The sequence below is a fragment of the Python bivittatus genome, unplaced genomic scaffold, assembly GCF_059951505.1.
Source record: "Python bivittatus isolate LINGU-HERP-01145 unplaced genomic scaffold, Pbiv_v1 ctg000350_np1212, whole genome shotgun sequence".
NCBI classification, from domain to species: Eukaryota; Metazoa; Chordata; class Lepidosauria; order Squamata; family Pythonidae; genus Python; species Python bivittatus.
Genome location: NW_028277074.1, coordinates 22,713,271 through 22,837,987, shown reverse-complemented (window position 1 = coordinate 22,837,987; position 124,717 = coordinate 22,713,271). Strand labels below are relative to the sequence as shown.

Here is a 124,717-nt window from a genome sequence, read left to right as displayed (position 1 = left end):
TGGATTAAGTGCCCTTTCCCCAGTCACGCCTAACCATGACATGAACATGTCCTGGTAATTTCTTTTCTGCCATGTCCTCATAACATTGCTTTCGTCTCATCTCCAAACCATGCCTCTGGTAGACTTGATATGTTTGTTAGCTGTTCCAGTTTTGAAGTAGCATTTTCCCTCTTATGCAGGCCATAAACTACAGAATAGGAGACTAAGCAAAGTGGTGTCATTTTTCCACCTGTAATCTTCCTTCTTGCTATGTCTGGGTCTAAGAATCTGAGGAGCCAGGACATTTTGGCCTGACCAGAAAAATACCATGAACAGAGAGTAAGAGGGATCAAAAATTCATGAACGGTTCTTGGGAGTAATTTTAATACTGCCTCCTAAATCATAGGAGATGGTATACATCAAAGATACCCTTTTTGATTCTAAATCTCTGGGGATATGGGCAGCATATAGATTTAAAAATAAATAAATAAATGAAGGAAGGAAGAGGGAAGAGCAAGCCATTACAAATGCTTAGTAATAAACTTTCAACAATGAAGGTTATAAAAATCTAATAAGCTATCAGACTGTTTACTTTGTCCAAATGGTTGCATGATTTAAACTACTCAGCTCACTCGTGATGTAAAGTAAGCTTCTTATGGTACTGCATTTATCTCCATCCTTAAGTCAAAAACCCCTCAATCCCATGTGGGCTGTCAGTGTTGAAATGAGTAAAAGAAGAAAATGTTAATAGTCTTGTGGGAATGCTATGATGCTCTGAAGGAATTTAATGCTTTCTTTTTTAACATGCTATGTAATGATTACTGTGAGTTGATGTTCTGACTCTTCTAAGGCCATTAAATGGGGAAACTCAACTTAGCCATTTATTCAGCCTTCAACTATCACTTCTTTTTAGCATATTTAAAGGTTACTCCCTTAAAATATTAAACACATTAAAACAGTATTAAAAACTGGAACTTCTAGTACCAAATTAGCTTTTTATCCTAATGTTTGCAGATCCCATTCAGTTAAAAGCAAAACCTGAAGATGTTTGTTCTAGCAACCTGATTAGTGCTGTAACTAGGTGGGCCCAGTTATGACATTGAGGTTATACAAGATGGGGGGAAGGAGGAGGAGGAGGAGGAGGAAGAGATGAACTTTTGCTTAAAATAGCAGATTAATTTATGAAGGGTTTTTCATTGTTTTTCACTAAAAAGAACTGTATTAACAAACATACCAGCTTAAGACTAATCTACAATATCTACAATTTAAAATGTAGGCTAATAGTTACAATTGTTTCAGGTATATACATTAAGCCCAGCTAGGTGGCAGCACATTGCTGATTTTGGCTATTTCAAAAAGCTAAGTAGAGGATGCATGTGAGAAGCACGTAGATGGGAGACTACCAGGATGTCCCAAGGCTGTAGGGTAGTTTGGAGAGTAAAAAACAAACAAAAAACACCAAAAATGTCCAATCCTAGAAGAAAGCAAATGGCAAACAGTTTCTGTATTATTGAAAAGAAACTTATCTGTGAATGTCTGTGAAGTCACTGGAGCTGAGCTTGAAAGATTGTCTGTCTGTCTGTATCTATCTATATCTATATCATCACCTCCTTTCAAGCATGCATATATATCTATGTCAAACCAAGCAAAAATAAGTGTGTCATTCATCTGTAGCCAAGCATCTCCTTTTTGGTCAGTTCTACACATGTTTAGCATGGCCATTAAAATTTAAAAGAATGGGAAAATGTGTGCATTATTGAGTTTCCAGGTTATTTCTAGCTATGGCCCAAAGATCTTAATATTTATGAATAGTAGCTTCCTCAAATAACATTTGGGGGTCTCTGCCAGTTGTTGTGAAACCAGTGGGTTATCTTAATGGGTAAAAACCAAGGGACTGCCAAATTCCTTTTCCTAGCAATTCCCATAATTAATAAGAGGAATTCTTCCCAGGCTTTTCTTTTATATGGGCCAGTATGTTATCCTTGGATGCTTTTGAGAACTGCCTCATAAGCCAACAGTCAGCAAATGTTTATTGTCATGTCTGGTATTCCCCTTAATGTCTACTGAACTGTAAAATATTTGTTTAAGTAACAAGAGAAAGGTATAATGTATAGAGAAAGAAAAAGATGCCAAAAATGTAGTGAGAGAGATTAAGGAATGGTTAAGATCGAAAGAGACAAAAATATGTAGAGTGATTTTGATGGAAATTAAAAATAAAATGTTTTGGAAGTGCATGAAAAGGGGAAAACAAGAAGCCTCCAGCAGAATGAATGAAATTAGGAATAAAAGTGATGAAAGAATTTGGGATAAAACTAAAGTGAGAGAATTCTGGAAGAAGCATTGTTAGGGATTTATATGGGAATGACCATAATTTGTCAATATATAGAATTGAAATTAATTTTATAAATGTTAGCCCAAGAGAATAACATTGAAAAGGAAGTCATAAATGTTGTGAGAATAATGAAAAATAAGGCTGCATATATAGGCAGTCTAACAGGAGAAATTTTAATATATGGTTGTGCAGCTTGTTTAACATGGATATGAAGATCACATCCATGTTATGACTGGAAAAAAAATCTCTTATTTTTCCCTAATCTAAAAAGAAAGGTAACAGGATGAATGCAAAAACAACAAATTGATAAATTAAGAAATGCCATTGATGTCTTGTCCCTGTGCCTAGAGGTCCTGTGCCTCTGGATGGCGAACAGGCTTCAGCTCAACTCTGGCAAGATTGAGTGGCTTTGGGTTTTTGGGCCTTCTGGATCTGGGAATTTACCTTCTTTGGTACTGGATAGGGTCACACTACCCCAGACAGACCTGGTGCACAACCTGAAGGTCCTCCTAGATCAACTTCTGCTCGAGGAACAGGTAGAAGTCGTGGCTAGGAGGGCCTTTGCGCAGCTTCATGTTGGATGCCAGCTGCACCCCTTCCTGGCCCATGAGACTCTACTCACTGTCACTCATGTCCTGGTCACCTCCAGGATGGGTTTCTGTAATGTGCTTTACATGGGGCTGCCCTTGAAGTGCATCTGGAAGCTTCAGATAGTGCAGAATGTGGCTGCATGACCAATTATGTGTGTCTCTAGGATGGTACATGTTACACCTCTGCTCTGTGAGCTGCATCAGTTGCCATTTTGCTTCTGGGTGCAGTTCAGGGTGCTGGTTTTGACTTTAAAGGCTTACATAGCATGGGACCAGGTTATTTGAGGAACCGTCTCTTCCTGGTTACATCCACCCATCCCATCAGGTCCAGCACAAGATGCTCTGGGTCCTGTCTGCTAAAGAGCTCCAACTCGCAGAACCCAGAAGATGTGCCTTTACTGTTGTGGCCCCCACCCTCTGGAACATCATTCCCCCCGAGGTGAAGTCAGCCCATCTCTGTTAGCCTTCTGGAAAGCCTTAAAAATGCAGTTCTTCCATCAACCCTGGGGATCTCATGGCATGGCTGCAAAGTGGTTGAATGAAGTTAAATGATGGTTGTCCTCCTGCTATTTTGGGATTCTTTTATGTTTTTATTCCAGTATGTTTTTATTTTTTTATTTTGTTGTTATTTATGTCTGATGTTTTTTATGTTGTGATATGGTTTTAATTGTTGTTCTGTTTGTAAGTCGCCCAGAGTCACTTTTTGTGAGATGGGTAGCTATACAAATTTGCCAAATAAATAAACAAGTAGGACAACTTGTTAATATACCTGGAAATTTTTTTGGTAGAATTTTGATTGAAAGGGTACAAGAGGCAACTATGAGCAAACTCAGAGACATTTAATGTGACTTTATGCCAAACAAGAAATATGCACACATTTTTTAATCTTTAGTGAGTCACTGAGAAATAAAACTTATTGCACATTTTCTCATTTTGAAAAAGAATATGATAAAGTGAATAGGCTTGAATTACGCAACATTTTGCACAGTTATGAGTTGATTGCTGTATGTGATAAGAGGAATACAATGTAAAGCATGCATGAGAATAAATTAATGGTTTGACATTGAGCAGGGAATAAGACTAGGATGTGTGATACCTCCTTGGTTGTTTAATGTCTTTGTGTAAAAATGTATAAGAAATGCTTGTGATGACCTCAGAGAAGTGTTGGGGATATAAATGTACATGTAGTTTATATGTAGACAATGCCATGTAGTTTAGTGAGAGCTTGAAATATTTGTAGCAAATGTTAGCATGTATGATGCAAGTTTCCCTTGTGTTTGTTGGGGAAATGGAATAAACAATTGCAAGTTATACATAAATGGTGAAAAAAAAATAAAGGAGATGTATTTGTTTATTGTGGTGGAACATTTACAAAAGATGGGGAAATGGATGGAGAATTTTTAAGACATGGAAATAGTCACGGAAAAGTAGTGACTATGTTATGGTCTCATGAAGAAAAATGTTTGCCTAAACAAGTAAAAATGGCTGAGTACAAGTGTGTACTTCTCTCCACTTTTATATGGAAGTGAGTGCTGAGTATGTCAGGAGAAAGAAAAAAGAATGTTGAGTACTATAGGAATTGGTTGCTGAAGAAATGTATGGTATAACAAGAAGAATTAGAGTTATGAATGAAATGTGATTAAATACAAAAGTGAGCAACCAGTATAAAATAATATAGTGACAAATAGTGGTTTGGTCATAGAGCGAGAATGAATGAGGACTAAACTGCAAAACAAATACATGAAGGTAGAATGAATGATTAATAGAAACAGGGACTTTTCTATTGAAATTGAGAATGCCATGGCTGGATGGATTTGATGAGATCCTCAGAAAAAGAGGTGATATGCTTACAGAAAAAACAGCAATGTATGAATTATTGTATGGATATGGTGGAAGCAAGGATAGTTTGCAAGAATTGAAAGATAGGGAGAGGTATAGTGAATGATGTTGGTGTAAACTTGATTTAATTAGAGTTACTCTTCTGCCTCCAATTTATTTTGCTGTTTCCTACTGTTTTTTTGCACTTTGAATAATGTTGCTTACCCCTCAAATGAATAGTGTGATAGCTGATATGCTTAAGTGGGTATATTAAAAAAAGAAAAATGGCTGAAATCTTGTGAGTTTGTCAATCTCAGTGGATACTCTCATAAATCTTTGGTGATTTTTTTTTTTTTTTTTGGTGCCTCTGAGTCATTGTTGACTCCTGGCAACTGCCTGGACAAGTCCCTACAGTTTTCTTGGCAAGGTTTTTCAGAAGTGGTTTGCCATTTCCTCCTTCCTAGAGCTGAGAGTGTGACTGGCCCAAGGTCACCCAACTAAGAGGCACTATATACCAAATTCTTGGTATTCTGGGTTTTGATTTTGCTTTCCAATGCATTCCAGAAATTATATGAAAATGTATAAGCATATACAAAATCAGCAGTGACCAAATGACTTGAAAATCCTCTTCCTTAAACATTATCAAAAAGAAACCAGTAATGAATATAGGATAGGCAAAGAACATTCTGGGGCTATAGATCATATATTTATTCTTCCCGTACTGTATAATAATTCTCTATTATACTGCATGTACAAAGTGTCTAAGTGTCTTGTTTAGGTTGCTATATACCATGTATTCAGGATTTGGCCTTTAAAAAGTTTGCTGCTTTAACAAGCAGTGAATGTAAGGTCATGTTAACAGTCCTGTGAATTTCAGACCAAAATGTAGCAGTGGGGGAAAAGTCAGTCTCATGTAAGTCTAACTAACTATTAATAAACTTTTTTGACATGATATTTGAGGTAAAAAGCTTTCTTCACAGATTTTTAAATTATACTGATTTAATCTCCTGATGCTACTAACACCTGGACAAGATCATAGGATTGATATGGGTTGGCAATTGTGTGCTACCTTCCACGTGACCAGGATCAGGAAGTATCCAGAATGGTGGCCAAATTTTAGGCCACAGCTGCGACAGTCAGAAATTACTGGATCTGACCATCGTCTAGGTAGCTTAGCCATAGGCATAAACACACAAATTTGTATTATTTTCCAACTTTTTTTTTAAATCTAAGGCCATGTATTTTAATAAAAATAAAAATTATGGGATCATAGGAAAAAAGCAACCTTTCAAATACTCTGTTGTCAACCTCCATGAGATGCTGGAGGTCACAAACAGCAATTTGAATTTTGCCCTCAAAGAGACTGGGAACCTTTGTCACAGAGTGTTATAAGTTAATATGCTTTCCCAATGTGACATTGATATAATGGCAATGAATAGAAGATGCAGGTGCAAGCTCCTAACTGTACAATTTTCCTCTAAAGCCCTATTAATTGCCTCAAACCATTTTTTCTCATAGAATCAGCTTTAATTTGGAGAGGGGAGCAGTCCAGAGACACGTGATAAATACCAGGAATACAATAACAGAGAAGATAATAGCAGTGTATTTTGGTTCCATTTTAAAAAGAAATTACAGCTATTTAGAAGAATACATTTAATTCAGTTGATGCATAAGTGCCTCCAAACAAAATCTCATAAATAAAGACATTTGTGACCTTCTTCCTCAGGAAATGGGTCAATTCCTGACTGAAAAAGCTACATGATTGTGCAGAGGGATCTGTCTATATTGCGGGTGGATTAAACAATATTCTTGATCAGCAGAAATGGATTAAAAACAGCAATCATTCATCCAAACAGATGGAGAGCGATTTGCAAGTGGTGCATGGAGACATACATTAAAATTCAAAGACAATTACAAGTTTTACTCTTCTAAAGCATCTTAGCATAGTGAACATGGGGAGATTATTATTCAGTAGGTGAGTGAGCCAACGGTTATTCATGGAGGTCTTCTGGCAAAGGAAGCCTGCATTTATTTCCTGTTTTGCATGGAAGAAAAGTCTGAGCTCCCACCTACACATTTCCTTTTTTGAAAAGAACTATGACTCAGCAAGCAGCATTTCAACTAGCAGGCATATGGCTTGGATGTGTTCAACTAGAAACACATGTGTCCTTTGAATGCAGCACCTTCCTCGTGTGTGGCTCTGTATTTATAAGTAAAAATTATAACAACCTGTGAAAATTCAGAGTAGAAATTCCATGCATTCTCATTTTAAAAATACCTTGATGGTATGTATTTATTTCTCTTGGATCATTATGTTCAAATAAAATATTTTCTAAGCATTTGTTCTGAAGAACTGAAACAAGCATCTCAGAGACATTTCTCCTTCCCTTCCTGTTTTGTATGTATTTCTGGTGCTCATCTGTATTTATTTAAGAACATTTATCAGCTGCCCCAATCTGGCTGACTCTGGGCAGTATACTTGAGCAAATCAATACAGAGTACTTCAACAATTAAAACAGACCACCCCCCCCACCCCCAAAATAAGAGCACTCTGTTATACAACTACTTAGCAAAAACTTTGGGCTAAACTCTGATCACAGTTATAAGGACCATGGTCAGAATTCCATGTATCTTCATGTTGTCCATCACATTTCTTCCCTAAATGTTTTATCTATTGGCCAGCCTTGACTCAGCTGCCAAACCTCACTGCACCATACAGAAGCTCTTTGAGGATCTTTTTGCATTTCATTTTATCCCAGTCAGATAATAGATCTTTTTTTCAGCCTTTTAAAAATTGCCTTTATGCATTCTGTTAAGCCAAATTTCCTGAACCAAGGTTTATCAAATAAGACATTAGCTGTAGATAACAAACCACAATAACAAAGACCACATGGTACACTAAACTAAACCCAAACCATATTATGGCTTAGCATGATGTTTGAACCAGGCCTACATCTTTTTTTTTTTTAAACAGCTTATTTTGTTTATTATAGGTTTTGTATGCTTTATGTATATTCAGGGCACTGTGTGTTAGTAATATTCTTTGGCCCACTGCAGCTCATGTAGTTTGAAGAGATGTATTAGCTGGGCAGAGTTTTGTCAGTATTCTTAATAGGTGATTCGTAAAGTTAGCCATGTTTGGTCTGTGCTGCTTCACTTCATTTCACTATAATGCAGCAGTAGACAGGGGGCTTTCTTGAACCTGTTCATCCACTGTAAGTTGTTTTGCCCATCTGTTTTCATCCCTGCTCCACTTGCTCCCATCACATTGTAGGCCTTGTTGATTACTTTCAAGCCCACATGTGTTAGGATGCTGTAAAAGATGACCAACAGTGGTACCAGTGCTCCCAAGTCATGAACTGAGTGTGGGCCTGCCAAATCCTCTGTCTTTCCAAAGCGTTCTGTAGATCTTGCATGCGTGGTTTGGTCTATTCATCCTTGATCTTATATTTGTATCACTTATATCATATTTGTATCGTTGCAATTGGATACATTACTCCAAACAGGCCCTTAATCATTGTCACCTGTATAAAATAGCTACCAATCTCTTGGCCGATGTAGCCAGTCATTTGAAGACATGAACTTTCCTTTTTGCCAAGACTATCAGCCCTGGACTGCTTACTCTGAATCTTGTTTTGAAGGTCCAGATCTGTCCCATCTTGTGATTTTTTCCAACAGTGAAAGTTTTAGAACTAAACTTCAATATTCCCTGTCAGAGGCCTTGTCACATGATGTAACCTTCAAAGTAAAAAATATTGCAGACATACCAAGTGTTTGGTTAAACCAAATCTTCCAATGGATCTCTAGGCAAACATAAGCTTACTGAAGTGTTATGTTAGCATATTATTTCAGACAACCATATGAGACTAAATGAGTTTATATACCAAATGAATTCAGAGCAGCGATGTAAGAAATACAAATAAAAACGAAAGCATCACTTTGAAGAAAAATACCAACTCGGATTGCAGATTTAGCTATTGATTACACTAATGCACCATTCTTCCTTGAAAGAGCCATGATGTAGCTATGGTGCCCATACAATCTCTTTTCCTGTCCAGGCAGCTCATAGAACCTTTGAGTAATGCAGGCAGATAATTTTTAGACTCCTTCCATACTCAAGGTTTGCATTTGATCTGGGATTGGTCCCCATGACTCAGTGTTTTGGAGGATTTCACTAACTAAGCCAATTAAGTTTTGCCCAAGTGCTGCTGTAGAAGAATGCTGAGAAAACAGGTGAATAATGTTTCCAGGGACTCTACATGTAATCATCTGACAATCCCCCTTTCACTGGTAATCTGAATTACTTTACTTTAAAATGGAGAAAGCCAACTCTGTTGCATGACAAGGTGATTCTGCTCATCTGCTGAGTAGCCTCCTGGACCTCTGCCCCAAAGCTTCATGAGGTTGCTGAACCCATGTCAATAATGCCATGGGTACTGGCGGCATCTTAATTTTTTCAGTATTTAGAAACAGGTCTTTCAATGGATAGCCATTCCAAAAAGTGGTCAGGGTACAATAAAAACTAGATTGGATTTAAAATGTAATTGAAAATAAAAAGTCATTCAGCCTAAAGTAATTAAATGATTAATATGGTTACGGCCATGGAATTAATAATTTTCTTTTTGTTTTGGTCACATTAAAAATTATAATTTGGCAGCAAGTTTTGAGTCATTCTGGGGACCACATGCCACTCTGGAGAAATAGCAGGAAATCCCTGCACACTTAATTTCCTCTACCATGATCTCTATCTTCAGAGTTAACAGTTCAGTTATAAAAAATGAACGTGAAGTAGCAGCATTTGTGAAAGTGGAATGAGGCAACAGGCAATGAGGGATATCCTGAGGCTTGGATTCTCTCAAGCTGTTAGACTGCAAACAGTTGCTGACCAGTAAAGCAGAAGTCTGTTTCCTTAGCTGGCCTGCAATTGGTGTTTTGTCAAATGTGTGAGAAAAGTGACTGGAGGCATAAAGTAGAGCAGAATCTGGTTCCCATTAGATATGCATATTTCTGAAATGACTCTTGATACAAATTCACCCCCCATAGCATTAAAAAAAAACCACATATAAAATATACAAAAGGGAATAATTACAACAACCATTTGTTTGTTTTGTTTTGGTATAAGAATATATTATTTAAAAGGCAACCTTAAAAATTAAAAAAAAAAAAATCTTGTACAACAGTGGTGGCTCCTTAACATTTGTACCCATAAGGAAAAATACTAGTCTTTAGAAAAGGAATGTGAAAAGTGCTTGTGTAGTGTTAATTATTCAGCTTCATCCTTCGTCCACGCTGGATAATCCCACAATGCTTAGATGAACTTGGCAAACCTCTAAAAGATCTTTGTATCAACTGTAATGCTGAAATTAAAACACAAACATCATTAGCCCCCAAAAATAAGGTCTGATTCACCCAGACATTTTGGCATGGTTCAGACATGCTGGTTCAGTATAGGAATAAGTTTTAAATACAACAATTGTGCTAGTTCTCAGGATCTCTGAGCTTATCCTCAAGTCCCCCACAAAGATACACTGCTGTTTTCAATGGACAAGTCCTCCGGAAGCTGGCTTCATCTCATTCTCAGCCCACATTGAAGGCAGCTGAAATCTGACCATTTTAAGCTACTGCAGGTACATTTCCGCTGCTTTCCTCTCTTCTGGCCCTTGGATGTTATTTGCCAGAGCCCTTCTGCTGACCCTAAGGCTCCAGGACAAAGAGGGCTGGCAAAAGAAGTGATGGTGCTGGGAAGCTGACTCTTTCCCCATCAGGCCTCTGATTGCACACAACTCCTCTGTGGGATCAGAAACTTGGCAAGTAAAAAGACACCTCTCCCCCCTTCTCCTGCTCCTCCTCCCAGACCTGGCAGCAGATCCCCAGTTGCTGAAGCTTAAAGTGGTGGCAAGTAAAGTGAGAGGAGAAGCCAAATCTTTTGCCACCAGTTGCACAAAGCTGAAGTGGCTTCCCTTTCTCAGCATCGATTAAGCCAGCCTGAAAAAGGTGGCATTGTGGGGTGAAGCATGGTGAAGCAGGAGACCCCCTACTTTACCACACAGCCCTACGGTGCCTGTCAAGCCCTTTTTAAACACAGATTTATCATTATTCTGGAAGAACACTAGGCCCCTATTTAAAATCAGTTTAGGAAACAGCTGGCAGGTAAGGAGGGATACCTTACATTCACATTCCTCACTGCCCCTGGACTGAAGATCTGCTGCCAGATCTGGGAGGGGTGGCTTTTTACCTGCCAGATTTCCAGTCCCACAGAGTAGCTCCTTATGATCAGACTCCTGACAGGCACAGAGTCAGCTTCTCCCCACTTCTCTTGCCATCCCTCCCAGAGAATCAGCTGAAGAGGATCTGATCTTCTCATGCTGTACTGGGTAGCTCTCTTCACACCAAGCTTTTACAGATGGTTAAACCCACAGGTCTACCCATCTGTCATAACTCCTCTTCTCCCCAGGCCAGTCTCATCCCTTATTAAAGTAAATGAGTGGTAGATGTTGTCCCACTGGGGGTGATATTTGGTGGGAGGGCAGACAAACCCAGGGGAATCCACCAATCTCTTTAATTTACTTGTTCCACATTGCAATTGTAGGGACAACACCACTCCCTGCCCCATGAGTGAGGCAAAATAGGTCCTTGCAACAAGGTCAGTGCAAAGTATACTGTTCTGCTGCCTCAATGACTGGAGGAAAGCACTTTAATGTGGCTGTGAGGACAAACCCTCTGTAACACAGCTAGCCAAGGAAATGGTAGGATTAGAGTAGACAAGCAACATTCCATAAAACTTTGTGCAAAATAGAGTAGTACTGGACTACAACACTCTTCTTCACTGCCGGCATGACCATCTTTCTAGAAGAAAAACACTGGGGACAAGCTATATCTAGTCTGCTTTAAGACCCTTTGATATTAATATAGCTAAAGCAAATAGTTAAAGTTTTTTGGGTTCCACGGACTTCAGTGGGACCTGAATATATTCGTGTTTCACTGGATTGTGACTTTCAGGTTTCTTTCATTCTTAAGTGCACTGTCATACTAATATTTGCTACATCGCTTTCCTATTAATAAGCCAATTATAGAAATGACGTGTCTTACTATTGGTTACCGATTCTCTATTACATTAACATTTGGCCCAAACAAAAGGTATTCTGAGCCTTTTCCCATGGCATTTCTGATTAGGATAATTTAATATATCGCAACAAAAGGAAATCTATGAAACAGTGTATGGGCGATGTAGAAACAATGGCTTGCAAGGATAGAAAGGTACAAAGAGGTGCACTCAATGGCATTGGCTTATATTAGATTTGGCTAAGTTTCTTTTCCTTTTTCTTATCTCGTGCCTTTAATTGTTTTAGCTTTTTATTTTTTATGCCTTTTCTGCACTTTGGCTAAAACAATTTATCTCAAAAGGGAATAGCATGATGGGAAAATAGGTATGGATGCATGCAATGAAATTGGCGGCATTCTTTCTAGATGTCAATACAGCACAACTATTTCCTATTTTAAATATTTCAAATATTTGACTATCAAATATTTGCTATTCAGAATCTTTCAAAGAATAAATAGAAATTACTTTGATATGCTTTGTCAGTACTTTGCTTTTCATTTCTCCCTGGTTCCACGTGTCAAATTTTCATTCTTCTTCTTCTTCTGTAACTAAGAAAAGATGACTGAAATGGAGTAACTGAAAGATATGTCATTTCATAAATCAACTATGTCAACCACTGTGTTATTAGACATCACACATCAATATTATTACTGTGTGGGATCCACAAAGATAAATGGAATCTTCAGTGGCCCCTGCAAATCCTCCCAAAGCCAAAGCAGGAACTGAAGCCATTATAAGCGTTGTATTTATTTCCAACTGTTAGGTGTTCCAGCTAAGAAAAGCCACATAGGTTTTGCACAGAAACATACTGTTTCCTGCCAAGGGTGGTGGGGCAGACATTCTAATTAAGATTGCAACAGCCCCTGCATATTACCTTCGTCTGAAAATCCTTTGTCTGAGTTTAAAGTAGACTGATCTGCATATCCCTGTGAGTAATGTTTGCATCAGAGATGACCATAAAGACTTCAAGAACCGCACTGGATCAGACCAATCATACAACTGCCCCAGCATACTTCTTTTCTGTGGCAGGCTCAAGCTTCTATAGGAACTCATGAGCAGTTACGAAAATAGGGCCCTGTTGTTCTGCTGCAACTGGTATTCAGTGGTGTTACTGCTATCATGAATAGCAGCAATCCAAAGTCCTGCCATTTTGGAACTGGTCTTGCTCCCTTTTAAAATATACTAGATAATGGCCATCACCAGACCTAGTAGAAGTGAGTTCCACAGACTAACTGCACATTGCTTAAAGAACTGGAAACCACTGAGCGGCCATTCAGTGTTCACAATTCTGACATTGTTTCAAATAATTTGCAAAGGTTTTTTTGACAAGAGAGGATAAAGGGGACAAAATAAACCAGGGTGGCCACCACAAACAATGCTTTCAATTGCATTTTTCAGTACTCTTACAATCTTTTTCTCCCACCAGCTTCACAGTGTCTCCCATTTCTGTACAGAATCCTTTCTTAAACCCCAATTTCAGGGCTGAGATGAGTTCACAAAGTCTCCACAAATGCAACAAGACAGGAAATGCAGTTCAGTAGGAAGAGCAGCACAAATATGGAATGTTTACACACGTACCTGCCTGACAAGATAAGATATCAAGCAGGTGATGATTTACTAATTGGAGTTTAAACTGCCCCTGAAGAACAAAGTACATTTTCATGTGGGGGATTTCTTTTGGAATGAACTATCTTAAGAATAGCACTGAGCATGATTTAATTGTTTAAATTTACAGTAACTACTTAGCTAAATAAGGGGAAACCAGATGAGGAGTCGTGTAAGAAAATAATTAAAACTACAAACCTTATTAAACTTTTGTTCTAAGTTTTGTGAACCCCACCAGGAGAAGTTTCCTTATGAAAGGAAGTGGAGAATTTTCTTCCTAAAGTTGCAGCTTGGAATAGGACAAGTCAGGAATAGGGAAATTTTAGGGAGGTTGAAAGTCAAGAAAATGCAGCAAAAATCAGAGAGGGCAGTAGCCTGAATTTTATTAGCAGGAGTTCCAAAGTCTTGGAGCAATGGATTGGAAAGACCATGTATATTGCCTTGTACTATATTGTAGAAAAGTGTCTAGCTTTTATTTTATTTGGCTGCTAAGAAGTCTTAGCCACCTAAGCAAAATATTGCCTTCTAAGTAGGCCGGCAGAAGTGGGATATAACATCTGACAGCCTACTTGATTAGTATGCTGGCTGCACAACTTCGTTGGTAATCACAGAAATTGACTTTGTGTCAGTGTTCTCATTGTTCCGTTGCTCAGTCTGAAAGTGAACCAAATTTCAGCAGCCAGTTAAAATGAACTTTATCCTATTGGGAGGGAGACAAAGGCTTGCTCGGCTCTCTGTTGCACAACATAAAACTTGGTTCTCAGGAACTATAGCTGTCATTTAAAACAGCCCCAAGAGTGGACAGGCCATAGACCTTCTTGATATTAGCCACTCTCTCCCACACATGTCAGCGCAGAGAAACAAAAATAAATCATACATGATGCACAGTTGGAAGTATCAGATACCACTAAAGTCCTCCTTAGCAACCAGTTGGTAGAAAATAGGGCTTTTTAAAAGGAAAATTTGCTTCAAAGCCAAGAAGAAATGTGAATTGTAGGGATGGAACAAATCTGAATTTAAGGGAATGAACTTGAATGGGAAGAAACCTATCTTTGATCTGATCTGATCTGATCTGATCTGATCATACATTGTGAACTATCCTTGGAAGTTACTTGATACCCATCCAAAGTTTTCAATATTATTATCTGAGAGATTCTGCACGATCTGCATTAATCTATAGCAACAATGTAAGAATTTATATGTACAGTAGTGTTAGTAATAAGAGGTGGTAGAACCTAACTATCCCTGACTGATCTTGAAAAACTGAAGCAGGACAGGACTTGGTTAGTACTTGTGGAGGAGACCAGCAGGAAATACCAAGATTGCAAATTAGACCTGGAAGTTTAAAAAAAAAAAAAAAAGGCAATGGCAAGAACACAGGATGGACATGCCCATTCAATCACCCAGATGTGAGCTTGACTCAAGGGAGATAATATTAGGTTATTACATATACCAGCTGCTAAGGCATCTCTGAACTCTGCACTTATGTAACTGTTGTTAGGGAAGTGGGCCACTGAAGACATTGAAAGCTTTTGGACTGGCAGACAGATAAGAACACAGTACCTTTTTTGAGCCTCTAAGAAGCTTCATGTGTTCTTGCATGAAGACCCAGATGCCTAATTAAATAAATGCCCAAAGCTCACCAAAATCTTTGGTGAGGTAGACATGGTAAGATCTAATAAGATATTGGCATTACTTCAAGATTTCACAACTTTAACATTGTTTGAATTGGAGGAGGAGGGAGTCTGGGAGTATACCTTAGAGATCATCTGGGCACCATTTGCCAGCTCCAAGCATTGGAGTTTGAAAGCCAAGCATATATAACAGGACCACCCCACATTCTAAAATCTAAGTGTTGAAGACAGTGCACAGAGGAGCCATAACTGAGAGCCAACAGAAGCAATACTGGTGCTGTAAGTAAACTGTGGGCAAATACTGTAGGGTCTCAAGATCTTCCATGATACTTGTGGGCAGATAAATTTCTACTCATGTGTCTTTGGGGAAGAATAAATTCCCCAACAGTTTCACAGAGGTGGAATAACCCAGCATGAATTTTTTTCTTAATTTCCTGCACATTTTATAGGGATTTTATTTTTGTGCTGTTATTATAAGCAGCAGCAGCAGCAGCAGCAGCATAAACTGTGTTGGCAGCTTGACCACCATTTTGCATTCTTCATTATGCTCCAGATGTTACTTTGTTCTAGGACACTGTTGGAGGGAACTGATGGCTATCACATATACCCATTCGCACACAAACACACATGTTGAATAAAGTTCGGAGAAGCAAAGTGACCTTCTTTTTCTAAGAATGAGTCAGAGAAAGAAACACTCAGACATTTTTCCAAGAAAATGTTTTAACTCCACTCTGTTTGAAAGTGCAGGAAGACTGGAGAGAGCTGGTAGAAGGGCCAGAGAAAGAGGATAAAAATAAGATAAAGCAATACCTGAGAAGGAGCCGTCCTGACCTCTTTCATAGCATCATCTATTTGTTTCAGCTCCTCATAGCGATCTCTGGATTCCCAAAGTGGCTGGAGCATTACTTCTTCAACTTCTGGAAAAAGCTAAAATAACGGAGAAAGAAAAGTTAACAATGCTTATTATGACTGGTTAAAAAAAAACATGCTAACATTATATATGGCAGTGAAGGGTTTGGGAGTAGGATTGTGGGAAATTGACACCTGCATTTTATAAAATCCTACAGAAAGAAAATATTAATGGAGAAAAAAAATGTAAAAATGTTAAATGAGGGCACCGTTTTAGTTGGTCAAAAGGGTTTTGATGAAATATTCCAGCTAACCTTACCTTTGTTACAGTTTCAAACATTGGAATAAGAACAAACTTGAGGAAGCCAATCTGTGCTGTTGGCTTGGTTACTTTGTCTCGGTCCATAAAAGGTGCCACTGGAAGGCCTTCAGACTTTTCCCGGTCACTCTACAATAGATATAGCAATGTGTCATAGTAATGTTAATCCACAAACCATATCATTTATACATTTTTAGTTATATATCTAATAAACTTTATACAACCTGTATTTTAGCCCAAGCAGGGCCTCCTAAGTGGTGCTCAACAATATAAATAGAGTTTCAGAACAAGAGTCCCAACTGACAGCTGAGTCATAAATGTCTTGAGATATCTGCCGCCTTCTCTGGACTGGTACAGTGTAATGTAGAGAAAAGGGACCTAACCCTTTCCTACATTTAGATACATATTTTTTCTTCAAAATAAAAGGGGCCAGATTAAGCTGACTTCAAAAACACTGTGAATAAATTAACATGTGATGCAGATTAATTGAAAGAAAGATCTACTCTCATGAGCTACTATTCTTTTGTGGTTTTATACATTTATATATGTATAAATGTTTGTTTGTAGATAGACAGGCAGACACACAAATAAACACCAACATAAAATTGTTGGTCAAAGTTAGCTATTTTCTGGTGAGGGGAAGATGTTAAATTTTTTTTTAAAAAAGCACAACTCCTCTTCCTCTTTTCTGTTCTCAATTACCATCAAACCTTACCTGATGTTATATCACCGCGATGGCTTAATCTTGGCATGTGAACCATTCCTTTATTTTCATTTACTGCTACCTATAACCACCTCCAAAGGAGAGGTCTAGTAAAGTGATGTTTCAGAACTAACTAGACTGTTCTTTTAAAAATGGCCAGAGTTTCCTTCCCTCTCCTTCCTTTCTCTTAACATTATTCACTGATTACAGGCTTAGCTATGAAAGTTTCAACATCTATCACTGGATGCACCTAGGGCTGCCTAGTTAGCAGTGTTTTCTTCAGATCTTACCTGTTTGAGTTTCAAAACTGTTTACATGCTGAGCTAACTCACTCTCACAACTCTGCAAGAGAGAACAAGCAGCTTTCCAGTAACTTTTACACTGTTTGGCTATTGTCATCTTTCTAGGTTACAAATTGCAGCAAACTGCAGTTAGACATAAAATTGACTACTGAAAGTGTTTTCAACATAGTGGATCTACAGACTTATCCCAAGATATTTTTCTAATAGAAACAAAAGACAAAACAGTGTCGCAAACCTCCCTCCCCATCATCCATGTGTAGAAGGCAACTAGACTGGCTGCTGAATCTTAGTGTAACAATAACCAGGACACGGCAACTACTGTCAACCCAGCTGGCTAGCTTTTGGTGTGCAGGGAAGGTCAAGTTGAGCTTACAGACCCATACGTGAAGGGAGCCTGTATGGGGATTGCTTGTGCAGCTATTTCTCTTCCACTGTTCTGGTATCTACTACCACTTTCTCGTTATGCCATATAACAAAACCAGTCCTGTGATTCTAGCATGGCGACATTGTTACTGGATAGACTTCAGCTGGAGTTTAAAAGTATAAATCGTTATGGTGGTTCAACTGAAACTGTGTATCTTTTTACCTGCATAAAGTATTCTTCTAATAAGCAGTCCACCCACGGCTCTGCCACCTCCATGGGGCGAACTTCATTGGAGATATCGCAGCACTTGATCAGTATCATCTTCAGCTGACAACAGCAAAGCAGTTTACAGTGTGAGATCTTTGTTTTATCTGCCAGTGCTTCTTCCACTTTGTTGTGGAAAGTCAGCAGTGAAATTAATACCAAATCCAATATGATTAGTTTAAAGCAATGGACTCTCTGTATTGATCAAAGCAAAACATACAGCCAAATTAGAAATCCTTCCATGTTCCGATCTATGCATGACAGGAGGGGGGCCTTTCGTTCAGGTTGCCTGCCCTTTCATTTAACTGAAAAGAGTAACAGCATATTTTTACATATCCTCTCAGCCAAGGCAGCCTGTCCTCAACTCATCCGCTTTCAAATCCATGTTTTGGCATGGAGAAATTGCTAAATGTAGAAGTTAAAAATATAAAAGCTGGCATTCTGCAAAATGGTGATTCAATACTCAGCATTTTGAACATGGACAATAGGTGGAAACTCTATGGCCCACCAAAGGTTCTAATACTATAACTCCCAGCAGCTTAGGCAAGCATAGCCAATGCAAGGCTGTGGGAGACTGGTTCAGGGTCATCTCAAGGGTCACAGATTCCCCACAAATAGGTAAGATTCCTCTGAAATGGCTATATTCTTGAGCTTCCATTCTAAGTTCATTGCAAAAGGGAGAAGGGCCAGAAGCTGTGCAACATTTTCCAGGCACCAGCTAAAAAGAAAAAAGGGGAAAAACCCCTATAACTCCTTCCCACTACATCACTAGGGGTGATATGGAGAAACAGCAACAACAAAAACAGCTTTGCCTCTCCTGCAGTGGTTGTCAAGCATTCTGCCAGATGCTTATTCCATCTTAAATGATGTTAAAATAGGTATATGAGTGTTCTAATGTTGCTTTCCTAGCCCCATCCCTTTTGTGTAATCTTTTTAGATAGAGATGGTCAGCCTTTGGAGGGGTATTTTGGGTGAGAAGCAAAATCTACAATGGGTGGGGTAATGATACAAAGGATCACCCATGAAAGTGGGGCTGAGATTTATAACATCCCTGGAATGGCTTGGCAACCATAGTTTCTTTTCTTTTTTTTAATGGTTTTGGGGGAAGACAGAGAGGGTTTTTAAATATATTTTTAAAATATGCTAAGACTATCAGCCCTTCTACAGTAGCAAATCTGACCCAAAACCAGCCCTTCCTATGGTAATACAAAAAACTGCTGTCATCACCATGCATTGTCCTAACTCTTTTTGCTGTTTCTTGTGTTTTATGGTACAGAAAACAGGGATTTAATCCTGGCCTGGATTGAGACAAGGCCAGCTTCATGGGAACTATGGTTGCCAAGCCATTCCAGGGATGCTATAAATAATTAAGGGAATAGCTCATTTTTAAGGCTTACAAAGCAGATCTCATGCATTTTCCCATCTCCAAATGATGAGAAACCACAAGGCTGAGGTTTTTGGATGCATGGAGGTTCGAGGAATGCAGAGAAAGCAGGATTGTCTTTTTTTATTGATCCTTAAACCACGTTGGGGAATCCTTTCCATCTGAATAAATGCTAAATGCAAATAAAGAAAAGCATCTTACCTGAGTTACATGTTCTTCATTTGAATAGTCAAACTTATCTAAGATTTCTTTGAAAGAATCCAGTATTTCAGCATGCCGTGCCATGTCTGTTGCTAGGATTAATGTAATTATCCCCTACATTTTTTAAGGAAAAAAAAAAAAAAGAGGAAACCATTTATACTTCTTCAAGTAGAAATATTCTAGCTTTCCACATATTATTACCACCCCTTGTTCAATTTTCCCCTTTCTGGACATGACATATTCTGGAGAAGAAAGCAATGTTGAAGGAAAGAAATGACAATAAGGACCAAACCTAACACAGAGTTATGCTGAAACTCTATGTTAGGAGTTTCCATTATAATTATCTTTTTTGTAGTGAGCTATGGCGGGCAAATTTGGATCAGGTCTATAACCATGGCATTAACTTCAAGTATTTTGGAACTTCTATTAGCCATACAAGGGAAAACGTGTAGGTATATATTTTTCCCTCTTCTGCAGGTAAATGCCACTGCATGGCAGAAGGGTTGATCAGATCTATAACCATGGCATTGACTCCAAGTATTTTGGAACTTCTATTAGCCATACAAGGGAAAACATGTAGGTATATATTTTTCCCTCTTCTGCAGGTAAATGCCACTGCATGGCAGAAGGGTTGATCTGGCTTTGGTGCTTCTGCATGACCTGAGAACTGCTTTAACAAAACATCAAGAATGGGAGTGCCAGCATAATATGTTCTTTAAATAATATGTTTTGTGATTTCAGCCAATCCATTTAAAGCATAATGTTATTTTTTTTTCATTATGTTATGTGTTGTGTTATATTACACCATGTTATGTTATACCCTCTTCTCTTTAGCATTTCCTTAGGGCTTTTACAAAAAACAAAAATTGCAATAAAACCTGTTAAAGATATTAATACATTGTAATATAAAAAGCCATAATGTTTTTCTAAATGTATCTGCAATATCCTTCCTCAAACTGGCTCTACTTCCCACTTGTGTTAAACTACAATTCCCATCGTTCCAACTACGATAACTAGGGGTGATGTGTATTGTATTTAATCTAACTGAAAGACACCAGCTTGTCTATGAGATTAAGTTTGACTGTTGCTGATGCTTCTATTGAATTTCTCAAATGAGAGATGTTGACTTTTAAAGATGTCTAGGAGAATTCTTTTTGACCTGTATGTTTTACCTCCTAGCTCTAGACTTTGAGAACTTCCTACCAAAGTCACTCTTGGCATGCTCAAAGACCCAGTGCTCTTTCTGCTGTTTCATATGTTTCAGAGAGCAGTTGAGACATTTCGGTAAAACAGGTTCAGAGGTTAAGCTCTCTAAGTTTCAATCTATCGAGGTAATGGTTGGTGAATCTCTAGCCACTCAGATATTGTGTCTCTACCATCATGCCTGCCCAACAAGAGTTTAGAGAACTGTAGTCAAACATAATTTTGAGACCACAGATTCCCTAGTCCTGAGCCAGACCGGCTGAACTCAGTTGCAGGTCTACGTGACACAGAATGCATGTAGAGGTGAACTTTGCCTCAGCCTTGGAACCCATACCTGTCTTATCCGTTTGAACTGTTCCTTATCAACACTGGAGAAAATGTTGCATTCTGGCTGTGCAAGGATCTGGAAAGCCACAGCACAGTGATGATTCTCTAGCGGGGAAATGTCATTATAGCGCACAGCAAGCTCTGTCCGTGCATTGATCTGGTACCTGAGGTAAAGCAAAGGCATCAACAGAAATGTACTAGTGGTCCCAGAGGATTAGCTCATTTCTACAGTGGAATCAAAAGCGGAGGGTTGGGGGAATAATAAGTTCCAGATGGCATATGGAAAATAGAAAGTGAAAATAGAATATGAAAAGAAATCTCAAAACTGAACGTATCTCACGTGGCACATTCTTTCATGGGCTGTGGTCAAGCCTTATGCAAGCAGACAACAAGGCTTTCCTGTCTTTGCTCTCCATTCCAGTCTCATAACAGCACCCTTGGAAAAGTCTTGTTGGCTGCCCTTACGAAAGACCTCGGAGGTGACACCAATGGAGGCAGTGAAAGAAAATAACGGGAGGGAACAGGAAAGCCATATAGCCCAACTGGCTTTGTGCACACATCAGGTTTGGGTTAGAACAACACAGTAGAAACTGGATCTAACAAAGAGGTAGACATGTGTGTTTACAGCTGCAGTTTTGCATACTCTACTGCTTTAGCAGTTACCCCTGCAAAGAGGGAACTGCTTATTAAACTGAATCCTGCAATGGTAAATCTGCAGCAAACGTAACCAAGCTTTATCTGCGTGCATCTGTGAACACAGATATATACTTTTCTGCAGGAAACTAACTTTCCCTTGTAGGAAGGTAGGTAGGTAGGTAGGTAGGTAGGTAGGTAGGTAGGTAGGTAGGTAGATAGATAGATAGATAGATAGATAGATAGATAGATAGATAGATAGATAGATAGATAGATAGATAGATAGATAGATAGAATACTTTATTGGCCAAGTATGAGACATACAAGGAATTTGACTTCGGTGCAAAAAATTCTCAGTGTGTTTGCATAGCATCAGGAAATAAGGAATAATAAAAAGTAATAACATTATATACTAAAACTATGCAATCAGAAGAGGAGAATTGGAGGAAGAATAATATTACGGCTATTGACTAACATATATTCATTTTTAAAAAGAGAAGCTATTGTCTAGCATATATTCATATTTAACAGAGCATTATCTGTCACGTCTTGGCAGTCATATCTTATCATGCAATATCAATCAGTTTGTCATGCTGCATTAATTAGGTGTTCAGCAGAGCAATGGCACGAGGGAAAAAACTATTCCGGTGTCTAGATGTTTTAACATATGGTGCTCTGTAGCGCCATCCTGAGGGAAGAAGTTGAAACAATTTATGTCCAGGATGAGGGGGATCTGCAGATATCTTCTCCGCCCTCCTTCTAACCCTCACAGTATCTTGGACTGTAGCATTTATTTATTTATCTCTATTTATTCCAGTGCATGCTCTTTATTTTAAGCTTTTAGTTTCCCATCTTAGAGTTTCTGATAGTTTTTAAAACAATATAGAATGAAGAAAGGCAAATATGAGAAGAGGTAAAAGATCAGGTTGACAGTCAGTTATAATGGGCTTTAGGGTTCTATCCCTTTCAGATCTCTCTTGAGGTAGGAATTGTTTGTTTGTTTATTTATTTATTAAAAAAACACAATCTTTTTAAAGGGGAAAAAAGAGATACAGGACATAATCATATGCCAGTAAATCATATACAATGCCAAGATGTAGCAGATGAGTCCTAAGAACCAATGTTTCTCATGGTCCAAGGATGCCAAGAGGATTTATGGAGCCACTTGCAAACAGAAATTTGGTTCTTCCCTCTCACTAATGTTCACCTTCTGATAGAATTCTCTTTTAAGCTAAAATTGCTGCCTCTTGTCCAGGTGCCACTTCATCTCTTCTCCCAATTTAGCCCTGCTGCTGTTCTACTTGGGAGGCAAAAAGAAAACAGCACATCTTTTAATACCCTCATCTATTAAATACTGTATGTAGCAAATCTGGAAGCTACAATGGGATGTGTTCTGCTTCATTTTTGCAATGCTCCTTCACTTTTTTACAACTCAATATTTCTGTAAGCCATTTCAATGCCACTGTATCTACAAATATTGCAATTATATTAACAACATTTTTCACAATTCTGTAAAGATACATGCTCAAATCTTTGTCATCGCACAATGTCTGTTCTGATGCTTTGCTAATGCAAACAAATTGTCAGATGTTACTTCCTTCCTCAAGATTGTTTCTTAAAATACATTTCTTATCAGTACATATAGAGTGACCCATATTTCTATAAATATATTTATTAGCACACAGCACATTTTTATTTTAATGTGCATAACTTTATCAGTATGCATTATGTTATAAATACTAGGTCTGTGCAAAGCTTAAATTGTATGATTCAGCTGAAAATAATTCAGCTGAATCACCCTATCAAAGCAGATAGCCAAAGTGATATAGTATCACACTGCTACTTATTGGACTGGACCAGCCACACACCATTTCATTTCAACTGCTTTGTTTCAGATGCTTTTCTGGCCTGTCAGTGGTCTTCTGCATGTATGCAGAATATGAGCAGAAGTCCCTTGCCATTTTAAGTGAAACACTTCTGAAGCCAAGGGCCAAAGTAGATCACACATATTTTGCACAGATCTAATAAAGATGCACATGTATTATGAAAACATTTGGCCATGTGATCTCATTTGGGGTTTGATTCATTTCCTCTTTTTAAAAATGTATTAGTGGCTACTCTAATTTGCTGTAATCTTACACTCTAACAGATTATTAGATCCTGCTAATTTCAATAGCTTGATACTAATATCCTATGCATATTTACCAGGGAGCAGGGCAGATTGAGGTATCTTAGGCACCATATACTGTAGGAAGATAATGAAAGAGCACAATATTGTTAGATACTTAGTCTATTATCACTGTATTTTATTGCAAAGCAAGGTGAAAGGCTTTTTTGAGTTTTCTTTTTCTTTCTTTCTCCTGGTGCCAAAATAATACCTACGGCCTTTAGTACTATGCATTACAATTTAGGCAGTGCATTATTTCCTATTCCACTAATGTCTTAGGTCAGCACTCCTTAGGAATCAGGTGGAAGGACTTATGGTGGAACTCCTGCAAAAAATGTGCAGCATAAGGTTGCCCAGCAAGGAGTGTTTAATGTGCTACTGTGTTTTGTGTTTATCTAAACCAGTGTTGTCCAAACTTGGCCACTTTAAGATGAGTGGACTTCAACTCCCAGACTTCCCCAGCCAGCCATGCTGGCTGGGGAATTCTGGGAGTTGAAGTCCACACAACTTAAAGTGGCCAAGTTTGGACAACACTGCTCTAAACAGATGCCATGCTCCTCTAAGTATCTGCCAAAAGAATACATACGTGTTATTATATCCTGGGTGATCCAGATCATGACACACCGATGCTGTCATCAGCATTAAGATATCCATTTGGGAAATCTTTGCCTAAAAGAGAAAAGGGAGAAAATGCAGTCTTCTAATTTCATACAGCTTTTACAGCATTAGAAGCACATTTAAGTATCAGAAAAATAATTTAAAACTAGGTTCAGTCAATAGTTAATGGCTACATTTACTGTAGCAAGTTTAAATATCCTTTTTCTGGCAGGGTAGCCAAAGCAAATCATTCATGTTTGGCTGTGATGTATAATTAACAACAGGATGGAAAGGAAAAGTTGGATCCACTTGACCATGGATAAATTTTATTTAAATGCAAAGGTTGCTCAGCTTGTAATATGTTGTGCCAGGATTTATATTAGTTAAGAAAGATGTTTATTTCAGTATTTTATACTTCATTTCAGTATTGAAGATAAATGTGAAGAACAGCCATGTGGGAATATTTCTGGTTATCTGCTGCTTGCTGGAGAAAACAACCTGGATTTGCACAAGAAACTCTTCTTTGCAAATACACAATATAATTAATTATCTTGTCTTGAGATATTCTTGCCCTACCAGTCAAAAGACTTGTTTATCTTTCCTTTCCTCTCTACTGTAACTTTTTTTTTTTTGAATGGAAAGAAAAAAGCAATGGGAAAACATGGAAGTGTTAGAAGTGGGAAAAAAGATCATATGGACCAACTATCAAATTCTATGAACGAAACATGGCAACTGTGTGACAAAAGTCTTATCTAGAAGCACACTTGTTCATGTATTGGCCACTGAACCTGCACATCTATGCCCACAAATAGAGTGGACATGATTAGCTTCTCTATGAAAATGTGAGCTCTACACATTTGGAGTAACAATCTTAATACTGCTTAGATTAGAAAGGGGCAACTCCTTAAGACAGTGTGCAGTGAAGCTGAACTAGGAGGTCCACCCCCAGCCAAAATGGTCAGGACTGAATCATGTTATGCAAGACTGCACCTCTCTCTTCCCACCTGCTTCCTAAGGGCAAAAGTAATTCCCTTTCTGCTCTGAGCCTGACAATTTTCCGGCACAATCAGAGTAGAGCATTTTGGTGTTGCAGCCTAACACATCTGGAAGACATTGTATTGAAAATGGTGGAGCAGAGAATGATGCAAGAGGTTTAGGCAGTTTGGGCCACCTTGAATTTAGTTGAAAGAGGAAGCCAAGATACTTTGGTCCTCTCCTCTGTAAGTCAAAGAAATGTTAAATGCGTAGCATTTCTTTCTTTCTTTTTTTTAAATTGCAGCTGTGAAAAGTTTAGCATGGGGTGGAGGGCAGGAGGAGAATTAACTGTTTCTGCCTGTATCACTTTCCTGATCTATCTGTCTTCAGAAAGAAGGTGTTATGAAACCCTTTCAAGAGCAAATGCTGGCTGCAGCAGGAGGAAAGGGGAGGGGGTTCATTAGGAAAGTTGCATGGGAAAGATTAAAACCTCTTTGGTTTGAATCTCATACTTGTTTTTTAAATTTAAAAAAATAGGCCAAAGTTTCATGTCGGTTGGTCTATATTTCACAGGGGGTGTCAGTAAGGTGCGAACCTGCTATTTTTCTTGGGTCATTGCTGATTTATGCATTAGAGTGGCTGTGGCTCAGAGGTAAGGAACATGCTTTGCAGTCAGGAGGTCTGGAGGTGAATTCCTGGCATCTCCAGTCTCCAGAGAGGCCTCCTATTTGAACTCCTGCTGCCAACCTGTGTTGACAATATTGGGCTAGATGGACCAATGATCTGATGCAATGTAAGGCAGTTTCCTATGTCTCTCGGATCCTTAGAAACTGCCAGGATTGTTAACCATCTTCTTTTCACTTGACCCTTCAATTCTCTTAAATGTAAAAAAAAATTCAGACTGAAGTGACTTTGGGAGCAGTTATTCCAGCAAGGTCCCAGGGATGCAGAAAGAGATGCTCTGCGTTAGGTCTTTCAATACTAAGTTAACAAAACACTGTTATTGGGGGTGGGGGGCATAAAACAAAAGCCATGGATTTAATGATGCTTTATGAAGTCCATTTTTCTTCTGACAGGGGAACTGAAGAGAGAATAAAAGTGGCCAGAGAAAGACACACCTGGAGGTTGCAGAGTGAGATCATGCTGTACATCATCTGGGTAACACAGAAGCAATGTCGAAAATTATGGAATGGATTGTTTCTGTAATTGTCATGAATACACAGCTATAAAAATAAAGAGGAAAAACTGATAAAGAGAACAAGGATGTGGCACTAAATCCCAATAACCAACCCTTTGGTGCCATAATTCTCTCCTTTTAGATTCTAAAATACTATAATTCTATAGCTATGCTATCTTTGTACCTAAAAAAAAGAGATAAACTCAAAATCATCCTTTTTGTTTGTGTTATTGCTACATACATGCTTGTTTCTTCTCCTTATTGGGGTCACATCCCATTTATACTGGATAATAATAGGGTGATCTCTGGTATAAGGCAGAGAACTGCTTCACAAGGTCATAGAATTGGCCAGATAGAGATACTGGAAATATTGACTTGTGTATCCATATCTTGTAAAGTAAGTATAGCAATTTTGCTAAAACCTATGGTTGTGAATAAATGTATATACTACTACTACTAGAAGTAAGTGTAGTGATGTGGGAAGGGGAAATTTAAACTTCCTGATTCAGGGAGGGACTGACATGCAGAGTCATCCTGAAAAGGGCCAATCAGCAAGTATAGAGGATGTGATTATAATAAACATTTTAAGTCACCAAAATTGCCCTGGAAATAAAGTGTGCATATATTCCCATCCTACTATTCCCTTTTAGGTTAAGCAACACTATGTAGTGTAGAAAAGGAGTAAGAAATAGTATATCAAATAAATGAAAGGCAGGAAATAAAAGAATAGAAAAGGAATATATACCTAAATGTGGTTTACACCAACATCATTCACTACACTTACTCATACTTTCTTATCCCTGCAAATAGCTTCTACCAGACATGTACATTTTCATTTTGTTAACTCACTTTAATATTTAATCCACATTCATCCAGGATCCTACATTTTCAGCCCTATCTCTTCTTGTTTTACTACATGCACTTCTTAAGTAACCCATGCCAAGTGCATTCAACTTACTTCTATGTTTCTCCTAATATGTCCAACTGTCACTACTATAAAACAAAGTAGGCTGAAGCGTACTCTTATAGACAGCCATTTTTGGTTCTTTTGACCAAACATTCATTCTGCACACCGGCACCATATACTACCCACATACACCTGCTACCTTTGTTCCTTGGCTGAATGTTTACCAAACATGGGGGAATGGATAGAGTCATTTTAAAATGTGCAGATGCTGGAAATAAGGATGTTGAAGAACTTCAGCTTTAAGCAAAGTGGGCTAATTCACCCTTCTCAAACGACTATGCAGATTGGAACAGACCTATCCTTGGGAATTTATTTTTGGGGTTTTGAAATATAGTTATTATCTCAAAACATGTGTACAAAAATGTATAAATAATATAATATAATATAATATAATATAATATAATATAATATAAACAGAATATAAATGATCCAGCTCATTTAAATGGTATTGTGAGTGTATGCCATGATTAAATAATGGAACTGTCTAAAAATAAAATTGATGCAAAATTGATTTGGGACATGAAATAGGCAAGGCAACTCAGGTAAAAGAACTAATTTCAAATCAATAGTATATATGTATAGAATTCCATGGGATGCCACATATCCTAATCAGGGCTAGACAAGCTGGTACCCTCCAGATATTATGGATTATGATTTACAGAATCCCTTGCCATTAGCCATAATGGCTAGGGTTGATAGTGGCTGCAATTCAAAACAGTTGGAGGGCAACAAGTAAATTGTCTCCCAGCACTCTATTGGATACATAATTTAAGTTTTTCATTTTAAAAAAGGGACCCCAGAATAGTCTGAGTTCAGTACTGGATGGGGCCAGCATGGCAGTTCTTACATTCTAAGGGCATTTTAGCATTGTTGCTATCTTGTGCTGACACCCATTGTACTCTAAGCTGGCTCAAGAAAAGGAAAAGGAAAGGAAAATAATAAATTTAAAAATGTCTCTCTTGAGTTTTGAACCAATGACCCTGTGCATATCCGGCAAATGTGATAACCATTATGGTCTTTGAACACCATTGCTAATAACACCGCTACAGAGATTAGAGAGCTGCAGGGCAGCGATGGGTGGCCCAGGTGAGGGAGCATTCCCACCTCTGCACATAGCACAGGGAGTTGCCTAGAAGAAAGTAAAACTCAGCAAGGAAACCAGACACCAACACTCAAGCCAGCATGAGCTAGAAAACAGTACTTTTAATACGGAGCAGAGCAACACAGGCAGAAGTCATATTTGTGGTGGACTGGGGGCACGTAGGGAGTGATGTTGTCTGTTCCTGGCCTCTAAAAATAGCTGGTGGCCGGTACTTGTAATGGGGCAACCTGGCAATGTGGATATACCTCTAAGAATGAAGCATGCGCTCTACTTTGGGCACTAAATTTTTCAAGGATTGCTTTGTATTCAGCTAACTTTTGAGTACTAGAATCTACACTGAGAATATATTTTTGCAAGCTTAAAATTATAAATGTTTTAAATCCTTGTTTAAATCCATTGGCAACTTACCAGCCACCGTTTCAGTGTGATAGGGTTGATGTTAAAGTCTTTCACTAATCCTAAATCATGATACATATGTTCTAAGCAACTCAGCATCTGGAGGAAAAATAAAAAGTATACATTTTTATGGTATATTTTCTTTGTAAATTAAAAATACATGGCATATAATCTATTGAATGCAGCTAGCAAGTTGAACTTCAGAATGAGTTTAACTTTTTAATTCCCAAAACTCACTGTTGATGACTAAATGACATATTGTTACAATGTAATGAATTGTTCTGAATTTTATATAATGCTTTTTAAATTTTTTAACGATTAAGGAAGAAATCCTCAGAATTACTGAGGATGTTTACTTCTGTTCAGATCAACAGCATGACTCTTGATTTTTCTTGGAACAGAAGCGACAGCAGTATCTCTTTTCTATGGCAAGGGGCCAATTCTCATGACTCTCTAAATCTCTACCTCATTCTCTGCCCATACTAAATAAAACAATCTAATATTTAAACAACAACAACAACAAAAACCAACACCCTTTTCTTTGGTAATGAATTGATTCCAGTTCTATGAAGCCTTCAAATCATGCTTTACAGTATATTTAGAGAACAGTCCCAGAAAGGAACAGAATCTGGTACGAAAATACATACTTCATTTTCATTTTTTTGTGCATGAAACAGAATCATCTGTATAGTTTAACAGCGCACTCAAGGAAAACATTATTTTAAGATGACAGTCATAGGATATAAATTTCTATTTTTCAGTGCTGAGTGCTAATCATTCAACCTGAACATTTCTTTCCTCTAATTACTAGTAATACTATTACTTTGGCATTTAAAATGTCCCATTATGGGTGTTGGAAGTAGACAGAGTTAGGCTTACTAATTCTTGGGAAATTTTAAAAAGTTATTGTGTTATTGCTTTGTATTATAATGATGCAGTAAGGTTATAATTTAAAATTCTATTAAACAAACCCAATGCACACCTGGGTAATATAACTGAAACACCTCAGATGACCTTCTGTCAAAGGGTGAATCTCCATATGATTCTGTGACAGTGTGTTCATATTGTCTTAAGGAAAGGCTTCAGAACAGAAATGGAACATTTGGTGTTTATAAACCATCCAGTATAATCACTCATTGTACTAAGATGCTGAGTTCATCTAATTCTTCCTAGTTTGTCTTAAAAACCCATATACCATTATTTCTACCAATTACTTGGACAAAAGGTGCTTACATATAAAATCATAGTGTTGGGAAGGAACTTGAGGATAATCTAATCTATCCTTGTTTGCTAAAGCATGGCCTACAATGCAGCATACATCCTTGATAGATATGTGTTCAGCTGACAAGGGTCTACCACCTCCTGATGCAATCAATTTAACTCTTGAGAAGTTCTTACTATTAGAAAGTTTCTTTTAACAGTTACCCAACATTTTCTTTTCCCCCGCTCCCAAATTTCCAACCCTTGGCTCTAGTCCTCATAAAAAACAAAACAAGTCTGTTCCTTCTTCATGGTAATCCTTCAGACATTGGAAAGCTATTACTGTATCTTCCCCATATATTTTCTTTTGTAATCTAACCATATCCAGTTCTTGCCTGCATTCTTCATTGGATTGTACTTTCTTCAGCCTAGTTGGACAGGCTCCAGTTGATCAATGTCTTTTTAAAATTAAATATTCAAAAGGGGACCCAAACTGCAACTGATCCTATTGGTTTGTGAACTAACACTAGTTTCTATTTATCCTATTCAGTTGCATCCTCTTTTTAAGAAGACACATCAACTACTTCTCATCTTCAGCTTCCCCTATCTAGTGGTCTCCAAATACTTTGGGTTAGGGTTAGGGTTTACAGCTGTATGGCCAATGGTCTAGCATGATGCAAGCAGTAATTTAAAACACCTAAAGGATTCTCCATTGGAAATGATTTTCAAATTTCTATTTTCCTTTCCATGCATATCAAATTGGTTTTGAAACACTGTAGGTATTGGGAACTAACTTCAAGAAAAATATAGTCAAATTGGAACTGGCTGAGAGGAAGACAATAAAGATTGTTAGTGATATTGAAAGGGGTATGATGTTTACTTTTCAACCTTAAACTGCATGGGATTCAAATATTTTAAGAATGTCTCCTCCCACATCAATTTGGCAGTGCATTAAGATCATAGATGAGGAAATTTTATTTGGGTGGCTTTTGGAAAAGAAGTGCATGATAGAGGCATGAAGGATACTTCATGGTGATGCCTTGACTTCATATGTGTTTATGCATCATGCTAAACCATCATTTCTTTTAATCATAGTTTAATAAAAAAGCCAGAAAGTAGTTAAAGTAAGCCTTGGAGCTGATTTGTTTAGCCAGCTCTTGGTTTGGTTTCCCTTAATTTTCACCTGCTTTGCTTTGCTTCTCAATGGATTGATTAAAGCGTAGGGTGGAGCATGAACTGGACATAAACCAAGAAACCACAAATAAATTACCTGTCTGTATTGTTATATCACTATTTAACCCTGAACTGCAACAATTTAGCCAACAAAAATATGGTTTCAAAGTGAGCTTTATTGCTCTAAAATAAATCATGGTGTTTTCACTGATCTAATAACATTTGAATTAAGCTAAACATAAACAGACCTTATTATCTTTTAGCATGAGATGCAAACCCTACTTTTGAAATGCTTTTTCTAGGGAGCTTCAACAGGTGTTATTTTTTTTAAGTGCCATATTAGCATATTCCTTTTGGGGGTGCATTTTAAATTTAATTTTAGCTTATTCAAAGAACGAAAAAGAAATCTGCTACATATTTCTTTAAAATTAAAATTATATAATTAAACAAAACAGTAGCAATTACAGCACAGACATGACACAATGCATTTTTCCACTACCATCCCTCATTCTCTGCTCCAAAATGCATTCAGAACAGTTTATATTTTGGAATGATGCAGTCCTCCAACATGCATTTTTGTAGTATTTGTACAAAATAATTTGTACAGCAACATTGCATAAAATGCATATTTTGGAGGAAATTGCATAAAATAAAACAGAACCTCCAAGAATTAAAAATAAAGCAGAAAATTTGATTGAACAAGTGATATGTCAATGGCCGATACAAATTGGATTTAAACTGTTCCCTACATTTCTAGTTTATTTGGATAGTGAGATTTTAACTTGGTTAATAAGCTTTGCTTTAATGCCTTTCAATTTATGATGTAGTGATTTATTTTTCATATTATAAAATACTTTAAGGTATTTTATATAACAAAAGGTGGTCAAAGGTTGTCTACATACTTTAGATCTTTTTTTTAATGATAAATCCTATGAGAAGATGTTAAAAGAACAGCATATGCTTAAGTGGTAATAAGACTGAATGAGAAAGCAATGCCTTCTTTAAGAAGCTGAAGAATTTTCTCACTGAAGGGGACAAAGCCTTGTTCTCTGCTGTTCCCTAGAGAAGGCCCTAGACTGAATAGGTATGATGTAGGAAGACAGATTACAGTTGAATATAATGAGAGGCTTCTTAACAGTAAGAGCAGCATGTGAATGCAGCTGTTACTCAGAAGGTAATCAGTTCTCCCTCAGTGAAGATCTTTAGGGACAGACCAACATCCATCTGTGGGAATGATCTAGTTCTACATTTCCTGTACCAAGGACAGAGCTAAACTGAATGATCTACTGCTCCATTCGACTCTGTGAATCCTGTAATTCTAATTACTCTGCTCTAGTTTCTTCTGCTTTTCCACTCTACATCTATATATAGAATCAATCTTTTTAGACACGGAATTGTGTTTATATATTTTCAAAGCAGTTCCTGGATGACATTAAGATCAAGGTTCCAATCCTCAAGCAATCATGAACAAAGCCACAAAATAACCTTACAGGATGAGAGGTCAGGGATTTTTTTCCAAAGAACTGCATTACCTCATTGGGTTCCCACAGCCAGACATCAAAAGTTGGTTTCCTAAGAGCTCCTATTGTCTCCTGAGAAAGCATGTACTGGGGAGAAAACAAGCCTTTGTTATGAATCTATGTTGTTTATATAGATCAGTAAATTGGATGACTCAGCTGATGTCCTTCTCTATCTAAGCTGAGTGTTTCTTTTCAAACATCAGGTATCATCCAAAAAAAATCTATCTATCTATCTATCTATCTATCTATCTATCTATCTATCTATCCATCCATCCATCCATCCATCCATCCATCCATCCATCCATCCACACACACACACACACACACACACACACACACAGTATGGGCCTTTTCCCACTTGTAACCAACTACAGCAGAAACATGTCCTGGCAGCCTATTTTATGTTATTGAGATGTTATCTTTATCTGATCCCCATCCCTTAAGTGAGACAGCCTCAAGTTGTCTTTAGCTGCACACATTTCAAAGTAGTGCTTCCATCTAATTCTGATACCATCCAAGTCCTGCCTCAAGGTGTACAAAGTCTGTTAGGCTCATCATCCATTACTTTGGGGGAGAGTTGGATGACTGTCGTGGTTTGAAACAGAGGCAGGAAAGGTTCAGCAATGGGACAGCATATTTCATGCTGGTAAAGATTTCTGCTGAACCAAGGATGGGTGGATAACATTTTAGCTCAGCAGTGGGGAAAGGCCCTCAGTCATAGAAACAGATGAGATGTGGAAGTGTTAGCACCAACCAGAGCATCTATTCCTAGAACTAACAGTTACTGGGAGTATTTAAGGGTGTTTTAACTATTTAAAATATTTCAAAAATCACATCCTGGGATCCTTCCAGAAACTAAAACAATTAAGTAAGTTTTTCAAGGAAAATTAATCAATATTGATTATACATTTGATGGTCCAGAAGTGTGTTGATGATAGCAAATTCATAAGTGTTTTTGGGATGGGATATCTTTTGCAGCCAAGGACCACATTTTCAGCTACAAAAATCAGATGCAAGGTCTGCAAGGACCATGGACAATAATATGATGCTGTCCTGATGAAGGTTTGCCCCCCCCCCCTTTTTTTCAGTTTGAGCAAGTTTCAGGTCCAGAATTGGAACATATTTATTTTGTATCTGAAACATGAAAATGAAACAGGAACATGAATGGTTTTGCCATCAAATTTTAGCAACATAGTGAGCAATGGGGCCAAAAGCATGGAGGTTCAGGAGCTCCATGTTATTCATTGATTCCCCCACCCCCCACTACTATTTTAAAAGGAACTTTAAGGCAAAGAATAATGTGAGCTGTCACATCTGAATTCATATCTGCCAGCCTTTTTCCCAGACAATGTTTACTGTAGTAAGCTGTAAAAAGACCGGGTTGTGGGGAGAGATTTCAGCACAATGGTTCTGAGTCTCCCTCCCTGCCTATAATGTCCTCCTAGGCACTATTTGGTAGAAAGCAAAAAATGCCAAGAATAATTTTAGCCAATGTGATGATCAGCTCCGTCCAGAGTTATTCTGAATGTTTCTATATGATATTATACCTTAGGATAGGATGCGACATCCCTCCGGGGTATCAGCTTTTTGTTTTCATCCAGGAAATTGTATTTACAGGGGCAGTTGGTCCTGTGTAGAAAACAAAATCCAACACTCAGTATCTAAAGAAAACTTAAAAATAAGTGGCTGTTCAAAATAAGAAAGGCTTGGAATTGTCCAAAAACAATTTCATTTAGACTCGCGGGACACAATAAAAAAGTCACTCACTCCAAAGGTTAACTCCTGCAAAATTCATTTCCCTCTTTTCACAGCAAACAACCAAGCTGCTTTCCTCTGAATAACATAATATCCCAAGAGATTTGTAAAGAAATGTAGCTTTTGGAGATGTGTTTGCCAAACATGAAAGCGCTTTTCAAGTCTTTAGAAAACATAAAGCTAAAATATGCTGCAGGTGCAGGAACCTTTATTTATTTATTTGAAGAAAACTGAAGACAATGAAGTACATTTAAGCATGCAGGTTACATTCAACAATTCTTATTCCCTACTAAGAAATACTTAGGACTGCTATGTTGAAACATTTCATTTCCTTATGTGGGGCCCATTTTATACTATGCAACACCTGTAAAGATTATCTGTGTGAACTGAAATCCAATTCATACATTTCAAGATGTGGAAATCTTTTCTCACACAAGCAGTATCTGCATCAGAAGTATAATACAGAAGGACTTATACAAAGTGATGGCTCTTGATTAGAACTGTGTTCCAGTTCTTTGCTTCATGAAAAAGGAACAACTGCAGTCTTACAGAACCTTCCCCTCTAATGTCACACACTCACAGATAAACTATTCACACAAGACTGAATCTACCAAAATAGAAACAGAAAGTAGGAATGAGCTCCTTGAAGATACAGCTGTGTGTTATGGCCTTCCCCGTTTCTCTACTCTCCTCAGATGTGGATGGGAACATTGTCCCATTGTCAACATGGAAGTAAGATTCAAATTGGCTTTTTATTCAGATACCATCTTGCCTTTTTGCCCAGTAACAACATACCTTGGTTTGAGATACCATATATGCCATGAACCACATTCAGCAGTGCTGCAAAATAAAACCTAGTTCCATTCTTCTATTTCTTATTACAGCACTGTGGTGTAATGGATGAGTTGTTGAACTAGCACCAGGATACCTAAATTCAAGTCCACCCTTAACGGCAGAAACTCACTGGGTGACTTTGGGCCAATCTCTGCCCAATGTATTTCACAGGATTATCATGGGAGAAAACTGAAGAGAGAATATTGTTTATAGACAGACAGACAGATATCCTGATTTTATTCAAATGATGAATTGCTCAGCATCCAAATAAGTCTGAAATATAAAGAATGGTAAACTATAAAATAAAATACCTGCAAAGCTAGTAAGAAAAGGGCATATCCAGTTTCTTCCTTGTACTCTGCCCCTTATGTTGCTATGAGGGAAAAAAAATGTACCACAAATAACAATGGAAATTAAGCAATGCTGTGCACGTATTTGGATGGTTGTTAAATTTACTTGATAAATAGGAAACTCTTTTATCTCTCTATTTAAATATCATGCGGTAGCTGATATGGAGGATTCTACCACAGGACAATCTATTTCATTTGCAAACTAACCTCCTTTAATCCTCAGATCAATTTGCATTCCTTGCTGGCTGATCACACAGTCATTTGCATCTCAATCATGTCCCAAACTGCAGTGTAGTTTGTGTTCTGACTCACTGTTTTCAGGGATTCCAAAAAAGAGACTTGGGTAGGTATGGCAGTGGAGCACTGTTGAAAGGACCAATTCTGTCCTTACTTTTGCCCTTTCCGTAGCTAAATATTCAGAATACTGCCCAATAAATGCCTGCTTATCTACTTCCTACTGGCTTCCCATCTGCCACAGAGATTCCTCTGCACTGTGAAGTAACAAACATCTCTTCTTTCTTCAAAAGAAAAAAAATGGGGGGGGGAGGCCATTTATTCACTATTTTTGTACAGTATGGCACAATCCTGATTGATTTCTGCAGTGTTTTATCCCAGTAAATCCTAATGGTTTAGCCTGCCTTTCTGGGTCAAATGGAGTTGAAGGATGAGGGCATGGCAGGTAGTTTGTCTAATTGGTAAAGATATACTGCCTGCAAACACAGGGTGCCCATGTGCATGAGCTCTATTCACAATGGAAGTGAAATCTCCCTGGAAAAACTTCTTCCAAGAGGGCTGACAAAGCAGAGGGAAGTAGGTTTGGGGGAATTTACGGTGGGTCACCTATGGAATGCAGCCCATGAGGTGGGACTGGATGTCTCCAGCTGTCGAAATAGCATATTTCCTACAGATGGAAGACCTGTAGGTCTGCAGTTGGGTGTACACTTATTGATTATTTTTATCCTTCATCGGATCACCGAGAAATGTATAAATGTGAGAAAGAAAGTTTATTGTATAGTTATTGATTCTGAGGAGTCATAAGATAGTGAACAGGCCTAAATTATAGAATGTTTTGCATAAGCACAGAGTTGAAAGGTGTGTATAAGAATGCTTAGCAAATGGCCAACATTGTGCACCGAGTAAGATAATTAGATGTGATGTTTTCATGGTTGTTTAATGGATTTAGGGATAACCATATAAAGAAAGTTTGTGAGAACCACAGCTGTGTGTGCATTAGGGATGTGAATGTGCTTGTGCATTTGTATGCAAATGATGCTACATTGATGACTGATAACCCAAAGGTTTTGCAGCAAATGTTATATAGACTGCATGATGCAACAAGAAGTATAGATCTGAAAATAATTGCATCAGAGTCACAGTGACTATGTTTGGCAGAGAACATGGAGTGAATGAATGCAACTTATACATAAGTAGTAAAAACCAAAAGCAAGGAGATGAATTTGTGTATCTTAATAGAATATTTTTTGAAGATGGGAAAATGGATGGAGAAATTTTAATATATGCAAGTGCTGGTAGAAAGAATGTTTTCTCATGCTAGGAAGAAATGCGTGTCAAAAGATGTGGACATGGCTGTGTACAAGAGCATGCTTCTGTCCATTTTGTTATATGGAGATGTGAGTTGGGTATGACAGGAAAAATATTAAAAAGATGAATGCAATGGGGATGGATTACTGTACTTAAAAAGCTATGAGGTAAAACAATAAGAGAGGGTCAAGAATGAATGCATGGTTAACAAATGTGGCCAGCAGAAAAGTAGTACAGTATATTGAGGTGGCTTGGTCATATAAAGAGAATGAATGAGGATGGAATTGCAAAACAAACATATTTATTTATTTATTTGTTTATTTGTTTGTTTGTTTGTATTTCGAATTTAGACACTGCCCATCTCATGAGGTATATGCATGAAGGGTGAATGGACCAATTGGAAGGGGAAGATGAAGAAATTTTGGTTCAGTGGAGTTGATTAGATCCTTAAAAAAAAAGAAGTAAAAAATTTAAAGTACAAAATGCAGATTATGATGTACTGATGGTTTACAAGGATGGTTTACAAGGACAAAATGGTATGGAGACATATAGTGAATGGTATTGACATAAACTATTTTTAGTTGCTGTATGCTTCCTTTCCTGTTTCTTATCTAGTGCCTTCAAATTCTTTGGCTTACTATTTTTTACTCCTCTTCTGTGCATTGCATAATATTGCTTACTCCAAATGGTATATGCCACTGCAGCAAACAACCAAGTCATGTTGCCTCGGAAACATGAATCTCCCTGTCATTTTATTCAATAAATAACATTTTTTCAGGACAACGGGTATATGAATGTGTGTGTGCACACACAAATGATCCATCTTCTTTTTTATGAAATGAATACGAATGATTCATAGCAATGATCTATGTTTGTTCTGAAGAACCTGATTCAGATGGTAATGCAAGAGCCATCTGTTTAAGCTGAGATGACAGCGGATGGTGTATAATGCAGGTTTTAGAAGTTGTATCAAGAATAAAGCCTTTGCAGGAATGAACATGTGCGTGCAAGAGAGAGGGAAAAATATAGTTGATGTATTACACTGGAAGGAAGAAAAGACAACGAACATAGCAGTGTTCAGAGAAGTCTTTTTTGAGGAACAGAGGGTTTGGCAGTTTTCCGCGAAACAAAACAATGTTGCAAGCTTGAAATTATGAGTGCTGTCACACTGGAGTTTCATGGACAATGTAAAATCTAAAATCAGAAAAGGCAAGCTATCGGCTATCCCGGCAAGGAAAAAGAAGGGGAAAACAGAGATAGAATATTGCAGGGGTTAGCAAACAGGGACCTGGTAGGTTTGAATACGTGCTACGTTTTCATGACTGAAGAAATATATTCCTACGTGTGCTGAAAAATTAAATGCAATTAAAAGAAAGAGCGCAGAAAGAAACCTTGAAATACAGTCGTTGAAGTAGCCAGTAGATTTTAGAACTGTGGCCTAGCTGAGTGGTTTAAGTTTTGCTGAAACGAATTAACAGTCAAAATTAATAAGATACCAAGGTTCAACATCATTCTTAGAGTATGTGCGTTTTCCTATAAGACAAATGGCAGTAAAGGTGATGCCAGTAGAGAGAAAAGGATTGAGGGTTACAAAGAGGAAACCCTTAAAACGTTTTATTCAGAAGAACTGCACAAATGTTGCCTTTAGTGAATTGTAAAATTCTGGACAAAGAATCACAAATATGTAGTAACTGAAGCACAGTTAAATGTAGTACAAACAGTCTCACATCTTCACAGAATTTTCCACAATTGAGAACAAGAAAAAAAATCCTGATATATATACCTCTGAAACTCTTTGAGCATACAGCATCTCCAAACATTGTAATTTAAACATTTCCTCACCCATGCCCCCCCACCCCCACTCCAGTCATGATAGGTAGGTCAGTCTGTATTTGAGAAACAGTATTCTCTTGACTAAGATTCAGAACAATTTCCTATTCAACTCTTTCAGTAACAGTTTTAAATGTCTCTTTAGCTGCTGACGTGCTTGTTCTATGAGGAAGGTCAGCAATGGAAAAACCTGATGTTTTAGTTCATGCAGTCTACCATAGCAAGCAACGGTTGCTTCTGCTGCTGTTTTAATTACAATTCCAAACCTGGTAATATATCAGATTAGTTGACTGGCTTCTTCCGTAAAGAGGAAATAACTCATTTGGGGGGTTAAAATATAACATGTACATTCTCTCACAGTGCAAGAGGAGTTGCTGGGTATATATTGTGATGTTTTCTCAGATTACATTTTGTATCGGAGCAGGTCCATTTCTTATAAGAGAGTCTGTTACCAAACTAATGTTTTTCTTGGCAGAAGAATTTTTTGTTCTCTGAATAAAACCAGGGCCAGAAATCTTTATTACCGGATGGGTAAATGGAGGGAAACCAAGATGTTAATCTTTCCAAGAGTTATTTTTCCAGCTATTCTTTAACTATTAAGTGGCCATATATTCTTAAATAAAACTAATGAATCTTGTCTTTTTATTCATGCTGACACCAAAAAGCTTCATAATTTTTGAATAGAGACCATTATAAATGAGAAATGATTTAGTTTATTAGATAGCAGTCCTATGCACATTGACCTGGAAGTAAGCCCCACTGTTATTTCAAACTTTGTATGCTGCCCAGAATCACTGTTGTGAGATGGGCAACCATATAAATTTTTAAAATAAATAAATAAAACCCAGTTGGGTTTTACCTATTTTTATTTATTCATTAGATTTATATTCCACAATTCTCCAGAACTCTAGGCAACATTCATTTACTTACTGATTTATTTACTGCATTTATATCCCACCTTTTCTCTGAGAGTACAAGTTGGCCTATATAGGTTTCTTCCCTAATTTTAGTCCTACAATAGCCCTGTGAGATGGATTGGGCTGTGCGTGGCCAAGCTACCTTGGATTCTCCATAACTGAATGGAGACTTGACCCTAGATCTCCACGGTCCAAGATTAAACTGACCATCACTACCCCACTCTAGATCTCTGTAGATTGGCTTCTAAGCAAATCTTCAGAATTCTCCCATTGCAGAAGCAGCCCTTCAGAAGTGTCTTTCTTCACAAACAACAAAACACAAAGCTTACCTGGTACTTCTTGCAGCCATTTCATCCCTCATCTTTTTAATGTCACTCTTACACTTTTCAATTTCCACTACTTTCAGTCCTTCCACTGTCAACAAAGTAAAACAACAGGGGGGTTACCATGGAGAAGCCCGAAGGATCTCATTGCAGTAATTGAGCAGAATTTCAAAAGCCACCGAACAGCATGCTGGTGATTCAGCAGCCCTTCAGTCTGAAACCTATTCCTCTACAGGCAGGTACTGCTAATAGAACCAATCATTCAAAAGAATACGACATTAAAAGTAACATTAAAAGTAGCAGAAAAGCAGCTACATCACTATTGTAAGCCACAGCAGCAACATCCGGCCATTCTTCAGCACCTCCAGACCATCTCATAGAATAGGAATAGGCAAAAGCATCAAGCAGTGATGTGGCAGTGTTATATTAATACAAAGCACTATATAGAGACAAACTTGTTTTGTTGGGTTTCCATCTAGCATCCTGTTAAATGAAAAAAGATGCCATGATAGCTCATTATATAGAAACACCAGCTGTGAGACTAAGCCTTGGACCAACTTTTTCCCAGCCTGGTGTCCTCCTTACTAGTATATTAGGAGTTGCAATCTCAAGGCATCTGGAGGACACTAGACTGGGGAAGGCTGCTGTAGATAGAAGACAACTCCAACTGGGTTCTTTTAAGCAGTGGAGAAAGTTTGATCTGCTGCTTCAGCCTTTCTGAAAAGAATGCTATCAGATATATTGGACTATAAGTCCTGTCATTTCCAGCCATCCCAGTAACTGACTAAATTGGCCAAGAATGGAGCAATAGCCCAACATATATAAAGGATGGGTGCCTGATTGGGAAAGGCTCTAGTATATGTTCAGATTGTACAGGCATCAAATAAAACAATGAAAATGCATCCCCCTCTACTTTCAACAACTTTGCTCATTGAAAGAAATATAAGTAATCCTTTCCCAATGAGAGATATGAAAGTGTTGAAAGGAGAAGGAGAAGGGGAAGCAATGGTAGCATAGGGACAAGATGGTATGGACTGTCCTTCAACATGTGATGATTGATAGCAGTAATGATTGCATGGAAAACCTCTGGTCTAAATGTACTAAATAGTGTACGCTGCTCATAACACCACTTAGATGAACAAAGGATATAAATCAAGTTATCCTTGGTACATTCTTGGTAAGAATCACTTTATGAGGCAGTTTTCCTGCAATGATCCTCCCACACGAACTTGCTGGAACTACCTCTACACTGGCATTATAATGTTTATGAACTGCTCAGCAATAAATTCTCAGCTTGACTGGGACATTCATCACACCAACATTGCATGTTTCCTGCTGGGCAGCACCAGCAACAAATCTCTAAAAACAACTGGAACAATCTATATTTTTAGTAGTTTCCAAATATTACAATCTCTACAGGGTCGCATGTCCTCTTCTCCCTTACCAATGGCCACTCATGCGTCTCATACACATATATGAGCTAGAGACCTCAGGTTCTCACTTGAGAATGAACAGGATGTGAACATGCATTGAACTAAGACTCACCAGCAGTGATTTGAACACATTTGTGTTCCACTTTCACTACATGGGAATATTGGTGGCTCCAAATTTCATTTATGCAAAAGCATACACTGAAAACTCATAAAGAGAAACATTTAACTGAACTCTTTGAAGCTATTTAAGAAAGAAAGTTTCAGTCCTTAGGGCTCACTATATATGTCTTTTTCAATAATAGCTTTAATGCAACATTTAGTCATTCCTGAATTCCATTTCATAGTATTCTATTTTTCTGTCACCAAATATATGAAGTCGACTCTTTTTAAAAGGAAAAATCCTCCCATCAGAACCTTGTTTTTCACTTAATTCTGATAAAGGTTTTAGTTTTTACAAGGCGGCATTTGCAGAAAAAAAACTTTAAAAGATTATACGTAGATTGTAGAAGTGATAAAAAAAACCCAATTACTCAAATTTCTCATTTTAAAGTGTTATAATAGTTCACTTTCTTATAGCACATAATCAATCACAAAATGTTCATTATATAAGGGTCTTAACAAAGGAGGCTATTAGATACATGTGATTTTGTTGTACCCTTTCTTTCTATAGCTTTAAACTTATACTTTCCACCCCACCCCCAAAGAACTTAAATATGTCTAGTTTTGCACTTCTAGGATTCCTGGAAAAGGTTTTAGAATACCGCAGTTTGCCACTGGACTTAGAGAGTACTCAGAACACCTGTGAACATGGCCTTCATCCTGCTTTTCAGAGAAGGAACCACAACTGAAGGACTTTGTCTAGACCTGCAGCTTGGCTGAGAGTCTTCCCAGGTTATTTAGGAACTATATATGCTTACTGTATGGGATTGAAGATTTTATACCACCTTGCTGTACAATGATTTTAAACAGATAATGTAGGATGAGAAACAATAATTTTAGACTTGAAAGACATTTTTTCCCTTCTCCTTCTCTGATGCTATACTATACTCTGCCAAGAAGAAGGCACAAGGTATGCTCCGAAAAAGATTAAGATGTGACACTGATACAAATTCATTCTAGGCTTCAGCTTGTTAGAAAAAAAGAACTCACATTCCACTCTCTTCTCCAGCATTGCCAGTTGATTAAATACTTCAGTTTTCAGTTCATCAATTTTAAATACCCTGGAGAGGAAACAACAACAGCCCTGAACTTAAGTAAGAAGATATGCATGAAAAACATAACGTCTGTTGATGGGAAAAGAATAAATATTAAAAGTCAATATTTGGATGCATTGAAAGACACTTTGAAAATGAGCAACTGAAGGTATCCATTTACAATCTATTTCCCAGCTAAAGACCTGCTGCAGGTACGAGGATCTTACATGCAACTTATGGATTTTCTCCTCTCTACAGAGGTTCCCCATTTCATTCAGATTAGAAGGAAAGATAGTGCAAGATAGTACATATGGGGCTACCTCACTTAATGACATATAAAAAAACCTCTTCTCTGAAATAAATGGAGGAATCAGTATACATGTATACAGTATACATTAGAAGTGCTTTATTTGCTAGATGTACATATAAACTTATACAGTTTTACACTTCTAGAATGTGCAACTGCTCATCCATGTTTATTCAAATATAATAATCTGGTCATGAGTCTGGCTAGTTATAATTTTATTAAACGTGATTCAAGTTAAATGCACTATGTCTCTAAAGCTTCATCTATGATGAAGATAATTCTCTTTTCTTTTTCAAGATGAAGAAAGCATACACAATGCAACAGGGGAATGTTTCCTTAGCAGCAAATCCCTCTGAGTTTAAAGTGGCTTCATTTCAAGCTCGGGTGCATATTTCTGTAGCCTTCAATGAATTAATCTTGCTGATTTTCCCGCTCTAGACTAGACTGTTTGAGAACTGCAAGGAAAGATAAGAAGGAAGGATATACAGCAGGGCTCTTCAGCATAGCACCATTTCTACTCCTAACTCTCCAAAGCATTTTGAAACCAATCCTAGGGTAGTTTTCAGTCTTGCTAGCTTCTGAATACCAAGTACATGCCGGGAACAATATGAGCCAGTAGGCCAATGTAAAAATTGCCATTCAGTCAATGCTCTCTCTTCCAAGCTATGGCAGCTCGTACAGTAAGAAAACTCCCCTCATTTCTGTTCCACCTAGAAAGGGAAAATATTAAACTGCTAGCCCTCCCCACTATGTTTCCAATACATGCTGTATTAATTTATATCCCACTTGTTATAGACAAGCTCAAGGTGGCATACATCATACTGTCTCCTCCTATTTTTCCCTACAACAACAGCCCTGTGAGATTGGTTAGGCTGAGGGTGACTGGCTCAGTGTCATCCAGTAAGCTTCTGTGGCTGAGGATGGACAAGAACCTGGGTCTCCCCATTTCTAGTCCTGCACCTTTACTACTACACCATACTGGCTTTTGTTGTTTGATTCAAAAGATCTGAGTGGTTGGTTGCCTGGCTCTCCAAATGCCTCCTTTTTTGCATATGACAGAAGGCTAAGATGATGGCAGTGTAGTGCCATGGTAGTGTAGGGTCTCTAAGTGTATGGGTGGGTGGGGGCTCCCTGAAACCCAGAAGGTGGCAGGTGAGTGAGATGAGGCAAATATCCAGGGACAGTGGCTGGTGTGGGTCTTCCGGGCTGTGTGGCCGTGTTCTGGAAGTTTTGTTTCCTAACGTTTCACCAGCATCTGTGACCGGCATCTTCAGAGTGCAGGAGCATAGACAGGAGCAGTTCTCTCTGTGCCCAGGATGATGTGACCCTTTTGTGGGTATTTATAGAGATCTGAGGGGGGGGGGAAGGGGGGATTGCGGGGGTTGGGGGGTTGGGATTACTGAGTGGCTGCTTGTTTTGGTGTCAGAATATGTGTGTATCTTCCTGGGGATTAGGCAGGGTTTTTTCTTCTATTGAGTTGTTAAGTATCCAGGGACACCTTTTATATAAGCAGAGAAAGCAGAAAAAATAAACTGTGCTAGTTCTTACAGGAATTTAGAAGCTGACTAGAAGAATTAAGATCAGGTTTTCTGCTAAGGTTGCCTATGATATTGGCTACAGGAGAGCCAAGTTCAGGTGGGAGCAAGCAAGATGAGGTAAAATTCCTGGGACTGGGGAAATGGCTCCACCTCCAAATCTCACGGAGCTCCAGGGATGCAAATTGCAAACTGCAACTCAATCCCAGGTCCAGGGCAGGAGCAGTCCCCAAGGCTCTGTGGAAGGCCATTGTTTTAAAATTATTGTATAGAAAAAGGGTTACCTTGAAAGTTGCTCAACCACCTGCTCCAGCAAATTCTGAAACAATTCTTCTTTCTCTATTAAAACATAAAATAATGGCAAATTATAAGAAAGTTCATGTTGTGAAAGAAAACAAGGGATTAAAAATGTATTACTCCAGTATTCCTTTTGTCCCGATAACTAATAATATAATGATGGATTTTGTGCAGAATCCATCAGAAGTACACAACAGGAACCCACTCAGGCCTCAAGAAGCCATTGAATAGACTGGAAACCTTTTCAGAGGTTGGAGACACAATTTTAATTTCAGATCCCACTCCCCACCACCACCATGGTGAGAATGGAATGTCGCATAGATGGAAGAGGGGACCCCTCTATTCCAGGGTTCCTCAACCTTGGCAACTTTAAGACGGGTGGACTTCAACTCCTAGAATTCCCCAGCCAGCATTGTTGGCTGGGGAATTCTGGAAGTTGAAGTCCACCCACCTTAAAGTTGCCAAGGTTGAGGAATCCTGCTCTATTCCATAGGATCTGAAGTTCTTTTGGCACTTAACTAGGAGTGCTTTGACACTACAGTATGTCCATTTTCTCTCCCTAAACCCTCAGAAGCAATCTGCAGATCAGCCATGAATATTTTCCTTTTTGCTTTGAAATGCTGAGAACAAGAAAAGAGAATTTATGTCCTGTCCCAACCTGTTCAGGTCCTGCTGCAACAAAAATGTCCTCACACAAAACCAAGAGTCAGCGGTTTGCCCACTGCTGTCCTGTGGTGCTAAATGCATAATCCCCACTTATGCCTACTCACACAGTAAGACCTTCACAACAGCTAGTGCCATGGAAAGGCCTTTTTTAGTGGTGGCATCTCTGTTCATGATGCCTGCATAAGGAGGCTCACTCGATGCCTAGTGTTTGATACCACTTTATTACCAAATGCCTTTAATTCCACATCTGAGACCCAGCAATTACATAATAGGGCTATGCCACTTCCAATATTGATTTATTGCATCTTTCAGGCAGCTTTCATCTTCCTCCCCCCTTCTGATGTTGCCTGAAGCAGACTGTGTCACCTCTACAGTATTGCATGGCTAGCCCTGTAAATTCTCAATTTTCTCAACAGAGTCACATTCATACATTTCACAGTATGGAAATATTTTGCTATTACCTTCTGGGATGAGTTTCCAACTTCTGGTTTAGATACAGTTCTGGGATTTTCCTAGTGGTTTTCTCACCAGGCCTGACCATGCTTACTTTTTCAAGATCAACCAAGATCCACTATACGCTCCCACCTGCTAGATTATGCTAAACAAATTCAAGTCTATTGCTACAATGCCAGCTCTAAGTTTTTACCTAAAGTTTGCCAAACTTCTTGTGCTGCTTATTTCTTGATCCAGGCCCAGAAGCTTTTTCTATACTGCATTTTCACCATCAGATTATTTTCAAAGCCAACAAATTTTCATAATGCCCCATTTCCATTTGCTTTCTCTGACCGTAATCCTGCATTTGTTCCTTTCAGCAAAATCATTGCGCTCCGCTTTGCTTTTGAGATCTTTAATAAATAATGAATGTTATTCATAGAGTGTAAGTTTTCATGGCTGCTATTTATTAGTGAAGTGATAGTGAATAAGTACTAATTTTTACTAGTCATGTAACTTTTTTTCATAGGAGAACTAAAACATTGCATCCTTATATACTGCTTGCATTCAATGGAGTAAAATGCCCTCAAGCAATCATAACTACCATGTAAATGATAGGCATCATTATTTCCCTTATTTAAATTATTTGGATGTTTATATATTTCTAATGACTGTCTGATAATTCTGCAGAAATATTGTTACATTGTGCAAGGATGCTGACATTCTCCAGTTCGCCCAATGTAACTATCCCCACACTGGCAATTTACTGTATACATTCCCTCAGCTTGATTGTAAGTTTGGAAAATGTATCCATATTAGAGGTTATCAGTCATTCTGTTTTGTCCACTACTCCAAATCCGTATTTTTTTTTTCAGGTCAGCAGCATTACTTGGTGGTATAGACTTTGTCCTTGTTAGAAAGTCAGTAGATCAGGCCAATAAGGTTATTCTCCTAGGCAGGACTTTACCGCATGGTGAGTGGGTCTGTTCTGTTCCTGTACATCATCAGTACAAAGGGCGACTTCCTCTAAAGTATATTGTCTCTTCCTCCTACACCTCATTTTGCAGAATCCACTTGAAATGTTATTCTAGAACTGTTAGGGAAGGGGGTTTCCATATCTGTCCTTGTGTTGGGCCCTCACATTCCTTAAACAGTCCTGAAAATAATATATTTCACCTATTTATGTTAATATGACAGAATTTGTAAGAAATACAACCAAGCCCAACGCAACCTTCACTGTTCGTAGGAAGGCTTTTGGAGCTATTGCCCCAGAAGTTCAAATGTACAGATTTTGCTGGTAGTGTTTTTGTCCAGAGTTCATCTTCTAGGTATCCAATTAAAGGTTCCTGATACAGCTACTTTAGGGTGATTCCCTTGAAAAGCTATATAGCTGATATGGTCTGATACAGCGCTTCAACATATATAAAGCCATTAAGACCTGGCTTTTTAGCCAGGCCCTGGGATAGATTGAGGATATCTGGAGCTGGTTGTGGGGCAACCCAAAGGGATGATTGAGGTGCTGGATTTTTGTTCTTTGATTTTATGGTTTATGATTTTATAGTTATTGATTTTATTGTTGTGAGCCGCCCAGAGTTGTGTTTAAGATGGGTGGCCATACAAATCTTTTAAATAAATAAAATAAAATAAAATAAAATAAAATAAAATAAAATAAAATAAAATAATTGAAATCTGCTGAAAAGACAATCTGGCCCTTTATATCTACCCAGCATTAGTTGGGACTACAGAAAATCCAAGTTTATTCCTAAAGTGGGGAAAAGTGGTATGCTGTACTAGGTTTCTGTTGTACTGTACAAAAGTCCATGTTATTTCTGAATCCCTGCAGTAGTGCATATTGATCTTGCATTTAAGGTGTTGCATGTGGAAGAGATGTTTCAGAATCTTTTGTGCATTCTTTTACTCATCAGTGTTTGAGGAAGCAAGAAAGGTCACAGACCAAAGGTGTAGGTAAGCTGTCTCCAATAGTGGCTTACCAGATGAACTAAAAAGTTCTAGTAAAAAAATCTATGGTTTCTAAATATTGTTCACAGATGAATAAAGACTCCTTCAAGTCAAACTCATTTCCTGGTGATTGAACAGACACATCCATGGTTTGCCACTGCCTTTTTAGAGGATGTTCTTTTCAATTTCCCAATCCAGCCTATAGCTCTGGGATTCCGACTGTTTCTTTTAGAAAATGTGGTATGTGACATAAAACAATTCAATTAATAGTCACATTGCATGAACTTAATCTAAAGAAAACATTAACAGCTATATGTGTGTGCTTGGGCATGCATGTAAGCATTACTTTTAAATACTAGGATTCAGAATGCAGTGTCCTTATATAAAGACAAAATTAACACCCATCAGTGCATGTATTGCATAAATATATGTGTTTTAGAATTTCTGCAAGTTTAGAGCCCTTAAAACAGAACAGTGAATAAAATCACCTTCAGATTAATTGAATTATGGATCAGTACCAATACACAAGCTATCTTCAGCAATACACTTTCTATAAAAAGTTACTATTTCAAATAATTGTAATATTTAGACCTACTATCAAGTGAAGCAAGAAACACTATTATGCAGGAACTGTTGAAATCAATAAACAATTAAATGCTTATATGAATGAGGAGTTAAAACTATCGAAAATGTATTCAAGATGATGTGTTTTTAAGCATGCATTTCATCATCCAAACTCATTTTCCTCAAGTATATAATAGAGTATATGATTATCTTTCTATGTGAGCATTTTTGCGAAGATTCCTCTATGATGATGAACTTAAAATGGGAATAATCACAGAAAGTTTTAAATCAAAGCACAGTGTCAAAATAGATTCATGCAGTACAAGAGTTTTATAATTTACTATATTTCAGTAAAGCAAACAAAACAATAAACAGTAAGATTAGCTCAAGCAAATAGCTTCCAAGTATTCATAAAGAAGGCAGCTCCCTACCTCTGTTGGAAATCCAAGAACAAGAAATACTTTTAATTAAAAGTAGCATAAAAGAATTCTTTCTGCTTACCATCCACCAGACACAGAATGATATACAAGGCCAAACCAAGAATAAATTGTGTATCCCAGATTCACTGCCTCTCAAAATTTGGCACTGTCTGAAGCTTACATGAGAGTGACAAAGTCCTATAAAAACAGTCCAGTAAAAAAAAAAAAAGGGGGGGGGAGAAATCCCTGCCCTAGATATTGTACTTTCCATCCCTCTCATTTTCTAAATTCGTGTGCAGAGCTTAAAGTATCTACTCACAAGTTACATGCATTGAATTAAATGAGACTTACTCCTAGATGAATATATACAGCTTTAGTCCTAGGACATTCTAATCCAGGGAACGGTCAACTACAGCCTGATGTTTATAGATGTAATAAAAGAGCGAAGACATATGTTTTTATAACCCAGCAGCACAGTAAAGATATACAGCTAGCAGTTCCTCTTGCCTTAAAGAGACAAAGGTCTCTTTTCCTGAATCCACATTAACTATTTATGCAATTCCAGGGTCCCATATCAGTAACTGTGAAATGGGAAGAAGCTTTTCAGTAATTTCAATTACTGAAATAAATTTGCAAGATGCTGTACAAACTTGGCCTTGCTCTCACAACTGCTCACAGACATCTAGGTATTGCCAAGTTTTCCTCTTCTTTTTCCTGCCGGGCTTCCCTTGTAACCTTCAGGGAAAATTCAGTAGGTGAAGATTTCTTCTAGTTTGGCCACTATCTCTCTGCTATTAAACCCACAGGAGCTCTGCCATAAACAGTTGGCAACTTCAGTAAAGAAGGATATTATTTTCTCCCAACTCATAGCTAGAAAATGTACTGTGATTAGTCAAAAGACCCATAATAGTAGACATATTATTGGAATCCAGAATGTCAAAATTCAGGTCAGCTCCCTTGTCTTTTTCCTACTGAACCTTTCCCACCTTCATGCTATGTCCCATGCTGTAAAAGGCATAATAAATAGTTGGGGGGAGGAAAGGAGGATTCTACTTTTTGGCCATGTTTCCAGCCAATAGCCATGCAACTGTAGGCTCTGCTTGCTTGTTGGTTTGATTTAGCCTGCTTTTCTATCTGCAAGAATGCCAACATTTGAATCACTCCAGTGATTCTGTCTATTGGATATATGTTTAAACGCTTCTCTGTACTGGAGGTAGGTTAAAATTAGAAAGAAAAACAATCAGCCTTTTCTTGCTCACTACTTTTTTGGGAAGCAGAGATCAAGGCCACCAACTTTTTCTCAGCCTGGAGACAGTAGCCTAGCACTTATTCTTGAGCTAATTTCATAGTCTGATCTTATCAGAGAACACAATCTAAACACCTTCACAATTCCTTATTTAGTCTCACAGTGTCAATAGAAAACCCCCTGTCATGATTTCCCTTGTTTACAGATAAGAATGCATTTCCTTTTAGCAGGATATCACAAGTAAAATTGATACTATAATAAGCAAGTCATACTTGGCAATGCACAGAGCCCATGATTACCAAACTTCATCCTCAGAGTCAAGGGGGGGAAAATGGAATTTTGACAGAAAAATAGAGTCAGTATGATAGCTTGGAGTATGCACAACATGCTCTCTGAGTGAGGTGGTTGTTACATAATCGGATAAAATATCCATAGCCTGGCCTGTTATCCACACAGAAATAAAATTATCTACATAATCCAATAATTTGTTCCCACAGAGACCTTCAAAATTCCTATGAGAAACCAGAAGCAGAACATGAGTTTAGTAGTACCCTGCTGCTTACGCTCCCCAGCAACTACTATTCAAAGATATACAGCTCCTGAGAACTGATGGCAATATATTACAGCTTCCATGTATAGGGTGGAAAACCCAAATGATCATCATAATGAGGAATAAATCCTCTCATACTGTGCTGCCATCTAGTGATTGTCTGGATATTTGCATCCCAGATATAGTAGTGCTAAATGTGTTACTATCATAGCAAGTAACCAGGACTTCCGGGGAAGATGGTGGATTGAAGACAGCTCCGCAAAAAGTGGAGCCAATGTTTACGGCCATGAACAGGGAGCTGACAAACAGACTGGCTCCTTCAACCCTCTCTGGACAAAGAGAGGACATGAGATTGCCCAAGCTGTTCTCCTTACAATTGGTCCGCATGAGGAGACCGCAAGACAGCGGTCTCCAGAGGGTGGGAGAACCGGGAAATGAAGGAATTTGCCATAATTCCTCCAGCCACAAACGAAGCCTTTTAAAGGACACTAAGTTTGTGCTTCTGTTGCTAACCACTTTCAGAAATTGCCTATTAACTGCTTCAGAGAAGTTAGACACCTTCAAAGCAGCAAGGTTGTAAACACCGCTGAGTGCCTCCAATCCTTAATGTAAGAAAATGAAGATGTATCTTTATAATCTTTAAGAATTTAAAATAAACAGCAAAAAACAAGACAAGGGTTTGACTATAGAAAGTTTTAAATGGATTAAGGGCTCAGAAAACATTGGAATATTGGATTTTGAATATTAAGACTTTGAAATTAATCTTAAAGAATAAATGCATTTTTGTGGGAAAGAAGAACTGTTTTTGATATTGGAGACATAACTTATAATGGCATTCAGAGATACCTTTGAGGAACTGCACCAGGAACTGTACAGGGACTTTGAATCAGTTATATCAGCTATGTTGTGTCTTCTTGTGTGTTCAGTCTGTTCCCAGAAGAAGATGTTACAGAAAAAGATATGCAACAAAATCTACCTGAGATTAACATGAATGAGAATCTGAATAAGAATTTGTCCTCAGATACAAAGAAAAAAATTGGATGAGGCTTTAAAAATTAAGAAGGAAATAAAAATGACATTTCCAGAGAATAATTAGAATAATTTTTTTTGATGGACTTACAAAAGAGACTGTACCAAGGTATTGAAGAAATTCGAAATAAGGATCAACAAACATCTGAATGGATTAAAGAGCAAGATTGTTTTGCCTAAAAAGAAGGAACACAAAGTCGATTTATTTGACCAGGGCTAAAATGGGACATGTTGCTATTTTGGGTGGTTCTTTTTGGATTTGCTGATATCTGGACTGGAAAAATGATGTGTATTGGATTTGCTTACATTTAACATGGTGTTTAAGCTTTTTCCTCTACAGTTACTTTATGTATCCTAATTTGACAGCATTTAAACTCGCTCTGTATTTAACTGTCTTTTTATATCCCTCTTTGTTATGTTGAATTTTAGTCTTTTGTTTATATTAAGATACTGGGATTACTTTATATTTGTTAAATGTGGATTGTTTATAGTTAAGAATTGAGATATCGAATGTTTATTTAAATGGGATATATTGCTATTTGGGGTGGTTCTCTTTTTCTTCTTTAGTTTGCATTATCTTTTACTGTTGTAGTTAAAACTTTTAATAAAAATTATTATTAAAAATATCATAACAAGAACCATTGCTAGCCCCAATCCTCCATGAATTTGTTTAATTGTTAATTGCCCTTTTAAAGCCATCCATGCTGGCAACCATTAGTATATCCTGTAGAAATGATCCCACAATGTAATTACAGTATTATGCTCAATGAAAGAAGACTTTCCTTTATCTATCCTTGAGCTCCCACAATTCAGCATTTTTGGATGAGCTGAGTTCTACAACTAGATGAGAATAAAACGGACTGTTTTACTGAGAATTTCACAGTGAAAAGTGTGGGGTGTATGTGTGGGTTAGGACTGGGCTATCAAATCTGAGTTGAAAAGATCCAGATGACTACTGGATGGTAGTGAAGGATTCGAACTGTCTATGTCTCTTTGAAGCCTTCTAGTGGCTGACCAGATTTTTGCAGCTCAGATATGATAGCCCTGGGTATTAATGTGTGCATATAAGCACACCATTCCATACACATTAAAAAAAAAAAAATCCATGGACATAGTTTGGCCTGACTTGCTGATTTTCTGTGTAGCAATGGTGGGACAGGGGAGAGAGGGAAGAAGGAAATATGCTTCTAGCATAAGGCTCCTATATCACAAATATTGTGCAGTTGCCCTACCTTTTCCTCTGTAATGTCTTTATTATCAGATTGCAAAGACAAAGTATACAAGCAATGGTGGGAAATCTTGGGAAGGTTGCAAATCGGAGATAATGATGTCTGGGGCCCATTAATAAGGGTGATTCTAGAATAAAAGCATTATCTAGAAACATAGTGTGAATAGCCTTTCGCTGCTACCCTTGCAATGTATGTTTTTCTAAATGTTTACAGTCACATAGCCATGCTGGGTAGTGCTGCTTCCACAGATGGAAGTCCTCCTGTGTATAAAGAGCCCCATGCCACTGTGAGTGGACCCTGAATGGATGTTTAAACTGTTTCCACTTTGCAGTGGAAAATAGACTCTTAGGCCATCTTGTGCATTTACAAAAGCAAACATTCACATCCTTCCCCCAATGAAAAATTCTTATGAAAAAATGAGGTGGCAAAAACATTGTGGAAACACAGGGGGTCAACAGTTGGATAATGCACTGTTTATTCATGTAAAATGAAGATGGGTGTTTGCATGGTAAAGGAACCCAGAGAAGTGGTACAAGAAATTAACGAAGTAGGGAATAGAGAAGAAGAAAGTCTAAAAATTAGGACAGATATGGCAGCCATGAGGTCTGAAGTTCACATTCAGGGAGCTTCTATATAGGGTCTTTGTATGATTCCAGAAGCAGGTTCACATGTTTGTGATCTCATGTCCCTATTTGTGCAACTGAGCTGATTTATTTTTGACTTAGCTGCTGTGTTAACTAGAACTGAAAACAATTTGCAGTCATTCTGTTTGAGGCTCTGCAGAGCTTGTGGGTAAGCTGTTTTCCCACTGGCAGGAACCCTTGCCTCATCTTGTCTCCTGGTTCCTGGGCTCAAGCCAGCCTCCCTCCTACAAAGGTTTAGTCGCTGTAGCATCATGCAACAAACACAGTTAATGTAACCAAAGGGATAATTTTTTAAAATTATGTGTCATTAAGTCATTGTTGACTCTTAGCAACCACATAGATATTCTAAATGATGATCTGTCCCCAACCTGACCTTTCATGTCTTCCAGTGGTGCCCCCATTGCCACTGAAACTGAATCCATCCACCTTGCTGCTGGTTGTCCTCTTCTTCTCTTTCCTTCTACATTTCCCAGCATTAGACCCTTCTCCAGAGAATTAGGTATTCGCATAATGCATCCAAAGTAGGATAATTTGAGCCTAGTCATTTGTACCTCAAGTGAGAATGCTGGGATGATTTGTTCAATGATCCATCCATTTGTTTTCTTGGCTGTCCATAGTATTTTCAGGAGTCTTCTCTAACATCAAAGTTCAAAAGCATCAATACTTTCACTATCTTGCTTCTTCAAAGTCCAACTTTTGCTTCGATAGAGTGTCACAGGAAATATCATGGCTTGCACAATTCTGATGTTTGTAACTATAGACACACCACGGTATTTGAATAACTTTGCCAAGGCTTTCATCACTGCCTTGTCAGTTTTATAGCTTCTTAGAGAAGCTTCTCTCCCTCTCTCTCCCCCCCCCCCGCTTTTTGGAATTAAAAATATGGATGGGGAAGAGCACCATCTGAACCTGTTCTTTCCCCTCTCCTGTTGGACAATTTGAAGGAAGAACAGAATGGGTCATACTATTCTTAGCACTTTGAAGTCGGTGACAGTGACGATGACCACAAACTGGCTTCTATCTGCCATTAAGGGATTGGGATTGGCAACACCACTGGACAGAAGTGGCTTCAAACTCAAGATGAATGCATTTATTAGTGATTGATAGGTGTAACTGGTGTTAGGTTCACCTAGTGAATAACTGAGGCACACATTTGCAATGTCATCTCTTTTGGGGGGAAACAAGGACTAAGGATAGTAATGATAAAGGAGCACCTGTTCAGCAAAAACAGGTTTGCAAGAGGCCTATGCTGAAAACGATTGTGAAACTGAAGTAAACAGCTGTTATTTGGAATTATACATTGTTAATAAAAAGTACATTGTTGGCAAACATGTGTCCATAACCCAATGTTATGCTTATCCTATTCTATGGACCAACATACCATACTTGTTTGTGAACCTGCCTAAGACAAAACTGCTTTTCAGACAGAAACAGGCCTTTAACATTACCCATGATTGTATGTTTTTGTCAGCCCTTTGAGGCAGACCAGACTTGAACATCAAAGTTATGAATACTAAAACTACTCTTATTATAGGGTTACATTAACAGAATTTTGCAACTCTGAATATGCCTTCCCACTCCCTGCCTTTATTCTAAAGAGAACTAGGGAGAGTCAAGTCTGAGATGCTTTCTCAAATTACATTCCTGTCTGGACTCAGACTTCTCTTATCTGACCATTGCCTTGGCTATGGATCTTCCTTCTGTTCCTCAAGGTTATTCTCACAGTCCATTACACTTTTTCATACATATTATTTTCCATATACAATATATAGTTCAGATCTCTGAACTCAGAAGGAGGTTCCAACCTTGAATTGGTATGCTCAAATGATGCCAATGGACAGACAGTAACGAATTCAAAGGAGATCAAACTAAGATGCAAAGAGTATACTGAAATACTGTACAGTAGAGATGTGATACCTTAGAAGATATTCCCTACTTACAAGAACCTCTAGTACTAGAAGGTTACCAAGTCAGAAGGCTACAGAAACTGATGGAATACCCACTGAAATATGACAAGCAACAGAAGAAGAATCAGTAAAAGTTCTAACAAAGCTATGCCAGCAAATCTGGAGAACAACAAAGTGACTAAAAGATTGGAAGAGGTCAATCTACATTCCAATACCAAAAAAAGGAAACTTAAGGAAGTGTGCAAACTATCATACAATATCCTTAATTTCACATGAAAGCAAAATGATGCTTAGGATCATCCAACACAGATTAGACCCCTACCTGGAAAAAGAGATGCCAGATGTTCAAGCTGACTTTAGAAAAAGCCAAGGAACATGAGACATTATTGCTGATGAACACTGGATAACTGAGAAAGCCAAAGAATACCAAAAAGAAATCATTATGGGTTTCATGGATTATAGAAAGTCCTTTGATTGTGCTGATCACATCAAGCTATGAAAGGCAGAAGGAAAAAGAGGATGACCAGCAGCAAGGTGGATGTATTCAGTTACAGTAGTGATGAGTGCAACATTGGAAGAAAGACCAGGTTAGGGAAAGATCATCATGGAAAAAATCTATGTGATTGCTAAGAGTCGACTCCAATTTGATGGTACATAATCAATCAATCAATTTCCAGATGACAACCTGATCAGATTGTACATGAACCATGCACCATATCCTGTATGAATGGAAAGTAGTGGATGGTGAGAGCATTACAGTACTTCAAAACTTCCAGGCAGACATATTCCCTCATGTTATTCCAGAAAAGGTCATTGTGATCCTTCTGGGTTTTGGGGAAGGGCAGAGAAAAACAATTGTCCATGAGATATGCTGTTGCTTTGTACATGTCAAACACTCCCACATTGTGTGTAGCACCTCCTGGAATGTGATCTTGTTTAAGAGCCATAACCCCAGGATAGCCTCCTTCAAATTGGTGTCTTCCAGATGTGTTGGGAATTTCCAAGAAATATGCTCATTCTCTTCTCTGGAAGAAATTTGAACAGTGAATTCTCCTTTGTCAGACTGAATGCCGAAAGAAAGAAAGAAAGAAAGAAAGAAAGAAAGAATGAAAGAAAGAAAGAAAGAAAGAAAGAAAGAAAGATAGAAAGAGGGAGGGAGGGAGGGAGGGTTGTCTGCCTGTCATTACTGGAAATATATCAGCACGTGAGAAATGTATTTTTTTCTAGATAAGAAGATTCTAGGTGTAACCATACAGGAAACTCTCATATCCTAAAGGCATAGGTGAAATGTGTAAGAAAATTTAGCTTCAAAATGTACTGGAAGTCAGTGAGTCTGCTGCAAAGGATGGGTTGCCTGACCTGTATAAAACTGCCCTGCTGCATTCTGAACTTTCATCTGATGTTTCCAAAGACAATCCATACAGTGTATTGCTGCAAATCTTTCTTGGAATGGTAAAAACATTCTTATCCCACACAGTTGTGGAAATATTTATGGAAAGATGATAGTCCTGTTGCACCCGCAATCTTTCATAATAGAACAATCCGCTGAGAGCAAGCAGTAATTTTCCATGTATAATTCCTTGTTATCGGTACCATCCCATCTGTGGCCCAGTAAGAGGGAAAGTGGATGTTTTTATAACCTTTTGGTTCAGTAAGAATTTATGACCAACTAAGATAGTGTGCAAAGCATTACTAGGGAGAACAAGCAGCGATACTGTTAGGCAATCCCTTGGGCACAGGTAACACGCAGTGCCAAAGTATCTGTCTAGGCCACCCTTTGAACTAAGAACTATCCTACTCATTGTTTCCTGAAGAAGGTGACAACTGACACATCGTCTCCAGGCAAACCTTTTCCTGCTTATCCAAACCATGCAAGATTTCACCACCGTTGGGTGACCACAGTTGGATGTTTTTCCCCCCTATAAAATGTCAAGATTTAGCTATGTCACATTTTCCGAAGTAGGGTGTTTTTTTTGTTGCTGCTGTTTTGCAAACCCGGGGATTAGGGATGGGAGCAGGAATCTTTTCCCCACCTTCCAGTATCCTTGAGAGAAATGCAGAAAGTTTCTTAGGCTGCTCACTAATAGATAGCAGCTGCAGGGTAAAAGGCAGCTTTTCCCTCTGACCGCCTTGGATTTAGTCACTCTTTGTGTGTGTGCTGTGCGCTCAGCACAGCCCCCAGCCTGACGTCAATGGGAGCCCTTCCCAGAATGAGTGCATGATATTCAACAGGGGCTCATGCTGTGGATGCAACACCTGCAGTGTGGGAACAAAGTAGTTTATCTGACCTCTTTCTCTTAAGATCGCATTATCTCAGCCTTCGGATTTGGCCAGCAAACTAGTGGATGTGAATGCAGCAGGCAAAAGCCTATCCTACTGTTCATGGACACAGGCTGCTACAAATACAGCAGGACATATTTATATATATATATATATATACATACATACATACATACATACATATACACACACACATTTATATATATATATACAAATATATGCATACACACACACACACACACACACGAGAGTTTATTCCTGCCTCTTACAGGATGTGCATTGCTTTTAATTCCCTGCTCCTTCACTTTAAAAGATTAAGGAAAAGCATTGGGGGGGGGACCCTCAGGTATTGGAGGACTGTTACTAACACCAGAGAATACCTCGCTGGATAGCACGCAGTGGCTTCCTGCCTGTGGGCACAGATCTGTCATGCCAAAATGCCAGGAAAGATCACAACAAAAAAAACATTTAAACAGCACTATGCAGATATTTACGATCATGAAAAATCAGCTATATAGTCTTCTTGAACTGTCTTGCATGGGTCGGTAAGACTGTATTGTGCATGAATATCAGAAAGAAAAATACATGCCGGACTTCTACCTCTATTTTGTTTTCCCTATTTGTGCTGTTGTAACGGCAGTTTCCTGTGCTTAGGGTGATCAGTTGGAGAGGAAGACCAGACTGGGTTTGGTTTTTTTGTTTTAGAGTTGTTTGGGAAAGGGAATCTGGGCAAGTGTTATCTTTGGCACAAATGAGACAACCCTTGCTGAAATGCCCTTTTTTGAACAATTTCTTGATCAGGAATCAGAAACTTGCAGTCTTAGGGCCGTTTAATTTCATAAGGCCCTCGGCCTAATTTCTAGATATCTGTGTCAGAGATCTAGTCAAACAAAGCAATTTCTCTCTTTCCTTCAGCAAGAGAGAGTGTGAAAAAAGGAAGGGGGAAAGGTAAGGAGAATCAGAGAAATAATAGGTATTTCCACTCACATGTTGAGGTCTGGCCCACAGCTGTTGTTTCACCTTTGACAGTGTGTTTAGCAGCAGAGTTGTAGTAAGTATTGTGTAGCAGGACTAGACGTCAGTGTGCTTTATCTTCTTCTACTTCTCCCTCTCCCTTCCCAAGGAAGTGAGATAATTCAGATGTTCCCACCCACATGTAAAATGCTTATCATTTTGAAAGACAGAGCAAGATTCAGAATAGTGATACTGAATGTGGAGCCGCAGAAGGCTTAGGACATTTAGGAGTTCTTTAGACACAAAGCCTCAGCTACTTTCAGCATGAATGTTAGTAAATAAAACACAATAAGTAACCCATAATGTCCCTTCAAAGGAAACTGAACCATGGAAGTGCTGGAACACTTGATTCCTCATTCCCCCTTGCCCAGTTAGAGAACTGCGCATTAACAATATTTGCTTGAATCTATCCTGAAGTGCTGGCTGAACTACCCTCAACTCATCTTGGGACTGGCTCAAGCACTTATTTTTCTTGAAGAATTCTAGGGAAAAACCTCATCTATTCTCTCAAGAGCACTCTCCTAGCTTAATAGTGTTGACAAACATGTACATAGTGCTCCACATGTAGCTGCATTGTAATATTGTCCCAGGGAAGCATAACATCCCAGCACCAGACATCTCAAAATCCAACAGCCCTCTCCCTCCCCAAAACATCTGGAGCAAAAGAGGAGTTTAGATCTGGAAGCAAGCAATGATCACAAGGCCCATCAGCAAGAATCATATGGGAGAATGACTCAATTAGATGACTTAGCCACCCAGCAAAAGGCAATATGGCAAGGTGATTTGCCCAGACAATTCACAGCTATCAGTGAAAGTTTAATTAAGAATAAAGGATTTCTATCAGTGACAATTTTACAGCCACAATCAGGAAAGAAGCCAGTGAAACAATTCTTGATTTTTTTTTCCCTCAGCAGCACAGCTGTGATTACACTCAGGTCTTTCTAGGCCAAAACAATAGGAAGAAGGTTTTGCTGCCAGCAGAACTCTCTCTCTCTCTCTCTCTCTCTCTCTCTCTCTCTCTCTTAAATCCAAATATACTATGTCACGATATAATTAAGCAACATAGTCTTGGTGTCACATTACAAAATTGGCATAAAAGTAATAGGGCATATATTTAATATTCAGCAAACTCCATGGGATTCTTTTGAAGCCATATTTACCAGCCAGACAAATTGGCTTGTATCTTACATGAACCACATCTTAGGGCAGCTGTGTAAATCTGTGCTGATCCAACATTCTTAGTCATGTCCCTGGAGATCAGTTGTCTTTTGTTTTGTTCCTGACAATAAGTTGGTAACTTTACATTCCCACTCTAAGTACCTTTTATCATAGGTCTTTAAAAAACACATTTGCATAAGGAGAAAGGATCAGGTCATACTTCTGAGCTGGTTAGATGTAGAAAAATCCAGCAATGTGAAAGTAAGTCTGTTATCCACAAGTGATGCTATTAGATGTGTATTTTGCCATTGAATGGGCATTTTTTTTCCAGTTAGAACAATTCTTTTGAATCCTTTTTTTGTTTTTGTTTTTTGGAACCAGTTCCCATTCAATTTTATAAAAAAGAATGTATTTTTCCAACAAATCCTTTTGAAACAGAAGCAAATGTTGTGAGAAATTCATATGAAAGAAGTTCAGCATTCTGGCACTTACTTAGATAGGAGGTTATAATAATCTCTCCAGAGATCTGTATCTTCCTGGATCCCCATCCTTCAATTAAATTCCATGGGAAGCCATAAGGAAGGACCCCCTCTTCCCAAGTAGTAGTAGTAGTAGTAGTAGTAGTAGTAGTAGTAGTAGTGCTACTGGCCTATCATTTTCTTGAGCAATTGTTTGAGAATTTCTCTTTTTGCTGGATAAATTTTCATACATAAGTATTTTTGTGCTTGGGTTCAAAATATAAAGTGATAAAAAAAGCTTTTTTTTTTTTACTATTATACCCATGGGAAGACCCTCTATGTCATATCAATCTCCTGGAAGAGTTCTTTACAGTAATAATCTAGAAGAAATTTTGGGGGGGCACAGAGAATAGAGAGAACCCATCCTACTAGCAGATACCATGCCATAAGCATCTGAACCTTGTTAGACCTAATTCTTAACAAGAACATAAACAATGTTAGTTATTCTTGATTTTCTTTGCAAGTAATTTGCACCTTTTCAGGTTGTATCGGAATAGTGGGGCTGCTTTAACGTAGGATCATACCAACACTAGTACAGTATGGCATTTAAATGCTGGCAAACAAATGGGTAGACCAAACACATGAGTCTTTCTACTACATTAAAATAATTCTGAAACTATAAAGTGGTATTTCCCATGACACAATTATGGTACCTCAAGAATGGCTCAATCTTATTAAAATTAGTGAGCTTAAAATGCCAAGCAAATTCATTTTCAATTCTGATTTAAGTATCTTATCAGTGAAATTCAATGATAATTTAAGTACAGATTTACAAGCTTGAGAAATATTCTAAAATTAATTCATGCTAAAATATAATTTACCTGTTTGTTGTCCAGTGGCCACAGGTATTACTTTGTATGGAGTCCTGCAAGAGACCAAAAAAACCCCCACTTACAGCATGTTTTTTTTAATGATTAATGCTACTGTGGGAAAAAGGAATGCTATGCACACCCCTTGGTCATCTGAAGAAAAGGCAGGATATAAATCTAGCAGTCAAAATAAATAATCAATATGCTGCAAAATATAAAAGATTACTAGTGAAACTTACTATTTAGGTAGGGAAAATGTACTTGCCCACCTCCATTAAAGACAGGATGTCTTCACTATGATCAGACTGTGTTGATCACATATATAGTTCTGCAAACTTTAATGGAACATAACAGTATATTGCTGCCTGAGGCTGGGAGGATTACAGTGCGAAGAATAAAACTGACTTTCAGCGTAAACAGCTGTGATGAGAAATGATAGCAGAAACAGAGTAGTCCGGGGAAAAGCAGAGGAGCTCTGGGAATAGGAGAGCCTTAGGCTTTCTGACCACTAATTAATACACATGTCCCAAACTCCCTTCATTCAGAATGATGATTTGTTTGCTTCTTCCAGTAAAGGACCATCGATGCCTGTAAATCCAATGTAAACCCTCAGAGGAACTCAGATATTTTGTTTTTTTCTATAAGCTACTTCTTTGCAGCATGTTTTTTTTTCCAGATAAAACTCCATACACTTTAATAATATATAAGGTTTTAGTTAAAGGATCTCTAGAGCTGTAATAGTTTGAGTAATTTTTGCTATCTCTCACAAATCAGGAATACAAAGGGACAACTGGTGAGTAAAAAGCTCCATTTCGCCAGGCTAGCTTCAATCATAAGAAGATATACCTTTCTGAGTTGGCTGGCATGGTGGGATCAATGGATACCATGCAGTCATCAGCTGTGAAGAGTGAAATGGTTGTATTCCTGGAAGACAAAGTTTAAAGCTAGGTTTATTTAACCAGGTCAGACCCTAGCCTCTTGCACTGCCACCTCATATTTTTAATTGGAAGTTTGACAGTTAGTTAAAAAAGTTGCTGCCTTTTTAAAGGGGCAAAAGGCTACAATTATTTAAGAGAAAAAGAGTGCCAAAACAAATATTGCAGAATGCTATTGTTAAATTTCAGGTTAAGAAAGGCTGGAGTATTCAAATAAATACCTTGTGTTGTAGGGGAAAACGGGATCATAGTTTTGAGATACCCCCACTATTGTTGGTATATCCTCTGCACATTCAGCAGAAAGTGAATATACAGTTGCATGTATATAGATTTCAGCTGTGCAAATAGGAACATGGCCTAGAATTTTTGCAGGGGTATTTGCAGGAAAGTAAAGAAAATCAATAATTGTACAGCTGCAATCTTACTTTTTTGGACACACACACCCCACCGGCACCCCAGGGCTTTTGCCTGGAAAGCCTATGTCTGTCTGAATGTACAAACTCTTTCATGATAAATGTTGGACTGGGTTGCATTGTCTGCACAAGACATGACTTCAAAAATATTCATGCTATTGTATCACATATTCATTGCATCCATTATGTGTGTGTGTTAATTGGAATACTGCTATTCATACAAATGAAAATGGTGATTCAGTACAGGTAGTCTCTGGGTTAAATATGCCCAGTTTATAGACAATCCATAGTTAAGAATGGAACCCACTGTAGGAAAATTTGAGTTAAATACCCAATAATTCAAGTTCATTATACAATACTACTTATACAGTATCATACAATAATACCGTTCTGGCTTATATACAAATTCAACTTAAGGACAGACCTTGGGAACGGAACTTGTTATTAAACTGGGGACTACTTGTATAAATATTTATTATACAACTATGCACTCACTTCTTCATCTCTTACCTGTGAGCAATAGCAGTCAGATAATTCATTTCTTTACATACAAATAGTTCCATGATAACAATCTGAAACAGATCTGTATTATTCTTACTACTCAGTTATTTACAGGAAGAAAAAAAATACCTGATTTTTGTTTGACATGTAATACCAGCAAAAGAAACATAAAAATCAAGAATCTTTCCTAGTTAGAAGAGAAGATTTTTCTTTCTCTGGCATTTTCAGTTAGTTTTAAGTGCCCACATTATATTGAAATAATGGCTTTTATGTGTTTTTATTATAGTTTCCTTACATTATTTTAAATGAATGTATTATATTGTTATTATTTTAATGTTTCAAGTAGCATAATATGCTCAGAGAACTTTGGAGATTGAGTGGATTAGAAAAATGTAACAATACAATATATCTGCTCCCTATGCTGCTTTCATTTACCTGGGCTTGTGGAATCACAACTACTATTTTTTACAAAAACTATAAAAAGGAGCATCTTTAAGTATGTTTGATAACTTCTCTGCAAACACACATGTATGTCGGGAAAAATGTTTTTCAGGTCAATACTTGTCAGGCAGCCAAAGCTTTATTTCCAACCTGAAAATTCAGTAGGTTAAATTTGTGTTGCCTCTTGGTGAGCAAAGTGCTTTTATCAGCTGTTTATGAATTGTTTAGATTGTTAAATCAAACCTATGTGGCAATTACACAGAAGGTTTCAGTAGTCCAGGCTGTTAATATCCTCAGATCTACATTAAGGGAAGGTGAGCAGGCATAGAGAGCACCAAGAAGACAGCACACTGGCTCAAGGGTACAGCAGAGGTTCATGAGGTACATGTGTTAATCGGACAGCAATTACATACAGATGAAATGAGACAGGTGCATGTTGCAAATGTGAATGGTATGGGTCTTAAGAGCACTGGGAGGCCATTAGAAAAACCATCTGTAGCTAGTTGAATTTTTCAATATTATATGCCAGTTATAAAAATCATGACAATTTAAGATAAACACTTGAAGTAAATCTTTAATCTAAACTACAACTCAGTTACAACTAGATGACCAAACTTCAAAATCTTCCATCAGGAAAGCTCTGCAAAGGTGAATACCTTGGCTGACAGCTACTGGAGCAGCCATCTGGGGACTGAAGCTACATAGGCAGTTAATGTAACCATGCCAAGTGCAAGATGGTTACACAAGCCAATTTAGTTTCATATTAGCTTTCAATACAGTGAATGTTTATGAGTTGTTTATGCCTGTCATATGTGAACAAAGCCTAAGGCAGAACTCCAAATATCAGTGCAGATGTTTGCGCCCTTCCTTTTCATTTTTAACATAATGATAAGAGAAGAAGCAAGAGAAGAGATATAAGTAATAAGTTACCTTCACTAGCTTTAGTCCTAATATCACTGTAGGAGAAATATTGCGGTACTAACTCACTTTTCATTCTAGAAGGTGAAATGGCAGTTTAGTTTCCCATCAGCTTTTAAAAGAACTCATTCTAATGCCAGTATACTTCAAATCTTTACTCTGCATTCATGTTACAAAATGCTGGTTATGAGGTTTAAACAGTCTGGACCTAAGGTACCTGCCTCTCTTTGAATCTGCCTGCCAGTTGAGATCCTGGGAGGAGGTTCTGCCTGAGGTTCCATTTTTATCAGCGCTAATGCATCACAGAAGCTAAAAAGATTAAAACAGGAATCCAAAAATCCCTAGTTCTCATTTCTTTCAAACTTAGTCCCATCTGTAAAAAGGAGGGTTAAAAAATACTGGCTTACCTTACAAAGTTGTAAGAATTTTAATTAAATAGTATAGAATTACTTAAAATTCTGGGTTTTCTTAAACAAAATTGATAATGAAATATTGAAATCTGGTGCTCTATCATTTTCTTTGTAATTGTAATTTTCATCACATTGTATTAGTTATTGCTTATGGGTCCAGTTTTTAAGAGAGAATGAAAACAAGGCAATTCAATGTTTGCATTCTTTAAAATACATAAATACACTTACATGATATTTTCATCTTTCATAATGATAGACAATACCTATTCTATGTTCTTTATAATCATGAAAAGAAGACATATAAACTCAGTAGTTCACATAAAGAATCCCTGGACTTCAGAAAATATTTTTACCTTGGTAATCCTGTAGCAATGCAGAAGAGCTCCATAATATCTCTAGAGTTACAATACTTGCTGAAGGTCGCCTTCCAAGGAAAAGAGAATTAGTGAAGACATAACCAGAAGAAAGAGCTTCTAATGGCACTTTTAGTCTATGGCAACTTTAATGTATACATTGTCTGATTTTTGTTTCAAACCAGGTGTGACCTGGTTTCTCTTCCATTTATTTTTCTGAAGCCTTTATTGTGATTTCTGTTTGGAAAGACAATTCCAGCCAAACTGTTTATAAAATTCACATTGTGACAAAAGGCCATCTGCATTGCCAATCCTCCAAGGTCAAATAGCTGCAAAGCGACTATGTCTATTAAGGGGGACTTTGGTCTTACCCAATTAATCATTCTCAGTCAGGTCTCTTGAAAATATGATGTGTTCCAATGTATAAGAATACAGTAGATATCATTTCCAGAACTTTATTTGACCTCTGTTAAAGCCAGGTTAAAAAGCATGGCCTATACCACTACATCAGTGTTTCTGAAACTTGGGAACTTTAAGATGTGTGGACTTCATCTCCCAGAATTCTGGGAGATGAAGTCCACACATCTTAAAGTTCCCAAGTTTCAGAAACACTGCAGTACATGATTAAGCAAAACAAAACAGCCAAAATCACCTGTGGTTATCAACTGTTCAAGAATCAGTTACAGAAAAGTTCAGAAATGGACAATTGCTTTTAAAATAAAATATTTGTTCACAATAATTTTTTTGTTTTAATGTTTTTAATTAACTTTATAATCTGCTGAGAAAACGTGGATTATTGGGCAGACTGAAAGTATAATAACTAACAGATAATGGACTCACATGTCACACTAATCCTTACTTGTGGTGTATACAAGTCATAGTTAAAACAAACAATTGTTTAATACAACTTCTGAACTGAGCCAAACAATAAAGCTGATCAGTTATTCATATGACAGTTCCACAAATCTGGGTAACAATAATAATAGTAATAGTTTATTTGGTCAGTGACCAGCAAAATTAAAAAAAAAATACAACAGCAAAGTAAAATCGAATAGATGAGACAAAATACTAGCATACAAAAATAAAACAACACATATTTGTGACATACACTGCTATAATGGTGCATTAATTACTGGGTAACATAATTTGCATGTGTGCATTCTATATACACATATTTACTAACCAGATGTAATGAATTAGCAAAGATAAATAAAGCTGGTTGATTATTTGTATGATAATTCCATAGATCTGGAATTTGCATCTAGATATTCTATATACACATATTTATAAATGATATAGCAAATGAGCAAAGATCACAGAAGCAGCCAGTGAGATTCTTATCTGTATAATAGCTGATTAGGAGTAAAATGACGTGTTTTAATGAAGGTTTAAAAGTATAATATGTACAGGGAAGGATGGAAGGGTGATAGAATACTAACCAACTTCCAACTTCCAGCAGGTTGACCCTTATCAAATAACATTCAGCAGGAAAGTTGAACAAGTACAGCAAAAGTTTCGGATACCTTTAAATATAGTGCCCCCTAGGGCCAAAATCATATAACATTGCTACAGATACCTTTCTTTTACGTTCTTTTTTAGAGCATTCTAATATAAAAACAACATTTTGGACAGCATGACTTTATTTTTGATCCATTTATTGTCACCTTTTAGGATAGCTCATGTTCTGAGGCTATACCCTTTCTACCATTTTTCCACACAAGAAATTAATTTGAGGTAAAACCAGCTAATATTCTCATAATTATAGCAACAGGTCCTGCATCTTCTATGTAACTACAGTTGTAAAACTAAAAAAAAAAAATTGTTGTTTATCTAAATCAGATCCACATCTTACTGAAATCCTTGGCAGAAAAAAATCAAACAAGCTGGCAAGAAGCACTGTCTGAAAAAAAAAAAAGGATTGTCTGGCAGAATACCATCTGTTAATGTTTGGGGAATGCAATCAGTGTGGTCTGATGAACTTAGAATGAACTACTGAAATATGCCGGGCCACTGAGCCTCGAAATCAATTATCACTGAATAGAATGAATGCAAAGTAAGTGAGATATGGCAATAGAATTAGAACAAATGGAAGTCAGATAGTTAGCCTGGTTAATTAAGAACCAAAGTGGGAGAGATAATAAAATAGGGTTCTCTTTTTTAAGTAATAGGCAGTAGTGACTAAACAAAGTTAAGAAACATATTAAAACATATTACTTTATTGTCATACATATCCTGATGTGAGATTCAGTTTCATAAAAGTTTGTTGGTTTTCACTAACAAAAATAGGGGTCTGCAGATGCTGTAGATAAACACTGTGCCTAATAAAATGCTCATTGCATTCTGATAAGCATCTCAGGAAATTATCTGAAGGATTCTTTTTTAAGCCAATCATATTATGCTCTAAATAATCTTTTTTCTATTCTGTAGGAAAGAAAAAGAAACACAGCTGCTGAAGGAGAATATTTTGCCCTTTTCAGCACTTCAGATTGGGTTAACATCTTTTTCCTCTCAAGCAACTCTTCAAACTATGGTTCTGTAATGAGAGGTAAGGATCATTAACAAGGGATTTTAGAGCCATTTCATTAAAATATTCTCAGGATTGTTTGAAATCTGTCATGCTGGTTAAAACTGTATACACACTGACATAAGGATAGGTTCTCCAATTCAATGGATCACTTGATTTCTTGATAGACCTGAGGTCTGTCTGCTCAGTATGTAAACCAATCAACATTCATTCAGGGTACTAATATTCTATCTTGAAAGAGCCATCAGCAAAGGTTGGTCCAAACAGGCTGGAGTTTGCATGCAGCCAAGATGCCTTTAGATGCATCTATTGACCTGTGAACTTTAGGAAGTGCCACCTGAACACTGTGATGGAGGCCCTTTGCTAATGTTACATATCTTAAAGTTACCAGGCATGACCAGGTCCATGCCACTGGCTCCGCTCCACTACCTCCAAGTTGGGTGATACTGAAAGACAAGCTCCTTTAGACACTAGCTGTGAGCTTAGGAGCTTCACATAACCAGATCCCCAACAGCACAGCCATTCTGATCATGTGAAGTCCTTCTCATATAGTGGACCTCACTTCAGAAGTTCAGGATTCAACCAATTGGATCAGGGCAAGTTGAGCTATATAATGCAATTCCATTCCATGGAATTCCTTCCCACATATAACTAATGAAGGAAGCTAACAGCATTCAGGATTCTAAATTGTTCCTAAACTAACATCAAAGGGAAGACGAAAAATCCATTTTATGCTGCAGCCACCTCTTGTTTCACAAATTTGTCCTTTTCAAAATAAGAGGCAGCTTCATGTTTGACACAAATAGAGGAATGAATGGCAAGTCCTTTTTGCACTTCTTGTTGAACAAATAAAAAGGGAAATAGTTGTATTTCCATAATGGGCAAACCTTGAGCTGAACCTACATCTGTTCTTGAAGTGGCATTCCCCCTTCACATTTCCTGTCCATGCTGCATCTTTGAAATTTACGAATCATGCATAAAAGAAACTCAGGTTTTATCATCAGTACCCTAATTGTCCCTCTAGGCTTCCCAACAGATTAGAAAGAGGGAGGGACCATGCCTCCATCTTGCTGCTAGTTGAGGTGACAAAGTCCTAGCAAGCTGCCAGTTTAAGGGAGATAATCAGTAGCTCTGCCCCCTTCCCTTCTCCAGGCAATTTGTGTGCATTTTACATGCCTGAAGAGCCAGGACACTCTTGATTAGTTAGAAACATACGTGCCCATAGCGTTCTAGCTCAATAACACCTGCCCTTAATGTATACTCTTTATGAGGGCCCTGGTTAGTTAGCATCACTCTAAGAGGCAGAGCTGAGAACCCAAAGAAGCACAGATGCAACAGTAAAGAAAACCAGTCAAGACAATATTTAAGAAAAACTATTTATATAATGATTTGATGTGTGTGTATTTCCTTTGATATATATCTTCCCTACAGTATTCAGTTCAATACTAAAGGTGAGTAACCTACTTGAAAACACAAAGGTCAGCCATCATGTTTAAAGGACTATGTTTGTATAGCACTGCAAAAATAGATAAAATTAATTCCTACCATATTAAAAGGACTGGGGTAATCATTCTGATACATATAGAAATAGAAAAACACAAATGGCTTTAAAATGTAGGGCTCTTATTCCCAAATGATGTGTTAGTAAGCTGCTAGATATATCTCACTGGTGGATGCAGGGAATACATATAAAACTTGAAAATATTACAGCAAATAGCATCTTCATTTTATTAGCTTCATCTCCTTCAGCCTAGTCTTACATTTTCTAATAGTTCTCTTCTTATTTCTCTTATTTGTGAGTAAATCTCCAGCAGCTTCTGCAAAAGTGACAGCAACTAATGGCAGTCATTTTCACCACTGCCAGCAGCGCCAATGTGGTGTATTGCAGCAGAGCTGGGCAGACCCAGGTTCAAATCTATTAAGTAATGAAACTCACTGGGTGACTTTAATGAGATGCTTTGTGCTGTAGAGACAGGAGGATTTGTCTCTTCAAGGCAATGCAGTTTGGCCTGTTGAGGCATTTATCTTCACCTCATGTCCTCCTTCAGCATTTAAACAGCTGGAAGAGACAATCAGTGCATGTACTATGCATGTGTAGAAGCTTCATCCATGTAAGGGATGTGCCAGAAAACATAGTTGGAGAAGGCAAGGGGTCAAATGGCCTTGCTAAGCAGCTTGGAAGGGGTGCTTTGCTCTAAGGGAAGCACCCCCTTTGACTTTTGCACAAACCTATTAAATACATTTGAAAAGCCTGATTAGAGGTTGATCAGCACTTAGAGGACTCTAGCACAATAATCATACTAAACAAGTAATCACCAGTGGTTCTTCATGAAATTGGAGTGCCCTAAAATTCAGTCCTGTGCCCTGTATCTTCAACATTTTAATTTATAGCTAGGAGAAGGAGATCAAACCTGAGAAGGTATAGAACTGAGAAGTTTACCTTAGAAGATAGAAATAAAATTTTAAAATAATATTGATAGGATAAGGAAATGAGCTAACAGAATAAAATTTAACAAATGTAATGCTCTTCATTTAGGAAATGCACTAAGTTTAAAACTAAATGGTTTAGAATGGGAAATAGCAGGCTTCACAACAATACTTGTAAAAAGATCTTGAAACAGTAGCTAATTACAGACCAAATAGCAACTTATGTGAAGTGGCTGCAAAAAAGGCAAGTGTGATTTAATTCCACAGCAACAGAAGCACAGTTCCCAATTGTGAGAATAATAATTTTGTTTTATTCTGCATTGGTTGTGCCCTACTTCAAGTACTGTGTTTAGGATTCAGTTTAAAAATAATTCAAAGACACTGAAAGAGGTTTAAAGAATAGCAATGAGGATGATCAAAGAAATAGACACTAAGGAGAGACTGAAAGAATGGATGTTGCACCTTGTGAAAGGAAGAACAAGGAGAACGTATAACAATATTCTTCAAATATCAGAAAGGATGCCCCACAAAGATCTATATTTTGCCACCCAGAGCGCAAGACACAAAATGAAGGATTTAAGTTACAGGAAGGCAATTTTCAAGTGAATGTTAGAGACAATTTCTTAACAATGGGAATAGATTGATAATGGAACCAATGTGGGGACAGGCTCCCCTTTGCCGGATGTGTTCAAGTGTAGGTTGGACAATTAACCAGCAGGGATGCTGTAATTTGGATTTCTACTCTGAGCAGAGGGTTGGACACAGTGACCTAACTGCCCCCTTTCAACTCCATCAAATTCTTAGCAAGCAAGACCAAGCTTGATCATTAACTGTTATGTGAAACAGGACATTCCATCTGTAAATGGTGGCAATGATATATTTTCCATTCTATTTCTTTATTACAGATATTACTATTCTGCCCATCTCAAATTGACTCGTGGCAGAAATATTCATGTAAACTCATTTTTCCTTTCTAGAAAATGGTGATGTATTACATTCACATGCTACAGCTAAGGGAGATAAATTCATACTCCTAGAAAGTTTTGCAATTTTCATCTACAGAAAATTTAATTAGACTTAAGTGTCCATGGGAGTTTGAGCTGAATAACACAGACAGTTAGATTAGATAGAAATAATTTTTAATTCTGCAGTATTCCAATTCTGACTTTGGACTCAATAGGGGTATCCAATTTGTTGTCTTAGTTATCCATTTTTAATTTTTAAAGCAGATTTAATCCATGCTAAAGACAAAAAGATATCATGGAAGGGGGATGATTAAATTCATGCAGTAAATATCTCTTATTCAATACCAATCAAGACACTCAAATTATATAGCTACACTGTTTATTCAAAGCATGGAAGGAGCATGGGAATGTGTTTCTGGAACCAGAGCAGATTAATGCTGATCTACTCCAAATGCATCATGCAGGCTTTCTTCCTCTCCCTCCAATATATACTCCAGTCCCCTGGATGGTGGAGGGAGGGAGAGTAGAAAATTTTTTTCTCTTCCCTTGCAATACAGATTGATAGGCAGTAGACATCATGTGTCTGGTGAACCATCAAAAATGTATCACCAGAGAAAAATGTGATTGGCCAGTACATTCGATTACATTCTCTTCTGTTAACATTTATATTTTCAAATCTCAGTCCTTTTGCTAATATAAATAAAATAATATAAAATAGGGGGTTGGGGAGTCAGTTTGGATTGTGTTATGTGAAGGAACTCCAAGTGGTATAATTTTTGTGGTAGAAAGCATGGAATTAAGATTTTGGAACAAATCTGCCATGTGTGTGTATGTATGTATGTATATACGTATATAAATATATATACGTATATACACACATAGCGGCTGGATAGCATAGTGGTTAGAACACTGCCTTTGACACAGGAGACCAGGGTTCAAATCCCGGCTGGTACCTACCTTACCAGTAGGGGTCCTTGGGCAAAGACCTCCTAACTCTTCACCTGCCTACCTCAAATATGAGAGTGACATGAACTAAGAGAGTCATGCCAGCTTGGACGTCACCTGGATTAACAAGGTCTGCATCAGATGTTGGGGAACCAGGACAATCTGATGATAAGTGGGCTACTGGAACAAACCATACATGGATGAGCAAGAGAACCTGGAATTGATGGCATGCTACTACAACAGCAGACCTAATGAGAAGGGATATATGAAACGTATGAGGCAACTATGGATAGATAGAAGACCTACATCCGCACTACCTGAGAAACAACTAGTTACCCAGCGCTTCAACATAGTGAAGAGGTAGCTCTCACAACTTGAGATAGACCAACTCCACATTACAACCCGGACTCAAGCAGACCTGGAAGAACAACTGGATGTGCAGCCAACACCTGAAGCTGGAACATCACTGCCACCCCCTCCATTACAGAGCATAGCAGCTGATATGAGGCATGGATCATGGATAAACTAGCTACAAACCCTACAGTCTGGTTACCAAGGCTCAGTGGAGAAATACCATCAGATAGTATGCTAGAAGATGCCAATAGAGCCCTCGCGACAATCCCTACTACCACCATAACTCAAACCAATGAACTGGTATATGCTACAGCCGCTGTAATCCTGGAAATGCTTGGCTTACACGATCAAGAAGAACAGCAGTACATACCCTCCCTGGAAAATGAGATTGGAGGTGAAGATCAAGGCAACTTGGAGAGAAGTCAGTCAGCTGGTGGAATTACAGGAGGGTGTGGAGATTAAGGATAAGACTCAGCTACTGAAAAAATATATGGGCCTGACTCCATCTGAAGCCCTAGAGTCTGCTAAACAAAGGCTCACCGCATTGGCTGCCAGGCTAAGGAGATACACTAGAGAAGCAGATAAATGCCCTGTTCCCCAAAGAACCATTCAAAGTGTACTCCCAACTGCAGTGCAACCACACAGTAACAGCAGAGCCACCAGCAGCAGAAACTGAACAGTACTGGAAGAACATATGGGAGAAAGAGAAGACACACAACACCAATGCAAAGTGGCTGCAGGACCTGAAAGCAGACCACAGCAATCTCCCAGAACAGGAACCCAACACTATCACAATAGCTGACATCCAACAGCAGGTCAAGAACATGGACAGCTGGACAGCACCTGGCCCGGACATGATCTACACCTTCTGGCTAAAGAAACTTAACAGCAGTGCATGAACACCTAGCAGCACAGATGAACCAGATGCTAGCAGCAGGCTACTACCCCAGACTTGCTAACACAAGGAAGGACAGTGCTAATCATGAAAGACCCTCACAAGGGAACAGCACCATCCAACTACCGGCCAATAACTTCCCTCCCCACAACATGGAAAGTTCTATCAGGCATCCATTGGGAACAATGCCAGAGGCTCAAAACACCAGTTGCTTATAAATAGAGCAGAGACTCAAGTTCTAAGCAGACCAATCTGAGCACAGCCTGGATTGACTACAGGAAAGCCTATGACTCAATGCCACACACATGGATCTGTGAGTGCATGGTGCTATACAAAGTCAACAGGACACTAAGGACCTTCCTCAAGAACTCAATGGGACTATGGAAGACAACACTGGAAGTCAACTCAAGACAGCTTACACAAGTGACCACCAAGTGTGGCATATACCAAGGTGATGCACTGTCCCTGCTGCTGTTCTGCATAGGCTTAAACCCCCTCAGCGAAATAATCACAAGGACTGGATATGGGTACAAGTTCAAGAGTGAATATTGACTCACCAGATCCATAGAAGCAGGGGTCTACCACACTAGACAGGACCCAAGGTGCAGATTGTGCAAAGAGGCCTCAGAGAGAGTCCAACACATAGTGGCAGGGTATAAGATGCAGGCAGGAGCAGCATATACTGAACGGCACAACCAAGTAGCTGGCATTGTGTATAGGAACATCTGCACAGTGTATGGGCTAGCCCCCCCCCCCCCACCAAGTCCAGATAGGAGATTCCACAGAAGGTCACGGAGAATAACAGAGCTAAGATCCTGTGGGACTTCCAGATCCAGATGGACAGGCAGGTACTGGCCAATCAACCAGACATCATGGTAGTAGACAAGGACCAGAAGACAGCAGTGGTGATAGATGTAGCAGTGCCAAGTGACAGCAACATCAGGAAGAAGGAGCATGAGAAGCTGGAGAAGTACCAGGGCCTGAAGGAGGAACTAGAGAGGATGTGGAAAGTAAAGGCCAAAGTGGTCGCAGTGGTGGTAGGAGCACTCAGGGCTGCGACTCCTAAGCTGGGAGAGTGGCTCCAACAAATCCCAGGAACAGCATCAGAGCTCTCTGTCCAGAAGACTGCAGTGCTAAGAACAGCTAAGATACTGCACAGAACCTTCAAACTCCCAGGCCTCTGGTAGAGGACCCGAGATTGAGGAAGACACATACCACCCATAGGGGCAAGAGGGGAATTTTTTTTTAATACACATATATACATATATACACATACACATACACACACACACTTACACACACACACATCCACTTCTGTTTTGTTTATTTTTTTCCATGAAATCTACACCATTGTAGTTTTTCAGTGAGCAATCCTTTAATTGGATTCATACATTCATATTGTATTTATATACAATATTATATAGTAATAATCCTTATACGTGTTCAGTGAATGCCCAAGAATATTGTGATATATGGAAGGGCTATGATTTGTGCTTTACAGTAAAATCTTTTAAAATGTATGAGATAACTGTAGAAAAAGGACTTTATCTTACTAACAGACAAAAGACAACACAGAATTCATTTAACATGCTCTCTCTAAAACCACAGCATTTGAAACATGAAAATCAACATTGTTCAAATTACCGTATTTATCAGCGTATAACACGTACTTTTTCCCCTAAAATTTGGGGCTGAAATCCTAGCTGCGCGTTATACGCCAATATGCCCTGCAGCTTTTCACCTCAAGCAGCAGGGCTGGGAGAGCAAAGCGCAGGCAGCCAGGAGAGCATTTCTTTTTTGGCAGCCATTGCAATCCAGTGCTGCTACTCCAGATGGCCACAGGGGGAGGTGCAGGGCCTGCGGTGCGCTGCGCAATGCCCCCCTGGCTGCCCAAGAGCTGCGCCTGACCCCTCACCCCAGGACTGGCAAGAGACGCAGCCTCTCTTCCGGCTCCCCACAGACTCGCCCACTCCTCCCTCCTTCCCTTCCAGAGAAACTTTGGCGCAGAGGGGTGGCCCCCTCCCTTGAGGGCTAAACGTGTGGTTGGGAGAGTCCAGGGTGTGGTTGGGAGAATCCAGGGACCGTGTCAGAGCAAGAGCAAAGCGCAAAGAGTAGATCTACAGGGCTCCTTAGTTTGCTAAAACAGGGTGGGCAGGGAGCTGTGGCCTCTGACTTTGCAAACCAGCTGCTGTCCTGTTAAGCGCCATTGTGCGTACGTGTGCACGCGCGCATCTCTCCCTGAGAGCAGAGGGTGTATGTGTGTGTCTGTCTTGCTGAGAGCACAGGAAAGCCAGACACTCCAGGACAGAGTGGGGCACCTCCTGCCGCACCGAGCCTTCGATTTTGCCTGGGCTGAGGGACTGCGCAGTCTGGAGAGGTGAGGGGATTGGCCTGCAGGGCTCCCCGTTTTGCTAAAACCGGGCGGGCAGGGAGCTGCGCGCCACCCATTCCCCTGGTCTGTGACTTTGCAAACTAGCTGCTGTCCCGAGCATGCTGCACCTGGAGGAGGAAGAGTTAAGCACCTCTGTGTGTGTGTGTGTGTGTGCGTGTCGATTTGTGTGTTTTTATTCCTGCCCTGCCACTCAGTGATTTTGAGAGACTTGCAGAGGGCTGAGGAAACATGGGCTTTGAACATGAAAGCAAGGAGCTCCCGGGCAGAGCGGGGCACCTCCCACAGCACCAGCTTCTGACCATATGGATCTGCTCTTTGTGCTTTGCTCTGACACAGTGAGTGCTGGAGAACTAGGGTCCCTGGACTCTCCCTGGTCCCAACGGCTTGGTGCAGCCTTCAGAGGTGGTTATAGCCTTCGGAGGAGGGCTGATCCCCTCACCAACTGCACAGTCCCTCAGCCAGGGGCAAAATCAGAGGCTTGGTAAGGCGGGAGGTGACCCGTTCTGCCCCGGGACCGTTTGGCTTTCCTGTCCAAAGCCCATGACATACACACACACACACCCCTCTCTGCTCTCAGTGAGACAGACACACACACACACACAACCCTCTGCTCTCCGCGAGACACACACACACACACCTCTGCTCTCAGCAAGACACACAGGCACACACCAGCGCTTAACTCTTCCTCCTCCAGGTTTAGTGCGCTCAGGAGAGTGGCTGGTTTGCAAAGTCAGAGACTCAGGGAATGGGTGGCACATGGCAAACTGAGAAGCCCTGTGGATCTGCTCTTTGTGCTTTGATCTGACTCTCCGTGCTCCCCTGAGCCCTCGGGGAGGGGGCTGCCCACACCAAAGTTTCTCCCAACAGGAAGGAGAGAGGAGCGGGCAAGGCCATGGGGAGCCAGAAGAGAGACTGCATCTTCCATGCTGTCCAAGAGGGGTCAGGCACAGGTCTCAGCAGGTGGCCAAGGGGGTGTTAAGCAGTGTGCTGCGAGCCCCGCGCCTCCCCCTGCAGCCATCTGGAGTGTCAGTGCTGGGTTGCAGCAGCTGCCAAAAAAGAAATGCTCTCCTGGCTGTCGGCACAGGTGATGTTACTAAAGACTGCAAACAGAGGAGGCATACCCTAATAATAAATTACTGTACCCCCCAATCCACTCGGACCACCAAGGATTTTTAGCCCCTACTGGTCCACCAGAGATCTTACCTGCCTGCCTGCTGCAGACAGGTAAGCAGGAAGGGAGGGAATAATTACCAGTATGGTAATAAACAGATTACCATTACCACACATTACACACAACTAACGAACACTAATGGTACACACACACTACACGCAGCCAGCCTACAACATACAAAAGAGGTGCTTTTTCTTTCATATTTACCTTATAAGTGGTATAAATATTAATAAACAAAAAGTTCAGAGTTCCCTTTATTTTCCTTCCAAGTCATTTATTTTAAATTTAAGTTTTTTTACTCAAACGTCCTTAAAATTAAGGTGCGTGTTATACGCCTGTGCGTGTTATATGCCAATAAATACAGTATATCCTCACTTTCATTTCCCTGATTTTTTCCTTCAAGTTTCAGCTGATAGAATTTCATTATCAATAAATGAAATAGATAAAAATCTGTCTAGCAAGTTTTTATATTATAATTTATAGTGCTTTTTCAGACATATGTCCTTCCCACAATTTTTTTTCAACGGTAAAAATGGCCTTTAGTTAGCAATCTTTTAATAAAATTTGCTTCTTATGTTAGTTTTTCAATCCATAAAAAATAGGGGGTTGGGGAATAAGTCTGGGTTGTGTTATGTGAAGGAACTCCAAATGGTATAATTTCCATGATAGAAAGCATGGAATTAAGATTTTGGAACAAATCTGCCATATACCCACACACACAGGGAATTTGAATATTATTGAATATTCAATAATTGAATAAATATAGCAAATTCCTAGGAATCTACTAGGAATTTGAATATTACCATTTTTACTAGGGATATGGAGATAAAAGCCAGAGATGTTCCTTCAGTACAAAATTACAAAATGAGAAAGATAGTAACATCCCACTTTTTGGAAACCATATCATCTTTATAAAATTACTACAAAAACAAGTAAATGATACTTGCATTGTACCATTTCCTAACTTTGCACTTCTGAAGATATAGATTGAAGTGTTTGGGGCTGCTATATCTTCTTCAGAAATTAGGTCATTTTTCAGACTTTTTTCAGAATAAGAGAAAGATAACATTCTGATTTTTACCATTAGAAATCTTTGATGAATGCACAAAAGGTTTATAAATGTTCAGCACAGAACTGGGAGGGTGTCCAAGAACTTAAGCGACAGCAAGGCACTTTCAACTTTAAGGAAGCCTGGTGAAAAAGGTGTTTCTATCTTCACATACATTGGCAATGGTTTGTAGTGCCAGACAGGTCATGATACATTAAGTTAACACCATGACTACAACTATGGATTTTGTGGTATATTTGAAATGTATTTAAGATAATACTGTAACTAGAACCAAATCACATAATCTGTTCTTATTTGGCTTCAAAGTTGCTTGAGGAAAATATATCAGAAAGAATGTTTTTGACACTGACTAGTGGACCAACAGACTGCACAATTTGAGTCCCATGAGGTCTCACTACAAGGGACTATCTCTTCTTGCCTAAGATGCTGTAGGTCCCACCACTAGACCATAGAGTATCAAATGAGTCTGTGCTCAGAATCAAAGCTTCAAAAGAGATATCCTTTTTACCTGAGATGGAGCTTGAGTTGCATACAGTACTGTATAGGTTTTCTACCCAATATATAGTATAACGGTTTGGTTCAACTCTAGCAATTGTTGGAACAAGCTGTCTGCCTTGGAGCTATCCATGGTCCTGCAAATAATGTCTTGCCACACTAATAGCTGCTTCTTTTGGCAGCCCTTCCCCACGCTCCCTATTGCAGCCTTCTCTAACCAAGCGACTTTGAGCTAATCAGAATAGCCCAGGCTGGCTGGGAATTCTGGCAACTGTTATCCTAATGCGTTCAGATGTATCAGGCTGGGGATAACTGCTTATAGTTACCCAGGTGCTTTTTTCCTACTGCTTTCTATCTTCTATCCATGTCTGCTCCCAGAAGATTTTATTCTGCCCGCACAAGCCTCAAGCCACCAAGAGAATCTAGGAACAAGCAACTGGGGACAACTCTCTACTGTAAGCATGGTTGGAGTATGAATAGTGTATTATCATGTGATCAAAAACTGGTAGATCTATCTTTTCAGACAGTTTTATTTGTCTTTGTCAAGGAACACTAAGGTCAATTCATAATCTGAACTTCCACAAGCCATTTGCTAAGGTAATATTGCAGAAGACATGCAGGTTTCTAAGGGTGATTTTGAGTTAATAGAAATGCAGATACTACAATAATTGTGTGCATAATCACTTAAAACTTTGAACCTAAAGGGCTACTAAAGCAGCACTAAAATATAATTTTAAAATAGCAGAACAGTAAAAAAAAAAAAAAAGTCATCTTGTAAAACCAAATAACAAAAATAGAAAATCAGAAACCAACATCATAAAATGATAGGGCAGGATTAAAAGAGTGGGAAAAAAAGGTGTTTTGACAATATGCCAACTTGCTAATAAATAAATGGCCAATTTGGTCTGGGAAGAGGATTCCATAAATATGCCACAAATGAAAAGGCTCCATTTTGCATTGATCTCTAGCAGAACTTGTAACAGGATAAGCTGCTAGGTCTTTGCCTAGATCACAGTGGATGGGCATTGCTATATGGCAAATCCCACACTGCTTAAAGGAGTTAAATATAATGCTCTGCACTTGTGCTTGGAAACACACTGGAAACCAGTGAAGATCAATGGAAATCAGAATAACATGCTTAGGATCATATAGGCTTCACTCAAAGTGCCATTCCCATTATTTCGTACCAGGTAGTCTTTCCAAACATTTTCCAGAGAATGGTTCACCATGGCTGCAGCAGTGCCATGTGGATGGCATGTGTGACATCATAACAGCTCACGAGATATGAAAAGCTTGAGAATATTTAATGCATATTATATCAACTGGCCCAAATTCGTGTCCTCCAAAGATGCTTCAATCTTGTAATCCCCAACTAGTAGGGGAAAACAAAAGAACTACACTGATATTAAAAATTTCTTCTCCTCCATCTCCATCATTTTAAAATGGCAATATATTTGTTTTTACTTTGTTATTTTTGTCATCCTCTGATTGTCAAGAAGTTTTGCTCCCAAATTCCAAGTCCATTCCAGAGACATTTCTTTAGAATAAAGCATCTCCGAGCTACATCTTTTTCATGGGACAATACAATAGTATTTTCTAATAAAATCACATATAGAAAATCTTTTATTATACAATTCCAGGTATTCTTCTTTAGAAATAAGTTCCTTTTAATTTAGTGGGATTTATTCCCAGAAAAGTAGGTAGAGGTCTGCAGCCTTAAGTATGATATAGTTACATATTGTATTAATATGGGAACAAGAGAAGTTTTACTAAATTAGTTTTATTGACTAATAACATATCCAGGGGAAAGAATGGACAAACAGCCTGCTGTAATTCTCTTTCTCTCTTCTCTCTCTCTCTCTCCGCTGTCTATAGGAGTGAAGCACATGTAGAACACATAGGTTTGGGGAAGCTGATATAATAATACATTAATAATGCATGTCATCTTGATTTAGCACCCAAGCACCTCAGCCATGAAGCTAATTAGATTTTTGAAGTCCTATCTCCTGGTATTTATCATGAGAACAGATTATAAACTGGGAAGTCATACATGTACAAAAGGTGCATTTTTGTCACATTTTCTCAATTAGATTTTAGATCTGCTCCCTTTTTAGTTAATATCTTCATGTTGCTAGGTTCACCCATACTAAAATCATATTATGAGTTACAACAGAAGTTTAATGCACTTCAATATAGGTACATGTGCACACACGTACACACACAAAAACATATTTGATATTAGATATTATCAAAACATATTTGATATTGATATTAGATTGATATTAGTTAATATCTTCATGTTGCTAGGTTCACCCATACTAAAATCATATTATGAGTTACAACAGAAGTTTAATGCACTTCAATATAGGTACATGTGCACACACGTACACACACAAAAACATATTTACTAGGTACCCTGGAAAGAATAAGTATAACAGGCAGACATTATTAGAAAATAATTCAATATAATTTTGATTTTTTTCCCAAATACCCTACTTACACCTTTCTATTATTCTACTTTATGACCACTAAAATAGGTATCACTTCTATTTACACTAAAATCCATTCACACAAATCCTTTGCATGTATATCTACAGAAGGGCATACATACTAAATTTGTGCAGAACAAACAAGAATCCATGCACGCTATCCATATCTTGGGTATCCTGAGGGTTTTGTTACTATACACCATGAGCATTTTCACAAGTAAAGATTCATATTTCAGGATTGCTTTACAAAAGGCAGCAATGCTTACAGCTGAATGAGAATGCAAATAGGGCTCAGGATACAGCAGATTTTTTAAGAAGTGAGGTCATGAATCCATTTAGATGCAAATATAAATGGATAAAGATAGTAGCTGCAAACAAGAAAGGAATGAACAAGTACCTTTTGAATCCTTCCATCAATATCCAGATAAATACACTTGGGTTGGTATGCTGATGAGTTGGATCCCATCTTCCTAAGGTTTGCTACAGAGAGAGTTTGGCTGTAATTCGTTGGATTAACTTTACAGCAGAAATAAGGTCCAGCCAACTGAAACTGAACCACTATTACTAGATGCATAAGTCTCTTCACTGTTTCCCACTCGGCAGTCTCAAACTACAAACCTCCTTCTCGGATATGCAGGCATTTCCCATCGCCTTTCTACTCCTCCTTTCATGTTTTTTCATTCTTGTGACTCTAGCAGCCAAGAACAGGAGAGAGCCAAGCTCCAGATCCTGTCTCCAAGTGCCCTCTTGATTCCCATAGCAACTCTTGATGGCTTCAGAGCAAGGAGCCTTTCTGCAATCAGTGTGCAACGGCTGTACTGAAAAGTAGGGTCTGATTAGCTGCTTTGACACAAAGTAGCACTTAGCACTAGGCAAATGCTCTGCATTTATTCCACAGCTGGTGTTAAGGATTTTTATTGTAGGGTTTCAGAATCCATTCTTTTAGCAGTCTGTCTGCACATAAGGAAAAAAAAAAAAGTATGACAATCAGTCATTGAACTGATTTCTAAGGGCGCAGTACAGCAGCACCTGGAATTACTTAAGTTAAAATGGAGTCTTTTATGCACATTTCTGCTTTAATGGCCCAGAAAGGGGGGGGGGGGAGGAAGGAATTTTTGCCTATTTTTATAACCCCGAGTTCTAAAAACATTATGTTTAGTGGAAATAAATGACATGTGGAGGTGATAGATAAATATATAGATGGACCTGATAAATTACATTTAGAATGGGAAATTAAATTAAACATTGTATTTTCAGTGAATAGATTTTAAGTGCCATCTACTGAATTATAGTGGAATATAAAATGTTCAGCTGCAGGGCAATCTATGGGATAATTTTCCTAACTTCTAGTGAAACAGAATACTCCCATGGGGCTGACATTAAAGAAATAGTACATTAATTTATTTCCAGAATTCAATTTGGTAGGGAGTGGTAGTGGACCAATCTATGATGACCAAATGACTTCAGGATGCATTGAGACTACAGGTCTCAGCCAGCACATTATAGTCCCAACATGTCTGGAAAGCCCCAAGTTTGATAAGGCTGAAATAGAGAACTCTCACCTAGTTTTCAGTAACAGTGGCCTGTTATCGCTGAATAATTAGAGTTGTTGCACATAATTTGTACAGTAATTTTTTATGGGATGAATAAGTTGATTATGAAGTGAATAAATGATGCTCCTGGGCTGGAAACAACAGTAACTGAGAAAACAATTTCAATGTTGCTATTCTCATTTTTCTTCTGCCTTAAATCATTCTATGGGTTGTAACAAATTCAGTGGAATACATAATTCAAAACAATGGCACACTGTCCCTAGTCATCTTTGTTTTTTTCTTTAAATTAATCTGAATCCATCCCTCATGTCATCAGGGTAGCCATAGTTAAGCAAAATATAACAACCAGCACAACAGTTGCCATAAAGAAGCTTAAACATTTCTGTTAATCTAAGCAAATCGAAGCAGAACCCTGATGGGTGAACAAAAATGGATAATTGTAATTCAGATCACTGAAATTTAGCAACATCTGAAGTGCCCTCCCTGGCTTCTCATGTAAGGCTTTATCTGCACACCTATACAGTGGAAATAAGCATCACTGAATTTATGGGACTTACTGATGAGATTAGAATTGCACAGTAAATCAGGATTTATTTATTCCTTTTCAAGTCAGAACAGAATAATCCATTTTTTCCCATCAAACAAAACCAAATTTTGTTCCAGTAGCAGATTGACTGCTATTGAAATTTTTAAGCTTCATATGGAAGAAACAGAGAACATGGTGATGATGATGATGATGATGATGATGATGAAGAAGAAGAAGAAGAAGAAGAAGAAGAAGAAGAAGAAGAAGAAGAAGAAGAAGAAGAAGAAGAAGAAGATTCATTCTCTGAGGTGAGACCAAAATCTATAATTAACAAGTACATAAATACAACAAGTATATAAATACAAACTTCATTACGCTGATTTTTTTCAGAAGTTCTGGATCTTTCCTATGCTGGCTGGATTGAACTCTTGAGACCTGTTGCTCCTGACATCTGGAAGGCAATGGGGTTGGGAAGGTCTAACTTGTAAGACAACAGTGTGATACCAGTGCTCCTTGAGCACCTATCTGGGGATAAAGACAGGAATAAAGAAAGAATGTTATGTAAACAGTTAATATAAGTGGGGTTACATTATAATTCTAATGTTCACTGTAGACTTGATCATAATCCCTAACTTTACAGAAAATGTATCTTTGCAAAAAATTCTAATCTCCATGCTAACTGTGTAGGCTATTCTCATACAATTTTCCCCAAACACAGATTTGTAGCTCGCCCTTACTTTTTAGTATACAGCTCACTTGATTTTTGAGTTAATCCTGTTCTGACTGGAAACAACCCACTAATCTAAAACAACAAAACAAAACAAAACTCACAAACAGCCTTGATATATCACATTATTTTCCCCACCTAATATAAGGCTTTCTTTTCAGCGTAGACCGATCCTTATCTTACTATTTTCTCCTTGAGCCTTTGGCTCTTTTTGCAATCTTCAATATATTTTCCTTCACATTTTCTATGTCAGTTAGAAAATTCATTAAGAAGCTATTGCACACTTCTAGATGATGATTTATTGCATTTTTGCTCTTTAAAGTGCTATGCCTTTGAAGTGTTTGAAGGCAACTGGGCCATTTGGCAGAGCAAATTAAATGCTTAAGCTCACTGGGTTACTCAAGTTTGTACAAAGGCCACAAGCTTCAGGAACAAGTAAACAGCAAAAGGAATGGAAATGCAAACATACCCACCACTTCAGAAAGATGAAAGAAGGAACATGGATTATTTGAGCATATGATTCCAGGAAACTCAAATGTGCCAAAGCATAGAACCACCTTCTGACTCAAGTACACAACAATTTGTTTATAAAACAAATCAATTTCTTTTGCCTAAATGGTATGCTTGTCTCTAACTTAGATTTCTCTTGTTCCTCACAATCTTTCTCTTCCCAATTTCCTTTTCTCTTTATACTTCTTTCTCCAGTATTTCTTTGGCTAGTCTACTCTGCTTCAGTGTTCAGCACTTCTCCAGTTTTGCCTCACTTCATATTTTGGTTCTTTTTCCTGGCTCCTGCTGTTTCCATTCAACTCAAACACTATAACCAGTTTCATCTACACACACACACACAAGCATACAGGGATGGGGATCTCTCACACACTTGTTTAATCTTTCTATTAAAAAAATAAAAGCACTTGAATCCTCTTGATTTAAGAACATCTAAGGAGATGAAGATCACCGTCTTTTGGATGAAAGTATTCTAACTTGAAAAGACACCGCTTATCAGCTCTAATTTTCTGAGTTCTTTCCTTAGAAAAGTTTTTAAATGTGATCTCTGTCTGATCAATAACACCATCTGGTGGTGATCATGACTACTGCAGGAGCAATTGTCTTCCATGTTTCCTAGTGGTACTACCATATTTGCAGGGAGGGGCAATTCTTGTAATAATTCTGCCTGTCAGCTTCCATCAAGGAACTTCCTATGTGTATTATTTTTTTCTTTTCAGCCATGCCTTCCTGTTGGTTGTTCATATATTCACCCAGAAATCCAAACAAATCTTTTGTACTAATTTTGCTGATGAGAAGTTGGGAGTAGAGCAGTTTACCTTCTCATAAGCAGCATTCCTATGGGAGAGAGGAGGACAGATTACAGATGCTGAACTGACATTAAAGGTGGAGTCTTAAATTACAGAGGAACTCTGGGGAGCAGAACTCTGGAAACGAACTTGGCAAAACTTGATGGATATGTGTAATGGCTGACAATTAAGATGGGCCTAGATTGTTCTGTTTTTTGATTTGTGGTTTTAGTAAAGAACAATGTGGGCTGGCAAACATGAGTTGGATTGGGCAATGTTTACACTGCTGAAGGCTTGTTAGTTGGAGAGTGGTTCAAAGTCCACAAGTGGAGGACAAGCTCAGAAGAGACTGCTGAAGACAAAGAGGTGGATGTGCTATGAGATCCATCTACCCAATACAAATGGCTCTAGTGAAGATGACAGAAGATCAAAGGTTACTAGCCCGAAGAATGCCAGCTGTCAGCCTGACACAGAGGAAAATTACAACCAGTATCTATAGGTACTTCCTTAACCTCAAATTAGGAAATAGGTAGGGCATAGAAATAATGGAATGCCCACATATGAAACCAGTATTATAGAGCGTATACATGTCCAGCTAGAAAACATTTATGCTATATGATATTCAGGAGTACAAGAAAAATCATTTGTATGGTCTCATAATTTTAAGCTGTTGAACAGCAGGGGAAAGGAAGGAGAGTGGAGATCACCTCGGCTGGTATAGCTGTAAATTATGCTTTCAAAGCTTGGCTGTGAAATCAAAATACATGGATAGATGCAATTTGCTTAATAATGTTTAAAAAAAAACCTGAAATGGTATTTTGTACTGAGTTTTGATCAAATCCTGAGAATCCACAGGAAGCCCCTGTGACAGTTAGATGGGAAATACCTTCTTTCCAGTATAAATGAATATATGGAGAGAGAGAAAAAAGTCCTGACTTCCTGACCCCCACCCCACCCCCCATGATAGTAGAATGGTTGGGTATGACATATGTAGATAAATTTGTGGCTCCATGCCTGATTGTGACTATGTGTTTTCTTTCTAGGGAATCAGATGTACCATGCACTTCAGATTTCAGTTTGGTCGTGAGAGCCACGTTTACTCAGGCCACAGTGGTTAGGGAAGTAAATATCATATGATCCATCTCAGGTCTATTTTTCCTAGCACTTTATCATTCTAGTCTTCAGGTTTTCTCAATCTGATCTTTTGATTATATGCCATCAAGTAGGTATTGTCTCTTAGCAACCACATAGATAGACTTTCTCCATGATGATTCGTTCCCAACCTGGCCCTTCATGTCCTCCAATGATGCTCCCATCACTGCTCTAATTGAGTTCATCCACCTTGCTGCTGTTTGTTCTCTTCTCCTGTATTGTACAGAGCTCCACTGTGAAGAAACCCAGTAGATTACGTATGTTGGACTGCAAGCTAGATCAAATGGCATTCAACAGTTAAAGGACACCAGTAAGTAAGTAATTTAATAGATGTATACTCTTCCAAAATGCATTCATAAACAGGAATCAAATCAGTCAAATGCATTCAGTGCAGTTCTAAGGTTTCAGAGACATAGTACATAAGAGGGATTCTTGTGAATACACTAACTGTCATGAAGGTATGAGTTTTACCATTCAGTTTGATGCTGGGACCTGTTTTGCATAAACAAAATGAGAAGGAAAATACCAGCTGGCCATCCCAGGGAGCATCCAAAAGAATCTTCCAAATGTATCAAATCTGGATGTCAACAATGTCAACTAGCAATTTGGTTCTGTGTTTGTGAATATACTTTACAATGTTTCCCCAAATTATTTTAAAAATAGCCATGGGACAGAATAAATGCAACAGCTGGAATAACTACTGAATCTTATTTTCAAATCAATCTCTGTTTTGATCAGTTTCAGAAACTGAGTAGGTTAACAGATATTTACCATTCTGAACCTTGCCTTGAAGGTTCTGTTAATACAAGATACTTCTTTCTGATCTATTAATCAACTGTAAAAATATTCAATGTTCAACATTTAATTGTAAAGTGAGAAACATTAGTAATATTGGACAATAAGAAAAATCTGAGTACTCTTAACAGGAAGTATCACATATTCAACAGTCATTTTTAACAAAACCGGACATGATATGACAGACATTTCAGTCCCCATTTTGCTAATTTTAGCACATTACAAAAAAGTATCCAAAGGTAATTTGTTTCCTTAGCTTTTTGTCTTCAATCTATATATTATCTTAAAACATAAAAGCAATCATGTAGTATAATATTTACTTATGACAAAATGAAGATAAAGGCACAATTTTCTTTGGCTCAGTTCTGCTATGTAGAATAGCTTGGAGATCCATTATTTCACACTCTCACATTCCTGATATTAATGTGCAAAACTAAGAAGGGAGGTGTGAAGAGTCGAAATTCTGCTGCCTAAACATAACTGTGCAAGCTTTTCAGGAATGTGATTTGCATGCAAATATTATTTCCAGAAATATCAACAATCCAAAAAAGATGTGCAATGTGGACTCTTATATAGCAGCTTTCTTCTCAGAAGGATCAAGTAGGATTTCTGGATCAATCTCTTTAAAAATAATTATTTTAAATAAATTTCTTGTCTAAAAGTTAGTGTTCTTTAAACCTACAAAAGAATGGAAATATCAGCAAGTGAGAAACAAGAAATCTTATAATTCATATCTATATATTTATATAAAGAGGGAGGTATAGCACTTTAGGTCTACCTTATCAGGGATTTAAAGGTCTGGATGACCACTAGATGGCAACAGAGATAGACAGATAGATGCCATCATCTCCTGGCACTCTGAAGTTTTGCATCTCATATACCGTAGGGCTACTTTTTTTTTTAACTAAAGAACCTGATCTCCTGTGAGCACACAAAGTACAGAACTATGATTCTACCTGTTACAGAGTTAAAAATAGCAATAGAAATGAAAAGATATTTAAATCACAGCCCAGAAATTTAAAACAAATATGAGTACCTTAATAAGGGTAGTACAGAAAAGTAAAGTGAAATAAAAGGGAAAAATGAATTTATTTACAGAAAAACAGTAGCAATGACTGTACTTAAAAAAAGAAGAAAAAGTACAACATTTTCACACATTTCTTTGTGAAAAGGGTGGGAAATTTGTGGCTGAACTACAATTTTCAGCAGTGCACCCAGTAGGGCCTCTGCTGAAGATATGTAGAGGATGTCAGCTCTTCTTCTCTGATTTAGAAGCAGAATTCCAAATAACAAAAAGGGAAAAAGTGATAACACTGTTCTATGAAAAGATACGCAAGCAAAAATTAATGTTAAGCAGCCCAGCAAATCTTTTTTACCATATAGGAACTTACAAGGTTTGGTCAAGACTACATCGAAGTTCCTTTCGTATAAGGCGGAGTAAAAACTGTAAAAATGTTTAAGAAATAATTAATTGTAGAATGTTAAGAGCAACTATAAACAAAGAAATGAACTATTGACATTAATTCTTCGTCTAAATAGTTATTTACCGAATGTTAAGACTCTTGCCCCCAATTCTTTATTTCAATCTTTAAAGAGAGGAGCATGTGAGAAACCAAAAGAAATTGAGGGCGCATTCAGAAAACAAATGTTGGGACCTTAACAAGATTTAATGTAAAGCAATAGCAGTGAAGAAATGGAAGGAAGTAACGTATTATACAATACGCTTTAATGTCAGATTTCCTTTTTTTTTTTTTTTAGTATAAGGTCCCATGGCTCATACAACCTAATTGGCAAAGATTTTATAAATCCCTAATTTAAATTTCAGCACTGAACATACAGGTGATTCCTGATAACACACTGATATATGACTTTTAGGCTTATCTCCTTCTGATCAAAGCAGAGAAAACCAGAACAAACTTCAGAATTATTTCAGTAAACCCAGTAAGAATAAAACTAGGGTCTGACTCTAATAATCCAGGGCATGAAATCACTGCATTGTGTGGTGTGTGTGCCTTTGAGTCAGTTTTTGACTCCTGGAGACTGCCTGGACTAGTCCCTGCAGTTTTCCTGGCAAGTTTTTCAGAAGTGGTTTGCCACTGTCTCCTTCCTAGGGCTGAGAGACAGTGACTGGCCCAGTCACCCAGCTGGCTTCATGCCTAAGGTGAGACTAGAACTCATGGTCTTCTGATTTCTAGCCTGATGCTTTAACCACTACACCAAACTGGCTCTTGTATTTTAGTACTGCAATAATAATCTCTGTGATGCTATTTGAGGAACATATTTTTTAATATTCTTTCTTTTAATGATCTGTTCATTAATGTTACTGCTAGCTAACATACAAACAATGTTATGACATCTAATGGTGAAGCTTATTTCAATAAATGTACCTTATCTCTCCAGTAAAAAATATTTTAACAAGGATATATTGTATAGAAACTGAAATACAATTACCCCAGCACGTTTCCAAATGTGCTTTGGAATAAACTGCCCACACTGTGGAATTTTATGCTTTTACAGAGGCATTAACAATTGATTATTCCACATTTCAACAAATAAGCAGAACTACATTATAGTAAGACTTACCAGTAAGGCACAGGCATCTGCTATTATCAGCATGTAGAAGACATTGTTCCAACCAGATGAAGAGAGAAGACCCGCTAACAACGGTCCCAGTGCTGCACCTAAAATACCACGCGCGCACATTAAAGCAATACCATGCAAGAATTGGGGCATCTGCTGCTTCAGAATGAGCTTGAAAACTCACAACTGGATGGATTTGCAAGCTGTTCTGAATGACAGCAAATCCAGCCCATTTTCCTTCCCATCATCCTCTCCTATTCTCATGTGTAAACCCCAAGCAGAATCACAGGGCTGATGGCAAGCTGGTCTTCTTGCGACATCCACTTCACTGGGTTGTATTCGGTGTCATGGGAGTGCTGGAGGAGTGTCATTTGCAAGATTCACAATTTTGGGTCTTGCCAAACTTGCCAACATTTTACTGAAATGTCAATGTAACTAACATATTTGCAGAAGGATCCCACTACTGCTCTGTGTGTGCATGTGTGTGTGTGTGTGTGTGTGTGTGTGTTGTATTTGTGCACCTACAAGTCAGTCTTGATTCCTGGCAACTAAACTGACAAGTCCATAAAATTATCTTGGCAACAGTTTTTGGAAGTGGTTTGTCACTACCTTCTTCCTTGGGTTGGGAGAACGTGACTGCCCAAAGTCACCCAGCTGGCTTTGTGTCTAAAGTGGAACTAGAACACACAGTCCCCTGGTTTCTAGCCCACTGCCTTTAATCACTACACCAAACTGGCTCTTACCACCACTGCATTATGAAACCATAAATATTAGTCCTGATAAAATTCTGACACTGATACTATGCTAGTAAAATATAGTTCTGCATCTCTTCAAGAGTAATTCATATATACAGGCATACAATTCTTTATTTACTTATAATTTAAATTTTTAAGGCCACCCTCTCCTGGATGCCACAGCTAAACTGATGGAAAATTCCAATGAATAAGTATCAAGTGCACAATTGAGAGACTGCTCTCTCCTCTCTACAATTTCCATATTATACATAAGCCTGCTAACCACCCAAACCCTAGAAGAACACCTGGCATTTTCATACCATCCTAGCCCATTCTCATTATCTTCCAGTGTCCACACACACTCCAACCCTTTGCTTTTTCAGATTCAAAAGCCTTATTCAAATGCCTGTGGTAAAGCCATTTCAGTTGGAGAACACCATCTGCTGTGGCCCCACAACTATTTATTTACTCATAGCCTCATCAAAACATATTTCTGAGAACCCGCATCACCATTCCTAAAGTCTACAATGGGAATTATGGATTCACAACAATTCTTTTAGTAATTGTACACCTATCTAGTTGTGCAAGTTCCCTAAAAACCAACTTGAACACTTTGAAACAAACAGCTTCCCAAAAGGTAGATTTAATCTTAGGAAAGATGAGAGATGCTTTCAAGGTCTTCTGAATGACATGTTCTGAAGGGGCTAAGTTTCTTACTGCCATTTCTTACTAGCTCCTCCCTATGTGGATTCCAGGATAAGGAGCCAGGCAAAGATTCTCCAGTAGATTCATAATTCTCTGAGTGCCAAAATCTATACTGTACTGCACAAAGTAGCAGTGAGGTAAGGGTCCCGCTTATCCACAAAAAGCAGCACCAGCTCATCAGTGGAACAGTGAAAAAAAGACAAACAGTGGGAGAATGAGGAGACTAGGAACTAGTATACCAGTGAGTAGTCCCTGTTGCTGTTTGAAAGTCTTCGTAGTCACTGCAGGTGGCAGCAAATAGCAGCACCTAGCTAATCTTGGCTGAAGTGAAACAGTGAGCCATAGTTAGTACTTAATGAAAGACTACCAGGAAACCCCAGGGCCGTAAACTAGATTGGGAAGTCAAAAAACATCCCAGAAGTCAAGCCATTTCCATACAGCTGCCAATAAAGCCAAAAGGGCTATCTTCATGCAGCTACTAGGCATTGAGCATAACTCAAGAGAGCTTTTGCCTTATCTTATAACCACTTCTTATCCCAACTGTAGTCTGGCCTCCACAGGCTATAGGCATCATTACACAGGGGGACACTTGGCAAAGACAAGTGCTACAAGGGTTCTTCAAAGACTATGAAATAAATATATACGAAGCTAGTTACAAAGCAGCAGAAATATACAGATAGCATCCATCTCCATACAAAGGTGGGCTATACACAATGTTGTCTGCAGTGATCTTCATCTCTTCATTTTCCTTTATTATCCATTGAAACAGTATGAGGATTTATGAGCTTCTACTTTTTAACTGATACATGTAGATACAGAGCACATCCCTACTGCAACCTTCTTTAATTAATGCTGGTTGAACATTCTCAAAATCTGGAGAGGACCAGACTGGGTTCCTATCGAACCTTTCAGTCTTTTGTGTTTGGGGATGATATCATACCTATGGAGCCTGTTCCATCGATGATGGCTGTAACAGTTGAGAGTGCTTTTGCATTTCCATGAAGGCTTTTATGGGTACCCTTTAAGAACAAAATATTTAGGGAGAAGTAATTTAATACAGAGAATAGAGAGAGTGATAATCTTCCTCTTATTTACAGTATACTGTACATCTTTCTCATATTACTTGAAAGCACAAAGAAAAATATATAATTACAATATTGCCACTGAATATCACTAAAACACAATCTATTTTCCTCCTCCTCTGGAATTTGTGCTCTGAATATTTATATGTACTTATTAAAAGTAATACAATGAAAATACTGTGGGAACTAATTTGATGCATATAGAACAGACAAGCACTCACCAAATCAGCAGAGACAGCCGTTGTGATCAATGCATATGGACCATTTACAAGAGCTCCACAGATGAGCAGCATAACTTAAAATTAAACATTAAAATTAGTATGTATTTAATGCCATCAACAGTCAGCAGATGCAGGACCTGTTATTTAACTGTATCTGTTAAAACACTCGAAAACTGTTTTCCAAAATAAAACATTGGAAAGATCATACACTAGTTTGTTATTGAAAGGAATAGGCACAAGGACATACATAAGAGAAGACTGGCAGCATTATCTGATTTTACCTATTGGTGATTTTAACTAACTTGAACAGACATTTAACCCACTGCAGCTTTGCAAATAAGGATTAAGGGGTCTTGACATTCAAAGTGAATCAGCAGAAGTGGCAGAAGTTGAGGAGTGAACTATGAGCTTATGAGAACAAGGATTTGTTTCATGTTCTCCTCTATACCTACTGCCTCTGCTGAATTCAAGTTCTAAGTTATTTGGAACTTGGTAAGCTATCCGCTTTTACCATAAGGCCCAATTACTTTGCTTGCTTAGAACCATAGCAGTGCTAACAGGTCTCTAAACACATAAAGGAGACATGTAGTGCAATCCTTTAAAGTCTTCTTTCTAAAGGAAGTTACCTTATGTTCAGTGGGGCTTATGCTATTTATAGTAATGAAATGAAAAACTTTATTGACGTCATTAACCAGCACAGCTATTTATACTACAATACAAAGTTACCCGCATTTCCAGTTTACTTGTTTATTTGCTTATTTATTTGATTTTTATCCTGCCTTTGTTTTTAGTCAATTTGAGGTGGTGCACATACTTAATGCTCCTACCTCCTATTTTCCCCACAACAACTCTGCAAAGTTGGTCAGGCTAAGAGAGAGTGACTGACCCAGTCACCCAGCAGGCTTCACACCTAAGGCAGGCCTAGAACTCAGTCTTCTGGTTTCTAGCCCAGCACCTTAGCTGCTAGACCTAACTGTCTTAATAATCAGTAGTTAATACTTATTGCTATGGGCAATTAAGCAACTGATAAATGTAAACATTACAATGGTTTACTTATATACTCCTATCCACCAAAGCAGTGACTGTAACTAGAAAGAATCAGCATTGGTTTTCCTTATTTCCAGGCTAAGGAAATGGGAAACATTTTAGTGAAGAAGAAAGCTACTTCCTTGACTTTTTACCAACTATGTGATCTGAGCTTCTGTTCCAGTGCCCTCAGATAGTAAGTTGTGTGTTGTGTGTGTGGGGTGGGGTGGGGGTAGAGTGGGGGTGGGGGTGGGGGTGGGGGTAGAGTGGAAGAGAAGACAGCAAGAAATGACAGTGATCTGCAGATGGTTTCAGCTGGGTTGGACTACAAAATTTGTTAACTGCTTGTTTTCAGAGTTTTGGTAGGCTCCTCTTCACTGAATGTGTTCAAGCCAAGCCTAGTTAGCCATTTGTCTGAGATGCTTTACCTGGTTTCCATCCTACCTGATGGCCCTGTCCAATCTATGATTTTAAGAATGCCATATCTTTCTTCTCTTTGTCTAGAGAAAATTGCCTGTCACCTACAGTATGACAGCCTTCCCTAATCTTATGCTTTCCAGTTGTAATCCAGAAAACATCTGAAGAGCACCATGTTGAGGATGTTTTCATTGAGACACCTCACTTAAAAATTATTTCTTTTGTGAATCTTTCGTTCATAATAATTTATTTGGTCTTAAGAGAAATTATCTCAGTGTAACCCAGACTGTTAGTTTTAACTGTAAAAATTCCTGAGTTAAAAAGCAGAGTTGCAGTGGATTTATATTTAAACATCCCAAATAAAGGGGGGAAGGGGGGAGGTAATAAAACTTACCTATTGTGGCCTCAAAACCCATTTTACTGATTGCAGAAAATAAATACAGCTAGGATAGACACAAGTAGCACGCAGTTAGCTCAGATTATTCTGTAATAAGACAAGCTGTCTTTGCTAGATTTCAATTACAAAATTAGCATTATTTTTCATTCTAGAATTCTACTTTCATTTGTTGTTATCCAAAATTGTGGAAGCAACTTTAGTTTGTTTTAGAGAAATAAAAATGCTTAAATACCCACAACATTAGGGCACAAAAATGCAACCCTATTTCATTAAACCTGCTTTTGTCTGTATAACTCAAAAAGCCATCAACACTTTCGTCATCATCATCACAAAACTTACAGTGGGTCCAGCTATCAACAGCATCATGCCACAAGTTGTAGCCCTTTTTTTGAGTCGATCTGATATTACACCTGCTAAAATTCCACCTATATAAAAAAGAGAGGTGCAAAATGTAACAAAGTTCTTTGCATAACTGCACCAAATAACACTATAAAAGTAATATTGTCCTTGATTTTTTTAGAAGTGCCCTTCATATATATCAACCACAAAGCTAGTTACTATTACCATTAATTCTGCACTATGATAAATCTTCTCCTGTCTTTACTCTTCAACTGACAAAATTGAATACTTGTCTGCTTTATCATCTTCTTCCAGTTCCACCCCAGTCAACCAATTTCATCCATTCTCCTGCCACTTAGCAGTACTGAGCACTGCTTCACACCAAGCTGCTGTAGATGTGGAAAAATGAAAAATCCTTCACCCCACCCCTCACAAAATGGAAATCACTCACTTGTACCTCCTACCCTAATTCATATCCTTTGTTTATGTTGTATGCATTATTTGCAAATATGCAAAAAGAAATCTGAGCAGTTCTTATGAGGATGAAATGAAAAGCTCTTATGCCATCTTTCCCTGTGAAAATCTTACTAGGGTCAGGATAGGGTTAGAGTTCCTGAAAATGATGAACTAGACAGAGTGGCAGTATTTCAAAGACTAATTTTATTAGGGTTTGAGATGCAGCATAGCTGAGCCAGAAATAAATAAGCTCAGCTCTCACACACACTTGGTGAATCACAAAGGAGCAGAGCTGATTTCAAAATGATGAGAGTTTCTCAAAAACATCTTTGTGATTTATGTATAAAGCACATTGCTGAACCCAATGAATGTTTGATTTCTACTCTGTTAGCAACAGTATTTGTTCCATGACTTCAGCTACCCCATTTATGCCAGTTTGCTCCCATATTTTTCTTATCTATTTGATATAGTATGCTAGCACATTTTTGCCAATTTCTTACTGAACAGGAGAAAGATGATACTGTTCCTGATTCCATTCATAGACTTTCCCCAAACTATTTTTCTATATCAGTCCTGAATTCCGCAATTTCCATCCAACTTCTAAGAATATATCCCACTGACTCATACTTTTGTGCCCCCATACAAGCTGTTATTAAATATAAAAACCACCACTCTTTCACCCAAAACTCCATCTGCTATTAAAGACACCCTCTCTTTAATATTGTTTTCTCAAGTCACCAACTGAGCTTTAATTATCAGCACCCACTCTCAGTTTTAAAGTATTTCCTATCTCTAAATGTTTCCCAATTTGATATATAAATTCAAAGACTCACATATGTATACATTTCAAAATATACAGATCATAGTTGTACACTCACCAAAAATTCCTCCAACATCAAACAGGGTAGAAAGATCACCTGCCGTTTTGGTATCAAGATGTTCTACCAATGAAAAATAAAAATATATCAGCAACAATTTCAATATTTTTAGATGCCATAATATTTCCCAAGACCACTTTTGAGCAAGTACGTATGTCTAAATTACTTTTTCCAACTATAATAAGGAGAAACAAATTATTGGATCATTTGGAATCATACTGAACTTTTCTGCATCCCCTGTCTTGTATCACATATCCAGTATTAAAATACAGGAATCTCGTATATCATCTCATATATCTGATATTAAGCTTTATGAAAGAAAAAACCCTCTGTGATAGATTTTATTTTGTGATTTTTATGTATTTCTTGTTTCTCTTAATAAAGGATTGTTCTAATAGATTTCAGTATGAAGTACAAATAATGGATTATATGTTTTATTATGTTACAAATGTTATGTTAAAAAAACAAATGAAGTTTCTCCCTCCAGGAAGTAGCTTCTCTGTAATTTTTACATAATGCAAGTAAATTATAATAAGTTATTAACCTGTAATGACATACGGTTATAAGACTTGACAACATTTTCAGTAAGTTTACCACCCCTCTTTTCTAGCATACAGAATTGCATCAAAGATCTCATTCTTAAATTTGCAACTGTTGCATGATCATGGTTTACTGATAAAAAGTAAAATAACCTTGCTGGAGCTAGCTTATATTGAGTTCCTATAGATTCAAGACTGCCTGGGAAGACAAAAATGTTGCTCTATGCACCATAAGGGAGGAAAGGCAAAATATATCACAGTTGTGCAGTACTTTGAATTCAAATGGAAAAGGCAGGGTGTTCTGGAAGCCTCTTGTTAAATTTGGGGAATTATCAGAGCTAGTTGATAAAAAGTTGTTAGTTTGATAAAACCTAAAGTTGATGTACAGAGGGTAGTGAGACAATGTAGACAGGAACATTGAGGAAGGAGATGCTCACAGCTTCCTGGTTGCATCCGTGTGGCAAAGGAAGTAAGGCAGCCTCACATGGGCTGCAGCTCAGAGCCATCTAAAGGATGCCATGGGGAGAGAGCAGGCTCATACATTGTTACCTGCTAGTATGAATCACTCTTGACTCTCTCAGCTAACTTGATTCCAGACAGGCAACAGGAAAGAGAAAGTGAAAGAAACAGGATGTGTTTGCTTTTCTGGACTACCAATTATAGACTTTTCTTGTCATTTCCCCACCCTCACTCCCAACCACCTGTGACTGAAGATCTCCTTATTAATCCATCAGCACATTCTTAGAAAAAGGCACTTCATAGCACACAAGAATATTCACATGGAAGCTGTCAGCAACCCCTTAAAACACTCGTGTCATTTTCTGAGATTACATGGCTGCCCTCCACACCTACAATAAGATCCTGAGAAACAGTGCTTTTGATTTAAAGAATAGCCAACAGGTGTTATGTGAGCATCTGATACATCTTTTTCCTTGCATCCATTCAAAAATGTTGTGAGAGATCCATAATCTGAGGGGTTGGAATGGGGCAAGACATGGATAACATCTTGTAAAGTAGGATTCAACAAAAGCTAAATATTTCCGTGGCATGAACTATCATAGTATGAGCTGTACATCATTGGTTGAGAAAGTATTCTCAGTTTAATAAACAGCTATATAAGCATACTGGTATAGAGAAAACAGTCTAATACAAAGTTCATGCTGCAATATGCAATAATCTTTGAAGTCCCCAGATATTACCCTCACTGGCACTGCTGCAAGAACACAGCTACTGCTCTAGCTTAGAGCTAATTAACAATATAGAAACTCTAAATTCTCATAATAGTACAGCCATAGCTGACACTCAGCTACAACATGAATTTATTTTACTGTTCTATTGGTAATAATGTAGAAGAATACAGAGATAACCTTGAAGAAGAAATGCAAGAGCAGTTATGTAAATACCAGTTCAGCCCTGAGAAAGAGGACTGAGAAAGAAACTCAGTATTACTTTGCCTTGATTCTATTTGGTATAACAGGGGGAAAAGGAAACTCAAGCACATTTTCAAGATTCTGTTCTTACTGTATATCTTTTATTTTTTAATCTTATTTTACTTATTTCAGGGGCTTAGGAGTAGTTTCAAGTAGATACTGTGTGAATAAATTTATATTTAAGCAATTGATCATAATACAGAATAATATTAACTCTCAAAAGAATCCAGATGCAGGCCATTTTTGCAAAATACGACTTTTCTAGCTTTTTCTTGCTGTCGCTACTACAGTGTTCATACGTGCAATTGCTTACAGTATATGTTCCATTACTGGAAAATGAGCTACATCTTCATCCTGATTGTGTCAGAATGCTTATATATCCTAATTTTTGTCACACATACCTCAGTTTCTTGTATCTCCCTATCCTTCCTTACACCAATCAGCAATACTTATGAGCAGATATTGAGCTGATGAAATTGTTATAGAACATACACATTTTTAGCAAATGGTACTTCTATTTTGAGTTGTTATACTTAAATAGATTATCTCTGTTCAAAGGTGAAAGGAGTAAAATATGGGTTGCTATTATAGAAAGATGGTATCAGTTGGAGGCTGCATAGAATCGCAGCAATTAATATCTGCATCACATATTTTAAGGCTGTCTGGAGAAAGTCAGAGACTGTCAATAATGATTTCATTTAGTGAAGTTTTTTTTTTTTTTTTTTAAGAATTAGACTGCAGAAAGTATTTTCTACAAGATATTTTTTTTCAGGCCAAGAAGCTAAATTCCATACTCACAAATCTCTTGTAAGTTTATAGGTATTATATTCTGTACAGCAAACTAATGATGCTGAGCAAATAATTAACAAAAAGTTTTCCTCACTTCCTCTTTCACCACTATGTTCTGTGGCATCGGGTATTTTCCCATGTTTACAACTGCACTATTCATTTTCCTATCAAATGTGGTAGCTAGAACTACTGATTTCCTCAAAGACTGTAATTCTCTAGTTTGGAACATGTAATGGAATGTGAGAATGACCTTGGAAGACTGGGGTGGTGGTGGGAAGAGATGCTACCTAGGGAATGATCAGATAAAAGGGGGAGGAACCCCAGTTCTCCCAACAGGGAGAGAAAGAAACTTAGAAAGGACCTGCCCTAACTGATCAGGTGGTAAGAAGGGACAGCGGGAGATTTGTACTTTCAGACTTGCAAGATTCTGTTAATGTAGCCTTACAGTAAAGTAGAATTAGCTCATCTGGTTGTGTTTCCGGTCTGTTTTACTTGGGAGGGCTGACAGAACATTAACCATGATAGGCAGTTGTCTTTCATATTTCTTTTCTGACTCAGATTGTAATCTAAATTGGAGCAGATATCCCTCTTCTCATCCTTTCCTCCATGCTTTTACCTGGCTTATCTTCTTTTCCTTTCTTCCTTGAAATAGATATATAGCTGCTATGCCCACAAAATATTTTACTTTGTCAGTGTTAGACCCCTGCAGTGTCCTACATCTACTAATGAAAAAAGGGGGCTCAATGTGTTGCTGCTGTAGTAAGCACCGCATAAGGAAATGTTAGGAAGGAATTTTGATCCCAAAATATTCTGGGTGAAAAAGTGATTATATAATTAAATTGGATATAATCAAGCTTTTGTTTAACTTAGCAAAAATAACTTAGTCATATCTATTTATCAATCAAACTCAGATAATTTTTTATGTTATTATGCTTTATTTATTTACTATATTTTTATACCACCACTCCCAAAGTGCTCATTTGAGTAAACTTGTGACTGTGTTTTTTAATAGCATATTCAGAAAAAGTTTAGCAATATTGAACTCTCTCTCAAATATGACTTCTGGTAACATTTTATATGACCAGCCTTACGTAATACTTTAATCCAGCATAGACACTTACCTACATTGGTGATGTACAGTGGAAGCCAGAAAATAAAAGTGTAGCTGACTAATTTGGCAAATAACAGACAGAGAGAGAATTCTACCACTCCCTACGAAGAATAAAAAGTAAAATTAATTTGAAAAGTAAAAGACAATAAGCATTTTGCTTTAGGCTAATTTTTTGCAAGTTAAGGATTCCTGTACAACATAGAATTATCCAGTATTATCCAGAGACAGCTACTCATATTGTAGGATCATGCATAAAGAGCCTGTGTTAGAGGGGTAGCGATGTCTTATCAACAGTGATACTAAGCAAGCAGCATGGTCTGCAGTCGCATACAGTCACATGTATGATTAACCAATAACATTCTACTTCAGTATATGGGATGAGAGACCCATCCAAAGGTTCCATAGCAAATGAGCCTTGCCTGGGAACAGCCCCCATTGCAACTGAATGTCAGGTCCTCTTTTGCAGATCAATGGGTAAGGTAACATCCAATAAAACTATTTCTCTTCCTGTCATTTAAGAGTGACTGTAATCTTGGAATATCTTGAACTTGGAGTGGGGGAATCTTCTTGCACAGTGCAATGCTTTCTAATCTCTTCTCTCTGTTAAGTGCACAGCTCCTTTTGCTCATTGAGTGTTACACTATCTAGAGCAGTGTTTCTCAACTTTGGCAGCATGCTGGCTGAGGAATTGTGGGAGTTGAAGTCCGCATATCTTAAAGTTGCCAAGGCTGAGAAATACTGCTCTAGAGGGTTTCCTTCTCTGGAGTAATATACACTAACAGTAATTCAAAACCCATGCATTAACAAGCACCACCTATTGGTTTTCTAGGGATCAATAGGATTGATTCATGTTTCAATTTGATTAAATCCTCTCCTTTAAAATGAATAATCAAGTTAAATTGTCAAGTTCACTCAATGTGTTGAATCAAATCGGGTGCTTTTAGATTCAAAGATTCAGTGGCCTTTTGCACATGTGCGCACATACTTCTATACAGTAGAACTGAATCCTGGAACCAAACTGATTCAAATCTAACTGTAAATCCAAGTTAGAACTTAGCTGATTGGCATACTTCCAACAATTTTGTCCCCATAGTCCCCAAATTCAAGTTAGTCCCCAAATTCAAATTAGAACTTGGCTGATTTGCATACTTCCAGTAATTTTGTCCGCCGCTATTATTACTAAATAAGCTGATATACTCACAGGTATTTGCAAAGCGCCAGTGAAACTTATAGCAGCATTTCCATTTTCAAATTGTTCACATACTCCATTAAGATCCAGTGGCTTTGTGCAATTCTCAGTGCTGGGTAGCAGACACTGCATTTCTGGATCCTACAAAAGACCCCATCAAACAGAATGTAGGCGGTATGTTTCCTCTCTTTATAAACTGAGCAATTCAAATATTTTAATGTACAGTAAAAAAAAAAGAGAAATAATATATTGATATGCTATTTATATACTGAATACTAGTAACAGAAGCATTTCATGTTTAGTGGCAGAGGTGGGACCCACATCCGAATCAGAGATCTCCCATTTCCATCCCTGCGGGCCAGAAGATCAAGGTGCAAGACTTTGGCCAGGAGAAACTTCTTCAGATTCCTCTGCTCCCTGTCCCTGCCTTTTGGATGAACTTTTTCTGTTCAGTGAGGTATAGGGAATTATTACTTTTTGCCTTCTCCTTCTCAGGAAAACAAAAGCAAACTAACAAACTAAAAAGCAGTTCCTCTCTTTTGCAGAAAGATCACTTCTCATCTTTTTCTATGGGGAAAAAAAGAGAATTCTTTTTGGTGCTCTTAAATCCTGTAAGATAGCCAGATAAGTGTTTTGTTTTGTTTTTTCAATGTAAACAAAGCATGCTTATTTATCTCTTTTCCCAGAACACAGCTATGGAATAGAAGGCATTGGTTCAGGGTAACTATTATGATTAAGTTAAGAGGGAGGAATAGGATGTTTCTCTCATTTCTGTTCTACATATTATGGAAACTGTTGTTCAGATTTTCTATGTGGAATTTGAATATCCTGTTTTCTTTAAGCATAGAGCTAAATAATTACTTGTATTAGGCTGGTGCTGATAGATTTACAGCATTGCTTAAGCCACAATTCAATCAATCATATTGCAAAAAGATAAATGTATCACTTGTACCTCTAGCTTCCATTTGAAAAGTCTTTCTCAATGAAAGTAAGAATGTTTGGGCATACACAGAACATCTTCATTCTCAGGTTAAGCTTTGTTGCCCTGCTATTACCCTCATTTTACCAATAGAAGAGAATATATGTAGCTCAGGGTTGAACTGTAGAGTCCTTGGGGTTCTCTGAGCTTGGTTGTTTTCTTGCAGACATTTCATTACCCAGCTTGGTAACATCTTCAGCGCTAGAAGGGAGTGGGGTTTGCTCTCTGTTTATTTACAGCAGCTTGCCCTGTCAATGCAGAGGGGATGGGTTTTTTCTTTCTTTTTTCTTGGTACTTCCTAGATTAGGTTGTTGTTTACTGCTTGATTAGTGGATGTAGGACAGACACTATATAGGACAGACACTATGTAGACAGTATGTAGGACAGACAGTATGTAGGACAGACAGGCAGAAGACTAGCAGAGCGCATTTATGAACACCAACTAGCAGTCAGAAGACATGATGAAAACTCCTTAATCTCACAATACATGGACAAACTCAACCATACTTTCAACTGGGAAACTGTCAGCATCTTAGACCAAACTAAATTCAAAAACATGAGGGAATTCCTGGAAACTTGGTATTCAGGCAAGTCAACCATCAACAGACACATAGAGATAAACTCCATTTACACACCATTCAAAAGAGACAATAAAAAGGAAACAAAAAGACCAGAACACCGCCTGGACAATGATCAACACCCAGATAAGCAGGGATGAACACCAGGATGAACACCAGACAAACAATCAAGCAGTAAACAATACCCTAATCAAGGAACTACCAACTCAGACAGACAATCAAGCAGTAAACAACAACCTAATCTAGGAACTACCAAGGAAAAAACAACTCCCCCACTAACACTGACAGGGCAAACTACTGTATATAAACAGAGAGCAAACCCCACTCCCTTGTAGCACTGAAGATGTTACCTAGTTGGGTAATGAAATGTCTGCAAGAAAACAACCAAGCTCAGAGAACCCCAGGACTCTACCCTCACTTTATTTCCTTGTTGCTCAGATTTCTTATCTGGTATAGGCTCTTGGTGGGGCCTACTATGTTTATTTAACCAGTGCATTAGTAAAATAATACAATGCTGACATTTGTTAAAACTTTGGAATATTTATAGGAAATTTAATAGTCTCAGTGCCTTGTTCCAAGAATCCTTAGAGTAATGAATTGGAGCCCTTCAGGCAGCAGGTTGGGTACACAACGGGATCAGGGCTTGGGTCCAATTGACCACTTTCCCCATTCTGTCATCTAAACTGGCTGTTTCATCCTTCCTAAGGGTAGAACCAGCCCTATCACTGCAGATATTAAAAAGGTATTTTAAAATTGACACATGGATCTTGGCTAAAAGTGGTTAAAGGGAACCACACACCCAAATTAAACACTCACTCACACACTGATTTACACAAGGACAGGTAAATGAAAATCAGGTCTAATTATGAAGAATTGGAACAAATGTGATTAAGCACAAATTATTTCATCAAGCTGTATTAATTTTTCTATACCATGCAGATGATTTCCAATTGTAGTAAGTGCTTTAAAACTAATTATGAAAACATTTTTGCTTTACCTGAGATGTATTCATTATCTTACTCCTTAATGCTGGCTTCTGAATGCTGAATTTATTTGACCTATTCAGGTAACGTTTCTGAAAGATATTTTCATAGGAGCAATTAAGAAGGATGAGACAATAGAAGGTGAGGAGGGAAGGGCAGAGAAGCTGGGACTGGAGCAGGAAGAGGAACAGCAGGGACTGACTGGTTCATTTAAGATAGTGGGATGTTTTGTCCCAGCTCTATAAAGAGGATTTTAGTAGAGAGAAGTAGTCTTATTTGGTGTTAATCAGTGGGCATATTTTATTTTAATTCATTTTATTTTAATTATTCAATGTATATGACTGCTCAACTCACCCAAGCAACTCTGTGTGGCTAACATAACATTAAAAGCAATAATAAAGAAAGAAAGAAAGAAAAAACATACATTCTAGCTGTCATGTCATCTCTGAGATGGCTACAACTAACATCCTAGCCAAAATGCTTGTGGGGAAAACTAGATTTTTAATACTTTTTGAAAGGTTAGTGGGAAAGGGTAGGACAATCAAATCTTGGAGGGAGATCACTCTAAAGGATGGGCACTGCCATCGAAAAGGCAAACTTCCTAGCTCCAACCATATGAGGTTGATGTAAAGAAAGGACCCAGACCATGACCAGCTTGGAACAGTGTGTGGAACAGGATGAAATAATCAGAGACAGATGGTCCCACAAATAAACTAGTCCTGTGCCATGTAGCAGTTTATGGGTGATAACCAGCACCTTTGATTGCTCCTGGAAGCCTACTGGAAGCCAGTGCAGCTTGTGAAGTAGAGGTGCACCATGGTTTGCCTATAGCTAAATGTGCTGCCACATTCTGAACCAACTGCAGCTTCCAGATGGTCTTTGAGGGCAGCCCCATGGAGTACACATTGCAGTAATCCAACAGGAGGACATTTTGTGTATCTTGGAACTATTGAATAAAATGCTTTTATCAATTTTGGTTCAAATACCTAATAAGATAAACCAGTATTTACAGTGTAGTGTTCCAACCTTTGAGAACCACAACAATTTTGCTGGAACACCAAACTCAAGAAAAAGGAAAAGAAAACTAAATAAGGTATTTCCAAGATTCTGATTTCTTTTTTTTTAGCCCACCCCCAACATCAGTTGTCACTGATAGTGTAAACACACACACACACACACACACACCTTTACTTACATTTGATGATTTGATTGTACAGTTTACATCCTTAGGATCTGAAATAATGCAACAGAAAATTGAATTCATTAACATGCATATGGCATACTTTTCAAAATGTTGCTAACTGCAGTAATAAAAACTTATTATTATGAAAGGGCACAGTAATGGAAAATTGTCATGTATGTATGTATGTATGTATGTATGTATGTATGTATGTATGTTTTGTTAAACTTGGAGATGGGCTAAGGTTAGAGATTTCTTTCTACCCTGGACTCAATTCTATATTTTTTTAGTCTATTTTGTATTTTCTTTACATTTCTTAGTCAAGGGCTGTTATTTGACAAAGAGAAGCTAGGAGATTAGGTTTTATTTTATTTCATGGCTGTGAATAGCATTGATTGACTACATTTATTCCAGTTGAAAACATATTCAGAATCTGTATGCTTTTTTTTTTTTTTTAATATAAATCCATTTCACCATAGATACTTACGTTCAATAAGAAACAGATAGCATATAATCCCCATTAAGGATATTATAATGCCAGGCACCACAAAAGACAGACCCCAGCAGGTAGATACCCAGTAGCCAGCTATTAAGGATCCTAAAATATTTCCTACTGAAGTATGCGAGTTCCATAATCCCATTATCAATCCTCTCCTACAATAAATGCAAAAGAAAAAAAAGTTATTAATACTCTCATTGATATTAACCTTGAGCAGTGAAAACATTTGCACATTTAAATTTTAAGACTCTAGAAGAGATTGTGCACATACAGGCAGATTTAAACCCAGGATCAATCTGGACTGTTATTGCTATCTTTGATAAACTTCACATTAAGCTGGGAAATGATTTGTTTTTGTGGCTCAGTGTAATGCATAGACCCATCCCAACACAGTTCACAAATCACAGCAATATATTCACACATTAATCCTGAATTATTCGCTTTATATCCTGCCTTATATTCTTCAACTCAAAGGAGCATATATAGCACTCTCTCCTCATATTCTTTCCATAACCACCACCCTGTAATGTAGATTGGGATGAGAGCAAGTGAGATTATGGCTTAGCAACAGGGAAACTAAAATGAATCAGATGTATGGATATGGTGTAGTCTATGGCTTGGGCTGCCTACCTTTTACAAGCTCCCTTGCTCAGGAGCCCTTCCCAAAGACACTGTGACCTATCAGTTGATGAGATAGCCAATCAGCAACATGCATGTACTGTGTTGTTATGAGAGGAGGGCACAATTCCAAAGGTTGGGAACTGTGTCTAATGCAAGGTTCATCCATAAGCTTTCCTCCAGGCACATGAACAGGCACATAGGTATTGCTGGCTAAATTTTAGGGTTTTTTTCCAGGATACATTTCACACTAAGACATTGTGTTTGGAACATGATTTTTGTTTATGTGTTAAAACAAACAAACCAAAAACATTTTACTATTGCTTTACACTATCATTTTTTATTAGGAACAGCAAATCACTTAGTAAACTTTAACCTGCCTTCTCTAACTGGACACTTTGAGGCAACCTGGGAGTTCAGGGCCACCATGGACCCGATTCAGCTTATTCAGGGCATGACTCACAAAGGAATCACATGTTAGACCCGGTTTTTGTCTCAGGGCAGTGGTAATGTGCTCTGGAGTTGGAAGATATAGTCATCAATTCTTTGTCATGGATGGATCACTCCATTAACCCTGAAGTTTACTTCAGTTTTTCCCCACTGTAGGGAAGCCGGTTCTATTTGACTGGTCCACCCCAAGTGCTTAATAGATTTGATAGGGTTTCAGAGGGAATTCGAGGTTGATTTCAAAGGAAACTTTGATGCAGGATCCAACCAAGACCTTAGTTACCACTAGAATGAGAGGTGAACAATAGATGTGGATCACATTGTGCTTGTGTGGACTCTGTGCACAGACCTTAGTTTACAGAAGACCTCTGAAAGATAAAGTGCCAAAATATACCAAGAGGACAACTGGAGGAAGACAAAGTGTGACTCCAACACAGGTAAGAAAGCTTACCTTGTGGCAGTAAGCTTTCTTAAAGCTTACCTTGTGGCAGTAAGAGTAGCAAAACATGCTTATCCCTCTGCTCTTACTGCATCCTCCAAGTGTCAGTCAGTGGCTCTGTTCAGGCTGACCTAGTCTCTTCTGATGAGGAGGGGGGAGGAGAGTACTGACAGACTGCTATGAGGACTATTCTTGGCACCTGGTGGATAATGTTGTGTGGATTCATGCTGAGCTGGACTCCAGTTATGCAGCTCCTATGGTGTAGCTGAGATATGGCCTTGTGTAATTATCTGAGAGGAGTTTGATCCTGTTAATCCCAAGGAAGTAGACAGGATCCTTGGGACTGTTAGTGTGTCTACCTGTGTCTTAGATCCATGCCCTTCTGGTTAGTTAAGGCCTCCAAAGAAGGTGCATATTGGTGAATTTGCTGTTGTTTGAAAGAGGAGATGGTCTTGCCAGCTCTGAAAGAGGCAGTGATCCACCCCCTCCTCAAGAAAGCATTGCTGGATCCAACAGACTGGAAACTTTTGTCCTGTCTCCAACATTCTCTTTTTAGGTTGCTTGTCCTGTGTCCAATCTTTTACGCTGTTGAGAAAGTGGTTAATTTGCAGCTCCAAATGATTCTGCAGAAAGTGGATCATCTGGACTCTACTAATTTCTGTTTATGCTTTTAAGCATACTGATTTTATTTTCTTTTTATTTTGTTGTTTGCTTATTATCCACTGCCCAGTTGCAGTTCAAGTTGGGCATCCATATACATTTCATTAATATATAAATAAAGGATAGTTAATAGCACAATTCTGTGGTAAAACACAGCATTTATAGTCTATGAATTTACCTGTGTGTTGAAGCATTATTTTATTAGAGTTAGCTATTTGGCCTTTACCAAAAGATTTCTCCCTTCTGCTCAGACAGACAAAAGAGACAATTTACCTTCCTTTTCCAAACCAGTTGCCGATGCAGGTGACCACACTAGGCCAGCCAGTAGTTTGTACCAATCCATTAGCTACCTGAAATGTTTTTAATGGCAAAGGTTATCCTGCAGCAAAGTATTTTACAGCTATAATATACAATAAGCTAATGTTAATAATAATCTTCAAAGTTAAGGTACACATACCAGCAAAATTATATTATGTTTATTTATTAACGTAATAAATCAGCCAGACTTCAGGTCTCATAGTTTCACTATTCTTTTCTGTCAGTACTGTATTACCTACCATAATTTGATCTCTCCAGGTCTTTTTGACGACTGAAGCATATGGGGTAACTGCTGTGCAACAGACGGGCACGTACTACAGCATGTGATATGTTTAGTTTAATTCTCCAGCTATTTAATTGACTATATCAGCCACCTTCTGCTTTAGCAAAGATTTCTGTTTCTCATTAGGAAATGTGTACTTTGGAACAGTAAGAGTAAAGGGCAGCATTTGGCTTTTTAATTACTTATATATTGTTTTGGAAATAGACTCCTACAAAATACATAGTAAAGCATATACAGTATGTCTTTTTTTTTTCAATGCAAGATCCAGCTATCCAGCTACTTTCAATGCAAGATGATCCAGATTTTAAAGCCAGATTTATAAATTAGTTTGAATTCTACTATTTCCTAACAATCAACTGCTTTTATTCAATAGTAGTCTCGGCTGTATCTGGAACTGAAGCTGCTAAAACTCTTTGTGCTGCAAAACAGATACAAATGTTTTATAGGAGGATAGTAAAATTTCTCCCAAAGGGGAAAAAAAATAGTTTCAAGTGTCTCAGGAGATACCACTGCATAAATCTTCAGAATAACTGCAACACACTTAAGTTTTTAACAAATGGTTTATCTGTAGAAAGAATAATATAAACTTTTCCATCAAATAATAATAATATAAAGTTTTCTGTCAAAGAACAGATTTTCTCTTGTAGCTTTTACAAGGGAATAAAAATTCCAAATCAAGTCTTTAAAAATAATAAAATAAAATAAAAATAATAAAAACATCCAAATCTGAATCAACTTTGTGTTCATACCTGAATAAATTGCACTTTTACTATGCAGAATATTCAATGAAAGCAGGAGTTATTAAGAAATGACAAACCTAACCTAAATACAAACCTAAAATATGATCACACTTTGACATGCTATGCACAATTTGGTATTTCAAAAAAGCTATTGTAAATCTGAAAAAGCAACCAGAATTATTAGTAGACTGAATCAATATTCCTATCTGGAAAATTAAAATATGTATTGCTTTTACCATAGAAGAAAGTAGTTGGGGGAGACATCTCTCTCTCTCTCTCTCTCTCTCTCTCTCTCTCTCTCTCTCTCTCACACACACACACACACACACACACACATAAAATGCATGTTACAGAGAAAGTTGACAGAGAGCATTTTCTTTCTTTTTGAGACATTAGAACTCAGTGGCAGGAGATTCAGGACAGATAGAAGCAAGTACGTTTTTGCATAGTTAAGCAATGGGAGTCATTATTTTAAGATGTAATGGTGACCACTCACGATTAAAGAGATTACAGAATTAGATGATCCATGTAAGACCATGTAATCACTAGCTACTAGCCACAATGGCTATGTAGTAATAACACAAAAATGCCTCCAAACTGTGGTTGGAGAACATCAGCAAGAAAATGTTCTAGCATAGATATATTTATATTCTTAGGCTGTGTTTGAGAACTTTGGAAGACAGTTGAAAAAAATAACATAGGTATGCCTACCTGAGCAATAATGTAGAACCACAGGCTATGTATATTACAGAAATAGCCAATTCCAAATAATGCAGTGAAGAATCCACTGGCAAGCATTCCTCCACTGAGATAGTATCGGATAGGCAAACGTTCCCCTATTATGCCACTTTGAATTAAGGTAAAAAAAAAAAAAAGTTGAATGCATATTGAACTAAAACTAATCATAATCATAGCTGTTTTAAAAGCTAAAATATGGCAAATGATTAAAATCCTCAAAATATATATTTCATAAGATCTTGTCTATATACATTTAATTTCAAGGATTTTTTCCCAAGAAGATCATTAGAACTAATTCCAGCATAACAAAGTCCAACATATCCATGATACCAAAGGATAGCTTGTTCAATCACTACCTGTGCCTAATATGAAGAGGTGGGAAAGGGGCACAGGACCTTTGATGAACCTCAGTGAAAAGCAAATGAGAGGAAGAGGACTATTTTAAGTCATTAAAAATAGGTTTTTGAATTGTATGAATAAATGTTTTCTAGAGGATTCTATTCTGTGCATGTAGATATAAATGAGGCTTAAAATGAATTTTTTTATTCAGCCCCAAATAGTTTTCTTACATTTCATTGTGAAACTCTATACTTAGCATTAACAGCAAGAATCACAGGCATCTAAGTTCTCTGCAAAACCCCAAAGTGTTTTAATCAATGTCAGTTCTCACCCGAAATACATTTGAATTCATTAGGTTATGTAGCCATGTTTCTTTCAGCTGTAATTATAATAGGAAATCTTTCATGCTTTTGATTCTTAGTCCTTCAAACATTTCTCATTCAGTAATATCCTCTTTGCTTCCCAGAAACGTCTAAGCAAAACGCTGACAAAGATCAGAGATAGTATAATATTCTATACTGACAAACTGAACCCACAAAGCAGATAAAGAATAAGAAAATTTACCTCAGATACATTCCAACAGCATAAGCACACAGAAATGAATAATCCAGGGCCCCCAATAACAGTTTGTAGTTGCTTTTATCTAGGAATACATATATGAGCAGTTCAAGGGACGGAATTGCTTAAATATAAATAACCTTTATAGATAGTGATTATCTATCCATATTTGGCTTTTGTATAAAAATGGCTTCTAGTGGCTTAAACATATATATAGTTTTTGTCCTTGATCAAATTATAGTTAAACAGATTTTATGATTAAAAGTAGATAAATTGATAATGGAGGAAAAAACATGTTTACAATTATACAAAGGATTGAAAATGAAAATTGTGCAGAATTTAAAATGGCCTTTCACATCTATGTTTTAAAATGTATCTAAATAATACTAACCCTGTATAATATATTCATATTTGGTAAATGCATGGGGATGGGGGGAAAGAATGGTATGCACTGGCTTTGTATATTCAGCTAAATCTGTGCCAAGAACAAAATGTTTAAGCCAGTGTTTCTCAACTTTGGCAACTTTAAGATGTGTGGAAATGGGGAATTCTGGGAGTTGAAGTCCACACATCTTAAAGTTGCCAAGGTTGAGAAACACTGGCTTAAGCTGCATCTGTACTATCTGTCAAAAGGGATGCATAATACCATCCACAAAATTCTGGAGATGTGATGAATGGGTGCAGTCATATGTCCCCCTTGGATGCTTGTTCCTGCTCGGTATGTCCTATGAATAAAGTTGCTAGTATTTGTGCTGCATATTGATGCAATTAATGCAAGTCTGAACTGGGAAGACAAACGGAATGAAATTCATTTATTTAAAACTTCTATACGGCTATTCTTCACAAGATTTAGTTCTGATAATGAAAATCAATTAAATCAATAATGAAGGCAATATAGATTGTTTTTTCAAATTACAGACAGGTGTAAAACAATGCTTCCCTGAAATTCTTAATGTTCCTGACTTACTTCTAGAAGTATTTTTTCTTATAAGATTAAGAAGTTCAGGTAAGCATGCATTTAGAGTAAAATTGATGAACAAAAACTACACTTTTCCAGTGGTCCTATTTCAAATAGTATTTTATTTCAGTTATTTGTGTCCTGATCATTATTGTTGGTGGCACAGTCAGCCAGATGTTTAGACTGGATCTGGCATTTTAATCCTCCTATGGAGTCCTTCCCAAGGACCTGGGAAGGGCAGATGTTGTTGTTTGATGGTGCTTAAGGTATTGATATAAACTGTTCCAAGTAAAGCTGCCTTTTGCAATTGACTGATGTCAATGCTGATGGTCTTCAAGTGTACTCCAAATGTTTTGGGATTGCATGATGATTATTATTGTTGGTCGCACAGTCAGCAAGATGTTTAGATTGGATTATTATTATTACTATTATTATGGTTGGTCACACAGTCAGCCAGATGATTAGCCTGGATTTGGCATTTTTATTCACCTACTGAGTCCTTCCCAAGGACCTGGGGTAGGATGATGATGATGATGATGATGATGATGATGATGATGATGATGATTAGGGGTAGGGAGACCTACTACTCACCAAAAGGTTCCCAGCCACAGTGAAAATCATTATATAACTTTTTAACAGGAGGAATGTGGATGGCATATTCTTCATAGGCATCATGCTCAATAATGTGAAGAGTCGTACAGCGTTTATGCAGTTCTCCCTAAATTAGAGTGGGAGGGAGGGGAAATGCTATTGCACATTTTGTTGCATTGAATCAAGTGAACTTGTTTTCAGCAATATGTTAAAAAAAATCTATACCTTACTGAAACAGGCTATCAGGCATGCTGGTAAATATATTTGAAATAAAATTAAATATGAAGTTAAATAAGTTATCTTATGCTGTATTATTTCAAAACTTGATAAGGCAAATTCAGCTTTATTGAGTTTTGAATAATACAGTATAAGATAACTTTATATGCACTTTTTTAAAATAAAAAAAAAGGTGAGGGGAGATGTTTTCCACCCATGAGATGGATATGTTTTCCACCCAGGAGATGGCTTGATACAGTGGGATTGAGCAAAAGGAGCTGGAAATACATGAAAAGTGAAATGAAAAGTAGAAAATGAGCTAAACAGCATTTAAGAGAATATCCAACATAATGTGTCAGATAAATTTGAAACTGGTGATTAATAGGATTCATCATAACATATCTGTATCCTTGCAAACATCTGAATGCACATTTATAATGTTTCAAATAGTGTGACATCAAGTCACAGAAAGCTATTTTAAGATATATTCATAAGTTTCACATATCTTTGTATACAGCATCTTTGTAGAATGTTAGCCACATAATGGCTTGTTATGAATATTTTATGTAGTTTTATTACTGTATGGCTATCTAGCTGTAATTGCCGTCCAGCATTTTTATAGATGTACTGCACCAATGTGTGCAATTATACTTTTAGGAAACATAAAACTATACTTCCTTGTTTGACATCATCAGGATATGCTAAAAATATACTTCCTTGTTCCTTACCTTAACTATACTGATTGGCTTCCTTGATAAATGAAAACTAACATACAGCATGAAAGTCAAGGCGAATGTGAAAGCCCTATACCTGTAACAAAACAAACATTCTGTGGTTTGCAGATATTTTATTTGGCAGAAATATATTAGCAATTATTTTAGGTTGTTCTGTTATTATATCCACATTCTTTTATTTATTTTTCTCTGCATACAGCTAATAAGTTACTTAAACAACAATGAGAAATGTAGGTAAAATCAGTTAAGTGATTTTCCATTTGACTGTACAATTTTCAAAATGCAACAAAGAAAAGTTAATTTGTCATTAAAAAAAAAGAATAGAAGGATATTTACCATTGATTAGGGAGTTACAGGAGTACACTTTCCCCAAGATTAATAATTTAAGCTTCGGCAGACCTTAGGTATAATCACTCAGGTTGTGCATCAGCCACAAACACTGTTAGATTGGTTGGAAAATATTAGAATAGCTTCCAGGTATTCTGAAAATTGATTCGTGGCCCCTGAGAAGCATGATATCTGTGTCACAAGTCAGATGGCCAATTTTTCAACCAACTTCTACAGCTGTGCTTTTCAAAGTACTGAATGGTTAGTTATAAACATTATCCAATCTCTAGGATATGATAAACTTCTTTTGTGTTTTGCATATTAAGTTTACTAAGAGTATACCACTTTCTACCTAGTTAACTGATAGTTCTGATCTCATACCTGAGCTCAATAGTTCAGGGAAAGTCAATGAAACAAACTTGTGGATTATGCCCAATAATTATACTACTGCACTTGTTAGAAATATCTCTGTAGTACATTATTACAGCCATAAAAAGTATCAACACATAGAAAACAAATACACATTTTAACAATAGATATTCTGAACAATTCTTTACTTTCTATTTGAATGTAGCTTTGTTAAATAGGACATCAAAACCAGATTCCTTTCCAAGTAATAATAGACCACAACTTACCATTGGTCTTTTGTAAATGAAGTGATCAAACGAATCCCAGGTGGAAGTTCAGCCATTTACTTCAGTACCAGGTTTAACTTTTTGTTATTCAGGTGCTTCAGATTTTTCTCCAAGTTTTCAGTAAACCAAAATGTAATGCTGACTACATTTGTTCCTTGATGTTATCAATCACTGAGAGGTTAATTCTTTTCCCATATACCTAACTTTATACAAATAAAATGTTTTCATGCCATCAGTTTATGCATCCCGTTTTGAACACAAGCCCATTGAGTTCTCTTGAACCAATTTTTAAGTAAGAGTAGATAGGATTGTAGTTAAAATGATATCCTAAATTAAGGACAGCAGCTCTATCATAAGGATAAATATAAATTCAAATAGAAAGCATTATCTTTGTATTTCTTTCTATGGAAGAAAAATGTATCTGAATAAAAAGGATCAGAATCCTAAGAAGACTTAAGTTATAGATGATCCCCAGATTAACTGTTTTTTTTTTTTCACATTAAAACCATAACAGAAATGCTACATTAAAAAGAATTACAAAGTGATGGAGTTCTGCAGCCCTTTAAATAACAAATCCTAAATTATTTGATTCTATAGATGCCAAGGTATTCATTTTCTGGATTTCAATATTTCAAAACTTGCCATTCATCCAAATATATGAACATAAGTCGCATACCACGCAACTGTGAAAGAAATAGGTGGTATTAAGACCATATATTTTTATTGTCCAGTATAACTCTTCTGTCTATCATTTGGTGCTGCTGTATATATTTTAGGCCAGTTTTCTATCTACAAATATGCATAATTGGAAACATGACTTGATATGAAACTTTTTAAAGAAAATATTTTCTTTTCATGATTTGATATGAAACTTTTTAAAGAAAATATTTTCTTTTCATGATTTGATATGAAACTTCTTAAAGAAAATATTTTCTACCCATCAATCCTTTATGGATGATGGGAGGGGGGTGTCCTATCCTTCCATGATTGATTTGTCTGTTCTCTAGTCAATTTCATAAGACTGCAAACTACCCAATTTTGTAGCTAAAAGAACAAAAGATTTTCACAATGCTTGATTTTCCATATTTATGTAAGTGACATATTCTTTCTTCTAGGAGATCATATAAAACCAAAAGTTCCACCATTTTGAAACACTGTACTTTCTAGTACACAGAGCTCAAAATTGCCTGAAAGACCTGTCAAAAAAGTAGTTCAGAAGATGTACACACAAAAGGTTGAAAAAGGAGGACTATGTTTTGCAAGGGAGAGAGTCAGCATATTGTTGGTTATAATAATCATACAGAGCTGCCTCTGGTTATCTTGGAAACAAAATATGAAGAGGATGAAGTGCAAATGTCAAAGCAAAACATAAACAACAATTCTTCCTTAATTGTAGCATGTGGCACTATAACCTTTCTGGCACAGCTCTGGATAGCTACAGATTACAAGATGGATTCCCAACCATTTAACAAAAGCAGCCACAAATAAATTCTCTTCCCAAAGTGATACTACTAAAATTGAAGCAAGACAGTAACCATTTTTCCATTAAAAAATCAGTTTTAATACTCAGAATAATTTCTTAAATCTAGAATTCTTTTTAAAATGTCAGTGTGCTAAGAAAATGTTGGTTCTATGATATGAATGATATTTGGATGGGCTTCCTTTGGACCACCATTGGCATTAAACAATGTTTTTTGTGAAAAGGAATAACATATTTTAAAAGTAAAGTAACAGAACCAGCCCTTCTAACTATTTGTTTTCCCTAATGATGGTGAAAAAGAAAAGAAGGAAGAGGGAGAGAAAAGAAGGAGAAGGAGGAGAAAAAATGTTATGGTGAGCAGCATCAGTCATGGCACAACAGTGTCAAGTCAGGAATGGGTGCTGCATCTTTGCACTGCTTGCCTCATCACCTGTCACTTTCTGAATGGATTTGGGGATTGCCAAACTCTAGCTGTTCCACTGTGTCCTTTCTCCCAGGCTCTGCTTTGTAAATCTTAGAATTCTAGTAAAAACAAAACAGGCGTCACATGCTTGAAGTCTATGTCCAGTTGACAATCAGCTGGTAGGCTACATGGTATAAGGCATGGGTGAATATGTCTGAAAGCTTCTGTTTTATATAATCACAATACATAAGTAATTGTACTCAAGAGCTTGGTTTTCTGAGCCATCAGCATTAAAAATAGTTTCCTGAGGATAAAATTAGCTAGAGATTGGGATTAAATGAGAAATTGTGAAAGACATTAATATCCTCTACACTATTGTACTGCATAAAAAAATGCTACTGTTGAATTGATCTTTCTAGCCAATGCAAGAGAGTTTCTTTTAGAAGATATTTGAATATTGCAGATTTTATTGGGGGGGGTGCCAATAAAAAGCAACTCATTAATAATTCTGCTGATTTCAGTTGGCCTCCCTGCTCCATCTGGATTGTTTGGGGCTGTTTGAGAATGTTTCCAAGCTAAATGGTAAACTTCCACGTATGCACCATTTTTACCTGGATTACACTGCCTGCCGGAATGAAATAGTTTGGCCCTACCTGGAATTGACTTCCTTCATCTAAACCACCCACAGCAGAAAGACACTGACCAAGTCTGCTGACCTTCTTAAAGTGTCTTAATTATTTGTTTTAAAAACTATATTGCACCTGTCAACCATAACCATGATGAAATACGTACAGTAAATAAAAACGTAAAAGCAAATTTTTAAAGCCTGAGAAAATAAGCATTATTTTTTCTGCCCCACTCCCCCCAAACAACAACCACGGAGACGCTGCCATGCCAGCCACCCTTGGAAAGGAATCTCCATAAAGATGGAGTTAGCTTCTTTCAGGAATCTCAGTGCACTGGATGAGATGTATCATCTAGAGGCAATACGCTTTTGAAAATCTGATTGACAAATCAGTTAAGAAGCTGCTGTACAATGCAATCCCTTATGATATGCTTGTTGAAAAATAAGCCCCATTCAGTTCAATGGAACAGCCATTGCACAGGCTTTGGTGATCATTGGGCTATCTCAATACGCAGAACTGGCTCTTTATGAATATATCTCGGAAAAGGATACATAATAAAACAGCCTAAGTAAAAGCAAAAGGCTCAGTGCCAGTAAACATTATTTAAGGGTAAACCATTATTTCGTCTTTGGATATGTGTTCGAATCGATGCGCGACCCGTGTCGATGTCTGGGAAAGAGAGCGGGGCCAGCTTACGCGTCCCAACCTGTTCCCCCTCCCCCCGCACTCCTTCCGCTCATCCGCCGAGCGCCCCTTCAGTTTGCCGCCCGGTTGGCTTGGCCGGCAGTCGCCGCCGCCGCCGCCGCCTCAGGCGCGATACGCAGCACCCCCCCCCCCTTGAGAGGAGAGCCCCCGCTCGGCCAAGGCAGGGCAAGCAAAGAAGCTGCAGCCTCCCCGAGCGCCCTCTTCCCACAGATCCCGCCTGTTCCCTCCCCGCGTCCTGCCTTCCCGACGGCTGATCTCGGAGGGCGGCAATTTACCTGAAGCGAGGCTGCCGGCCGCTGGGTCCCTCTGGAAAGAAACGCGACCGGCGCTGCAGGAGACCGTTTCCGACAGCCGCCCTCAGCAGCGACTTCCTGGTTTAGGCGCGGCTTCGTTTCATTACAGCCGAGCCTTTCGTGCCGCAGCGCGAGGAGAGTTGACCGAGGAACCTGTCTGGCTCGTTCAAGCCTCTCCTCTTTCTTCGGGTGCAAGAAAAGGAACATAGCTCGAGGTGGTAAATGTCAGAACTGGGGGGAGGGCCGAACCCGTCTTTCTTAAATAAACAAATTATTCTACGTTAACCTGAAGCACAGTGTTTCATAAACAGATCTATTGGGGAAATTAAGTAAAATAGAATTGCCTTTTTTTTTTTAATGGTTTTAAACTATATATGGCAGATCAAAATCCAACAATGTCACTTTGCCTCTAAAGGGAAATATTGTGATGGGCAATGGAGAGGCTTAAATGTCTCACTGCAGAGCTCCTACCTTCCAAAACAGCAGCTTTATCTATAAATGTCTTGTCTGGCAATTTTAACTTGCAAACATAAGAAAGATTGTGCTTTTTGAACACAATTATAGTATCAGTTTTGCCCACTAACCACCTGCCTGAGATTGTGAGACTTTTAATTCACTGGACTTCATTTTCCATACAAAATATGTGGGATGCAAAGCCTGTAATAAAGCCCAGCTCTGAGAAAATACGTATTTCACCTTGTGAGCTGTGAATATTGCTGCAGTGCATCAATGTATAAGCAGAAAATACAAGCATTATAAACTAGGAGAGTAATTTTATATTTACCCAGAAATGTCTTTTGGCTGAATGGGATTCATTAGTTAAATATGGGACTCACTCCTTAATACAAATAAAAATTACAGCCTACATTCCTGCAAACATATTATACCTGTGTATTGTCCAATTGATTAGTGAGGTTTCATAACAATCTGAGTTGTTAAGTGGAAAACTGGTAGTTCTAGTTCTGCCTTAGGCACAAAGCCCGCTGGGTGACCTTGGGCCAGTCATCTTCTCTCAGCCCTAGGAAGGAGGAAAGGGCAAACCACTTCCCAAAAATCTTGCCAAGAAAATTGCAGTGGCTAGTCCAGGCAGTCACCAGGAGTCAACAGTGACTCGAAGGCGCAATTCACTGGCAGAAGTGCTGGCTTTAGTTTTTAAAGGTTACCATCCTGTGCTTGGAAGTTAAATATCTCTGGATATATAGAAGGATTTAATACTACACAGCTTACGCAGGTTTGCCCAGTAGTCTTACACATGCCTTGGAGTAGGCATGAAAACATCATTTCAGGTATTAAAAAGAAAGAACTTGCTCTTAGAGAATCAGAAGTGGCAACATTACAAAGTGGAGTACTCTTGTCCAGGACTGCAGTCAGTCATGCCCTTTTCCAGGTCATTATTCTGTATTTTATTAACGTTCTTCCCTCTTCTCTCTCTCCTCTTCTCCCCTACCTCTAATCAGTTAATTTTCTATGCCTAGTCCCTGCTGATTTGATTTGGGGATGGGTCTCCCCAATGGCTTTTTAAATGTATTGCTATTTATACTATTTTTGCTAAACTTGGGGATCTCCACGCCTATAGCTAACTTGCTATTGTGCATGCATGTGGTGTTTCATTTACATAAATATTTACATAGAAATCACAATACAGATGAACTCTGATGATTCAGTTTATCTAACTATAATATCTCCTTTGCAGAAACTTTCTTCTGAAATCAAGCTAGTTGCTAGCCTTGGAGGAAAGTAGGAGAGGGAAGGAACATTGTACCTCCTCCTTTGTGGTTTGTGTATTCTTTTCTTGTTTTGTTTTGGGAGTTGTACAGGAAAACCATAACTATAATAAGAAATACATGTTCATTTTTATAAGTAAGAATAAACATTATGAAAGATATGTTTATTTTGCTTCCTATACAAGAACATCTCAAAACTTCTATTTTACTGGATTTTTTAACTGTGCGTCTTATAAAATAAATTGAGTAACCTCAAGTAGACATGAAGGTGGGCAAACAATAAGAATATACATTCAATATACATACAGGATGCCTAGTGAACAGAGAGTTTTCAAAAATGTCTTTTAACTAGTCGTCTACCCTATACCAGCTCTTATGAATGCATTACTACTACAGTACTTTGAGATTACTCTTATTGTTTATTCTGAAAATAGAAAGTAATATAACTCAATATGAATTTGGGGAATGTGATTTTTGTAGATTTCTCCTTCTATGTGAAATTCTATACTCCATTGTCCCCCTTCACACCCCCCCAAAAGAACCCCAAAATGTTCCAGAAGCTGGGTGGTTCTCAGAAAAGATACCTCTGGTCCCAATTCCCATTGGTAGCATGACTGAGAGCAGATCTCTGTTCAGAGAATATGATCAATGGTGGAAAGAAATACCAGAACTAAGCTACAAACATTAGGCTAATAATTGAATGAAAGCGACTGTTATTAACACTACTACTATCTAGATTTTCTGATTTCATGTATCTATGACCTCACAATTTACAGTTCCATTGTACCTGTTACTCAACTTACTCTAGCACTTCATTCATCTGATGAAACTGAGTGTCACCACTGAAAACCTGCCATAATAGATAAGTCCATACAATAAACATTTCCTCAATTAGGAGGAAACATTTTAATATCAGTACTGACATCCACCCCAAAAAAAGGTGTGTCTACTTGTTTCCCAAAATAGACAACAATTATGCACTATTACTTTATAGGTTTGGCTACATCTTCAACAGCCTACAATAAAACTGTAAAATTGTGCTGTCATTTCCTAAGAGAAGGTATTAATTGATATATTTGTGATAATTTAGGCAGTCTTTGCTGATGCTGCAGTCTTTAGGTGGAGATATGATAATCAGTGGCATTATGGATGATGCAAAATTTCCTAGGCAAATAACATGCATTTTTCAGTGCAAACCAAAAATTACCACATGCAAATTAGTCTGTTCTGGAAAATCATAATCTACCAGCTTACTGTCCTTGGAAACAAGGTATGGGCAACTCCTCTGAACTTCCCAATGTGAGAATAACTCATGAGCAGACCCCATAGAACAAATGGGGTAATGTGATACATTTAAGAATTTATGGGGCAAGGAGAAGACATTGTAGTCATTAATAATAAGATAGAAAGTAAACCTATGATAAATAATGGGTTACGGAAAACAATTTCTATTATGTGCTGAATTATTTATTGAACTGTTTGTTTTATCTATGACAATGATTTCTGCTTGAAGCAATCAGTTCACACAGTTACTTTGCTATCTGTACAGTCAACTTTTTCTTGATCTTTGACTACCCATTGTAGCAAAAAAGAAAGGGGGAAAGAGATAGCAGGAAAAAGGCAGCTTTGGTTTAATATAATGAAAGAAAAATTAATCTGTATGTTCACATTTAAATGCTTCCATGTTAAAAGTGGAAGAAAGATTATAAGCAATGTATTCCATTTGCTCAATATTCTAATTAAATAAAAAAAATCATGCAAGTCAAATACTGAATTGGGACATAGAGATAATACTAAGTCATATTTTTTATTAACTGTACTTCAGATTTTGCAGCTGTTATTTGTATTCCGCAAATCAACTTTGGGCTAGTTACTCTCTCTCAGCCCAACCCATCTAACAGGGTAGTTGTGAGGAAAATAGAGGAGGAAGGAGTATTAAGTATGTACACTGCCTTGAGTTGACAAAAAATAAAGGCAGGATAAATCAAATAAATAAATACATAAAGTAACGTCCACTGTTCCCTGCTGAAAAACCAACCAGAGATTCGTTCTTAAATCAGCCAAGAAAAACAAAACCATGTCCCAGGCTATGTTTTTTTTCTGTTTAGATATAACAAACCATTAAACTACTTTTTAATATCTATAATATACAGTATGTGTATGTGATTCACACTGGCAATAGTTCATGTTTTTAACAAAAAAAAAGTTTGTGTTTGAATTACAAATTTCCTAACAAATTGGTATGTGTATGTTGAACTATACAGTATGGAGGGTTTATCTTCATCCAGATGAACATTATTTACTTGTATATCAAGAAATAACCAGAAAAATAGTTAAAATCCAAACCTGAAAATGCCTAAACACTAGTAAGAACTCTGGCTGCACTGATAATCCAGATTTAGTATATCACATACTGATACCCAAACACACACCAGAAGTGTTTAAGGAGGAGCTGATAGAAAATAGGAATTTATTATAAACTGAGTTTAAAATTCGCTGGTGATGGAGGATTATATTTTATGCAAAGAATTAACTATTAAACTGAGAGGTAATTACTACAAGTATAGGGGCATAGGCACCAAAGGCACCGCCTCCCCCCCCCCCCCGCTGCTTTTCCTTTTGGCTGCTGCCTAAGATCCTGTATGATTGCAAAAATAGCTATTTTCACCCTATTTTTGAAAGCTCCCTTGAAGCACACAACATTTGTAGAGTGCGTTTAAAAAAACTCCCAGACTCTTTCCCCATAAACCTGGGAAACCTCCAAAAGATTCTGTCTACATTCTTAATATGCTCCTTTCCATTTTGCATTGTTGCCTTACACCACAGACAAAGGCCAGTGAATGATACTACTCCAATACTCTTAATAGCTTTTAATGCGCTATCTCATTCCAAACTGCATAGAATGGTGGTGGTGGTACAGAGCAGAGGGAAAAAAATAGGATTCAGTGTAAAAATATTGAACAATGTTAAGGTAATTGCAATACTGTGAAAGTATGTACACTCACTTTGAATCTGTCTTTTTAACTCAGTGAGACTTATTTCACAAACCATAGGATTGTGAATATGAAATAGAGCTAGAAATCAGCCTGGATTTTTGCCTCTACTTCTAGGTGCCTTAGGTAAACCACTCTTGGCACTTGCAGATTCACATATTGCACTAAGCCCTAGTTTGCTTAAGCATATTTAGCTAAATTAATAACAACTGACAACATACTATTCCATAAATTACAAGCCATAATTGTGGATTCACACAATGCATTAAGACAAGCACGTGCCAGTAGGGCTTAGTATAATGAATGAGTGTATAAATTTGATAAATAAATGACAAATGAATCCTACCACTATAATAATGATACTTACCTAAGAGTGTTGTTAGAACTACAATTAGAAATGCGCATGAAATGCTTTTACTGGAAAGTACTAGTTACACTCTTAATTCAGGTGTAAGAGTCAGTTTTGGAACATGATAAGCTTGTAAGCATGTGAGTTTACCCTCAGTTGTTTAAAATATTATAAGAGTATTCCGAGGCAGAAATCTTAAATACAGCTACACAAGGAAGTCTACACAGAGGCCAACGGGACTGAATAAAAACCTTGGGGATTTATGCTGAAATCTCAGCTGTGCACAGCTGTTGCCCTGAAGAGCATCGTATTGAAGACTCTTCGCCTCCCGACTGAACTACAGAGGAACTGCAATGGGATGTTCCCAACCGTGCGCAGGAACAAACAGCGCTAAAGGCACTATCAACGCTTGGCTGTAATTTGTGCTGCCAAAGTCGCTTCCTGGCGTCTAACGGACAACGTGTAACCGACACAGGGAAGGGAGGGAAAAACCTCACCGCTCAGCACCGGGTTGCCGCGGTGACTCTGCTTCAGAGGCACCGCCTCCTAGACGCTGAAAAGGGGGCGGTGTCTATATTGGGAACGCCGTTTCCATGGTGATATAGCTGGGTGAAGCATGTCGGATCTTGGCTCTGAAGAGATCGAAGAAGAGGCAGAGAATGATTTAGGGGTCAGTGGGGTCTGTGGGGATGGGGAGCGAATAAAGAGAAGGGGTTGGCTGTAAATGACAACGGGGCAGAGGAATATGACTGAGTCAGAAGTCCTAGATGCGAAGCACTCCACGGGAACTGTTTTTCTGAGTAAAGCCCGCATGGCTGGACATCTTTTCAGTTGATATTTTTCAGGGTGAATTTATCGACGAATTTCTTTTCTACTAGATTCGTGCATATTTTCATAACGATAGGAACATTCGGAAAAGACAAATACCAGTCACCATAAATTGTAAGCTAAGGTTGATACAAACCAATGCAGAAATAATTAAAAATTGGGGTGGCAACAAGTTGCCTGAATATTGTATTAAACCACAGAAGATTTTAGGCAATATATTCTTTAAAAGGTGCATATTAAAGTAAAACAAAAAAGGCTGCCTAATTTTTCTTATTAGTTTTCTAAAGATTCAAAATAAGGAAACCAATATGTTTTTCACATTGCTTTTAACTGGGAAGGGGTTGCATTTTACTTGCAGAAGACATGAGTTGCATTCTTGAAGGCCTTGGGTTCAGTTCCTAGCAACAGGAACAATCCCTATTTGAAACCTGGGAAGCTAGTAAGTTCCCAGAGGAGTAATGGTGTTTGTGGCAGCAAAAACAAGGTGAGATCTTAAAAATTATCAAACTTGTTGCAATGAAATAGTAGTGTAGTACTGAACAAACTTATTATAGTCTAATAATAGCGTAGTACTGAACTAGTGGTCTGACTCACTATAAAGCAATTCCTACATTTATGTAAACACTGCTGTGAAACATTTTAATTCTGTAAATATGTTAATGTTTAGCATATGTATCAACTGTAGCTAAGTAATAATTTTGGTGATCCCATAGTAGCTAGAATATTGGACTGGGACCAAGGTGTCACAAATTCAAACCCCCATTTGGTTATGAAGCTCATTGGGTGATTTTGCTCAAATCAGAATCTCTCTGCTCCTCCTACCTACAGGGTGGTTCTTATAATGAAGTAAGATTTTCGTGGTTGAGCTTCTGAAGGACAGTATAGTTATTATTGTTACTTAACTAGGAATATGAAGGTGAACGCAATGAGGCTGGTGAACGGCATGGACGTGGGAAAGCCAGATTACCCAATGGGGATACCTATGAAGGAGAATATGCAAATGGTAAAAGAAATGGAAAGGTAAGATTTATTTTGGAATTAATGTGCCCATTATATATACTAATAACAAATTCATTCTCCAAATGCATCTTCTTAGCCAAAATAGAACAGGAGAGAAGGATCAATAGCTTCAGGGAAGCTCAATGTTTGCTCGTTTATTTATTTACTAAATTCAATTTGTACGCCACCGAACTCCAAATGACTCTGTTTGCAGACAGACAAAATAATTTTAGGAG

The 124,717-nt window shown here is 37.9% G+C and overlaps 3 protein-coding genes across 6 annotated transcripts in view; 1 reads left to right on the top strand and 2 right to left on the bottom strand.

Moving 5' to 3' along the window:
* Nucleotides 1-6,263: 6,263 nt before the first annotated feature.
* Nucleotides 6,264-59,206, bottom strand: PDE9A (phosphodiesterase 9A). 3 transcript variants are annotated; one of them, XM_025170933.2, is made up of 16 exons: nt 59,112-59,206; nt 45,187-45,241; nt 43,017-43,087; nt 40,441-40,525; nt 34,431-34,512; nt 32,896-32,970; nt 29,003-29,089; nt 26,467-26,571; nt 24,363-24,445; nt 20,984-21,140; nt 19,447-19,560; nt 17,820-17,924; nt 16,229-16,357; nt 15,871-15,987; nt 12,287-12,369; nt 6,264-10,076 (listed from the first exon to the last, which is right to left on the bottom strand). In XM_025170933.2, the coding sequence occupies exons 3-15, from the start codon at nt 43,036-43,038 to the stop codon at nt 12,316-12,318; spliced, it is 1,215 nt and encodes a 404-aa protein (XP_025026701.1). In that variant the 5' UTR covers nt 43,039-43,087; nt 45,187-45,241; nt 59,112-59,206; the 3' UTR covers nt 6,264-10,076; nt 12,287-12,315. The 3 variants fall into 3 exon arrangements, with proteins under 3 accessions (XP_025026701.1, XP_025026702.1, XP_007434887.1); XM_025170934.2 differs by lacking the exon at nt 59,112-59,206 and adding an exon at nt 49,591-49,658; XM_007434825.4 differs by lacking the exon at nt 59,112-59,206 and adding an exon at nt 49,322-49,414.
* A 27,664-nt stretch (nt 59,207-86,870) lies between these two features.
* Nucleotides 86,871-117,775, bottom strand: SLC37A1 (solute carrier family 37 member 1). 2 transcript variants are annotated; one of them, XM_007434826.4, is made up of 20 exons: nt 117,571-117,775; nt 114,082-114,284; nt 113,114-113,195; nt 112,170-112,296; nt 110,627-110,705; nt 109,697-109,832; nt 107,918-107,994; nt 105,469-105,635; nt 104,997-105,034; nt 103,816-103,893; nt 101,274-101,402; nt 100,083-100,173; nt 96,204-96,266; nt 94,870-94,955; nt 94,528-94,576; nt 92,691-92,764; nt 92,328-92,406; nt 89,952-90,049; nt 88,760-88,812; nt 86,871-88,046 (listed from the first exon to the last, which is right to left on the bottom strand). In XM_007434826.4, the coding sequence occupies exons 2-20, from the start codon at nt 114,135-114,137 to the stop codon at nt 88,031-88,033; spliced, it is 1,578 nt and encodes a 525-aa protein (XP_007434888.1). In that variant the 5' UTR covers nt 114,138-114,284; nt 117,571-117,775; the 3' UTR covers nt 86,871-88,030. The 2 variants fall into 2 exon arrangements, with proteins under 2 accessions (XP_007434888.1, XP_025026699.1); XM_025170931.2 differs by lacking the exon at nt 117,571-117,775 and having other exon boundaries at nt 114,082-117,530.
* A 5,466-nt stretch (nt 117,776-123,241) lies between these two features.
* The window catches only part of RSPH1 (radial spoke head component 1), a 20,286-nt gene continuing 18,810 nt past the window's right edge, over nt 123,242-124,717 (top strand). Inside the window, exons 1-2 of the mRNA XM_088144706.1 lie at nt 123,242-123,324; nt 124,389-124,502. Coding sequence (XP_088000832.1) covers nt 123,271-123,324; nt 124,389-124,502 — 168 coding nt within the window. The 5' untranslated portion in view covers nt 123,242-123,270. The remainder of the gene's footprint in view (nt 123,325-124,388; nt 124,503-124,717) is intronic.

Bases quoted from the DNA above. Each gene is read 5' to 3' on its own strand.
- SLC37A1 (XM_007434826.4), bottom strand. From the start codon at position 114,137: ATGGCTGAACTTCCACCTGGGATTCGTTTGATCACTTCATTTACAAAA. The intron at 109,833-110,626 runs GTAAATTTTCTT...CTTAATTCAAAG, and splicing joins GCTGTTGGAATGTATCTGAG to TGGCATAATAGGGGAACGTT. The intron at 103,894-104,996 runs GTAAGTAAAGGT...AATATCTTTCAG, and splicing joins GTACAATCAAATCATCAAAT to AAACGTTACCTGAATAGGTC.
- PDE9A (XM_025170933.2), bottom strand. From the start codon at position 43,038: ATGCTGGAGAAGAGAGTGGAAT. The intron at 21,141-24,362 runs GTATGTATTCTT...GCTTTACCTCAG, and splicing joins CACCCAGGATATAATAACAC to GTACCAGATCAATGCACGGA. The intron at 19,561-20,983 runs GTATGGGTTCCA...TAAAAAATGTAG, and splicing joins AGTTCAAACGGATAAGACAG to GGGATAATTACATTAATCCT.